This window comes from Mastigoproctus giganteus, chromosome 11, assembly GCF_048544385.1.
Source record: "Mastigoproctus giganteus isolate SK-2022 chromosome 11, ASM4854438v1, whole genome shotgun sequence".
In the NCBI taxonomy this organism is placed as follows: Eukaryota; Metazoa; Arthropoda; class Arachnida; order Uropygi; family Thelyphonidae; genus Mastigoproctus; species Mastigoproctus giganteus.
The window spans coordinates 31427708-31570194 of record NC_143585.1 but is presented as its reverse complement, the minus strand read 5'-3'; the positions used below and the strand labels follow the sequence as shown (position 1 = coordinate 31570194).

Genomic DNA, 142487 nt, shown 5'->3' with positions numbered 1-142487 from the left:
AATCTTTTCTGTGACTCTATTACAGATCATCTTGTAGCTGTTATAGGCTTCAGTACTTTTTATTGCTCTGTAACTTTTCCATGCCACCTTTTTCTGCTCAAGTAATGTGGCAACTTCACTATTCATCCAACTTGGAACCCTCCTCGTGGAGTATTTTTTTAATGGTAAATACGCATTCAAGGCGTCTGTGATTAATGTTTTAAAAGCATACCACAATTGAATTGTATTCGTTCTCTGTGCGATATCTACCCAGTTAATAGAGGCCATGTAGCACCTTAAGGCATCGTAATTTCCTTTTCTGAAATTATAACCGATTCCTTTGCCTTTTACTACTGCTACCTCTCTCTCTCTTCATCATCCACTGTAGAACTCCGTGATCACTTCCTGCTACTGGTTCTTCTACTGTCAGCCCTGTTATGTTATCGGATTGAGGTCTAGGATATTCTTTTCTCTAGTACTTTCCCTGCCATGTTGTTTATGTCATTTGTGTGTTTGTTTCCCTGACTTGCTGTTGTTTGTGCCACAGAACTCTGTTAAGAGTTCTGTGGCACAAACGGCACAAACTCTGTTAAGAGTTCTGTGACACAAAGAAGAATTTTGAAGTCTTGATACTAAGGTGCTCCAGGTACCGATGGTATTTCTCCATTTGGCTTCAAAACCTGTGCTCCTGTTTTGTGTCGCCTGTTTACACTTTTATTCCACTGGTGCTTTTTCTTCTGCTTGAAAATTTGTTCATAAAATGGTGACACAGCTTTCCCATTAAATTAGCATCCCATTGCACTTCTACTCTTTCCAAAGTAATGGAGAAATCCATTAACCACCAACTCCTAACCTATCTCAGAACCTTCCATCTGATAAATGATCGCCGATATGGATTCCTACAATGTAGATCCATTGGCCATATACTGTGCTGGCTTACGTTACACATCTATGGACAGTTTCAATCGAAAGGTTTGGTGCGACTCAGTTAAGAAGCGTGTGCGACGCACTGCTGCTCCTGCCCACCTGGCTACGGAGGCGCCACGGCGATTGTACAAACTGTGCTACCCACGAGGGCTATTATTACCTATTCCGACCTTTACTCTCTTGGCATAAGCACATCACAAATATTGCCTCTTCTGCATCTAAAAATCTGGGTTTGCTCTTTCACCCTCCGCGTTACTTTTCTTCCAAACAGCTGCTCACTCTGTACAAATCTCAAATCCGCCCACCATGGGATCTTGTCTCCATATCTGGTGTGGTGCCCTCATAACCTCTCTTTGGTTTTTAGTCTTCATTCAAAAGAGGGCAGTGAGATTAATTGAAGACGCGTCTCTTCCAAAGTCTCTCCGCTCTCTCTCTCTCTTACAGATGTTCTGTTTCTGCAGCATGTCTTTTCTACAGATACTTCCATGGGCACTGGTCTTCTGAATTAGCTTCTGTAATCCATCCTCTCTCTTCCAAACCAGTACTAACGTGTTTCAACCAATCAACATCCATTTAGTGTCCAACTTCAAACTTTCAGAACCTTCCTTTTCTTCTTCCTTATTTGTCTCTTTCTTCACATATTTTTCCTGAAAACTACAATCTGCAGAAACTCTTCTGTTTTCTCAAATTTCAAATTATACATCGTATTAAGTACTGTGATATCTTTCGTGTTTGTTTGGGGTGCTCATAAAAAAAAAGGAAAAGCTGCAAATGTAAAATCTATACCTGAATTTAAAGGTAGATTGCTCGTAACAAGGGGAAAAAAAGAAAAGACTGTCATATTAGGTTACTCGAGAACAGTCCCATAGCAACAAATAAAGCAGTTACTTTTTGAACACTGCCTGGCCACTTTAGTAGGATTGTTTAGCATAGGCATATGATGCAAGAAAGCAAGTTTATGCAGCATTAGCCAAAAAAAAAAAAAAAAAGAGTTCCACTTCACCCCTCCGTTCGTTCGAAATACCTCTCCAGCTGAGCCTTAAATTTATTTAGGCTATAAACTTCCACACCAAGTGATGAAAGTCTGTTCCACCAACCAACTACCCGCTAGCTAAAGGCAAATTTCCGCACATCTATCCTACATCTGTCTTTCCTCAATTTGAATTTATGCCCTCTCAGGTGATTATTCTGAGCAAGAGGAAGAATCCCATCGGCATTGAGCATGCTCAAACCATTCAAGGCTTTATACACCTCTAATCAGATCACCTTGCCGGTGCCAAGTCTCCAGACACTGTAATTTGCAAAACTTAAGCCTTTCTTCGTAAGAGCACCCCTTTGTTCCATTCACTAATCTTGTTGCCTTTTTCTCTGTACTCGTTACAGCAGCTCTACATCCTTCTTGAAATGATACCTCCAGACCTGTATACAGTACTCAAGGTGTGGCCTGACCATTGCCTTATACAAGGGAATAATCACCTCCTTAATCCTGCTAGAAAAATTGCTGTATATCATTGACAAGACACCATAAGCTACTCTTGCAGCCCGTCTGCACTGCTCAGAGAACTTCATATCTGCCTGCACAATTACCGCCAGGTCCTTTTCATTCTCAACCACTGTCAGTGTAGTACCACAGAGTTGATACGTTGCTCTGGGGTTGCTGTTTCCCATATGTAGTACTTTACATTTCTCAATGTTAAACTTCATTTGCCGCATCTCAGCCTATCTGCTCAACCTTTCCAGATCCTGTTCCAGCAGCATAGCGTCAGTAGTGTCCTTAACAACCCTGCCAACCTTTGTATCGTCTGCAAACTTGGACATTAAGCTTGATATACCATCATCAATATTATTTATAAATACAGAAAACAATAATGGACCCAACACTGAACCCTGAGGAACTCCACTAATAACATTAATCCACGATGAGCAGAGTCCATTGATTACCACTCTGTCTTCTCCCCCTCACCCACCCCTTTATTCATAGCAGCAATTTGCCTCCAATGCCACACTGCTCCAATTTGTGCAGCAGTCTTCCATGTGCAACAGTATCAAAAGCCTTTCTAAGATCCAAATATATAATATCAAAGTTATTCCCTGCATCCAGCTCTTTTGTGACAGCATCATAGTATCCAATCATTTTGGTCAGGCAAGACTTCCCCTTAACAAAACCATGCTGTGTCCGAGCTATAACTGAAGTCTTGTCTAGATGATCCTGCAGTGCTTCTTTAACCAATGCCTCCATTAATTTTCCTGGAACAGAAGTTAAACTGACAGGTCTATAATTACTTGTGTCAGCCTTTGATCCTCCTTTGTGAATTGGGGTCACATTTGCACATCTCCAATCTATGGGTACCTCCCCTGAGTCCAAGGAAGCTCTCATAATTATGGCTAAGGGTTTGCTTACTTCCTTTGCTGCCTCCTTTAATATAACTGGATAGATCCCATCCACCCCGGGTGCCTTTCTTGTGTTTCTCTTCAACAATTTCTACTCCACTTTACTCTCAGTTATTACAAGATTATCTTGTAATACAAGAGTTGAATACACCTCTGGCATTCCTCCCGCTGAATAACTCCTCGTGTGAATGTCGATGCAAAATATTCATTTAGTTTGTTAGCTACCTGAGCAGGATCATGAACAGTTGAACCATCGATATCAAGTTTACCAATCTGATTCATCCCCTTCCTTCTAGAGTTTACATAAATAAAGAACTCTTTGCTGTTTTTCTTTGCATCCTTTGCCAAAGATTTCTCATAATCTGCCTTTGCCTGCCTAACCTCCTTTGTGACTTGGTTACAGACCAGCTTATATCTATCATATGTATCCCATGCATTTTTCTTCTCTGCCATGTGTCTCATTAGTTCATCTGACATCCATTTAGGCCTAAACCTTGAACAATATTTCTTAGTTGGTATGTAAAGCCTAGTAGCTTCCAAGATAAGTTCTTTGAATGCTTCCCATTTTGAGTTTGCTGTTGGTAACATCATCAGTTGGTCCCACTGTATAGAATTTAAATACTGTCTGAGACTATCGTAGTCGCCTTTACGAAAGCAATACCCCTTCCCTTTACCCCTAATGGTAGTTACCTCTTTGAGTAACTCCCACTTCAGAACACTGTGATCACTGCCACCTAGTGGTTCATTTATCTGCAGATTCTTAATGCATGAAGAATCACTACTGATAATCAAATCAAGAGTATTACTCCCTCTAGTTGCCTCCCGAACATGCTGATGTAGAAAACAATCATCCAATAAATCCACAAAAGCCTTGCTAGTGTGTGAGTGACCAACCCACAAATTCCAGTCAATATCTGGGATATTAAAATCCCCATTATAAGACTCTCTGGTTTACTGGCCCATTCTATTTCCCTGTACAGTTTCTTATTATACTCATCAGTCATTAGGCTTTTAGCACACTCCTACTCTCAATTTTGATATCCCAATGCTTATGTCACACCAAACTGACTCGACACTGCACTGTCCAGCGATGTCGACTGGCTTCACTTCCTTGGATTTTATGTTTCTTAACAAATAGCATAACCCCTCCTCCATTTTTATCCTTTCTGTAGACGTTGTACTCCCTCAATTCGAGTTCTGCATTCCTTATATCTGTGTGACATCACGTCTCTGATATCCCAACAATATCCACCTTTGATGCTTTGAGCAATACCTCAAATTCATGAAATTTATTTATCAAACTCCTAGCATTGGTGTACACGCAAGTATACATGCACCTGTTCCTATTCTTAGCTACCCTAACACAACCCATGTGTTTCCTTGTACTGCAATGACTCCCAGCAGTCTCTGAGATATCCTGCATCTTGTTTTCCAGGCTTCTGCTCATTCGAATAGAAGCAGTGCAAGAATCACTTTCACCTCTGCCAGTGGCTACTGTTAATCTATTAGTCCTTGTATCCCCTCCAAGCTAGCAGTTTTCCGACCCACCTAACACTGCCTCGATAGCATCAGCAAATATTCTTGCACCCTTTCTATTTAAGTGTATCCCATCCCTGTAGAAGCAGTCTCTCCTGTTAACAAGTACAGACCAGGCTGAAAAAATTCTACCCCTTGAGCCTTGCACAATCTTTCCAGAGCCGAATTGATCGACAAGGCTCTCATCATATACTCCGTCCTATCGTGTCTGGGCAGAATTGCAGACACTTTCAAATTCAACCCTAATTCACGGCTTTTTTTCAACAGTGACCTGTACTTGTTAAGTAATTCTGCCGGTCTTCTACTCTTAATATCATTAGTGCCAACGTGCACAACGGTATCACCTTTTGTGCTCTTAAAAGATGATATCCGCTCTACATCAACCTTTGCAGACATACCCTGGTCCTGTTCCACCTATCCTTTTTACAAAGCATGTTCACCGTTTCCCTGACAATAGAGTCACCAAGAACTACTAGTTCCTGTGGGACCAGCGCATTCTGCCGGGGGGGGGGGGGGTTGCCGCTGTGTTGCGTGATGACCAGATGGAAGCTCTGGCGTTGATGTGGGCAGCTGAGAGCTTGATGGCCCCCCCCTCAATTTAGATCCTTCGAGGGCATCCACCGTGTCCAAGCTCTCATATAGGCCCATAACAACGCTGAGTTGTCGCCTGATTTCGTTACACTCCTTGCATCGCGCGCACACGCACACACACACACACAAAGACATCCCCCCATGGCAATATCATGTCCCGTCCCGATTGCTCCACAAACATCATGCAAACAGTGCATTTTAAAAGGCTGCGATTCAGAGGGTAACTGCCCTCCTCCGTTCTCCTCTGAGCCACAGCAATCCCATTAGCTTGAGCCTTTTACTTTGCTGCTCTGGTCTGAGTCATGATTTCGATTTAATTTCAGTTTCAGTACAAAATTATAACCCTAATCTTGTATCTCAACACAGTTATAACGCTATATATAATTTTTAGTTATCAAGTGTTATCTACGAGTTCTCTTTATATAACTTCCGTATCACGTTATGTATTAATTAATTATGTTACGTTTGTAATCAAAGTCGTTATATGTATTTAGTTAAAGTACAATTTAATTGACAAAGAAGTTTAACAAAATTAGTAGATTTTACTGATTAATTGATATTATATAGTATAAAAAATAATTTGATGTCACAATCGATCAATAAAGCGGCTAAATATGGCTAAAAAACTTCTCGTTCAGGTGAGCTGCAACTTGTAACACGTGGATTTGATACCCTTAACGATACTTTTGTTAGTAATGTATTCGACCGCCTTTGGCCAATATCTCTGCGTTGATACGAAATGGTATGGATTCAAGAAGTCATTGAAAAGGGACAAGAAATGTAACACCATACAAGTAATAAAAAATGTTCAAACCCTGAAATACCATGCATAGAGGATTATGCTAAACAACAAGTTTCCAGTTCATCCCACAAATACTGAGTGGGATTGTAATCTGAGGATTGGCTCGCAAATGCCAATACGCATGTATATGTAAGAAAGTAGGTGGTAAACTTACCTAGTACAAAAGAAGACAGATGGATATTTCCCAAATCATGGCTACCAGGGTTAGAGAGTTTACCAGACTATGGCACGAGTTGTATAAAATTTCTCATTGTTGATATGACTGAAAATGAAAAATAACTCGCATATATCCTTTGGTTTTTCACTCCAAATACGAATTAGTGTTATTGGTCCAATTTTGCACAAGCTATACCTTTTTGTTGAAAGGCAATAGAAAACAATTTATTTTTTTTTTGGCCAATGAGAATTTTGTGTAAATTGCTTGCATTTTCTAGTCGGTTTGCCTATCTTGCTGTGCAATCTTCAGTAGAGATACTAACTTGGCCATGCGTGATAGAATTCTGTTAAAACTTAACTCGTCCTGATAGGATTGGAATCTTGTGTAGAAGGGCAGCGATTATAATTAATGCGCCAGTCGTGAGAGTCAAAATAAGACAAAAGCCATGGCATGAAAACAAGATGTAGCAACAAATGCTGTACTTAAAAGGTTCGACCATCGTCGGCAGGTACGTGCTCTGTAGATAGTACTAGCCATTCTGCAGATAGTATTCTCCCACCTATTTTTAAGCACATTTTCGCCGAACAATACTGGCTGACAAAATGGGCCACTATCAAATTTCACTTCTCACCATGAGTAAAGCTGTAAATATCAGAAGGTCCTGTCCATAGTTCAGGAATATAGAACAGTCACGGGAAAATTTTCAATTAAGCTAGACTTTGAACAGCATCTGGAGCAATTCTTCGTAGAGAATCCAAGAGCCCCACTTAGATCCTTGCTATATGAGATGTGGCAATAAAGTTCCCGGACTTGTTCAATAAAAAGAAAGTGAAGTTCAGAAATGGTTTCATTTTTATTCAAAGTAATGATACCTGACTGAATGTATTTATTAGACCCTTTCAGATTTCTGAAAAGAGTCAGCGAAGGCATCCAAATAGATGTTCAATTCAGCAGTTACATTTTTATTTATGTTCTCAGCATCCTGAAATTTCTTTCTTTTGGGGGCAGGTACACCTGCAATTAACAGACAATGCCCATAGGTAGAAATAATTTTCTGAGTGACCCCAATAAAGTTTTTTTTTTTTTCACCTTGAAAAAGAAGTCTGTTGGTGCTAGGATCGGGAGAGTAGGGCGGATGGCTGATCTGTACAATGACATGTTTTTATCAGAAATGTCTTCACAACGGGCAGAGGCATTGTCATGCAACAGGAACCTTTCTCTCGAAATTGCTACTGCTGCAGCCGGGAAATGCGCTTCAATAGTCTTCGATGCACCTGTGCATAGAATGCAGTACTGACTCTTCCCTTCAGGTATGAATTCCTTATGAATCACACCGTTTGTCGAAAAACATGAGAGCATCGTCTTGCTGCTGGATTTCTGTAAACGAAACTTTTTGAGCCTCGGTGATGATTTTGAAGTTCACTGAAAGCTTTGATTTTTTTTTTTTTTTTTTTTTGTTAGTTGTTGGCGCATCGGCTTCTGTGACCATAATGCGCCTCCCAAACTTTTTGCATTTTACTCTGATCCAAGCCCGAGGTCGGGATTCGAATCCGCAAGCTTTGATGCTTCGTCTGTAGGTGGTACAGAAAAAGAGAACACCAATCTCCAGTGACAATACTGTTGAGGAAATTAGGATTGCCCTGACAAATCTGGTTGAAATCGTCGTATGGTGACACTCTTCGTTGCGTCTGCTCATCCGTGAGGCTGTCTGGCACAAATTTTGCAGAGAACTTCCTTTTCCTTTGACTAATCGTCAAATTCTGAAGATTTAGAGAATTTAACGCATCGCTTCCTTATTCATATCCAACTGAGCCATCATTATGAAAGTCAAACTACGATCTCTTACAACTATTTCTCGAACTTTTGCAACTCTGTCATTTCGGAAGGTTGACAGATGCCCACTTCTTGGGGGAATATCCTCATGTCAGTCTTTGAACTGCATATACCATTCAAACACGCAGGTACAACTTAATGTTTCATCGCCCTAAGCAGTTTTAACATTTCATTAGCAGTGGCAAATGATGATGCAAGAAAACAAGCTTATACAGCATCAGCAAAAAAAAAAAAAAAAAAAAAAAGAAAAAATGCCTTCCATTTCACCTATCCATTCCTTCCAATGTTTTGTCTAGTTAAGTTGATTGCTTAAATAAAAATTATTTAAGCAATCAACTTTCATAACAGATGAAAGTTTGTTCCAGCAATAAACCACCCACTGGCTAAAGGCAAACTTCTGCACATGTATTGTGCAATTCTTCCTCAATTTGAATTTAGGCCCCCCTCGTGTGCATAGTCTGGGCAAGAGGTAAAATCTCATCAGCAGTGAGCTTGCTCAATCCATTCAAAGCCTTAAATACCCCAATCAGATCATCTTGCAGGTGCCTAGACTCCTGACACTGCAATTTGCAGAACTGAGGCCTTTCTTGTTAAGAGCACCGCTTTGTTCCCCTCACCAATCTCGTTGCCCTCCTCTATTCGTTCCAGCAGCTCTACATCCTTCCTAAAATGAGGCCTCCAGATGTATATGCAGCACTCAAGATGTAACCTGACCATTGCCTTATACAATGGCACCTCCTTATCCCTGCTAGCAAAATTCCTGTATATATTCAACAAAATCCCATGAGCTGTCCTGGCACGCAGGTCTTTGTCACCACCCTGAGTCAAATTTACCACTATCCCAGAGTAGCGTACCTCTATTGCTGATTTTCCCACCTGAAAAGCAAAATTTGATATTCGTTCATTGCTGTATTGCAAAATCATGACACGGAACGTTAATGCCACTAATGAAACTGGTTGTTGCAGTCCGTCATCCTACTGGACAATCTCTACCACCAGCTGTTGGAGGAAGTTTGAAATAGAACATTACTATTTCCGTTTATTTCGAAACTCATGGAACATGATTGCAACAGCATCAGTCCGAGAACTTTTTTTGCCACACCTCGTAGCTCACACTAAACAAACTTGCCCTGGACAGATTTATCACAAGCACTTTCGTATTTGACTTAAAAAATGTTAAATTCTAACTTTCAGCATTCCTGAATGATATATAATCATATGGTTTTTCTATCTGATCACTTGTTTTATTCATATAGTTTTAAGCCCACTTTAAATCTGTTGTAAAAGTTGTATTATTCTTTACATTGTACTGCATGTGCATTCCTTGTTACATTTTCTCTTAACTTTTGGGCTCAGGCTGTCATTACAGCTTTTCTACTATCATCATAACACATTCATTTCCAAATTAAGAGATTTAAGGTATCTGATGTTCTATAGGGAAAAGAGCCAGAATTTGGGAAAGGAGGGGAAACTGTGAACTCTTATCCATCACCAATTTGACCATGGCCTTCCAAGAAAGTGTAAGAATTCCTTCAGTTATCATAACTACTTTATACCAAGTATGCTTAAATTACATTTCCAAAATGTGTTTAAACCACCTCACCTTTTGAGAAATAATTTTTGATTGCTCTATCGCCACTGAAATGCTAATTATGATTTTGGAAAAGGTCTTGCTGCAACAAAAATAGTGACATCAGAATTTAAAGTGATGCTTGTGGATATAAACGACTGAAAATACAAGGCTGGTCAAAATGTCGATAACTTCGACACTTTGTTTGAAAGTAAATACACGTTTTTCTGTAAAAAAAATAAAAGCTATCACATGAAAACATAAATATCAAAGTTTAAAATTCTAAGGGAGTAAGGTCCAGTGATTTCGATGGTGAAGCAAAGGTTTGTCATCACAGAGCGTGGCCAATCCAGCGACGGAATAATTATCATTCAGAAACTTTCACACCTCCCTACGGAAATATTGGGAAACCCCAGCTTGCTGCAAAATGGTTGTTTCTGTCTTGTATCAGAATATCAAGAAAATATACATAAAAAAATTTTTTTTTAAAGTGAGACTTCTTTAGGCATACTCCAGCAGTTTTCAGATAGGAGTAACTTGCATTCGTGGATTGACAACAAACGCAACGAAATGCAACCATTACCATTAGTACACACATTGCAGGCACTCTGAACAGCTGTCGTACTAGGCTAAATATCCCAGTTCTCGTGCGATAACAGCGTAAGGATTGGTAACTGGGAGTGTGACCATCTACGAATACCCACTGTAGTTGACTTTTTGCCTTCCTTTCTTTTAACCTGTAAAAAATATTCTTTCGATTTTCACATATAATTTAATTCTGTTAATTGGTTAAGGTGAAAATCTATAAAAGTAAAGATAGCACGTCTGTAACATTCCTATTTTCGCTTATTAGAATCACTATTAAAATTAAATTCGTAAATGTGATCACAATGACTGCCCCAACTACATATCGTATTTTTTTGTTATGGAGCGTCCATGGTAAAGTGATTCGATCGTACAGTGAACCAATCATAAAGCGGGGAGTCCACTATAGCGCGGATTGACAAAAATCACCAAGAAAATGCAACACGAAACGATTCATCCCCCAATCAGTACCCCTACTAATTGCATCATGCTATTTCTTTTGTCATTCTCTGCCGTATTTAATAAAAAAATGACTGAAAAAAAACTTTATAGTTCAACATGTCGAAGATTAATAGTGAGCCACAACCACCTACATTGAGTACAAAGGAGAAATCTAAGCTATTTCAGCAGTGGAAGAAATTAGTGTGCAATGGAGTTTAACAAAGAAGCTGGAGAAGATCCAACCACATCTTCAGAGCCTTACATCTCCCCAGAAATGATGTAAGAAGTGAAGTGACTTAGGAAGGAGTCATGGAAGTTGATACTGCAAATGAAAGCGATGAAGAGTCCTCAAAGCCCAGTCGTAAACAAAAAGCAAAGCCAAAACCGACTGCCAGAAGTACCTCATCAAATTGTTGAACACAGTGGGTGTAATATACAGCAACAGGATTTTAAGAAACACCAAAGCATCCATGCAGTTTAAACATACATTCCTTGATAATAGTTTTGGTTCAGTCTGTTTGGTTCAAGAACGACGTGAAGAGTGCAGCAGCTTGAGATCATGCTCTTCTTCTAACAGCATTTTCAAATGAGGATGCAAGTCAAATTTCGGCAGGTAACAGCTGTCGTGGCTGTTAAGAGCAGTGATTCCAGCTCTATATCAAATAGCATCTGATGCCACAGCACATGCCGAAACTAGATTTGGTTAACAGAACACCTATCTCAGAGGCTCTCACTCATGCCAATTCATTGCCTGCAGCACTCAGAGTCAAGTGATAAAAGTTTTCCTAAAGAAGTTTCACTTAACTTCTGCTATGCATGCTCAGCACCCACAATTTTTTTTTTTTTTACCGCCTAGAAAACAAACTTTTGGACTGTCCCATTCAGGAGATTCTCACTCCCCAAGATGTTTTGTTCAATTCACTTTACCGAGATGGAATGTGGTTTTATCAGTAAACACTAATCTGTCCATGGAATTTAACAGTATCTCAAAGTTTTTGGATGTTACAAAAAAAATTCGTCCCTAGAAACTTTGTCAAGTGGTTTTAGGGCTTGTAACAAACAAATTTTGGAAGGATGCATGGAATCACCTTTTCTGACAAATCCTAATGTCTTTGTTAATCGATTTACAGGCAGTCCTGAGATACACCTGCTGCACATGTTCTACAGTTGCATTGTCTGTGCTTTTGCCTATGCATTAGGGTTTTAGGAACATCAGCAACTAAGGCCATATTGCTTGGTGAATTTTGTCTGCATGTTGAGTGTTGATTTATTGTTTGCTGGATGAAAAACCATTTTTCCCCTCACCTGAGACCAACTAACTCAACCATGTGAAAAAGACCCATAAAATTTCCTCTATCGATGGGACCTGTTTTTTTTGTTCAGCCTAATTTGGGGAGGACGGTGATTCTACTAACTGCTACCCACAAGGGCCATGCAGATGCAGCCACACTCCAGGAACTGCTATACCACTTAATGAAGACTGGAGTGGGCCTTCTCTGAAATTAAGTTTCAAATGAAGATACAAATGTTAGTTTATTCTTCATCATGGACTAAACACACACTTGATCACTCATTGGCTCAGCACTCTTTGGTTTGTTGCACAAGGAGTCTTCAGAAATATTTCTAGAGGCTTTTGTTTCCAAGATACTCTTAATTATAAATTTCACAACTGCATGCATAAGCATTTTTTAACAGCACACACAAATTGCAACTAACATGATTTGCATGGAGTAACAAGTTTATGAAGCTTAAAAAAGGAATGAAGAGAAGATTCTGAAAATTTTTTTTATACAATTGATGATTTCAGTAAAGGGGAAAACACATTTCACCATAATAATGTAAAAACCACACAATTCCAGCTATCGGTATTTTTGCAAATGCAAGAAGATAGTTTACCCATTTATAATTGCTTGCAGTAGCAGAAAAGCCCAATAAACTGAAGTGCATTTTGTTTTATGGTCATACCTCCAGAAATGTGTTTTAGAAAAATATCCACAAAGGCATTTAAAATTGATTCTTATAACAGAACATAATGATGAAAGTGTAGTGCATTTTAATGATTTGAATTGATAACTAATATAATTTAGAAACCACACTCATGACCTTTTATATGGCCTTAAGGTGACATTTTAGAGAAATAGCTTAGTTATACATAAAAAATCTCAACTTCCACAATCTTGAAACAAATCACCAAAAAAAAAGTGTTATTGGGTTCACATTACAATATTTTAACAATACACTGGTGTTTGTGGAACTGATATCATAAAGCAGGGTACACTATTGTATAGCTACACATGTGGTTTGGAATGCAGTATTTATGAACATTCATTTTTTGCAATTAAATGTTTCCTATTTTCGATTTTGTTGATACTTGAGGGGAAAAACTAACCGGGAACTCTTAAAGAAAGAGCTGCATGTACTTTGTAACGAAATACAAAAGTGAGGTGGTCGTACCTTCACAGACAGGGAGCAAATATGTTAATACTCAGCTTTCAAAAATAAACAACCTTTGGAAAACTGATTTTGAGCACAATACTGAAACGTTCCCATGTTTTTTCTGATTTTAATAGCAATAATATTGACATACAAATTAGGGATATCATTGCCACTCACTTCACAATGCTAATTAAGAATTTTCAAACAATTTAATGCATCTCCAGAAAAAAGTTATTGGATTCTTGATCCTCTGCTTTTGAAATCTCTTCATGTCCTGAAATTACCATTGAGCCAAAGGACAATCTTATCAACCTGTCATCTGACACAGCATTACATGCTTGTCTCAAGACAACTTGTGAAAAGGTTTAGCTTTCTCTTCAAGTTGAGTGTCCAGATTATCAAAAATGGCAATACAAAGATAGGATCTTTTCAGGTCTACATATTTATGAGATTTGTTTCTCAAAATTAACTGCCATAAAAACAAACCAATATTCCAGAAGATGAGATTAGCAACTTCAAATATTGCATCCAAATATAGTTACACAAGCTCATCTTTCTCATTGTTTTGTAATCTTAATTGAAGAATTTGAGTTGTTTTTGCTGTATCAATTAAAATATTTTAATGTATTAAATTAAAAAGGAACTAAGGTGCATTTAGGGCTAGAGCCTCAAGCTGCAAACAAATTTAGACTGTATATATAGTGCTTTAGCATCATAACACAGCCATTTCTGAATAAACAGAAAATTTTTAAGGCAGCATCGTTTTAGGTTATCTCATATTGTGAATACCTTCACGAGTTGCCATGATATTGCACTACTTCGAATAAGTAACACCTCACCTAAGGAGAAGACTAATGTTACTTATTCTCAGATAGGTACCACCACCCTGTGTATTATGATGCTAAAGCACTTTATATATACATAGTCTAAATTTGTTCGCAGCTTGAGGCTCTAGCCCTAAATGCGCCTTAGTCTAAATACATCATACACCATCAGGCATCTCTCATATTGTGGAGTTATACTTCACAACTTTTTGCCATCATTGCATCACTTGGGTACCTACCCACTCACCGAGGAAGGGCCAAATAGCCCTGAAACAGTGCTGTCTGGGTGGTGGCACCTATCTGAGAATAAGTAACATTAGTCTTCTCCTTAGGTGAAGCGTTACTTATTCAAAGTAATGCCATATCATGGCAACTCGTTGTGAAGGTATTCACAATATGAGATATAACCTAAAACGATGCCGCCTTAAAAATTCTGTTTATTCAGAAATGGCTGTGTATTATGATGCTAAAGCACTTTATATATACATAGATTAAAAAGGAAGCAATTTTTTTTATTCTTTCTCTGTACTCAATTTAACTACATAATTTATAAAATTAAATTTCTCCTCAAAATCTTGTCATCCTCTGTCCAGGTTTACACTGAGGGGCCATGCAAATTTTATATTTAATAAAGGGAGCTGCAAACTAAAGTTTGCATGCTTGCTTTGAATTAAACACAATTTATATACTGAGAAATAATTGAAACTAATTTAATTACAGCATTACCCTTGTGGATAGTTCAGTTGGTATAATCACCTCCCACACCTTATTTCAAATCTCATGATGCAAAGAAATTTTTTATTGGTTATCTTAAAGACCAATAATCTAAGATTCATACTCACATGTACTCTAATTTTCATTCCTATGATCACGAAAGTCTGAAAGCATTGCAGCTTCAGGAAGGAAAGGTTTTTTTTTTCCATTTAATTTGTGTTCAAGTGATTTAACTTTTCAAATTTCTCTGTAATCATTGTGTTAATGATTTGTTTTCATTTCTGGAGAGCATCATATGGAAGAATTCTACATATCACATTGAGGTAAGCTATTCTTCTACAAATATTGAAATAAACATGGAACATATTGAGCATCATTCTGGTTTATACCATCAAATTCTGCAGAAATATCTTGTAATGTATTGTATTGTATTAAGGGAATTTAGTGTTTTAGTTGTGGTAAGATCAGTTTCTTGCTACTAGATAAGATTTATTATAATTAACTTAGTTTTACAAGCATAACATAATACAGGGTGTAAACTCAGTAACTTGGGTATATGTACTAACTATATCAGACATTACTGCTGTCTACTGTTATTGCATTTAAATATATTAATTTAATACTCTTAATATTAAGTTGAATTTGAACAAGACCATAACCAGCTTATAGTAATCTGCCTGCCTCAGACCACAGTAACAAAGCAGAGGGGCTAAAGCAGCAGGAGTGCTAGGACTTGAGAAAAACTGAGGGGAGGGCAGTTATCCTCCAAATCACAGCTTTATCAAATGCACTACTTGTTTGCTCTAGCTAGAATGGGACATGAAGATATTAGGCATCAACTCAGCATTAATAAGAGCTTGATGAATACCCACAAAGGAATTAAATTGGGGCCCCATTAAGCTCAAATACCAGAGCTTGCAGTTGATCATCAGGCAAGACAGCAGTAACTTCCAAGGTAGAATGCACTGGTTCCACAGGAGCAAGCTGTTGGCCACTAATGTGAGGGACATACTATGCAAAAAGGATAGGCAGAATAGGACCAGGGCATTTCTACCTGCAGGAAAAAAGCTGAAGAGCAAACATCACATTAGCATTTTGTACCATCACAAGAATAAAGTCTGCTTACTATGTCATTGGTGGGCTAATCCATTGTGCTAAGTGGGATGAGGGATAAAGGTGAAGTTGCCTTTGTTCATTAGCAGTTTTGCTTCTGTTATTAGTGCTGTTGATGTACATGTTTTGTGCTATTTCATCTCAAGTGCTTTGAAATTTTCAATGCACTGGACAACATTGTGCTCCTGTATGCTGTGGATATTATAAAGGTGGTCCAAAATTACACTTCAGCTTTCCATTGAAGGATACTGTTTTAACTAATATAAATGGAAGAAAGCTATACCAAAGAAAGGCTGTTCCATCTGAATATTCAAAGATAAGTTAATAATAGTTATCTTTAAGAGTAATGAAATGATATAGTACATTTATCTAATCATAAAATTAACTATCATAAGGAAATGTAACATTCCTGTAAGAATACAGAAGTAAATTGTCAGAATTTTGAATTTTGTAGTTATATTAAATGTTCATTTCATGTATTGGATACACTGAAGAGAATGAAAAAAAAAAATGCAAGTTTGTTTAACACGTTGACTGCCAAATGAGTTAACTCTTATTTGGCAATTTGGCCCAGGACACAGGAGTATATTTGTAGCATATGCATACAACTGATGGATAGTGGGCTTCTGGGATAAGAATGAAAAATCAACCATCAGCAAACAATGTGTATCATAATAACAAAAATATTGTTTGTTATTTCTTGAAATATTCTACACAAAGCAGGCTTTTCTTGGCACACTGGACAATAATAGCATGTTTTGTGTTTTTTTATTCCTTGTACACACTTGACACTTAGTTGGGGATTTCAGTTGGTGGTTTTAACCTCTAATTGAATTTTAGATTCAGACCTATTCTTTGGAATATTTAGAACTTTTTCCAATCAAAGATTCAATGAATGTTTCTGAATTTGAGATTTTGTGGTGGAACTTGTAACTTGAACAGAAAAGGATGTATACATTGTGTATATACAGGTAACCCTTGTGTAATGCAGAGGTTAGGTTCTAGAAATATCACACATGAGGTTCAGGTTTCATATAAAATGTAGGGTTATGTTCTGTAGTGTTTTTTAATTATAAAAAAACAGTGACATTCAACAAAAACACTTTATTCATTCAAGAATTCATGTACCTAGCTATTTAACAAATACATAGCATTAAATTATAAAAATTTATATTTTAATTGTCATCACTGTCTTCAGAAAATATTTCTTAGATATTCTCTATTCAAGAGTGGATGGATGTTGTTATCACTTAATCTCTTTGGCATCATTTGTATAATTCTCACTGGGTACTTCAAGCTAGGTTTTTTTAATCAAAAAGTCTGTAATAAGACCTTCCTTACCACTATGCTGCAATTTTTTTTTTTTTTTTATTAAGTTCATAACTTGGAGCTAAACAACTGTCCAATTGTCTTGAATTTTTCCAAGTGCTCTGTTGAGGGATCATTATCTATAAAATAACTTCCTAACTTTTGTGCCAAATTTAATCCTAATTTTTTTAGATTGAAATCTTTAATGGACTTCAGAATCTTCAGTAGAACTTCCCTCACCATTTGTATTTGGTTTGCCATCTATTAATTGAACCAATTCCTCCTCATTTAAAATCTGTTTCTTCAATCAATTCACGAATTTCATTTTCAACCATATCGGAAAATCCCTCACCACCACAAATGTGTGCCAGGTTTGTTATATGACCTAGTTCAGTATCCACAGGAGGTATGAAATTTAGATTAAGGATGACACCAGGCCATATTTTTTTTCCAGCAACTTTTCAGTGTAGAGGATTAACTTTTACAGAGAATTTTTACACAATTAAATATTGAAAACTCTTCCCACACTTGAGACAGTGTCATCGTGGGATTAGATTCCATTTTTTCCAAAATTAATTTGAATGTTTGACAAATATAATATGCTTCAAATGTTGAAATTATCCCTTGATCAAGGAGTTGAATAAGTGACACTGTATTAGGCAGCAAATAAATTAATATTCTGTTGGGTTAAATTTTTAGTGCCCTGGCACATTATCTAAAATTAGTAAAATCTATATTCTTTTTCTTTGTGTATCTTTCTATATCAGGCACAAAACAGTTAAAAACCAATTTTCAAATATGCTAGCTGTAAGCCATGCCTTTTTGTTGGCTCTCCAATAAACAGGGAGGGTGGACTTGTCTATTGCTTTCATAGCACAAGGATTTAAAGATTGATTAATTAACATTGGTTTTGTCATGTAATCACCTGATGCATTACTACAAAACAGTAGTAATTCTGTCTTTAGAAACTTTGAATCCAGGAGCTGTTTTTTCATTTTTTGATATAAGTGCGTTTGGGCATTTTTTCCCAGTTTAACCCAAATTCGTCTGCATTGAATACCTGGTCTGCACTATATCCACCTTCAATTATTTTTAAAAGTTCTGGGAATTTTTAGGTAGCATCTACATCTGATTCTCCTTGGAGCTGAAGATTCAAAGAAAATTGCTTTTTAAAATTTTCGAACCAGCCCTTCCTGGCACAAAATTCATGCTGAGAGCTTTCTTCTAAAAAATCTTGTTCAAGTTCTTTTAAATATTGATAAATTTGAGGGCTTTGTTTAATAAAGTTGTGCGAGTGCAATCTTCAATTCAAACCATTAGAGATTTCTCCATTAAAATCTTAATATATACATCATAATGTATACAAGCAACACTCTTTGCACTTATTGTTGACCCAGCAATAACACTGATTTTCTGCTCATTTTATTTGATTGTACAAATTGATTCATTTAAATTCAAGTCCTTGAACAACTCATTGTTTTTCTCCAGTTTTCAACCAATTCAAGATCAATTTTCTTTCAGAGAAATGAATTTTCTTTTCAATGTTGGTTTTTTCCTTCTTTTGCAGTTTTGGTGACCATTACTATAAAAAATAAATTTTTTTATTTGTCAAGGGGTATTCCCAAACAGATTCACTATTTATAACTACTTGCGCAACAATTAACACTACACAAAATGTACTTGCATGTTTCCCCTTATATAAATTCTGTTCTGGCAACTACACCCATTATACGAGCAGACAAATTTAACAAACCTAAAGTTGATTTAAGTCTCGTGATAAATGTGTGAAAAAAAGCGAAACAATTTATAAACCATGTTATAAAATGGTTACCTGTATTTCTAAAATATGTAATGCAATTTTTTCCAGCCATCTGGTAGTTTTTCTTAGCACTGAATAATGATGCTCTCATATTCATTTGATCTGAATATTCCACTATTGTAATCTCTAATTATGTTTGGTTTTATTGAAATTTTTCCATTCTGGTTATATACCTCAACCATTTCAATGTGTTTGTTAGAAACAGTGAGAACTTCTCTTTTTATCCCTCCACTTACATACTACAACAGGGCCATTTCATTGACATACAACTTCCCCCTTCAATTTTTGCACCACCAAATCTTTTGGATTTCCTTTTCTGTTGGTGCACAATGTTCTACATGACAGAATTATAAAAATTGTCCATATTTGTATAATACATATCCCTTGTCTAAGAAGTCCCTAAGCAAGTACAGCACAACTTCAGCAGTATTACCTATGTTTTGTTTAGCTTCTGATTTACTGGAGTAAATTTTTATTTTACTAACAAGGCTGTTGGAATCAGTTCATAAGTTTTCTGTATTTGTGCTTTATGTACTGGCAGAAATTTGGTAATTACTGCACATAACATTGACATGATTCAAAATTACTTACCTTGTATAGCCTGTCAGCAGATTATAATGAATTATCTGCAGTGAAAATATTGTAATATCAACTGGAATCTATTTCAACTCAAATGATCATCAAAACATCAGAATGCAGTTGTACTCCAATAATGCTCTATTGAAGGAAAAGAATCTAAACATCAATTCTTTTCTCTGCATCTAAACATTTGAGATATCAGTGTCATTGATGACCTGGCAGATTTTTGCGATTGTCCACATTTTAATTTCTTTGAGGCATATAAATTAGTTTGTTCAACTAATAATGTAAGAAATTCTTCCAAAAAATATAGGTCTACCAATTTTTGTACAGTTGTCTATTTTCAAACCAACATTCTCTTCAAAAAAAAAAAAAAAAAATTGAAGGATCTTGTGCTATTTCATTTTACGTACTTCTGGTAGAGAAGTATTCTCAGGCTAGGAGCTGGCTTTATCTTTTCTATCCTTACTTGAATCTTTAGAAGGTTCATAATCTTCACTGTCTGAACAAGAACCATACAGCTCATCAAAAATCTCTTCAAATTCCAAGTCACTCATTAACATAGAGCTCAAGCTCTTCTTCAGTAAGTGGTCTTATTTATGTTTTAGATTTTTGTAAAAAACTAACAAATTACCAAGTACAGCATGCACAGCTGTGTCACTACTACAGATTTACACACAGCACTGACTCATGCCGAATTCTGCAGGTAACAATACATCTGAGGTAAAGTTAACTCAGATAATTCAAGAAGCTTTTTTTATGAGTTTTGGTGATGAATATTATAATTTGCGTTGTGAATAATTTAACATACCTAACTCAGATTGGCATCTGAGACCCATTTACCCAATGTGTTAATCTAAAAGTCAATATTTGTCCAATACATTTCAAAAGGTTTATTCCAGGTAGTTACTTAAAAAACTGCATTGTTTTTATATTTAATAATTCAGCCAGCATCTTCCACTGCCTATTCAGTCATGACTAGTGAAGATTTGTTGGTATTTGCACAGAGTGCTGAAATTTATAATTTAAGCAAGTCAGTCATTGGAACTTAGTGTGAGGGTAAATAGTAATTGCCAACAGCAGTGATGTTAACTTTTGTTTTAAATGCTGCTTGTAGTTTACTGAATTCAATTGCAGGAGACATTAATGGCAAAGGAGCATCAGCGTTTAAATTCATATGCAAACAATTACATTTGTTAGAATATGAAAAGAATGCATACAGATATTCCACTGAGGTATTAATATTGTCATCTCCACATGCAAACAAATTTCTATAGCAATCTATACATTCCCACTTCTCCCTCATCCTAGTACTATTTGTAGGCTGTTGCTCTTCCCTAAATGCAAAAATTGTAGATTTTTTAATGAAAATCAAAAACACTAGGTATTAGAACCTATAGTACTTAGTACCAAGCTTGGGTTGGAGGTTAAGATATTTGACATTAGACTAACTTCTACAGACTAATTTTCAGGAAAGGCAGGAAGGAAGGTTGTTCTAGAAAATGGCAGTTGAATGAATAAATGAGGAAGATGAAGTTGGACAGTAAATGGTTGTTGGCAGCATGTATTTGGACTGTTTTGAAAGAGCAGAAATTATAGAAGCTAATTCAGAACAGTGTCCATGTAAATATCTGTAGAAAAGGCATGCAGCAGAAACAGTATGTCTAAGAGATAGCAAGTGGAGAGACTGTTAGAGATGAGTCATTAATTAACCTAACTGCCCTCTTCTGAATGGAATCTAGAAGCCTGAGAGGTTTTGTGGGCACCACCCCAGATGTGGGAACAATATTCCCATGGTAGGGCAGATTTGAACAGAGTGACCAGCTGTTTGGAAGAAAAGTAAATGCCAAGAGTGAAAGAGAAAACCAAGTTTTTTTGATGCAGAGGAAGCAATATTTCTAATGTGCTTGTGCCAAGGGAGATTAGAAGTCAGGGTAATCCCAAAAGAGATATCAACTTGCCTAGAAATCAGTGTCACCAAAGATAAACATAGGAACAGAAGAATCGTTTTTGCGAGATATAAGACAAGTCTCTGACAGAGAATATCTGAACTGACATATGCACAAGTACTACCTTTGAGGCAAAAGGAATCATAGCAAATATTTTAGGCAATTGAAATGAACAGTAGTGACCCAACCAATAACTGATATTCTGTCAGAAAAAGAATATGGGGTTTGGCAGATTACAAATGGAAATCATTGAGATTAGAATTGAGACCATGTATATTTGTGAAATAATGAAATGGGAAGTGTTTGGGAGGTTTAGATCTTTTTGCAGACAAGCTTACTCTATTAGTTTGACAATTCATAGTGTATTCAATAGTAAGAAAAAGTGGTGGGACTTTGTTAGTTGTTGGCACATCAGCTTCTGTGGCCATAATGCATCTCCCAAAGTTTTGCATTTTACTCTGATCCAAGCCTGAGGCAGGATTCAAACTTGTGAGTTTTGGGTTGCTGGGCATTCACTTTACCCACCTGGCTAGCCCAGTTTGCAGGGGGAGGACCATGCTGTATGAAGTAATGAAATTTTTGGATATGGCATACACAGAATATACTCAGATTCCTGACAATGCCCCACATACACTGACTCCCTCCACTCACTGTCTGGCAGAGGAGAGGTAGCAAGATTATACACTAGCTGATCCAGAAGCCTCCTAAAGAGTTACCAATAGGTTCAGTCTGGTGTACCAACTAGCAGCCATCCTGCAAACAGTTTTAGAGCTGTACCCACGAACGCAAGGAAGATTGGATCTTGCTGTGATGTCCATCATAACCTCAAAAGTCAGACATACTGACTGATGGAAGAGATGGGGTAGGGTTGACTGGAACTTAGCTCTGGAGACTAATCACAGGTTCCACCACTTTAAGCCTCCAATAAGCAAAGTGGTGGCATTGCACTGGTTGAGTCATCTACCACCTAGTATTGCCTTGGTAACAGAGGGGCACCACACCTCAATCCCTGCTTACATTGGTTCACACCTGGGTGGTCACCCCATAGTGTGACTGTGCATGGGGGTTGTACCCAGGATTACTAACAGTCCCACCATTGTGAATGGCGAGAGAAGGGAATTTGGCTAAGACTATCTGGACTTCACCAAAATTGGGTCCACTTTAGTGTCACATGAATATCAGTTCCATCTATGTTTTAGACTCCCAGGTAGCAAGTACAGCTTGTCTGGCATATCTGAGAGAATGTCTGACAGCCTCAAGGACCAAGCAAGATTACCAATAAGAGAATCATTTTCTTATGTATGCCAAATATAAATTGGCCATTTTAAATTCTTCAGAATGCAAAATTAGTTTAATGGTTGATAATTCTTTTGATAGTACTGAAACAGCTATAAGTGCTTATGTATTTATGATTCAAAGCTTACTGTCAGATTACAAAGATCTTATTTTATCTGTGAAAAATATTACTGCAGAAAAATTGTGGGCTTGGAGAAAATTGATAATATTTCACTTGAACAGGAATAAGTATTTCAGAGATAATCAAATTTGCTAATTAATACCATTATCAATTATTGTAAAAAGAAACAAAGCAACAAATGCGAACTTCAAGCATTGAAAATGAGCTAAATTTAAGTAAAATAATTTTTGTTCAACTATAGTAATCAAATTATTAGATTTAAAGAATGTATACATTAATTGGGTTGGATTACATATGTAAGACATTTGAAATGTAATAAAATAACTATAAAATGTGTTGCCTTCATTTTTTTTTCATATTGTCCCTTGTAACATATATCTTTCCGTTATGCACAGAAAATAATGTAGATTTACATTCAATTGATGCCTTCGGCTTTTCTCAATTCTTTGCAGCAATGTAGCTTTGTGTACTTATGACAAACACTTAGTGACTGGGCATTCTTAGTGGCAACAGTTATACATGTTAGCACTAATGACATTAAGAGAAGATCTGAAGAGTTAAGTACAGGGCAATGCTGAGAAAAAGCAGGGTCCGGGTTAAATTTTAAAGTGCAAATCTACCCAGAGTAGATGAGGCTTATCAATTAGGCACCAGAGAGACCAAGGCTCATGGGGTATAATTTTTCTCAGCATTGTCCATAGCAGGGACTGGTTCTACAGGAATGAGATACTTAAATAAAAATGGTGCAAGAATATTTGCTGATGCTTTCAAGGCAGTGCTAGGTAGGAAAACTGCTAGTTTCAAGGGATACAGACTAATAGATTAATAATAGCTGCAGACAGGTGAAAGAAATTTGTGCACTGCTACTATTGGAAGTTACTCAGCCTTGAAAGCAAGGTACTAGAGATTAAGGCTTGCTATGGGTCATCATGGTACAAGGAAATACACAAGCTGTGTTATAACATGTGTTGTGCATGTACACCAGTGTTTGGAGCATAGTAAATAAAAATGATGAATTTAAACAGAGTAATGTGCATAAAAAAGGGTATGCATAATGTTACAGATGTAGCCTGGTGGCTGCACCACTCCACTCTATGATCTTTTGTGGATACAGACTAAGTATCCACAAAAGATCTAAAAAAAAGTAGCATTGGAATGTGGTGTGTTCATCTAGACTGTTTGCCTTTGAGGTCCCAACCATTGCCCATTCTTCACATGGAGATTAGTCAGGCATTAGGGTCATGTCACTGTCAGGGACAACCCTAGAAACACCTAGGCTTGACAGGGAGATGGCCAAAAGAAAAATTATTGGAAATGAGTGTGGGGTGACAGTTTTTGGGGAAAAAAAGGAAGGTAAGGAGATAGATGGGTAGCTCACCCTAAACTCACTGTTGATAGTCTGTTCAGGGTGGTAGGGCTCACCAGGCAAAAAGTGAGGGGGAGATAGAACCCTAAAAGAACGGGAGAAAAATGGGTCTGGCCCAAAATCCCAACAGTATTATTAGCCATATGGTGCAAGAAAGTCTGAGGCTTATGCTGCACCAGCCAAAAAAAAAAAAAATAAATTTCCAAGTTACCCTGAGAGAGAAGTAGAAAGTATCTACTATATTGGAAAAATGAATATAATTCTATATTTATTAAAAAGTAAAAACTTACTTTCTTAGATTAGTTTTGTATATAGAAAGAATATAAAAATAACAAATTAACAACAAATACATCTTTCGATTTGAAGATGTTTTTGTAACAGAAAACATGTTTTAAAATACAATCAGTAAATTAAAACATAATCAGTAAATGAAAACTACATTGCATTTAATTGGTAATTTTAAGTTTGATATTTGTATAGGGCATTTGAGCAATAATACTTTTGGAATATGAAAATTTAGAGTAATGTATTTTAGCAGCTGCATAATGTTATAAATATTATTAGCATAACTAAAACTTATATAGGTATTTAATTATAATTAGCAGTACTTTCACAAATTTTAGAAAAGTACATTAGGCATGACTATGGGTGCTGGCAGGATATTTTGAAAGGGGTAACAGGAAAAAATATCTACGAAAAAAAATCCCATTTTCTTATTAATAGACTGACATATTCTTATTAAGAGATTAATTTAACAGACAAAAAAAAAAAGAAGTCCTAAAGTCAAAATTTAGAACCTATTTATATCTGATAGCTTCACACATCAGTCTGATGTGTGAAAATTCCTTCTCTTGAAATAAAAGCTGTTTTATTGCTAGATAATGCACCTGCTGACCTAATGCTGAGAGGTTAGTTAGCAGGGATGGGAGAATTAAGTGTTTTTCTGCCTCCTAACACTACTTCACTGATACAGCTAATGAATCAGGTGTAATCGCTGCATGAGGTTGTATAAGAAGTTTGTGGAAGAGGTGATTGGTTGTTTTGGAAGAAACAGAAGCCATGAGAGGCACCAGGACACTGCAAAATTTACGTGCATATGTCAGATCTGCCATCTTCAACTTAGCAGCTGCATGGAAAGGTATGAAGATTATGACTCTCTTAAGGTAGCCAAATGCCTCGTCATCTAATTAGTGACGCGCATGAATGGATTAACGAGATTCCCTCTGTCCCTATCTACTATCTAGCGAAACCACAGCCAAGGGAACGGGCTTGGCAGAATCACCTTGGCTAATGCTTGGAAGTTGGCCAACATAGAACCTGAAATGGACTTCTAATTTTTGGGACACTTCTGAGAGCCAGCAACAAAAAAATGCAACTGAGAATGTGGAACAGTGGCTCAAATGGTGATTTGGGCTATCAAATTTTTTTGATAGGTAGAGATTGCAGAAAATCTTTATGGAGAAGGACAATGACAAAGAATCAGTTGCACCTCATCCTAAATTCTGTTAGAATTTATAGATGACATACATTATATTGAATCATCATCAGACCCTGATGTGATTCTTTATTATAAACATTAGAGAATTTCTATCTACAGTAATAAGGATGCAGCACCAAGGCATAAGGCAACTGAAGCATGGTGATTTCAAGACCACTTGAACTGTTTCACCAGAACCAAGCTTCTGTTGCCTGATTCTTGATTCTAAAAATTGATTCTTTCAATTTAATATTATGCATCTTTTTAAACTTGTATTTTTTTTTATTCAATGGGTTTAAGAATTTTTAAAGTATATTTTTCCCTCTAAAATGGATTTAAATGAAAAAACTAATGTTCACATTGAAAACTGTGTGAACTTTAAGAAAAAAAAGTGGTGGAAACACTCCATTAGTTACATTGTATAGTTTGACATGTTTAATTGAATAAAGTTTGGTTCCTGTTGTAAATTTATTTTATATTTTTAAAAGTGGCATGTAAATTACTCAATGTATAGTATATTTTATTTATATACCCTGTACATCGTAAGTTTATATATACTGTATTTGATTTAAGACTTTTGGTAATAGCAGACTCCTTCCAATTAGTCTTAAATACTTACTGACTGTACTTAACATTATTTAAGTATTATTAAATACTATTAAGATTATAATACTTAATTGAATGTTCATAATTTTATGATTTTTTGCAAATTTTAATATAATTAAACATTGCCAGTAATGTGGTTTTTGTGAACTGATTGTATACTTACATATAAATATGATAAGTGCATGTTTATTCATTAATATGACAAAATATTAACATTATTATATACTGTTTGCATAACTGCAATGTATATGTTCTATGCATTCAAATAAGAACAATGTTTTTAGGGGCCATTTTGATTACATGAAAAAGATTTATTGCAAAAACAGTTTCTAAGATTTTTTTTAAATAAATACAATCTATATTGAGATTTTGGCTGTCAGGATTTTGGGTGGCACTGGAGAAAAGTCATACAGCCAAGGTGCCTTATGTAGGGGACTTATTGGCTATCAGTAAACAGACCTATACTGGTCAAATCAGCTAGAGCCAGTGCTACAATCCAATGGCATACCTCCACTAGTCAGTCAGTCTGAGGGTCACCTGTTGATCACAAGGTCAACAATCATGCCAACCTATTACACACCTGACAAGTCTTTTTTGCACAAAAAAAATGGTACATTTAGCATCCACCCCATCAGTGTCTCACTTTTACATGCAGACCATATACAAGACAGCACCTGAATTGATATTGCTTTCTGTTAACATCACACACAGCATTCACTGAACAGGTATACATCTTAGCCCACCAATATACTTTATATTGGACATTCAGACATCCATGTAAATAGGACATTCACATTTGCTCACATTCATTCAATTCACTTGTGGCAATCCTCTGAATAAGGATGGGACACCTCCAACCAAGGAAAAGCCTTAGTCCAGGGGTCTGCAACTTTGAGTGAAGAGCCATTTTTGATCTAATTAAAGAGAATCCAAAGCTGCACCTCAGCTCAAGCTGAGAAGAGGGGAGGGAAATTTAAGAAATAGAATAGTGGGAAGGTGTTATTTAAAAATATTAATACTAAAAAATGTAACAAACATCTAATTAGGTACAAATTAATGACTTTTGCTGCCAAACTTAAGCAAGTCTCAACATCAGGTGAGCATGCTGTAATTTATCTTTAAACATGCTGAGAGACTCAGACAAATTCTTGATTTATTTTTTTAATATAGCTCATGTTTGAAAGTATTTGCTTGCAGAAATAAGTAACCAAAAACTGAGAAAAGTCCAAATGCAAATATTTTCAAACTTATGTCCAGTAAGCTACTCTATGCAAACAATTTGGTCTTGCTTTTTCAATTCCCCTATTGCTATCCATTTTTGTAGAATAAGGACAGCCTTTTGCCTCTAAATCCTCAATTTCAGTTTTAATGCATTAGTCTTGCACTCCACATGTCTTTGATTTAAGTCTTAACTCCATCTCCAATTATGTTGACTCAGTCCATTCCTTCTTAAATTCCTGGTTTTCTTGCTCAATCTCTTTTGAGTTGAAATTTTAAAAATGAGAGCAGTTAATGTCCTCTTATTTCACTTGTACATCACTTTAAAGAGTCAAGTGATTTATAATATGAATTCATATACCTATCACAAATACTACTATGTACACTGATTGTTCCTGTTTTAACTATTTTATAAATTGCCACCACTGCAACAATTAACCTTTTGACATCATGTGCTCTTCTTGTAATGCAAAGGTAAATTAAACTGAGAAGTGTTTTCTGCTTGCACTGAAACAAATGCTATATTCATATTGCCACATGAGCCCACTGTTCAATGTTGTCATAAATGTGGGCTAAAAGTTAGTGCAGGTTGCCAACCCCTGCCATAGCCACTGATACAATGTCTAGCAGACACTGCCAGCCTGTCAGGGTTGCTACCAAAACAGATAGTTAGGAGGAAATCATAATGAGTTCAGTCTAATGATCTGTTTTTGTAGTTTGGTTTTGGTGGGCAGTCACAGTCCTAGTGGTAAGGACCATACAGTATAATCACTGTTGGAGAGAACTTGAGGGCCTAGTTAGTGTTGTAAGCTCTCCCAAGAACAGAGGGCAACTTGGTTCCCCTCAGACAGCCTCACAAGGCAACCCAAGAATTGGCATGGGCTCAGAAGGAGAAGGAAGTTATGTCAAAAGGTAGGCAAGTTTAGTCAGTCTCTGGATCTTGTGTTCCAGGGGAACCTGAGGATTCCCTAACCATAAGGAGACATTTCCAAAAATGGCTTGACAAGTAGGCCCCCAACCAAGGCAAGGCAAGAGCAGTCAAGCACATCTACACAAACCTGGGATGGTTTCTTCATGCACATTCTCACACAGCCTCCAACAGAACCCAAAGCACTCTCAAAAACTCACTGTCACACTTATGATACACAAGATCACACATAGGCTCTGTCAGCAGTTGGCAAAAACATGCACTCCTGGACAGCACATAACCAACACATACAAGGTCATAGGTATCAGATAGGGGGTTAAAGTGAAGGAGTCAAAGCCAGGAAGGACCAGCCTGGAGGTTAAGATATCAGCAGGTTGCAACTGCACAGGGACCTTATATATAGAGGACAGGTGAGATAGTCTTGTCTTCTCAATTCAAAGACAGTTTTGGCAAACTTGAGCTTTGTAACTTTATTTCTGTGATGAACAAACATTCTTGGTTTCTAGGTAATGGGCTGATCCTTGTAACTTTGGGAATTGTCAGATTGGGCACCAGATGCTAAGTGAGTCAGTGAGGCCAAGTTTATGTAGTTTAGCCCTGGACTCATGTCCCATTAAGAAAAATGATCAACCAATCCCAGGGCAAACCAGAGCCACTGGGGAAGAATCTTTGTTACCACACCTTTGGTTGACTGTTCCCAGCCTGTTTTGCTAATGCTGAGTAAGCACAGTGGCAATGTTTTCTTTTCTAAGAATTTGGTTGACTAAATAACATTACACCCCTGATATTGTGTGGGTATGGCCTTTAAGTTGGTATAAAGGCTTCAGCAAACTACCTCAAAATCCTGGGATTTAGAGGTGGTATGCTGAAGGTGGAGAGTCAACATGTAAGTTCTGGTGATGGCCAGTAGGATGACTGAATATTCTTTAGTTTATATTTCTTTCAACTGCTGTCCTACAGAACCAGATGCAAGCTCCACAGGGATAAATACTGCTTTAGAGATTAGACTAACAGTTTTCTTATTTAGACCCTAGTCAGCACAGCTGATCCTGGCAATCAAGGCAGCATAGTTTGATTTTCTTGGCTCTGCAGTCTACATGGGGTGTAAAGGACTGCTTACTACCAAGATATTTTGGTTCTTGAAAAATCAATGGAAGTATCAGATTAACAAATCTGTGCTACTATAAGCAAACTGTTTAAGAGTATAGTTTTTTCATACTATTAGTAGTTTGCAGACCTGTATCCATTCCAGTAATTTCTTCAGTGTGAAGTTTGATTTTTTTTATTTCTAGCGGAAAGAGGGGGCTACACTGTTAGTTAAGCATGAAATCTAAAGCATTGCATCTAGTGACATTGGGCCAGTGCAATGTTGAGCTAGTTTGGTGTGACATAAGCATTAGGAAAACAAAAATGAGAAGTGCACTCAACTGTACAAAGGAAGTGGGCCAGTAAATCAGTGCTTTTATAAAGGTGATTAACTTTCAAATATTAACTGGAACTTGGATTGGTCACACACTAGAAAGAGACTTTTGTGGATTTACTGGATGCTATTTTCTATAGTGGTAGATTATAGAGGCAATGAGAGCAATACTCTTGCTGATTATCAGCAATTCTTCATGTATTAAAAATCTGCTGATTTAAACACTTAACTGCCATAAAGTTTCCTTTTGCAAAAGGTGACTATAGTGATCTCTGACACTTAATTCTATAGGGTGATTCTAGATTGTCAGGGTTTCCATGGCCCATAATTTTCAAACCAGAAACAATAACTGCTTATGGAATATGAAAGTGTAACTCAGTTTTATTACCTATAGAATCAATACTGCAGAATGCTAAACTTCAACATGTGCACCTTTCATGGCACATAAGATGTCCAAGCAATATTCAATTTCCCTCCAAGCATTCGATGTGTAACTGTTTTGATCACAGCAACAATTGAGCCTCGGTTCGTCGAGAGAGGTCACAGGGGTCTTGCTCAATGTCCTCCACGTATCCCTACAGGAACTCTAGCGGCATAAGATTGGATGAGCATGGAGGCCACGGAATCTGTCCACCACACCAAACCCAGCACCCACGAAAAAAAAAGTCAAGAAATTCTTGGACAATAAGAGCCCAATGGGGCAGTGCACCATCTTGCTGGAACACCACATTTGGCTGATGATTTTCAAACTGGGGTAACAGATACAGCTAGGGGTAACCAACTAGGAAATCAAGGCTTAGACCTATATGGATGTCAGATGAATTAACTCATGGAGAAAAATGCATGGATACATCTAAATTATCAGGTAATACAGAAGCATATGGCAGATATAAACTAGTTTGCAATGAAGTCAGAAAGGTTAGGCAAATCAATGCAGATTATAAGAAATCTTTGGTAAAGGATGCTAAGAAAATCAGCAAAGACTTTTCTTATAACAGTAGAAGGGGATAAATCACATTGGTTCATTCATTTGATGTTGAATTAACTGTTGATGATCCTGCTCAAGTTTCTGACTGAATAGGTATTTTGCATCTACAAATCTTCAAACTAACAGGGAGCTAAATGATTTTGTAATAACAGAGGACAGTGAGAGAAACTGTTGAAGTTGAACAAAAAGCATCTAGGGTGGTGGAACCTTATTAAATTAAGGGAGGCAGCAAAAGGAAGTAAGCAAACCCACAACCATAATTTTGAGAGCATCTTTGGATTTGAGGGAGATCCTTGTGGTTTGGAGATTTCAAAATGCCAATTCATAAAGAGGGATACAAAGAGTAATGAGTAATTAGAGCATTTAACTTAACTTCTGTTCCAGAGAAAATAATGGAGTCCCTGGTTAAAGTAATGCAGGACCATCTAGACAAGAATGTAGTTACTTAATTCACAGCATTTTTTATGATATGTCCAAACAAGAGGTATTAGAACCTATAGTACTTGGTACCATGCTTGGGTTGGAGGTTGAGAAGACAAGATTTGTTGACATTAGATTTGAAATTATGTAGACTAAGGAAATACACAAAGGAAGGCTGTTCCAGAACACAGCAGTTGAATGAACAAACAAGGAAGATGAAAAGTTGGTTCTGTGAGTTTGAACTTTGACAGTAAGTGGATGTTGGCAGCATGTGTTTGGACTGTTTTGAAACAGAGGGGGGAATTATAGAAGCCAATTCAGAAGAACAGTGCTCATGGAAATATTTGTAGAAAAGGCAGAAACAGTACATCTATGAGACAGCAAGTGGATACTGTTAGAGAGGAGTCATTAATTAACCTAACTGCCCTCTTCTGAATGGAATCTAGAAGCCTGAGAGGTTTTGGGGTACTGCCCCAGATGTGGGAATATTCCATGATAGGATGGATTTGCACAGAGTGAACAGCTGTTTGGAAGAAAAGTAACAGAGCAAAAGAGAAAACCAAGATTTTTTTAGATACAGAGGAAGCAATATTTATAATGTGCTTGTGCCCAGAGATTAGATGCAAGGGTAATACCAAAAGAGATATCATCTTGCCTAGAAATCAGAGCATCACCAAAGATAAGCAAAGGAGCAGAAGAATTTGTGAGATGTAAGACAAGACAGTTTTCCTAGGATTGAAATCAAGTTGTCTTTGTCCCACTGGAGATTGGCATTTAAGGAATTGGTAGTGGATATTCTAGAAGTTAAACTGATTGAGCAGGGCAAGGTTTCTTGAACTGGAAAGCAATGTGCCATCATCTGCAAAACTATGTATAGGATATCTAGTCAATGGAAGGTCATTAATATACATGAAATGAGTGGGGGAAAGAGCTGAACCTTGGGGACACCAGCATTAGTGGAGAAGTTACAGGACAGAGCCATCTACCATCACCCTCAGTGAGAAAATTGGACAACCAATTACAAAAAACAGTTGGCAAACCATAAGATGGAAGCTTGTTTAGAAGACCTTTATATGCCAAACACAATCAAAAGCCTTTCAGATGTCAAGAGCAACTGCTAGGTTCAAACTTTTCCATTGAATTTGTCCATAAATGGGTAACATAAGCAAGAATATCACCAGTGGATTGACACCAACAGAATCCATACTGGCAATTGTTGATCAGATGGAAGGTTTATAGGTAGTCTAAGAGTTGGCAGTTAATTGATTTCTCCATTACTTTAGAAAGAGTAGAATGATTACAATGGGACAATTGGATGGGAGGGATTTATCACCTTTTGAGAAACTGACTGGATATGAGCAAATTTCCAAGCAGAAGGAAAAACACCTATGGAATAAGAAAGTGAAAAGAGGTAGCAAAGAACAGGACTAAGTTCAGCAGCACAGGTTTTGAGAACAAGTGGAGAAATACCATCAGGATCTGAAGCTTAGCATAGATTTATCAAAATCTTTGACATCCTCTTAATGGAAGACCACAGGAGGCATTGAGCCTCCTGTGGTCTTCCATTAAGAGGTTGGGAATGGTGGGAGGTGTTTTACCAAGATCATTAATACAAGAGTTGGAAGAAAAATGGGATGCTAGCAGGTCAGCTTTATTCTCAGCTGACATGACAACAGAACCATCTGGTTTTGACAGAGGTGGTAGCAGAGATGGGCAAAAGTTGCAGCCAATAGCTTTGGCAAGCAACCAGAATTCTCAGCTACCAGTAGGAGAAGCAAGTTTTCTACTCAGCCTGTTCAAAATCTAGTTTGGACTGATTAATAACTGCTTTACAATTGTTGCAAGCTTTGGTGTAGGCAGAAAATGAAAAATTAGAAACAAGCCAATTACAATATGGAACATTCTCTTGAACAACCTTAGCACATTTATTGGAAACCAAGGTTTTGAAAAAGGGCAAGATTTTAAAGTGGAGTGTGGAATAAAGGATTGATTTGCTCAGATCACTAATGAGATCTGAGCAAATGTTGACATCAGAAGTTTTGAAACAGTAATCCAACTAAGGAAAAGAACTCAATGTCATCCCATTTTGCATTCTTGTAATGAAAAACAAGGTTGCAAATAGCCATGAGATAAAGGCTCCATTGGAGAAGAAACAATCACCAAGTTGTGATTTAGGTTCCTAAAGGACCACTCACTTCAACCATTTACTTAGAAGGGTTGTTTGTGAGAAAAAGATCAAGCATGTTGGCTGTATGGTTAGGACTAATCAGTATTCTGGAAGGTAGATGAACAATGCATGCGAGGTCATTAGCAATTGCAAAAGCCTTAGCATTTCAACCAGCTAGGTTGGTGTGACCAGAAAACAGAAGCCAGTTGGAGTTGTGAACATTAAAATCACCCAGAAAAATTGGACTGGAGAAAGTCAGAGCTCCAAGTGATTAGTGGAGATGGGAGAATGATAGACAGATGAATTTAACAGAATGAGGTAGAGATTTTAAACCAGAGAAGATTGAAAAGAGGAGATTCCAAATGACCAAGTCTCTGACAAGGAATATTGGAACAGACATATGCACAAGTACCACCTTTGAGTCAAAAGGAATCATACAGCAAATAATTTGGGCAACTGAGATAAGCAGTAGTTGAATCAGCTGATAACAGATTCTGTCAGAAAAAGTACATGGGGTTTGGCAGACTGCAAGTGGAAATCTTTGATTAGAACAGACCATGTATATTTTGGAAATGAACTAGGAAGTGTTTAGGAGGTTTAGATTTTTGCAGATAAGCTTACTCTATTAGTTTGACAATTCATGATTATTCAATAGTAAGAAAAAGTGGGGGACATGCTGTATGAGGTAATATGGCATACACATGGTAAGAATACACCCAGATACTCAACATAATGTGGTATCAACAATGTTCCCCACACACTTCTTGGACTCCCTCCAGTCACTATCTGGCAGAGTAGAGGTAGCAAGATTATACACTAACTGATCCTGAAGCCTCCTACAGTTGCCAATAGGTTTGGTCCAGTGTACTAACACCATTTGAGCTGTACCCTCAAAAATGTAAGGAAGATTGGATCTTGCCATGTCCATCAACCTCAAGTCATCAGTTACTGCATAGGGAAAGGTTGACAGAACTTAGCTCTAGACTAAACATGGTCTCCACCACTTCAACTCTCCAATAAGTAAAGTGGTGGTATTGCACTGGTTGAGTCATCTACCACCTAATATTGCCTGGTAACACAGATGGACAGCATTCCTCCATGTGGTGTGGGTGCCACACCTCAACCCCTGCTTACATTGGTTCACACCTGGGTGGTCACCCACAGCAGGCTTGCACATGGGTTTATACCCAGGATTACTAACAGTCCCACAATTGTGAAGGTGGGAGCAGGGAATTTGGCTTTCACTGTCCAGACTTTGCCAAAATTGGGTCCACTTGATCTGTCACCCAAATATCAGCTCCAGTGTTTTAGACTCACAGGTAGCAAGTACAGCTTGCCCGGCATATCTGAGACAACTCAAAAGTTCAAGTCTTGCCTGACCAATTTGATTGGACACTGACAAAAATTGTGATACCATATACTTCAATTCCAAGAAAGCTTTTGATACTGTACAGATTGGAGCAGTGTGGCATGGCATTAAGGGCAAGTTTCCATGGATAAAGGGATAGTTGAATGGGAGACTACAGTGGCTATCAAGAGACTGCTCTACATGGAATAATGTTATTAGTGGAGTCACAGGATTTTGTGCTGGGCTCATTGTTTTCTATATTTATTAATACTGATGAAGGTATATCAGGTTTAAGTCTGAAGATGATACAAAGGTTGGCAGAGTGGTTACAGTAATTAATGTATGCTACTACAACAAGATCTACAAAAATTTGTCAGATAGGCCAAAATTGGCAAACACAAGTTCACTGTATATAGGTAGCAGTAATTCCAGGTTAACATACCAACTGTGCAGTAGATATGAAGAAATTCCTTAAGGTACTGAAAAATGGACTTGTGCATAACTGCAGTAGATATGAAGAAATTCTCACTGTATAAGTGATGTCAGGCCACATCTTGAGTACTGCATACAGTATTTGGAGGCCTCATTTTTAGAAAGACTTAGAGCTGCTGGAAAAGGTACAAAGAAAGGCAAAGTAAAGAAAGGTCTTGAATTGAAGCTCTCACCAAGAGCTTCAATTTTGAAAGTTGAAGCATCTGGAGACTAGGCACCTGCAAGGTGATTTAATTGAAGTGTTGAAGCTTTGAATGACTTGAGTAAATTCAAAGCTGATCAGATTCTTCCTCAGACTATACATATGAGTTGGATATAAATTCAAATTGAAGAATGGCAGAACAGAACAGATGCACAGAAGTTTGCCTTCAGCACAATGGATGGTTGATTGCTGGAACAAGTTTCCATCCACTGTTTAAGTGGATAGGTGAAATAGATTTTTGGCCGAGGCTGTATAAGCTTGCTTTCATCATTGCCACTACTAATAACTATTGTAGTTTCCTGAAGTGATTAATTTCATGCAGAATTCTTATATTTGAAAGAATCTGTAAATATAATTTATTGATTTAAAGTCCAGGTTTAAGAAATTACCTCAGTATGCAGGAAGAGTTACTTAAACAGTGGTTCTATCAAAAATTGAATAAAAATATTAAAATGAATATTTAACTACAGCAAAATCATTCACCTCCCCAGATGTCAGTCAAGTGGGATTTTACTATATATGTGTTGGTCAGTGCTCTGAACTATATTACCATTCTGGAGGTATAGTGGTCAGCTACTTCAATCTCCCTTGTTAGTATAGGTCTGCCCCTTTCCCTTTGATGGGAAAACTATTTCAAAATTAAGAGATCCTTGCTTTCGTGAAGCTACTCAGTCTCCAATAGGAGTGGGCTAGCAAACCTGTTGTGTTCCAAAGGGATCTTAATCTCTTACAGCAACTACATGAATGGCAACCATTTCCATACACTAGCAATCATCTAAAGCTGTAACAGAGCAATACAGATCTTCAGCCATTTTCTCTACCAATCAACCCATGAAATTGTAACAAGTGTTTTTACCTACTCGTTTACCTGTGGTCTGGGTAGACCACAGGTAAAATAATAAGGCCACTGCAAGAATAGTAGATTCCAAGGTGTATAGGCTACAAACTTGCTGTTACTTTATAGGTCAAAATAAATGTTTCTTAAATATTCTCAACTGCAGCCAAGTTTTTTTTTTATCTGACCATTGCAATTAATCCAATTTTTGCTATGCCCAACTTCTAGGTTAGGCCTTGATAAATAAGATATTTACATTACTCCCAGTGTCTGTAGGGGAACAGAGCATTAGCATTGTGTATAATTTATAATTTGCCAAAGTAGTCAATGGGATATTTGCTACATATTAATCTTATCTGATATCATGCTTATGACATTGGACAGGATGAATAATTCATCCTGTCCAAAATCTATGGGTGCAATATGTTGGGGGAGAGGGGCAAAATACTTTTGCCTCTGATTAACTCTAAAAATTAAAGTTTTAAAATTGCAAAAGGAATTTATATTAAAATAAGTTACTTTAAGTATTACCAAGGTACCAAAGTAAAAAAGCACAAGACTAAATTCACTTTGAGTCAGGCACCAACTTGGAATTATTGTACATGCGAACAAACCTCCAAGAGATAGTGTATCGTCAGAGAATGAAAAAAATATATTTTTCACTGATCACTTAAAGTGGAAGTTACTAAAATAAATTTAAATTTTCTGTTTATACTCCAGCACAACAACCAAGTCAGTAGAGTTCACAATAAATCGTCAATACAGATATTTATCATATTTAGTAGTCACAGGCTTGAACCCCGGTCCACTCAAGGAACATGTGTTATGCACTCTTGCTCCTGACCACTGGGCTACATCAGGCCTATATTGATGAATAAGGAAACAGTATTTAATTGTTTACAGGTGACTGATTTTTATACTATTCTAAAAACCATCAGATATGACTAGTTGGATTATTCTTCCCCTTGTTCCTTCAACTAACAAGTTATTCCATAAAATGCTGTCAAAAGTGTACACCTTTGTCAAAAGTAATGCCAATTCTTGGCAGAAACATTTATAGACATAAAACAGAACTGGCAGCTTGACCATAAAATACTAGTTTAAGCTGTTATAAGATGCTGATGGCATCTATCAAAATTAAGCCACTCCAATTCTACACTTCCTCCACATGGTTCTCACAAACAGGTTTCTTCCTTTCTTGGTATTGGACACAATGCCAGGTCAAATTATAAAGCACAACCAATCTTGCTTTATAATACAGCTAGACATTTCAGTGACAACTCAGTTAAAGAAAAGATGGGCACTGAAGACAATGGATGATTTGTATATTAATTTAACTCCATGAACAGACTAATATTTATATAGTACATTTAATGGCAAGTTATTTTTTTTAAACTTTCATAAACTCAATCTTGATATGGTTGCCATTTTTTTTCTGAGACAATTCTCATCACCTGCAATCTTCATACTGCATCTTTCATTTCTATTATCTTCAGCCATCAGCTGTTTTTATCCTGCAATAGGGGGAAAAATTCAGTTTGCAGAAGGGTCATCATAAGTGGTCATCTTGTGCATTACTACCAGGAATTCACTCACACCCAATTAACTATACTGGATCACAGCACACACACCATATCTATTACACTAAGTAATTTATAATAACTAAACAGAAAATACTATGACTTCAAGATAGTTGAAAAGGTATATAGGATTAATTCTACTTTTAAATAGAAAAAGTAAATGAAATCAAACTTCACATGAAGTATAAGATAACACCTCTCAATATTAGAAGGGAATTCTATACTGTACTGCACTTAAGGTTTACTCAACTGTCATGCAATGGATAATCTCTTAATATGAAATTAGCTACAATGGTACAGAAAAATATCAAGTAGGTACTAAGATTCTGAGAGCTCCAAGCTGCTATTTCAAATTAACTGAAATGTTTCTTTTGGGGGGGGGTATCAAACTGGATTTAAACCTTCTAGGGAAGAAATAAAGCTGAAAATCTGGCATTTGGCTTTTCCTTCAAGTCATACCAGAAGCATGCAGGGCAAGAGAAACAGGGCTTTGAATCATTGATAATTCAATATTTAAAGCTTCCTAGTGGCCATCTTCCTAGTGGCATTCCTAGTACTGCTGTTCAGATTTCAGTAGTGATATCAAATCTGAATTTATTCTAAAACCTGAGAAGTTAAAAGGGCCTCTACTAAAATTAAGCTAGTTTTTCTTTATGCCTAAAGATAAGATCAGAAATTCAATTTTATGGGAAGGGTCATGCTTCTATTGGTCCAATTTCAATGAAATTGGATGCTACTCAAATATTTATAAAAAGGTTAAAATAAAATTATGAACGTCTATCCCCTGGGAATAGAGCTATTACATGCTGATTAACAAAATAGGAACTTTATACATATGCAAACACTTAAATACAAAAAGCTCATACTGCAATAGAAGGTTAAACTAAACATGTTTTGTTCAGTTTAACCTTCTATTGCAGAACACCAAAACATTGATACCAGCAGCTATAAAGGTAGCATGACTTTTGATCACAGCTATATAAAACCACTGCCCAGACCTTAAACTTGGAGAACAGTTTAAAGGCATAGTAATTTACATTAATATGATTTAATTATAAATTAGTTTAATCTTTCTATGCATGTGCAGATGGTTTAAAAGAGTGCTCATTTCAAGGGTTGGTCAATAAGTGTTATATTCACCTAGAATAGAGTTGGGGATTTGTACATGGGAGGATTGCCCATAATCTGGGACAAATTAGAAAAGACAGCTCAGGTCTAAAGCAATGTTCACAAAGAAGCCACTGTGGCTAAGTTAGACTTGGTCCTTGAAGACCATGTCACACTAAATTTTATAGCAAATGAAGCAAACATCAGCCATGGGTATCTTTTTGTTAGCCAAGATGAAATTAGCTACAATAGTACAGAAATGGCAGCCTGATGAGGTCTGAGGTTAACACCTCAAAAGCTCAATAGGAAAGACTTCTAAAAAAAAACAGCTTTGTAGAGAATGTTAGGTACATCACTATGCATGATTCAGAAACAGATGAGCAAACAATATAATTATTCATCTTCAATCCTAAAAACTGAGCCTTGGCTTTTTAGCCAAGGCTCAATTGTTTGCCAAAATTAATTTTCTAGGACTAAAAAGGTATCATCCTATGAACTCCCAAAAGGCACTAGAATTATTAGGGAGTACTACAAACCTCCTGGGAAAGTTGACACTGAAAGGTGTCCACTTCTTGGCTAACAATTCTATTAAGTCAGACTGCAAGTCTGCAGACTTTGCAATCAGGTGTGGCTCTGAAAATCAGAAGCAGCACCCACCTAATTCTCCTGTTCTCTCATCTTCAGACTGACAAGGAGGTAATTAAGTGATTTTCTGCTCAAAATGATTTCCATTCAAAAGGACTGAAAGAACTTTTCCACAAATGAGCAAAGATGTGTAGCTCTAGAAAGGATGAAATTGCCAGGCAAGTTTCAGATCCCATAAATATTTGAGGGCAAATACCGATTGAAAGAAATTCAAATAATGAATTTTGCATTCAATGAATGAGAATGAACTTCATTACTTAAAGAAATACTTCAATCAATAACTGCATTTTTGTGACTGGCTATATCAAAGAATGATATTTAATACTTATTTAAAGTTAAGTTTTAACCCCATAGAATAAGATAGCCAATACTGATTTTACCATAAGTTATTTATTTTCTAGATTCCAATAAAAACAACTGTAATGCAAGCAATTTTTCAAAATGCCAACTGATATTTACAGAAGTAGCCAATATGAACTACATGAATTAACACTGCTCATCTCATTAGTAGATAATTTCAAAATGTTTCTGGAGAGCAAGGTTACACATGTGCAATTACACAGAATTAAGATTAATGAATATTCAATTTATACTACTGCAAAATTTAAAGGTTCACCTAGTGGATTGCTAAAAATGTTACAAGATGACAAATGAAAACTGCACTTTTACATACTTACAAATTGCACTTCTTTGCTCTAACAGCAACTCAAATTGAAGAATTTCACTTTAAAGATCTCACATTACAATGTTATTACCTGTACATTGTCTTGAAACTAGGATGTTTAAGAAGTGCTGAAAAATATTTTCCACATATAAGATCAGTTGTTACAACTGGCAGAATAAATAGTGTCCAAAACCATGGGAAAGCAGACTACCATCTTCTGTGGTTGAAACATTACTGCAGTTTAGTAACATCCATTTGCATATGCAATGTCAGCACAAAGTGAATCTTTAACTGAATGCAATGGAATGGCACAAGGTTAAACTTTCCAAACAGAATTTTATATATTAGTCACTAGATATGTAGTATCCAACAGCCGATGAAAGGAAAAGATTCTCGAAAATGCACATCTTGGGTAAATTAAGTTTTTTTTGAAGAAATTGACAAATGGAAAATTCTGAAAAAAAAAAAAAAAAATTTAAATCAAAGTTTTGGCAAAAAACAAGTACCAGAGAATAGCTATCTAATCCTAAAATTAATGAAAGTGGCCAGGTTCTGAACCACATTAGTAACCACCTTCATTGAATATTAGTAAAAAACACTTGAAGGAAGCTATTAATTCCTTTATAAGTACAAAATTTTAAAGACATTGATTTATAAATATGAATAATTTGTCATTTGTAATGAGAACTTTATTCTAAACTCAAATCATTAGTTAAAATAAGTTCTTAAAATCTAAGAAAAGAACCTAAGAGAAGTTGTTCTTAGAAAAAGGAACAATTCTGCAATTGAATATCTTACTTGAACAAATGTTAATACAATAAAGTTAAGTAAACTTTATTAAAGATTCAGTAATACTAATAAATATCCAAACACACCAACTAGTGCACTGTACAGCATTCAAACCATTGCTCATTCTTTACAGTTGATTGCACTAAAGAGCAAATGAGTCTACATAAACAAGATGGATACTTCCACAAATCTAATAATGGTTACCATTTCCAATAATTATATTACAAACTTTGTTTCATTTTAATTGGATAATTCTATATTTGATAATAGGATGCTTAATCCACATAAGCTAAACTATGCAACACCCACCCGTCAGTTTCAAGATTTGTCTACATTACAATGCATTCATATTCACTTGTCAAAAATTGCCATTAATTCCCCCAACCTGTTCTATACCACATTTGCTTTCTCATCATGTTATGGACTATTTCAACAGTTCAGTACAAAGCATCATATTCATTACATTAGCATTTAACTAGTACTTTAAACTTAAGTTTAAGAGTAAAAAAGTAAACTGCAGCCATTACCAACCCACTGCAGGATGGAAGCCTCTTCAACAATTCATGTTGAGGGAAATGGACCATAATCTGCCACACTGGTTCAGTGCAAGTTGGCAGATCAACCATATTTAGCAGTGAGGGGCTTGAACCAAGGTCTACTTAGTGTTATTGCACTCACTCCAGACCACTCTCCTACAGAGGCAGTCTTCTACATGAATGTATTCTTTGGAATCTCAACACATTCCATATAGATAAGTGCTTCCATCAAGTATTTTTTGATTGAAAAGGTTTAGCACCAAACTGTTCAGGAATATTTTGCTGAGATGGTATTCATCTGAACAAAGTAGTGTTAGGATTTTTGCCAGTATCATTCAGAATGCTTTAAGGGTTCATTGAAACTGCTAGTTAGGGGGAGAGAAGGGTAATGTAGATCTATGTTTATCTGATATGGGTCAAAGTAATGCTTGCACTCACCTCAAGAATTTTGTTGCTGCAAGAGCAAATGTTGGAAGATGTTCTGAGGGTATGCCTCAAATGAGGGGGAAGATAAATCTAAGGAAATAAACCTAGCTAACTTCAAGGGGTTTATCAGGTTACTAAACTATAGAATATTAGTCTTAACTGTTTATAGTAATGTCAAGAGTTGAGTTGTCAAAATGGCTGAATTTGAACTGCTGGTTAGGACAACCAATGCTGACATAATAGGGCTAACAGACACATGGTGCCTACTGGATATTGGGGATGAATTCCACTACAGTATGTAGTGGAACTCATCCCCAATATCCAGGAGGCACCATGTTTAGGAAAGACAGGGTGATGAGGTCATGTTCTTAATCTGCCACACAGATTAAGAACATGATCCATCAAAAGCACACCTGAGTATGAAGAGCTTTTGCCAAGTCTGAAGTTACATCTGCCAGCATAGAATCTGTGTGATGCAAGTAAAGATATGATGGGAGTGAGTAATCTACAGACTGGAAGATTGTGAAGAGTATGTAGTCTACAGATAGAAGTGGCAAGCAAGCATGTCTTATTACAGACAACTTTAATCTACCCCAAATTGACTGGGGTAAGTAGAAGGGGAAGCTTGCCATGGGGAAAATAAAATTAACAAGATTTGTACTAGCATGTTAGAGTAAGTACTAGGGGTGAGAATATTCTTTACCTCAATGCTAACAAGTGATGACATCACAGGGATTAAAGTAGATGAATCATTGTCAGGAAGTGATCATGTAATTTTCAGCTGGAAGATGTATTAGTATCAGCCACATGGTGCAAGAAAGCCTATGGCTTATGCTGCACCAGCCAAAAAAAATAATCCAAACAAAACAATGATAAAAACAAAAAAAAAAAAATAAACTAAATAATAATAATTAATAAATAAATATATATATAAATAAAAAGGAAATTAAACCTATCATCCTATGCACTTCCCTTACCCAAAAGTACTATCCAGATGACCTTTGAATTTCCCCAAATTGTCAGCCTCTACCACCCATGAAGGCAACTTATTCCAGTAATTTATAACTCTGGCTAAAATAAAACTTCCTGCAGTCCAATCTAAACATGTTGCAGTAGTTAAAGGTAAAGGCACAGGTTTTAACTTGTGAAGAGGGACTTGGACAGTTTAACGTGTGCAGATTGCACAAGCGAGGGCAATTACATTTGAATTATGGAACTTTTAAAGCAAGTCACAGAAGCCACAAATGCATATACCATTAAGCAAATACTATAGGGGAAGGGGATGCCAAAATGGATGATTAGGGAGCTGACCAATCAAACAGAGCAGAAAAAGATAGCATGTGATAGAGCAACACATATTGAAGCCTACAACAGGTACAAGTTGCCACAAATGAGGTTAGGGAGACAGACTGCATATGAGAAAACACTGGCCAAGGCCAAAGAATGGTGACAAGGAATTTCATGTATGTGAATACAACCAGATCAGACTTGTGCACTGGGTGTGGGGAAACCTTAGATAACCCAGCTGATGTTGCAGAACTGAACAGGACTTTGCATTGGTCTTTACTAATGAAAAGACAGAAGAGACAGTGAGACAGCTATATGAAATTAGTAATTTGCTAATTTCAGATACTGTATATTAGAAATAACTTAGGTATACAGCTAAGGTTCCTGAAGTTAATATATACCTGGTAGCTTTAGGGAAGACCAGAGTGAGTGTACTGAACCATTGAGGTTAATACTGAACCATATGAGGGCATCTTTAGACTTGGGGAGATTCCTTTGGATCAAAAGAAGTGCCAATGTATTGCCAATACATAAAGGCAGTACTAAGAGTGAAGTTGATAAGTACAGACTGGTTAGTCTGTACTTAAAGTGGTAGGGAACATAAGAGGCAATGAGTAAAAGTGTAATCCAACAGATAGATGTGCCATTCTAAAGGAAACATGACAGGATGACACTGATTTCTAGGTAAGATCATGCATCTATTAGGGATTACCCAAACTTCTAATTGCTCTTGGCATAAGCACATTACAAATATTGCTTCCTCTGCATCTAAAGAACTGGGTTCTGTTGCTCAGTGTTACTTTTAATCCAAGCAGCTGTTCATTCTGTACAAATTGAAAACTACTCTATCATGGAACATTGTTCCCACATCTAGAGTGGTCCCTAAAACCTCTCAGGCTTCTAAATTCCACTTAGAAGAGGGTAGTTAGGTTCAACTCCAATGCCAACAAGTATCTTCAATCTGTGCATGGTACTAAATACCATAGGGTCTAATAGTTGCTTGTGGTTTTTATAAAAAAGAAAGTCTCAATTACAATATAAACACTAACAATTTAGCCTGACATGAGCTTGCTTTCCTGTGTAAAAAGGAAAAATGCAATGTGTTGAACTTTTATTTTAACTTCCATTCAATCAAGAATATTGTCTTCATGACAGCAACAGTACAAAGCCAACTTCTGCATAAGTATATAGGTGGTAGATGATTTGTCATTTGGTCCAATACTACCACTTTGCTTAAGTGCAACTGCAAAATATCTATATGTTCAAAATTAGAGCTTATTCCATTTACAATGCTATACATATGAGTTTTACTTCATTACTTTGGTAAATATTTGCAGAACTGAGTGAAATTTGATATACTCTCCCTAAAATGTCTACTTGATGTTGCTATTTTCTATTTCAACATAATGAAAATACAGGGTTGTTAAAATTAAAGTATCCCTATGTAGATGCCTCTGGAGCAAGTTCCAAGGCTTGTACTGAAGAGAAATTTGAACAGGTACAATAAAGAATGCACTCCATTTATTGGAAAAAAAATTACTTACAAAATTCACTTTATGGTGCATAACTATCTTAGTTATGATTATGCAAATAACTTATTTGCATAAGTTATGGCCACAGTGCCACTACTCACCTCTACTGTACTGTAGAAAAGCATAGCAGTCTCTTCAAAATCAGATGTTTGCCTACACTAACAACAGCAATGCTACACTACAATGCAGCTGCCAGAATTCTGGCATCAGAAGTGCATAAGGTGTGGACCTATGACTGTTTGTCCTGTCTGCAAAATGATTGCAAAATTTAAAGCAACAGGACATCTTTGTGTTCAACCAGGTAGAGGTTGAAAACAAGTGGACTCTTCTCACATTGAAGATGTGGCTATGGCTGTTGCTGATTTATCTAGTCAATCTCCATGTGATAGTGCAAGTGTGCCAGCTGTTTCTTGGGAGGTAGACATGCCGTATTCCACTGTAAGGCTAGTAATTTCAGGTGTTGCAGATATTCTTTTCACACATTCACTTCAGTTTCTGGCACAAATGACAGATATCACTTGGCCATGGAACATCCTTTGGAGTGATGAAGCCCACTTCTGCTTAAATGGACAAGTGAATATGCACAACTGTTGCATTGGGCAACAGAAAACGTTAGTTATCCAAGAGGTCCCATTGCATTCTCCAAAAGTGACAGCATGGTGTGGATTTACAGCCACATTCATGATTGTGGCTATTTTTTTTGAATAGAAAACCAACTGGACTCTGCACCTGTTCCGTCACTGGACAAAGATATGAAGTGTTGGCAAATTTTGCAATACCAGAGCTGCGACAATGTGGGTGCCTTCAGGATACCATATTCATGCAAGATGGTGCACCACCCCACATCCACCATTGTCCAAAGATTTAAGGCAACACTTTACAGATGAACAGGTCATCAACTGTTGTTTCCAGACATCTTGGCCACCCCATGCAACTTCTGGTTGTGGGTTTTTGAAGAACCAGGTTTATCAGGAAGGATGTCAAACTCTGGCAGATCTGAAGGACAGCATTAGATGTAATGTGCTGGCTATTCCAGTTGACATTTACATTCTGCTGTAGAAAATTTGTTCTTTGAATGGAAACAGTTGTTGACCAAAATAGGACACATTGAACAATTGTAGTTTATTTGGTTTTTAGCAGCACTAGCAACTAAGGCCAAACTGCTCCAGGATATGCAGTGGTCATTCCCTGACCTTTCTGCATCCTCCGTATTTGGTGGCGATGGGCTCGAACCCCAGTCTAATCAAGAAGTGGGTGCTATGCGCTGCTGCTCCTTCCCACCTGGCTACGGGGGCACCAACAGTTGTGTTGTTCAAGTGATTTGTATTGGCACAGCACCATATAGACAGATTTAAATTTTTTTTTAATAAATGGAGAGTGCATTCTTTATTGTACCTGTTTACAAATTTCTCTTTGGTACAAGCCTTAGAACTCTCCAGAGCCCTCTTACATAGGGATATTATAATTTTAACAACCCTGTATTTACCACATGGCTGTTTCTGATACAAGTCATAATAAACAAGTCCCCAATTATAATTATTAAAATCATGTAGTATTTATATTAATACAATAATCAAACCTCAAATTTTGGGCTGTTGGGCCCCACACACCACCACATTTGCTACAAAACAGGGTTACTAGAGGTTTGATGGGACAAAGCTCTAGTATCTCCTACCCTACTTATACAATATAAGTAGTCTTGTGGGGGAATAAGAGGTAGGTATAGCTTCAATGATTTTTGCAGTCCAGCAGCTAAAAGTCCCCTGCAAATCTACCGTATGCTCTAGGAGAGCAGATCAATTAGTGTATGATCTTGATAGCTTTACTCTGCCAGTCATGATTATCAATAGCAGTATGGCATTAACCTGATAAAACATTGGTCTTCTGAACTGGCAGATTGTAGGGAGCATAAAATTGTCTAAAAAGGTAGGCAATATACCTTGTTTTATGCATATCCAAAAGTATACCATAAATATTTTTTAGCTATGGAGGTTTAAATTCTCATTTACTAGCCCATTATTTCTCTATACAGTTATTCATTGTACTCTGTCATTAGGCCTATCACTCATTTTTGCTTTCCCAGTGTTTATGTAAGATGGGTTACCACCCAGAGAACAAAGTGTTTGGAACAGTACCTACACACAAATCATTTGCAGTGATAAGGGATATTCAGTCTTCATTTGTAATGTCTTTTATTAGTAAAGTCACCAAAAGGGAACTAAAATAGGGCAACTTCTCATACCACCATAATTCTAATGTATACTGTAAAGACAGCAGTTTCCCCAGTTATGTCATGCAGGATTCTCACCTGATTTGGCAGCATATCACATCTTTGAACTTAAATATGAAGGGCAAGACTGCACAAGCCAAATGTTACCATCTGCTGAATGCAGTTGGCAACTTTTGCCTTATGCACCACTTTCATGTATTTCATTTCAAACTTTATAATTAAGCACGCAGTGTATATAAAAACAGGAAAGTGTATTCTGAAAGTTTTCCATCTTTGGTACTGCTAACCTAATCAATTGAAAAGAAATGAAAGGCAATGACAGTTAAAAAAATGTTTCAGAATTGAGCATTTTATATAGTTAAAAAATGCAGTGTACCTGTATGCACAAAAGATGTTTTATTTTATGTTAAAACATTATGGTCAAAACCTACATTATAGGTTGATGTTGATCAAAATCTTGAAAAGCAGATTTTATTAAAGTCTGTGCATTTTATTCTTGCATAAAATCACTGCTTACTTTACAAAATCAATGTTAGTGACTGAGTTAGTGTCATTTAGGACATGTCATTCCATATCTTAGCATGAAATTATTCTACCAAATCAAAGTTACTGCCATTTAGGAAGAGAAGTCATTTAAAATCTGACTAATTGCATTATTTCTGAAAAAAATTAATCAATTGCACCATTTCCGTAAGAAAATTATTACCAATAGATTTTACTAGTGCTGCCATAGATGTTTTCACATCAAAAAGCTGATCTTTAAAATGAAGTAATATTAAAAATGGGTCTTTATGCAACATAGGAGTTCCTTAAGATTTGTTTAGCTGCAAATTGTAATATAATCGTAAGAAAATTAACAGATTAGTGGCATTAGATATGATGCTATAAAGTTTGTAGGTTTTTGCAATAGCTATTTCATGAAGTATTCTGGATACAAGGTAGGACAGTTTGTCAAAATGCTCATTACTCAACTAAAACAAATCAATGCTTTTTTAAAGCAAAGAGTAGACTTAGAGGCCAAATTTGTGGACCACTTCTAGAAGTTTAAGGCTTAGAGAAGATTCTATTTGATTTGGTTAGTTTGTAATATCTTCTAAGTTAGAATTTCTTTTAGCCTTTTCTTTTTTGATCACTAGGACAAAATTCTGCAAAGTAACCAAGGCTGATAGCTTAGAGAAATTAAAGCTCAATTGAATAGCTACCTATATAAAAAGTGGAAATCAATAATTAGTTTCTTATTGTTTTTATATTTAATTTTTGGCTGGTACAGCAAAGCTTGGACTTTCTTGCACTATATAGTTAATACAATATACAGTATTATAGTGACAGTTAATTTTTGGAGTTAAATATGGTGGCCATTTTTGGTTTAAAGGAGATTGTTATAATATAAACATTCTAATATGAAATTAGAATTAGTGTACATATCTATGTATTCATTGTTATTTTAGAAACCAAATGAATATAAACTGGTTATTTTCATTCAAAAGAATGAATTAAGATTTCCAAATTTGTCTGGAAATCCACACCAAGTAGATATTTTTATATTCAGAATTTCAAAAAGGGAAAGCAGAGGATCTGTCAATGACCCTGTTTTATTGTCCTATTACTTAGTGACAAGTTCATATACATTTAGGAAGGAATAACAAATTCAGTTTCCTTGATATTGATTAGATGTTGAATATAAAGGATTTTCCAATAACGAAAGGCAGAAAGCAGCCTGCTACAACATCCACAGGCAGAGCAACCAACTGGTGGTGATTAATCTGACAAATTATTCATTACTAAATATAAAAATATAGGGAAATTGTAATGTTATTTTTGTCTGAGTTGTTATTATCATTTGCTTCACATACATGGGGGGCCTTCCCCCTGTAACTTATGGGTGCCCATTCAGATTTGTCTGTTATGGTGGCAATTCATCTACAGGCTGACCCAACAAATTTACTACCAATTAATGAAAAATTATACTAACTAATTTTAGAATTACATCAAAAGGAAAGACTTATAATAGATGTAATTTTGCAACAATGCATCTACATATACAGGGATAAACAAATGGTTTGTAACCTGGCATTAACTCATATCAACATATGTGCTGTTAATAAGAGCAAAGTTAACCCATGTAACCTGCAAGAAATAATTCAAAATTATTCACTTTGTCATTTTTACATCATGAAAAATTAAATTCATTATATTAAAATGATTTTTGGAATATAAGAGTATTCCATAGTGCTTTTGACATGTTTTTTTTTCATCTTATTTAGAAGGATTGAATATCTCCCATATAATTGACTGACAGCAAGTAAAATGTCAACTGCAAAACATGTGCACTCAAACAACTGGACACCAGCCAGACTCCTCCATGAATGAAACCAGAGCATAATTACCAGATATGGTGTCATGAAGTGTAAGGAGTATGCTTCAATAATGGGATGGAAGAGATGCACACAATTGAGAACAGGCTTAATTTTGTGCTGCATTTGAGCAACAAAAGACTTCTAGAATTAATAGGCAACAAAATCAAAGCAAATACTTTCAATTAAGTTGTTTGCTTGTTGAAAGGGCTTCATCTACTGAGCTGATGGCACAACACTATTGAAGGTCAAATGGGGTCTCAGATCCCATGCACCATGCTTGGTTGGGGTTAAATATCAGTTGTATATCAATTATCTACCAATATTCAAAATTATGAATTTTATTTACTGCCAATAACCCATCAAGTACAGGATAATAACTGTACTCTTGTTATCTCAAGATAACTAGGTGATTCTCAGATGGAGCCTCTATCCCATGCCATTAAGTGAAAAATGGAATACCTACATGATTTTTATTTCCCTTTCCTTGAATGATTAAAACCAGAGTAATATTTTGCAGATTGTCAGCAAAATTGTGGGAATGAAATCATTCCTCATCTGTCACCATTTGCTATTAAGTTAACATACTGTAAGTTACAGAAATTTTACAATTAGTATCCATAATCCTGCAAAATATTACTTACCTTTTCTGAAAAAATAAAGAAAAATAGCAGTGATATGAGAACTATACATATATTCAAGCAACTGTTTGTTCATGGCTTTGTGCTTCAGGTGGTTTCATTACATCAGGCAATTCTGGTGGATTTGAGAGAGGTGTAATCTCTAGAGGTTCAACCTTCCCACTTTCTATATATAGAAAAAAGTTTTAGTAATTAAACAGATAAACATCTTATAATTAAAAGAAAATTTAAGGCAGAAGAGAAAGTTAACTTAATCAGTGATCTACTAAGTTTTATAGATATAGTAGGTACAAGGTAATTTGAAAGCTTAGGGCTATTTATCATAAAGCTCAAATGAACAGATGGTTTCCAGCAGAGATATAGCAAATTTTTGTATCATGTAAGGTTTTCAGACATGGAGGAAAAGAAACTTAAGTTGTGCATAACACCAACATTCAATGTTAATGTATCTAACAAGTGGGTTCCCAAAATTCATGATTAAACTTTATATGTAAGGTATTAAAAGGGACATGCATTTGACTGAATATCAAAATTGCTAATTTTTAAAAGCTCAAATTCTGTTTTGAGTTATAAACAGAATCTTCAAAAATACAAGTCTTAGATCTTTAAAATATAAGTTATGCAAAATACATATATAAACAGGGATGCCATTATGCAGAATTATCTTCTGGACTAAAGCAATCACCAAGGAACAACCAGGGTTGATTGATAAGTTTAACCTAGAATAGGAGTTAGTATAAATGATTTTTAAACTATTTTTCAAAATAGTGGAAAATCAGTTCAAAAGTATGGTCACTTAACATCACTCAAATTTCCTTTCAGACAAATATAGTGGACAAGACAATTCATAACCACCTTGAAATTTTAGGTGTTGCAACAGCCAGTGTGGAAACTGGTGTGCTGTTTCCACACTGGCTGTTGAAACAAAGCACATTTAGCCAGCTTTCCTGGTCTCTGATTGGATTGCATCTTGTAATTTACTCTATTACTAAATTAGTATAGAATCTATTATTTGCAAGATAATCTTGCATTACTATCCCTTTTGAATTTTAGAAGACAGATGCCATGACCTTGATTACCAATGACTGACTTTGCTTTCTGTAGGTGGTGTACTAGGTGCTTCCATTGTTTTGGAGTTTTTCCTCTGGACAGCAGTAATACTTTCATTCATAATTACATATCTGGCCAGAAAGTTTAGGTTGATAACCTGAATTTAAGTTTTCAGTCTAAGACACTTCTCATCAGGTTTCAAAAAGCAAGGATCTTTGAGATATCCTAATTCATTTGAAATCATCCATCACCATATCATGAACATGTTTTCTGGAGTTTCTGCTGATAGTTGTCCACTACATCTTCAATGCTGGTTCTGCCATGTTTAAATTCATCCATCCTTCCTTTCAATTTGACAGTTAAATATTTACAGATGTTAATGTATTTAGAATGTTTTCTTTATTGCTCAACCTTTTCATAAAAGATTTCATTGTGGCCATAAGTTCCATTATTCAGGTTCAAATTACTGAAAACAATATGCACAAATACACTATTCTAGGAGGGGTTAGAAGCTTACCAAAACCCTCATATGACCATATGTAAAGTGGTGTCATTTAGTATTTAGAAGGGATATCTGAAAGATCAACCAACTGGGATACCTAAAATAGTTGACAGATTACCTAAAGGAATAAATTATATAATAGCCAAGTGAAACTATGAAATAGTTTACTCATATTTATTAATTTATAATATGAATAATGTACAATGGTTAATAAGGAACAATATACAATAGTACTGTTGCATCAATCCAATGACTTAAGATTGAAGATAATCTAAGGGACCTGTTTCTAGCAAGCTTTAAGTAAATTATATCAGGTATAAAAGAAAAAAAAAACTGTTCCTTTTATATTAAATTAAAATTCATATACATTGATTACTGACCAAATTTAATATTCATATCTTTAGATTATTCCTTCTACATGCTTATTATAATCACATTAGTATTACTTGCATTGCTCAGCTGGCAAAGAGTATTTGAGGAGAATGACAAAAAGGAAATTTTCTGTAGCTATAACATTAAGTTCTCAGGAAACTGATTAAGCTCATTTTTAGTGGTGGTTCACAACAAAATCATTTAATTGATTTTTTAATGCTACATATGATCATGTAAAATTGCACATTTACATTTCTTTAAATATGCATCTGCCCCTTAAATAGGGGCAGATGCATAGATGCTGACAAGAGGGAGCAGGAGACATTTCTGGTTTTAAGAAACACCAAACCAAAACAATAAATACAACTATTAACATAATTTTGGGTACTCTGGGAAAGGAGCAAACCTCAATGGCAACAATCAAGAGATAATTGTTATGGGCTCTGATGCAAGTGGAGCAGAACCACTGATGTTGAAAAAACCTTTTGCCATTTGGATTCATGTATAAAATGCTGTATACAGTTAATTTTAGCAATTAGAGGAAAGCCAGGAGCTTTTATGAGAGCATTGCAAAGATGCAGGGAAGATTTCTAATGCCACAAGTACTTTAACTGTAATAAGTTGTTACTGCACTACTCTTAAGTTTTATTTTGAGTTTTTCCTCCATTAAGCTCTTGTTGCCAGGAGCTTTTGCTCAGTTTGACATTTACTTAATGTTCCCTGAATTACATTTAAATTTCAAGTTTTAAATTGAGAAATTTTACTTGATTTCATCATTAAGAATGAAAATACTGCTGTACCCACAAATAAAGCAGATCCTAGAAACAAGATCCCTAAAATAATAATGGTAAGAATCCACATCATACACTTCCTCCATACAGATTTGTGCCTACAAATCTTAACACCTTCAGTGAACCTAACAGCAGTGGCTCAAGCAAGAATTAAGCATTATTATAAATGCATTATCATTAATAAAATCTACAGAAATATTTTCTACCTTCCTAAATACAGGAAACTAACTGTAATAGTTAGTGATTTTGCTTAGGTTTTGTACAGAAACTATGCAAGAATCTGTTAGGTCACCAACCAGGTCTCTACAACTATTTGTTTTTTGCTTCAAGAGCTGTGGTACTGGATAAGTCAACACCATGCTTGTTTATAGCTTTAGGTTACTTTATTTTCTTCTCCCAATAGTTCAATAAACATCTACAATCTTACCCTAGTTATTTTCACATAGCAAGACAGGAACAAAATCCCATACTCTCAAGACTGCTACTACACTATAGGAAGCAATATGAATATTGCTAATCTGGCACATTTTGCAGTATACAAAATTAGAAACAAAGCCAAAAAATTGAATACATACTGATGTTTTAAATAACATACAATAAGCAGGAATTGTGCACACAAGATTTCACACCTTAATCTTAAATTGGAAAGACTAAGAATAATATTTCTATTTTATGTTCAAAAATTTTTATTTACAATTTTCAGCAGAATGAGTTTATTTTAAATAAAAACTTAAGTGTAAAGCATGTTTTTAAAATAATTTATTAAAACTTAAGCGTAAGAGATTGCAATAAGTACTGAAATCCATTAAGAAGAAATGAAGTAGTCAATTTCAAACAGAATTGAAGAAAATTCTGAAAAATTAGTGAGGGCAGTCAATTAAATTCCTTAAATTGAGGCTGATTACAGACTGCTTAAAAAAAAAACTTGCCACCAGAGAATAGCAACAAATACTTGTCTATGCTTTAAAAGATAAAAGTTTTGAATCTGAAAAACTTAAACTTCTACAAAAATGATAGCAACCATATAGGAAAAGAAATTACATTGTATGATAACAGGCAAAAAAGCTTGTTGAGGACACCTGAATCCTATAAATTAGGAGCATAAGATTAAAATTTTGCTTTTGTAATATGGAGGTGATATATTACCACTTTTCAGGTGTTTTTGAATGAAATGAGTGATGCTCAGAACAGCAAGCAATACTGTTCTCAAGTATGGAGACTTCATCTGACAAAAAAAAAAGAAAAAAAGCTTCTTGAAAGGATCCAAAGGCTGGCAACTCAAATGGTGAGATTTGCAGAAGGACTGAGGAAAGATTGTGGGCTACAAAGCTTGGCAACCAGACACCTCAGAGATGAGGCAACTGAGGTTTATAAGGCACAGAGGGATTAGTAAAAAAGGTGAAATTTGTTAAAGAATTCCAGAACTAGAGACCATAAATTCAAATTACAGGGGTTGAGGTTAAGATTAGATTGTAGGAAATTTTTAGCCAGTGAGTTGATTGCTGAAACAAAATGCCCTCATATGTAGTGGAGGCTGACAATTGGAATAAATTCAAGGGTCAACTGGATAGTTACCTATGTGAGGAGAGGAGCATATAATTTGTTGTTTTTTCCCAGTCCAGCAAAAGTCTGGACTCCTTGCACTATATGGCAAACACCACAAGGTCATTCTAGTGCTATTATTGCAGATAGTCCTCTATACATAATCACCATATAGTGCAAGGAAGCCACAGGCTTTTGTGGCACTGGCAAAAAAAAAAATGCAAATTATATGCTCCCTCCTCACACAAGTAGCTATCCAGTTGACCTTTGAATTTATTCAAATTGTCAGCCAATACCTACAAGGGCAACTTATTCCAACAACTCACTGGCTAAAAGAAAAACTTCTAACAATCTAATTCTCAATCCCTGTAATTTGAATTTATGATCTACTTCTGGAGTTCTTTAAGAGAATTCCATCTTCATTCATTTTACTAATCCCTCTCAAAGCCTTGTACCCCAATCAAGTTAACTCTGAGGTGCCTGGTTGCTAGCTCTACAGTCTTCCCTTGTAGTCTTCCTTCTGTTGATCTCACCATTGAGTTGCCCATCTTTGGATCCTTTCAAGAAGCAGTGTTTTCAGATGAAGTCTCCACACTTCAACACAGTATTCAAAATTTGGTCTTACAATAGCCTTATACAATGGGATTATGATCCCACAGGATCACTTTCAATAAATCATTAATAGGAGACCTTGGGCTTTCGTGGCCACCTGTTCACAAAGCTTTATATCTGCCTGTATTGTAACTCCCAGATCCCTTTCCACTGTTTTTAATTCAACCCCACCAAGTGTATATAATTTGTGGGTTGCTATTTCCCAAGTGCAAGACTTTGGCATTTTGCAGCATTAACATAGCTGCCACTTCTCAGGCCATCTGAAGTATGTTCAAGTCATCCCAAAGGAGCACTGCTTGGCAGTGATCATTAGCAACTTGCCATCTGTATATTGGCATGCCTTTGTCATTTATGAAAATTGAGGTTAAAGAACTGATCTGAGGGATCCCACTCCTGAAGTTACTGATCTAAAGGATATCCATTGATCATAACCTTCTGCCCTGCAGCCACCGATCTTAGAATCTTACCAGTAATCCAGTCTGTTCAAAGCTTATACAGTAAGCTTCTTATGAGGGACCAAGTCAAATACTTTGCTAAAATCCAAATACTGTTGAAATTATTCCTTAAATCCAGCTCATGAGTAACTGTCAAAATAGCCTACTAAGTTAAGCATGATTTACCCCCAACAAAGCCACGTTGGGTGTTCTTTGGAATGTTATATCTTAATCACTGCCTCTAAGATTTTTCTTATCACTGAAGTCAGAATAACTGGTCTGTAGTTAGTAACTTCACTACAAGTAGTTGTAGTATTAGCAATACACTGGTACTTTTCCAATCCAAAAGATTGCCTCATAATTAGCCTTAATGGTTCAATACACCCCCTGGTGGAGTCCCTCAATACTACTAGGTGTGTACCATCAACTCCCAGAAGCCTTACTTGCATTTATGCTCTAAGGTTTTCCAACAAACAATCTGTAACTAAGAAACTAATTTCATATAGCTCACAACTGGAAGGATTTGCTTGCAAAAATTCAACACTAGCAAGCAAATTTGAAAGTTTCTAACATTCTGGCTGCCTCACTCCTTTGAACCAGTTACTTTTGGCTGTAGCATTATCTGAATGTCTGCACTCAGTCACCTGTGCAGACAGGTCTACACATATGCTGCACCATCAAACCAATCTTATCAAGCAATAGCCACCTAGGGGATGTGCACTAAATCACTTTGCAACAATGAGCAAGAAAAATTAAGCCTCTGACCATAAGATTCAGATTCCAAATTAATGCAACCCACTTGTTCTATAAATAGCCAAAGTTCAGTATGCAGGGGTATACTTAATTACTATCACCTTGTATGTATAAGTAAATGGTGAAATCAAAGTTAAATGAAACAATGTTCCCTGATAATGCAGAACTACATAATCATTTTGCATTTTAAAACACTTCCAACTTCTATCTGTTTAGAAATAGAAGAGGAGCAATTTTTAAACAATACAAAAAATCTGTTTAATCAAATTTGTTTCTCATACTGATATACCTTGGTCTTGGTATGCTAAACCAACTGTAGCAGGTGCCTGTGCTTTTGCTGTTGAACTATTTAGTCCATAATCTCCTAGTGTTCTAGTATCATCCATTACCTAGATGGAATGGAAAATATTTAAAGACATTACAATTAACACATTGAGGAATAACACATTTCAAACAATGTTAAATGCATTCTGGTTTTATTTCATGAAGTCACTAAACAGGTATGGAACCAATCAAGCATTGGAATGGATGACTATAGATCACTTCATAAAATGGCTTTAATATCTACTTCCAGAAAACTTGTTTGACAAAAAAAAAATCCATAATTATTATACATTTTGTATTCTACTTATTCATCTCATCTATAAAAATTTGGCTATAAGGAAACTGATAGATGTCTAGCAATTTTGCTGGATGAAGGCAATATGATAGAAATATTCCTGCCTTCAGTTAAAACAAAACAGCACAATGTTCAAGTAAATGCTCAGTTAATTATAGAAACAAAGTCCAAGACTCATTCAAGCCTAAATTTATCACCTGCAAGTCAGAATGGGACAAGCTAGTATATTAAAATAATACTTTATTAGATAGCAATAAATCTCAATATAATACACTACACTGATATATAAAATGACAATTCAGAAATCTGTATTAGTCAAGTTAGAGCAAGATAATTTAACTAATGCTAATTAAGTGTCTTTACATAACTGCTTTATCCAGTGTCACATGCAATTAGCTTAATTACTATCCATTAGTGTGCCTTATACTAGTGTTACATAGGCATGAGTTATATACCATGGAAGAAAATTTTCAAACTTTAACAATAGAGGGATTGTTTGATATATTGTGGTACAAAGCAACTGTTGGCTGAACAGATAAGGAACAAACAAATGTCATGAAAGGATCTAATCAAATAGTTCTAATGGGGGATTTTAAATTTTCCACACTGACTAGAAAGTGTGGACTGGTTACTCACACTGCTAGCACAATGCTCTGAATTTACTGGACAATTTTTATATAGTAACATGTTAGAGAGATAAGAGAAAGCAATATTCCTAATTGATTATTAGTAGCAATTCTTCACGCATTAAGAATCTACAGTAAGACCCACTGGGTGGCAGTGATCAGTGTACTAATGGAGTATACTTAAAAATACTAAGCACTATCAAGGGCTTTTACAAGGATGGTAAACTGCTTTTCATTTAGAAAATGTTGTTGATAATATCAGTTGGTACCACTGCATGGAATCTAAAATGTCATTCAGGAAATGAATTGTAGAAGTTACTAGACATTTCACACCAACTAAGAAATACTGTTCAAGGCTTAGACCTAAATGGATGTCAAATGAACTAATGAGACTTGTGGCAGAGAAAATGCATGTGATGTATATGCACTTAGTGATCACTGAATTGGCCACTCATCTATAACAAACTATGATAGATTGCACATTATAAAAACCCAAACAGCTCTGTATGCTAGAGCAGTGGTAATTTGCATCTGGTCATGCAAGTCAAAGTGATAAAGTAGCAGTTATGGGGCAAATATCTAGCAGAATCAATGCCTAGGCAAATAGTGGCTATGATCTGTGCAAAGTGGCCAAATGGTATTAGGTAGGTGGTAGATTTAATTATCTGAGTGAAGTTGTCAGGCAATATAGAAGCCTATAATAAATATTATAGGCTTCTATATTGCAATAAGTCAAAGGAGGTTAGGCAAGCTAAGGCAAATTACATGAAATCTCTGGCAAAGAATAGCAGAACTCTTTGGCTTGTATTTAACAGTAAAAGGAAGGGGTTAAGTCACACTGGTCCACTTCATGTCAATGGTCAAATTGATAACCTTGCACAGGTTGCAAAGCAAACTGAAGTTATTTTACATCTACATTCACAAATGGACTTTAGGTAAAGGGTTTATCAAACTCCAACAGGGAGCTAAATGATTTTATGATAAGAGGAGAGTGGAAGAGAAAGACTGCTGAAGCTAAATATAAAGAGGGCACCTGGGATAGATGGAATCTATCCATTTTATTAAGGGAGTAAAGAAGGTAATCAATGGGTGCTGCTCTTTGTGGACTAATGTTATTAGTGGAGTCCCACAGGGTTTGGTGTTGGGTCCACTGTTTTGTATATTTATCAATAATATTGATGAAGGTATATCAGGCTTAGTGTCGAAGTTTGCAGATGATACGAAGGTTGGCAGGGTTGTTAATGACAATAATGGCAGTGTGCTACTGCAACCGGATCTAGATAATTTGGGCAGATGGGCTAAGAAGTGGCAACTGAAGTTTAACTTTGACAAATGCAAAGTACTGCATATGGGTAGAAGTAACCCCAGAGAAAAGTACCAACTGCGTGGTACTACACTTAAGGTGGTAGAAAATGAGACCTGGGAGTAATTGTGCAGTCATATATGAAGTTTTCTGAGCAATGCAGACAGGCTGCCAGGGCAGGTCATGGGGTTTTTGTCAATGATATATAGGAATTTTGCTAGCAGGGAAAAGGAGGTGATTGTCCCTCTGTATAAGGCAATGATCAGGCCACACCTTGAGTACAGGTCTGGAGGCCTCATTTTAGGAAGGATGTAGATTTGCTTGAGCGTGTACAGAGAATTGCAACAAGATTGGTGAGGGGAATGAAGGGATCATCTTACCAAGAGAGGCTTAAGTTCTGCAAATTGCAGTGGCTGGAGACTAGGCACCTGGGTGATCTGATTGAGGTATATAAGGCCGTGAATGGGTTGAGCACGCTGAATTCTGATGGGATACTTCCACTTGTTCAGATTACGAACCTAAGGGGGCATAAATTCAAATTAAGAAAGGACAGATGTAGAATAGGTGTGTGGAAATTTGCCTTTAGCCAGCGGGTGGTTAATTGCTGGAACAAACTTCCATCTGTTGTTGTGGAAGTTGATAGGTAGAATAAATTTAAGGAGGAACTGGACAGGCATTTGGAGGGAATGGTGTGTTTTTTTGGCTGATGCTGCATAAGCTCATACTTGCTTTCTTGCATCACATGCCACTACTAAACCCTTAGCCATACAGGAGCATCTTTGGATTCAGGGGGAGGTCACTATGGATTGGAGATATGGGAATGTATTCCATTCAAAGGACAATCAAAAGGTGACATGAGTAACTGCAGATCTGTTAGTTTAATTTCTGTTCCAGGAAAAAGAGGAACACTGGTTAAAGAGGTAATGCAGGAACATCTAGACAAGAATGCAGTTACAGCATAGATTTATTAAGGGGCAATCTTGTCTGACCAATCTCACTGGATACAGTTCCTTTATGCAAAAAATACATTTTTCATACAGTAAGCTTGTGAATAAGAAGTAGTACAGAGGGCAACTAACTTTAAATCAACTGAAAAAAGGTGTGCACACACACCAAAAAGAGGGTCTGTGGTTGTTCAGAGGGGTTTCAGACTTGCAGTGGTAGTTCTGAGTTCAGTTCAGGTCCAGTTCTGGGAGTGTCCAGCTATATAGCTAAGAGCTCTGCCAGGCATGTTCCTGTGCTAGTTAGAAGTTAATCCAGAAGTTGAATAACAAGCCAGTCAGTGCCCTGGCTTCTACTACTGTTGTCATTTCCTTCAGTATTAACTGAGAACTGTACCCAAAATAAGGCAGTACTTTTTTTTTGATTTGGTAGTTGTTGGCACATCGGCTTCTGTGGCCATATTGCACCTCCCAAGGTTTTTGCAGTACTCTGATCCAAGCCCGAGGCGGGAATCGAACCCGCGACCTTTGGGTTGCCGGGCAGGTACTTTACCCACTCGGCTAGCCCGGTCGGCAAGGCAGTACTGGAAGAGCTATACAGCAGAGATGCAGAGTTCAACTAAGAGAGGCATCACTGCAAGGAATCCCACCATGAAAGAGAAGGAAGGTAAGTCCTGTGAACAGCTGTATTGAAAATGATACTGATAGATTATTTTAGAGTAAGGTTGAAGAAATTACAAGAAATACAGAAATGTTTAGTATTGAGTTGGTTTATTGGTTGAAGGTGTAAAGAAAATTAATATATTAAGAGATTACATGGAATTTTTAGTATTATTAAGTTAGCAACTTATGGATTACTGTTGTGAAGTGAACTGATATTGCTGATTAAGAAATATGAGGAAGTGATTAAGATTGAATTAGTTTAGTGTTTGCAGCTGTAGAGTCGATATTGTTACTTGAGAAATTTCATGGACATGATAGCATGTATTAACAGATACAATGAGAAAAATGAATAGATTAGATTTAAATAAGTACCAGTTATGTATATACTTAAAATAGTTTTGTATAATAAATGACTGATTTTATATTTGTCATTGCTCTTAAGAAACTGACAGCTCACATAATATATATGTGAGTGTTATAGGAATATCCTTCAGCTCCTGGAAATATTTTAATGTGGTCAGGTAGCTTATAGGCTTTAGGGAAGTTGCTGTATGAAATTCATAACAATGGCCAGTGACAGCAATACTAAGGTACAGGGAAATGAAAATTAATAATCCCACAACTTAGATTTGCTTCCTCACCAAGCTTAAAATGTCAGTTCCTTTCTTTTATTAATATAGATATAGTGCCATAAAAAGCCAAGAATGAAATTTATTTTTGATAAAAAGAATGATTTTTTAAGATGAGGGAAATGGGGGGATTAAACTGCAAGTCATTTACAAGTATCTCAGTACAATAGCACCAACCAGCACAGAATCCAAAAGGATGTTTTCTACCACTAATTAAATATGTACCAAAATTAGATCCCAGTTTAAATGACACTATTGATTGCTTATATTTCTTAGCTCACTTTATTCAGACAGGTAATGTGGATGCTTAGATATAGCCAAATTTGCAGTTTTTAGAAAAACTGCATGTTTAATATTGTAATAAGTTTGATTTAAAACAGGAATTCAATTAAGTACTTGTTTTTCCTACTTTATATTGCACCTAATTGTCAATTTATTGCAAAAAAAAAAATTTTGGAATACTGGTATTAATACCAGTATTAAGATTGACAGGTATTGTGAGCCCTAATCCAACATTTCACCAGATATGATATAAAAGATAAATAACTCTTGTAGCATAATAAACATGTCTCAAATACTACCATTAATAAAAAAAGGAAAATCAGCCTTTCAAGTTGTTCCAGATAGCTGACATTCTGGATAACTGACTTTACTGTACTTTGATTTCAGGAAAAGATTTATACTTTTGCACATAAAGATTGCTATATGAACTGGAGCAACATTGCCCTTAATGCAATGGATCAAGATGGTAGAGTATGAGAAGACAGTTATTAATGGGGTATCAAGATTTCAGTGCTGGACCCATTGTTTTCTTTATTAATGATACTGATAAAGGTACATCAGGTTTATTGTGTAAATCTGCAGATGATAAAGGTTGGCAGGGTGGTTTGACAGGATTTGAACTCTGGTCTTTTCCACCTGATGTGGGGAGGAGGGTGATTCTATCAACTGTTACCCATGAGGGCTTCAGTATTCATATCAAAACCTTCCTGCCTATCAATATAGGAAGCTCTACTATTGCACCGATTCAGTTTTCTGCCAGTTCAACCACATTTCCTGAATGAAGACTGGCCATGTATTTTTCTACATGCATTTAACATTGACAGTTTACTTCTTTCAGTAATAAAGCTGATCCTTGATACAATCCACAATTGAGAAATTGTTTCCATGTCTCCATTACTTCAATAGATTCAGAATCTATTTCTTCCAAAATCCATTGTAACAATTTTCTGAGTTTTAAAGGTGGATTTAATGCCTTGATTTAATGGCTGAACGAAAGAAGCTGTTCCTACCACCTCAGCTGTACTAGGTTAATACCTAGTACAGCTGAGGTGGTAGGAACATAACTTCAACGTTTGAATGACTTAAGTCTCTTGGATGGCCTAGGGTGCTATCCAATAGTAATAAAAAACTTTGAAATTAGATTTTTTCACAAGTTGATAGCACAGAACATAACACTGGCATTTCTCAATAAAATACAGGGATCAAATTTTTTTTGACCAGCAAGTCAGTGTGGATTCAAAGTAGAAATGTTGAAAAATTACATCCAACATAAGAGCAGGGTTTTCCCCACACAAATTCAAAACTACCCTGTTATGCAAGGTTCTTGTGTGTGTGTGTGTGTGTGTGTGTGTGTGTGTGTGTGTGTGTGTAGCAGAGTGGTATCATCACCATCCTCCAACACCAGGTGAAAAAGGCCTGGATTTCAATCCAGTTTTCACTTGACTGAGTTAGTCTCAGGAGGAGTAGTTAGCAAGGTTTTCCCCCAGACAGTTTGTCATCCAGCAAAACAGGCAAATTGACAGAACACATGAAATTACAGGTAACCCTACTATAATAATTTGATATGAGAAGTTTGCCAAAATTCTCTAACCATGTTATATAAGTACGGTGCTGTGCAAGGACTGCTACAATTTATCAATCATGTTCGAGCAAACCATGTTGCAGAAGTGCTGTGTTATATGGGGTTGCCTGTAGACAGTTTTGATTGATCTACAGTAGCATGCTCTCAACTGTCTTCAATTTCTTTACTTCTGTCACTGGCATATCTGAAAAGATCTGCCAGTGACAAAGTCCCAAATCAAGTTTGGCACCTATCAGGAAGGAGTTAGCAATGTATACAGTACATCATATTTTAATACATCACCAAATAATAACAATTCTTGATTAAAAAAGATCAAAGAGCAACAACTAATTGTCAAGGCCAGTTGTATCAGTAATAAGACAGCCAGTAAAAAAGTTGATGCAGTGTTCAAATTTTAAAATCCACATGCTACAATGTGGTCCAGTACTAGCCATACCTGGCTATTAAACTGCTGTGGCCATCTGTCAAACTTGATATTATAGTAATTAAAACCTGAACATCTAAACAAATTTCTGTTAGTTGACTTTTGGACACAACTGAAACTTTTACAACTATAGCATGGGTGCATTTTGACTATACTTGCTCATTTTATCAAGTAATAAATGTCTTATTAACCAATGGTATTGTTAACATTAGTTTTAGTGTAATGTTATTTACCATAATAAAGCCACATTTTCAATGTGATAAAGTTAATTTAAGAAAATTTGTTACCTGATCATCTTTATATAAACATTGTTGCTGAGGATTAACTTTGGTTATTCCTTCTACCATCTTCTTCAGCTCATGAACTGTGGTAGTTTCTTTTGCATCTAAAAAGATTGTTGTTTTCTTTCGACGAACCATCAAAAATACATCCTGTCAGTGCATAAGAATAACAAGTTAGTACTAATTTGACATTAAACAAATACAAACAAGAAAAATTAAGATAATTATTTAATCCTGGAGATGTTTTGGATTAACCAAGAATGATTTATGAAACATTAGTTTCAAGTGGCAAGATAAAGATAACTAATCTTTCTAAACTCAAATAAAGATTCAAGATTACCATAGTTCAGTCTATGGTATAACTGCCCTATGCAAATATAAATTTCATTATAAAATTAACTTGCATGAGTGTCAAGCAATTAGCACAGAGCTACTGAAAAGGAATGACTAGAATTTAAGGCAAACTTTGTAATTTTTCATAATTTATTCCATAATTAGAAAAAACTGATATTTCAAAAATCTAAACATCCCTTTCTTATATACCATAAATTGTCATTGTTGTAACCTCAGCATTAAGCAAACTATTATGCCAATGACAAGATTGTGTTTAAACTGAGTACTTCAAATGGAAAGCTTTGGCACTCCTAATGGATCTCCCTAATCATCTACAGAGAACTATTTTATTAAGGTAAAGTTCTGAAACAGTTGCCACTACATGTCAAAGTAGCATTAGCAGAGCATATGATACAATAAACCAAGCTTATATAGCATCAGCCAAAAAACCCTTTCCATTTCATCGATCGCCATCCAATGCCAACAAAGTAGCAAGTTTTAAAATACTCCTGGTGCTTAATGTAGCTAAAATGTTCCTCAGTGAACTGATATAGTAACAAACTTAATACCAACTTATACCAAATGAAAGAAAAAATTAACTTGTGAATGCATCTCAAAACTGGTCAATAACAGATAGATGAAAAATGTCTAATTTGATAAACTAACATGTTTGTCAAAAGAACTGGATAGAAAATAAATGTTTAAGGTTTTTGATACCCTGCATGAACACTTGTTAGAAAAAAGTTGGAACAAAGTGATGGCCTTTATTAGCAATTAAGGTTGCTTAAGAGAATTAAACAACAAATTGTTATAAACTATATAGCTGCTACTTGAAAACAACAAATTGTTCAAGTAGCAGCTGTATAGAGTGCAAATATGGATTCCTTGTTTTGTTTTAAATCTGCCAATGACAGTTTGGGAGGGGGTAATGAAAATAATCTAAATATATTTCTGGATCAAGTTAGTTGGTTTGAAAAATAACAGTTAAAAATATTATTAATAAGTAGTTTTATTTGGGTAAAAAATTTCAGATACTTAACTGAGAAAAGAAAATTTAAGGCAGTTAATAAAAGATACTCAATGACTTTTCATGGGCTAAGAGCAGATGTCTATGGGGACTTGATCAAGATATTTAAGACTAATATAAGAACTATGCATTTTAAATGGGAAAATCTTTTATAGGCTATGAAAATTAAAGGACATACCCAAATTAAAGGATAAATATAGATTGGATATAGGATAAATATAGGGATTGGATATCTGACTAAACCAATATATATAGGTTTAGTCAGAGGGTCATTTAATTATTGAAAAAGAACACCTAATCATGTGGAAACAATTTATTTAAGGTTGGGCTTAGATGAAACCATATGAAGGCTGATGCTGAATCAGCTTGGCTTCCTTCAATCAGTTTGATATGTATGGGTGGATTCTCTGAAGTGAACTGATAGCACTGGGCTCTGGAGAGTTATGAATTCTGAAATTCATGATATGAACTTTACATAAATGCTATAAAGGTGTCCTTATTTTTAACTTTCCCAATACTAGCAAAATTAAGTAAAATCTGTTCAGAAAAAAAAAATTGGAACACTTGTTACAGTGACAATATTAATAGATATACTACTCAATTCAGTTATCAAATTCTGGATCTGAATTACAGAATTGTTTTGCAAGTACCATATCACAGCTGAGATGAAGTGATCAATTAAATCCCATTTTTATGCTGAAATCTATTAAAAACTGGGTCTAAAATTAGTTAGAAACAAATAAGTTGATAGCATGTATAGAAAAAATTAACTTTACTCACATTAATTAAACATTACTTACATTGTGTAAATAATGTTTCAAAACAGATTTACATCAATACTCCTGAAAGGGTTAAAAATGAAGTCAATGTTTCTAAAATTTAATTCAAATTAATATTTAACATATGCCATTACAACAAAATTAACAGGTTGAAAAGTACCAGAGACAGGAACCAGCAAGGCACTTAATATTTACAGTTCTACACACAAAAATTTTAGGCAGATTTGAAATTTAGTGGCCCTACATAAAGGACACCAAATAAGGATATTGATTAGATTAACTGTTGAATTAGACCATAGAAATCTGGTCTCTTCTAAAATTATCAAAATATAGGCACAATCCAGCAAGTGAGCACAAAGCCTATCTAAGAATGTAGGAGAAAACTGAGGAATTTGCATGCTTGGCAGACTATTTCAGCATCTAATATTAAATACATTTGACTCATTTGTTTTGCAGGAGTGGAAGAGATTAACATTTATGTATTTATATTGCATTGTATGAACACATGCTCTTACTGAAGAACTAAATACAGGTGTACCTAATAAAGTGGCCACTTGGATTAAAGAATTAAGAGTTTAATTTATCACAAGGTTAAAATTTGATGGGCCTTTAAAGTGGGAAAGTCATTACTATGTCAAATGCAATTACATGGTTATTTTAGAAAGGTTTATATAAGTGGTTATAGAATTTAATTCAAAAGATTATACCATAACTGTTAGAATGTCAATAAAAATGGGCACTGACTGAAACACTCAATAACTAATGAGCATTATGTTGTTGGATTTTCAAAGAGAATATACTTCCTATTCTGCTGAAGATAAACTAATATACCACAGTTGGTACTCAATCTAAAAATAATTGAAACTTTAGAAGTTGAAGCATTCCATGTAGATCCAAAATCTGCAGACTTTGGAAACTGCATAAAGAAAATACCAACTGTAGCTCTAATAAAGCGACTGTATGCAAGGTAGTCTTAGTTATATACAGAGCAGAGAGAAATCTAAGTTTGCTACAAGATGCACCACTCATTAAATATCTAACAAAATTAATTTCTTGTAATTTATAATATACATCAATCTAGTCAGAATATTGATGGGAAAAATGTAAACAAGATTTTCAAATTTAAGTGTATCAAATGTCACTAGCAATGGAAGGTTGTGTAGGACACAAGATAATTCTTGTTGATTTTTAAGAGATGCCAGGTGAGCAAATGTGTCCCTTCCTTATATAGTAGAAAGTTTGTTCTCATGTGTCATCCAGGCATATGGGAATAGACTTAGGCACCCACAAAGTGATTTTGATGTATTTAAAGCTTTGAAAGATTGAGCAAGTCATATGTTGACAGGATTCTTTCCCTGCTTAGACTACACACACTAGGGGCATAAATTCAAACTGAGGAAGGATGGTTACTGCAGAACATATGCAAAAGTTTGCATTTGGCTGATTCACTACCAGTGCAAACTTGCAGGAGGTGTAGGGGGCACAAAGACGAATTGGAATCACATAGCATTGCAGGGTCCGAAATGCCTTCGTCATGTGGTAGAGGACGTTGAACAGGAGGTTGCGTGAACAGCGATCCTGCTGAAAGTCAGCATTTGCAAACCGGTTCCCGAGGCAGGAGGATGGATGAGTATTCAAATGTTGAACTGGCCAACATGCACCTTGCGTATGGAGCTGGGGACTGTAACAGGCACACTGCTCTGCGCTTGTACCAGGAACGTTTCCCTGCACAGGCATGCTCCTCATCATACAATTTTTGCACGTGTGCACAAAAGGTTACATGAGACTGGCTGTTTCACGAGAGGTACCATGAATCGAGAGTGAATGACAAGGACACCAGACAATGAGAATGTCCTAGGTCTTGCAGAAGGCAATCTGAGTACGATAGGCCAACGATTGAGTATTTCCCAATCCACTGTATGGAGGATACTGTCAACAAACCAAATGAGTTCATACCATCTGCAACAAATCCAATCATTGGAGCCTGCAGATTATCCACTCTAAAGGGCTTTTGCTACTTGGTTTCTTCAACAGAAACAGTTTGCATATGCTGACTTCCAGCAGGATTGCTGTTCACGTGACCTCCCGTTCAATGTCCTCTACTGCATGACAAAGGCATTTTGGACCCTGCAATGCTATGTGATTCGTCTTTGTGCCCCTACACCTCCTGCAAGTTTGTTGCACTGGTAGTGAATCACCCTTGTATGTGCGCACGCATAAGGCTTTCACCAACCCATTTTATTTTTATTAAAAAATGGTCAAGTTTGTAGCCTCAGAAACCACAACTGAATTGGTTGGTTATTTGATTTTTTATATTAGAGACAGGTTTCCATTACTGCATGCTTGAGAAGCCACAACCTTACAGAAAGTTGAACAGTGCTATTTTTAGTTATCTACAGAAGAGTTTAAAGAAAGCAATGTTTCTTTAAACTCTTCTGTAGATAACTCTTACATTGTCATACCATTGTAAAAAGATAATAGAATTCATATGGGAAAGGAAAGCATTGATGTTCCTCTCAGTAGATGACCAACAATGGCTAAGTAACAATAAATTTATTGCAGTATAATGCAGGGGTGGTCCTAGGATATGTGAAGCCTGGGTGGCAATTGCTTTGGCACCTCCTTTAAAATTTATGTATATAAAAGCTTTAGGTCCCCCTTATACCCTTGGGACAGCCCACCCCCAACTATAAGACAAAAGACTAGCAATTATCAACCCTTCAAATTGCACTTGGCATCTCACATGAATGGATGCAAAACACAGAGGGAACTGGGTTTATCAAATGTTTTTTTACATTTCTAATCCCACTGTTGACACTTAAGTCACCCATGCACCATAGTTAGAATAAGACTTCCCTAGAATTTTTGGGATGTTAGCACTAGCAGAGGCACACGATACAAGCTTATATAGCATCAGCCAACAAAAAACTTCCAATTTCACTGATCCATTCATTCCAAATAAATGTCTAGTTCTGCCTTGAATTTAAGCTATCAACTTGCATAATAGATGGAAATTTGTTTCAGCAATTAACTACCCACTGGCTAAAGGCAAACTTCCACACATTTATTCTACAACTGTCTTTCCTCAGTTTGAATTTATGCCCCTCATGTTCTTAATCTGAACAAGAGGAAGAATCCATCAGTATCAAGCCTACTCAATCCATTCAAGGCCTTATACACCTCAATCAGATTGCCTCATTGGTGCCTAGTCTCCAGAAGCTGCAATTTGCTGAACTTAGTGCCCCTTTGTTCCATTCAGTCCTGTTGCCCTTCTCTGTACTCATTCTAGCAACTCTACATCCTTCTTAAAATGAGACTTCCAGACCTGTATTTAGTACTCAAGATATGGCCTGACCATTGCCTTATACAAGGGGATAATCACTATTCCTGCTTGCAAAATTCCTATATATCATTGATAAGACCCCATGACCAATACTCTAGTAGCCTGTCTATACTGCTCAGAAAACTTCATATGATTGCATAATTACCCCAAGGTCATTTCATTCTCCACTACCCTGAGTGGACCACCACCTAGTCAGTACATTTCTCTGGGGTTACTGCTACCAATGTGCATTTGTCAATGTTAAACTTCAGTTGCCACTTCTCAGCCCATCTACCCAACTTTTCCAGATTCTGTTGCAGTAGCATACTCATTACTGTTATTAACAACCCTGCCAACCTTTGTATCATCTTCAAACTTGGACAGTAAGCCTGATACTTTCATCAATATCATTGATAAATATATAAAATGGGCCAATACCAAACCCTGGACACGACTAATAACATTAGTCCACTTAGAATGGTATCCATTAATTACCTGTCTTCCACTCAACCATCCTTTTATCCATTGTAGCAACTTGCCCTTAATGCCATACTGCTCCAATTTGTATAGTAGTCTTCCATGTGCAACAGTATCAAAAGCTTTCCCGAAATCCAAGTACTGTGTATCAGGGGTAGCCAACGAGTCAATCGCAGATTTAATTTCGGCTGATCACAACAAATTTTAAATATACAGCCAACCCTTGATCTGTGTGCCTTGTGCAATGAAATTTTTGAAATCATAGATCGTGGTGCATTTGAAGGAAAAAAGATTGCATCACATTAAGTTGGCCACTCCTGCTATATGATATCAATTTTTTTGCATCTAGTTCCTTTGTAACCACAGTATCCAATTAAATTGGTTAGACAAGACTCCCCCTTACAAACCCATACTGTCTGAATTATTACTGCTGTCTTGTCTACATGATCCTTGAAAGCTTTTTTAACCAGTGACTATTTTCCCTGGAACAGAATGTCAAACTAACAGGTCTGTAATTACTCATGTCACCCTTTGATCCTTTTGTGAGTTGGAGAACATTTGCATGTTACAAAGCAAATTTAGAAAATTTTGTAACATAACCAGCAATCACAAATACCAATATGGGTCAAAGCAGAATTCCAAATAATCAAAACATACTGTCATACTTCAATAGCATATACTACATAGAAGGCATGCAGTATATGCTACTGCAGTTTGATCTGCTAGAACAGTTCATTATTTCTTTGGAATCCCAAAATATTGCCATTGATTTCCAGTTGATGGAACTGTTTCTACCTTCTTTTGACTTTGCTCAAATGTTTTAATTATTTGGAATTCTGCTTTGACCCATATTAGTGGTATTCATGATTGCTGGTGATGTAACAAGATTTTCTAAATTTGCTTTGTAACATGCAGGATGCCACAGGATGGTCTATAACAAGTTAAAATGCCAAATGACAGGTTTAGGGTGATCTTTTGATTGTCAGTATTTTCCTGTGCTACTACACCATTCCTGATTTAAATGGGGACACAAGAAAAAGAAATTAAGTTACTTTGTAGCAGGGAAAGATCATGATTACACCATTGGTTAAATCCCTTAGGAATGCAAAAATCCATTCTGCAGAAAGGCATGCTGTGGCTAGGAAAACAAAGAATGAATATGATCAACTGATCACAGTATTTTATAATTACCTGAAGTATGAACGAGAACTACACCCTATGAATTTGAAGTATATAGCTAATAAAGATCTATATAATCAATAGTAAAACTAAAATATAGCAATTAAAAAAGGAAGCAAGCAATAAAGTAGAAGATTACTATACATTATAGCTGAAGTGTCAGGGCATTCAATAACAGATTAGGTATTTTATTCCAGGAAAACTGCATGAGACTTGTCAAGAGTGGTGACAGAATCACCACACTTCAGAGAAAAGGCTCATTATGCTGATTGGCACTGGCCTGTGAGTAAAAAAATGATTTTTGGAGGATGACAAGGGATTGAATATTAATGGTAAGCACTTTTAGTTGGCTGGCTATAGCTGTCTAGAAAGTGTTGATTCTTTGAAACATTTTAGCCAGCTGAAGTAACTCTGGAAATGGGAGAGGGAAGAGTACACAGTGGAGTCTGGAGTAAAAGGTCCAAGCTCTCTTGGAGCAGCAATCCAGGAATGGGAGAGAAGGGTTTAAAACTGTTCAAAGTTTGTTAGCACATGAGCTGCTGGATGGTACAGGCTTGTGTAAACTTTGAGAAAGATTGTTTAGGACTGAGCATGTAAGTACTCATATGGTTGAAAGGTATGGTCTCTTGCTGAGGTAGAATATTCTACTCTTTCCCACCCACACAGATCAGCTATATAGGTGATCAATTGGCAGTACAAATGCTCAATGTAGCATTTACTGCTGTGGTAGTCCAATCTGGAAACACTGATACCTCTGGGTTAGGTGGTGACACTCTTTGCATCTGGCAAAAGATGCCTATAAAATATACTTTGGCTATTTTGATGAGCTCACTCCTGCATGAGCAGTTAGCAAACTGCTGAGGCCAATTTTAGCCACAAGACCCAAGACATCCTTGGAAAGGGGCACAGAGAAACCTGTGTATATCAAGACAAGAGCTAAGGCTGGTTTATCTTTGTTAAAATAATCAACATTGTCATTGTGATGTATTGTAGTCTAAAAGCAGGAATGGCAGTAGAGGATATTGGCATTATCAGAGCATTGTCTATGCTGTATAACCTCCCATGGGGAACTATCAGTGCTTTTAAGTCCTCATTAAACCTGTAGACACAGGACATAAGTCAGTTTGATGTTAAACTCAATTTCATATTTTCAGGAAATATGACTTAATAGAAATGAGCAGGAACTATTTTATATAGAGGCTTTGAAGGTTCACATGCAGTTCAAAAAAGATTCTCTGCTTCAAGAAAATTTGACAATGCCAGATTTAATGGGACATTAAAGTTTTGTAACAAAGGTTATTCCACAAAATGAGTTAAAATTAATTTTAAATCATTTTATAGTTGATTACTTTTAAATCCTGAATACAAAGAAACTAATTCAATTATAATAAAGGTAACATGTAAAAATATTGCATATGACAGCATTTATATATATTGTCTACTTAATTTTTAGCAGATATCCAATGTCTACTTATTACAGTTATCATGTAGTCTGTAACATCTTTTTGCTGCTCACCATAGATTATCTACCCACACACCAAACAGAAATAACATGCATCATTAAAAGTTGGTTCAGCTTTGACTATGTACTAACAATTAGTTAACATTTCTGGAACCCATCACCAGACCATACTTGGCTATACTGTTAAGTCTCTCCTCTCCCTGAGTAACTCTCCCTCATTTGGAATTAAGAGGATCCTGTCTTTGCCAAAGAAATTCTGAATGAGGAGAGTTACTCATTTGGCAATACAGGAGACTTAATAGTACAGCCAAATATGATATGGGTTCCAGCAAGGTTCCCAAAACATTACCTAGTTGTATAGTATATTTAGTTAATAAAGCTAAATAAATTAAACCCATGTTGTGCAAGTGGTTATTTAGAGAAATTTCATGGAAAATCACATTTCCTAATTATATATTAGGTAATCTCATAACACTGTAGTAGGTTCCTATAAAATGTGTTGTGCAAAACAATGTTATATAGGACTAAGAAAAAAGTAAAGGGGTTACATTCCAAAAGCTAACAAAATACACTTTCATTTCATTAACAAAATAAACACTATTTTAGATTTCATGTATCTTCTGCTCTTTAAAAAAAAAAAAAGAAATCAGTAATCTAGTTTTGTTTACCTTTGCTTGATAAATCTGAATTATCATATGAAACTAAGCATTTTTGAACTTTGGGCTCCTTTTATTCAAGAATCTACATTAAAAGATTCTAATTGCTTGGCAAACTTCATACCTCCCATATGCTTTTTAGTGTAAAATTTGGAAGTTTACAATTTCCATGTAACACCAAATCAATTCAGAGGATCATTCTTCTGGACTGATTTGGTTTGCCTCCAATGCCATTTCCACCAAATCCACCTCCCCAGCCTCTTTCTACCAGAAATTCTTGATCTTCAGTAATTTCATCCCAACCAACTCTGCCACACTGTGAAAAGACCCATAAAAATTCCTCCCATCAAACAGTATTTGAACTAGTATTTTCCACCTGGTGTGGGGCAGAGGGCAATTTTATTAATTGTGCTACCCATGAGGGGTTCAGTAGTCATATCATCAAAACCTTCCCTCTCATCAATGTAGGAAGTTCTATTATTGCACAAATTCTGTTTTCTGATGGTTCAACCATATTTCCTGAATGAACTGACACTGGCTATACATTTTTCCACACTCATTTAACGTTGGCTTTTCTTTGAGCAATAAAGCTATGATTCTGATACAGTCCAGAATTGAGAAATTGTTTCCATGCCTCCATTACTTCAATAGATTTGGAATCTATTTTTTGAAATCCATTGTAATAAGTTTTAAAGGTGGATTAATGTCTTGATCTAATGGATGAATGAAAGTGGTATTAACCTAGCAAAACTGTGGTGGTAGAAACAAAGTTTGGATGGCCTGATGTGCTATCCAATAGTATAAACTTCAAAATTAGATTTTCCACAAGTTCAATAGCCCAGAACGTAACGTGGGGATTTCCTAGCAAAATAAAACGGGGATTTCTTTACTAAAAAAAGGAAGTAGGGATTCAAAAAGAGTGGAAATGTTCAAAAATTACATTCAACATAATAGCAGGGTTTATCCCCCACACAAAAGCTCAAACACCCTGTTATACAAGATTTGCCAAAATTCTCTAACCATGCAGGAATGAAAGTGTTATATGAGGATTGCTGTAATTTATCAATTATGTTAGAGCAAAATTGTTGTAGAAGTAGTGTTATATTATCATCATTTCCTACTGACAACTCTATAGTGCCACAAAGCTGGAAAGCTTTGTCATCCCACAAGAACAGTGCATCTTCTTGGATTTCCAGATCCTGCAATTTGCTGTTAAAAGCACTGAATCTGGTTTCAAAGTCATCCACAACTTTCAATTTCAGAAATATTTCTCACTATTAAATTCAAAAATAGGATATTTTTGAAAATTATCTTGCATATTTGCAAAGTGATCTAATTTTCTTTTACCAAAAATTGATATTTATATGCAGAAATACTACTAATCACATCACCTACATTTTTTCTTGTAATTCAAATTACTTAATTTACCATAAAATCTGCCAAAAAAGCCAGATCACAACCACCATCTTGTAGCTACTAATAATCATTTCCCCTTTGATCAACAATTTCTTTCAGACAATCTCTGTAGAAACTTAATCAGACTCAACCACCTCACATCTATGTGTAATATCAGATATGGTTCATCTTGAAATGTTTCCTTTGAAGAAATTTTCCTCTGATGGAATTCATGATTTTAAAAGCTGTCCATAACACTTAGTACTTAATCTTTTGCTGCTTTTGGCATAATGCAATGAATCTGTTAAGATGCCCTGTCATTGCTTTAGCTCATCTGTTATTGATACGAACTTAAATAGTGGCAATATTTTTAAAAATTTGAATGCGTTAAGTATATCAAGACTTCTAGTTCTTTCTTTTAACTAAAAAAGAGTTCTCTAGTGAAAAATCATTGAAACTATACAAATAAAAATGAGCACAGACATCTGTAGATTCATCTAGTTGTAAAGAAAAGGACAATTAGCAATATGAGCATGCAATTGTTCACTTGCATCAGTATTTAGAGATAATTGCAGATCTTGAAGAGCACTTTTAAAAAAAAAACTTTTCAAAGTGAATGTTATTTCTAAACATGCATTAATGAATTCTTGCAAAAAATGCAAACCATTTTTTGCAAGATGACTCACTTTAAACAATGCTCCAGTTACTACTTTAGATTGTAATTTAGGTGTCATGAAAAAAACTGTTGTGCAAATAAACTGGATTAAGTTCTTTTAATCCATTTTTTCAAAGTCACTATTAAGCAGAAAATCTGATTGGTATTTGCCATGGAGTAATGCACTTTCTAAATTTCCTTTTTTGGATGTAGCCATGGAAGCATTGCAAATCAACATTTTTCTTTTATCATTACAAAAAAAAGTCCCCAATCTTGATAAGTGTTTTTTTTTGTAGTATTCATTTTAAATCAAAGGGTATTAAATTGATGTATAATAATTACTATCTAGTTAATATAAGCTAAATAAGAATGACACTATGCTGTCCACAATGTAAACAATAGCAGTCATGTGATTCAACAGATTTGTAATAAGGGTCATTCCATGTCAAGTGACCTGCTCTATCATTTTTAATTTTGTTGAAACTTGGTGTGGATGTTTAAACAGTTTCAAATGAAACTGCAAAGTTTGTTCAAAATATAGTATGCTTGAGGCACCAGCACCATTTTTGTGGAGGTCACTTGTGTTATATAGAATAAATTACAAAAAATAAAGTTAAGTGTTACTGTTGCACAATGGTGAGAGGTAGTGCTCTGAAACTTAGTATACTAGTTGAACTTTTGGCAGAGAATACAAAACTTTTGGTGTCCAGGCTCAAAAACCTTGATTTTTTTTTATAATACAGTCTAAAACTGGCACCAAAAGTCTGGACAAATTTAAGCAAGGCTTTTGAGTCAACTTTCAAATAAAAACCTTTGGTGCCTTCTTTAGACATTCCACTTACCAACTGCATCAATTCAGCCTAACTAAATATCAGCTTGTTTTCTGGCCAAGATATTTTCCTTCAAAAATAGGTGAAATTTGACTTTCAAATTGAGTCAATCTTAAGGGGCAAATATCTTAATGTGGGACACCCTCAATGCTCTTGTTTTTGCAACCAATGGGAAGGGCAGAGTTTCAGCTACAAGGATCATGTTTTCTGTCTTTGCACTAAAAGCCTCAAAGATTGCAAATAGCAAGTTGTGCCATATTATTTTTGATTACAGAAAACTTCCTTAATCCTGCCTGATGTTTAGAATCTAGAAAGTATATTCTAGAAGAATATACAAAGGGTACTAGGAAAAAGTTTTGCAATACAGCTTTGTTTATTTAATTTTTTCAAAGTAATTTCCTCTACATTCAATACACCTCTCCATCCTCCGAAACCAATCTTTAAACCAGTTCTGCCAAGTTTCACTGGGGAGTAAAGCACACTCGTTGTCCCAAGCCCGTAGAAGGTCCTCATCACTGGAAAACTGCCTCCCTTTTAGCTTCATTTTCACATGCGGGAACAGTGCAAAGTCGCAGGGAGCAAGGTCTGGACTGTAGGGAGGGTGCTTGAGAAGTTTCAGTCCTGTTGTGGTCAAATATTCGGTGCAGGCTTTGGCACAGTGAGCTCGAGCATTATCGTGATGGAGGTACCAGGTGTCCATTCTTGACTTTGGCCACAGGTTCTTCATAGATCCAATGACTTTAGGCAGGCATTGTTCAGTATACCACTTAGCTGTGACTGTCTTCTGCGTGTCCAAAACGACACGTTCCACAATTCCACTCGATTTGAAAAATACAGCTATCATTTTCTTCTTTACAGATCGGGATTTTCTGACAATTACGGGTGTGTCGTCATCATCAAAGACCCAAACTTTGTTTTGAGCCTTGGTCGGCAGGTTGTAATAGTACAGCCAAGTCTCATCACCTGTCACGATGTTGTTCACATACCGAGATTGTCCCTTATCAAACTTTAACATCTCCCGGCACCAAGTCACACGTTGTGTCATCTGCTCTTCAGTCAGATGATGCGGCACCCAGAGAGAACAAAGTTTCTTCACGTGCAAATGATCTTGCAGAATCGAACGAATTGCTGGTGCATTTAGGCCCAAAGTATCCTCTATCTGTTGGTAGGTCAACCGCCTGTTTTCGTCAAGCATTTTCCTCACAGCAGTAACGTTTTCCTCCGTAACTGACGTTCGTGGCCTTCCTGGCCTCTCAGAATTCTCCAGAGTGAAATTTCTCCTTTGGAATTCTCTATACCACCTGAATATCGTTGTACGATGTGGACAATCATCATCTAGTGCAAGAGTCATTTCTTCTAAGCACTGGTCTATGGTTAAACCACACACGAAATTATACCGCAAAACTGTCCTTATCTCATTTCGTGACCACGATGCCATCACAAGCACTTTACACTCTCACTACTAATGAATAACTGAGCCCATCGACTTGCCGCGGTGGCTACTATGCACGTATGAACATGTCTCAACATGCAGCAACAAGCAGCTTCCTGTGATTCACTGTTGCGTCATATTGCAAAACTTTCCTAGTACCCTTTGTACTAAGAATTATAGAATATTCTACAATTCTGGAATATTACAGAACTCTAGAATATTTTTGAATCATACAAAAAATATAAATAGCTGATTTGAACAAAGCTGTTATGAATGAATTTTATCTTCATGATGAAGAGTGTTTATTTTGATCCTCTAATCTTTGTTTGACTATAATAGTTTTCATTGCTTGCAGAAACATCCACTTATTAGTCAGCATGAAAACCATGGAATCAGAAGATTTTGCTGGACTCCTGCACCAGTCATATGGATAATTCTAAATGTCATGTACTATCCAATACACACAAAACTGGGTTAAAATTAAAGAATTTTAAGAACAGCTGATAGGTCAATGTTGTGGATTAAGAGTGGGTGAAGACAATTTGCCTACATTATGAAGCTTTGCTTTTGACAAAATTTGAGTCTTTGCAGCATTCACGTTGCAATCCTTTCCAGAAGAAAGGTCATGGTAAAAAAAAAAAGTTTACAACCAACTGATTGGTCAATGGCAGACTACCTGAAAGACCTAACAAAAGGTAGACAAAACCAGGCCAGAAGATGTGCCCATCATGACAAAAAGCAGCAACATCAACTTCAGACCATGACAAAATACATGACTGAAAGCTTGAACACAAGTTTGATGGCTATTGGCATTTCTCTGAAATTTTAGCAAATGTCTAAGAGACTCACAAGGCTATGCCAAAAGGCAGGCAAGTCAAGTACAAGATGTAATTGCCAGTAAAATTGCATGTATTGGTGGCATGGAACCAAGTGCAAGTCAGTGTGGAAATTGTTTAGATTACAATGAGCTGCTAAAAGAATTAAAAGTTGATGGTATCAAGGTCATTCAGAAATGCTTGAAATATTAACACTAGCTCCAGTTAGCTGGTCAATAAAGAAAACAATGGAAGAGTTCTCAGAAAGAATGGTCAAGAAAGCTAGAAAACCTAAGCAGAGGAATCATGGCCATACCTGGAAAAAAGCTTTAAGCAAGTAAAGCAAAAAGGTGATAGAATTTTTTGAAGATGAATTTAGTCAGATATGCCCTGGAAAGAAAAATTACATCTCCATTAGAAATGCAGCTGGGATAAAAATGCAAAAGCAACTACTCAGCAACCTGAAGGAAAAGTTTAACTTATCAAGATAGAAATGGATCTGACATTGGCTTTTCTAAATTGTGAACTTTGACCCAAGTGATGTGTCACAGTTTGTGCACCAGGAACATTCTGTATGCATAAACAATCCATCAAAATGTCAAGTTAATGCTAGCTGCAAGTTCTGTTGAATGTGATTACAAGGTTCCCATTGGTAACTAATTTGTAGTCAAAAGATTGTGCTTTATCAGTATGAAAAATATCCAGGAATAGATGAATTAAGTTTCTAGAAACTTTTTGAATAATGAACCAGAAGATATTGAATTCAAGCAATGGATACACTGAACATAAAGCAATTAACAGATTTTATTGAAGAGTTGAGTACAAAGATAATCTTTCTTGTCATCACTACATTGCTAAACAAAGCAACCATTTGAAGTCAAAGGAAAGCCTAATGACAGGAGAATTGGTAATCTTGATGGATTTTGTAGAAATTCATCTTGCACAACAATTATTTGTGCAAGATGCTGTTCAAGGGCTCACTGGGAAAATAGCCAGGCTATGTTGCATCCATTTGTCATTTATTACAAGGATATTGAACTTCAGAATAAGTTTCTGTATAATCAGTGACTGCCTTTGTCATCACAATTGCAGTACATGTTTTTCTAACCAACTAATTGAAGTGTTTCATGACAGAAATCAGGCACATTTACTACTTCAGTGATGGTTCTACAGCTCAATACAAGAATTAGCTTATCAGGATTCTGATATCAGTGCTGAATAGAATTTTTGCACTAGCCATGGCAAGTTCACCATGTGATGGAATTGGTAAAACAATAAAATGAGCACATGCAGGTCTCCAATGCCCAACTGAAAACCAAATCCTGATACCAAGAAACATGTTTGAATTGTGACAAGCATGTGACTAGAATAAAATTGTTTCCAAAGAAGAAATTGAGCAAGTATGGCCATTTCAAGAGAAAACCATTTCATTCCTATTGATACAAGACAGATTGATGTTTGCAGAGTATCAAATAAAACCATTTGTAGCTCATGTAGATCAGACTAGTGAAACCAATATTTAATGTCCCAATTGTTAATTTACAACCTGGCCAATACATTTCCTGTATTTATGACAATTGTTGGATTGGAATTTGTGAAATCATTTGAAGAACATGTATTGGTAAATTTCATGCATCAGCTCATTTCACTGGCCTGCTAGATTCCTGAACAACAAATTGCCAATTTTCCAACTCCAAAAACAATGGGACAACAATACAGCTTGCCTGAAGTAGTAATATCAACCATCAATGAAAAATCCCAGTCCATTAGAGCAGTGATTCAATATCTTCACATTCACTTATTTCAAAAATTGTATTGTGTTTTAATACAATTGTTGTGGTTAACTTCTTTCAAGCTTAGAAACCAATAGAACATCTTTATGCTTGGAATCCTGAATTAAGACCACTTTTCAGGCTTGGGAACTTGCACTAAGCAGCTCACGCAATTTCTTAAAATAGCGGCTCACGCAATTTCACGCAATTAAGCAGCTCACGCAATTTCTTTTCTTGCTATTTGCACCCTCATTGTAAAAAGATTGTGAATTGGCAATATATCCTTTCTCCTTAAACCAAAGGGCAGTAATTACAGAATATTACTCTTGTAAATGCAATAGTTCTGTCCTTACTGAGATGTGAAATTTCATCAAATAAGTATGCAAATATTATACAGAAAATATAAAATGTTTAAGGCCATTTTAGGCTTTAAATAGCAAGACAAAACTGAAAAACTATGATCCTTGTTGCTTAACCTGCTCTTTCCAATGGTGAATGAGAGAACTAAAGGTGTGCCATAATAAGATAGGCCAATTTGAGTATTTTTAAAGGAAAATCTCAGCCAGCAAACAAGTATAAGAGCTCATTTAGTTAGGCTGAATGCATGTATGTATTAAATGGAATGCCCAAAGGAGATACAAAGGTTATTTCAAAGTTATGATTAAAGTCTTGCTTAAATTGTGACAATTTTTTGGTGCCAGTTTTAGTCTGCATTATAAAAAAAAAATGAAGGTTTTTGAGCTTGGACACCAAAAGTTAACTAGGTATACCAAGTTTCAGAACACTACCTCTTAGTGTTGTGCAACAGCAACACTGAACTTTGAAAATTTGTGATTTAATTCACATAACAAGTGACCACCACAATAAAGGTTCTGGTGCCTTAAGCATATATTTTGAACTGAATTTTTGCATAGCTTCTTTGGAAGCCTGTTTCAACAACTACACCAAGTTTAAACAAAATTGAAGATTGTTAAGCAGGGACCATCTTCAAGATTAGGCCACTTGACATGGAGTCACCTATAAATGTATAGAGTGGGCACATGCCACAGAATTTGTTAGATGAAAAAGTTGGTTGGCAAGCTTCAAAAATGGTACCACCTAGGTGGTGGTATCTGCCAAGAATAAGTAACAGTCTTCTCTATTAGGGAAGCATTGCTTATCCAAGGTAAAGCAATAACAGGCAAATTTGTGAAGGTGTTCACAATACAAGATGTAACAAACATATTCTACCTATACCACCACTTTGCTTATTGGAGGCGTGAAGTGGTGAAACCCATGTTTAGTCTCTAGAGCAAAGTTTCCGGCATCCCCCCCCATACTTCTCCTTCAACCCATGCACGGTACTAAGTACTATAGGTTTTGAGACCTTTCGTGTTTGGGGTTTTCACATTAAAAAAAAAAAAACTTTTGGTGGGTTACTACAAACTAAAATGCTTTGCACTAACTTATTCATAATTATAATAAATTTTGTAAAAGAACTTTCTAGAAAATTGTACCTCAAGCTAATGTTCTAACCCCATAGGCCTGAAGAGAGGAAACTGCAAGTTCCCAACATGTAGCCAGAATTTGGTATTGAGATGTTTCAATTGTTAAAATTATAGCATTTCAATATTAATTACTTGAATCTACCACATGAGTGTAATCTCAATTATTTAATTTTTATATAAGATTAAAGCTATTACTAAATTTTTTATAATTTAGTAGTTAATGCTATTCAGCTATAGTAATATTATTGAGTTAGGATACTCAGTTTGTTCCACTTTATTTTTGAAGCCACAAGCATATGGCAAAAGAAACTGCTTTGAGTTTAATAGTATTGCACTATGATAATCTCTGGCAACAAGACTGGTGAGGGAAAAAAAGGGGGTGCTCTTACCAAGAAAAGTTTAGGTTGTGCAAATTTCAGTGCCTGAAGAGTAGGCACCTTGCAAAGTGATCTGATTGGAGATGTATAAGGCCTTGAATGACTTGAGCAAGCTGAATGCTGATGGGATTCTTCCTCAGATTAAGAACCTAAGAGGGCACAGATAGAAGTTGAGGAAAGAAAGAGTAGAATAGATGTGCAGAAATTTGCCTTTAGCCAGAAGGTAGTTGATTGGTGTGACAAGACTTGTTGTGGAAGTGGATAGCCTAAATAAGTTAAGGCTGAGCTGGACAGGCATTTGGAATAAATGGAGTGAAATAGGAGGGTTTTTGCTGATGCTGAAAAAGCTTGCTTTCTTGCATTGTCTGCCTATGCTAACTACACTTTCAAGTATGTTTGAAGATTAGCATTAGTAGAGGCACAATGTAAGAAAGCAAGCTTATGTTGCATCAGCAAAAAGCTCATTTCACCTCTCCATTCCAAATGCCTGTCCAGCTCAGCCTTAAATTTGTTTAGGCTATCAACTTCCACAACAAAAATGGAAGTCCTGTTCCAATCAACTACCCACTGTCTAAAGGCAAATTCCTGCACATCTATTCTTAACCATCTTTCCTCAATTTGAATTTATGCCCTCTCAGGTGATTACTCTGAGCAACAGGAAGGATCTCATCAGCATTGAGCATGCTTAAACCATTCAAGACTTTATACACCTCAATCAGATCACTTTGCAAGTGCCTAGTCTCCAAAAAATCTGCAAAACTTAAGCCTTTCTTGGTAAGAGCACCCCTTTGTTTCGTTCAATCTTGTTTCTCTTCTCTGTACTCATTCCAACAGCTCTACATCCTTAAAATGAGGCCTCCAGACCTGTAAATAGTAATCAAAGTGTGGCCTGACCATTGCCTTATACAATGGGATAAACACCTTATCCCTGCTAGAAAAATTCCTGTATTTCATTGACAAGACACCATGATCTTGCAGACAGTGTTGGTATACCTTCTGTTTAGTCTGTAGATAATACAGAACTAAATATTACACTAAACATTAATTTGCAGACAAATTTCCCCCACTGTTTTATTGGGCTTTAATTCCTTTAGAACCCAGAGTTCATTTGGCCTTACCCTGAACAGCTGTGTTCAGAAAGATTACATTAACATCTGAACATAAAGTGAAGATTATAAATCATTAAAGACAAAGTAACAACTGCAGTAAGAAATTTGGGAAACAAATGGATTTTTTATTTACAATGTGGAATCTCAAAAACAGGCTACAACTTGTGAAAGAGTTCCACTTTGCTAGTCATGATTAGCAATGCAATAGTAGCAGGTTCAATTGCTGTCAGGTGAACAGAAGTCATGAATTTACAATATTTACCTAAGTATTGTAAATTCATGGACTTTCACTATAAACCATAGCAAAAAGGATTAAAAACAATAACAATCACATTGAGAATGTGAACTAAAAAAAGCTGCAAGTGGCATTCAAAAGGAAAGAACAGAACTTTAAAGTCAATGTTGACTTAAGTTCTGTTGCTTTGGATGAGCTTATGGAAAGAAACTTCTTTTAATCAGAAGGCTATTCCAATTTGTCACACACAATTATTAAAAATAATTGTAACAAGCATTCTAAAATTTTGTAATTTGACCACTAATTTATCTATATATTAGCAAATTTTATAACTTGGAGCCACTTTCATTGATATTACTCTTATTTAGCATTCTTTTAATAAAATTAACCTTCAAAAGTAAAGAGCTTCCTTTTACAAAAATTACAACCCTGTTTTTCAAAAAAAAAAAAGTTTATCAATAAGTTGTGCTAAGATGTAACTTTAGAAGTGCTCTAGATAAATTACTTTGTTCAAAATTAAATATCTGTTAGTGTCCATCACATTATAATACTTGTTTTGGAAATTAATTTCTCTCCTTCCCCTGAAAACAGTTTAATAAATAGCAAAGATTCAAGTCTGGGAATAATTACCAGAATAAATTTAAATGTTATAAAGTGAAGTGATCAGGAAATCTAACAATGCCATAACTATCAATGGATACAGTATAGTTTTGAAAACATACAAGGGAAAAGCAACTACTTTTAGAAGTACAGTTTTCTATACATTAAGGGATGATTGAGTACAAGAAAACTGATAATCAGTGAACACCAATCTTCATGGACTAATGTTATTAGTAGTCTCATAGGGTTTGGTGTTTGATCTACTGTTTTCTATATTTATCAATAGAAGGCATATCAATCAGGATTAATGTCTGAGTTTGCAGATGATACAAAGGTTGGCAGGGTGGGATAATGACAGTAAGCTATTAGGAACAGGATCTAGAAAAGTTAGGCAGATGGGCTGAGAAATGGCAACTGAAGTTTTAACATTGCATTTGTCAAAGTACTATACAGTATATGCATAGTAGTAACCCCAGAGTAATGTACCAACTATATGGTACTACATTCAGTTGGAAATTATGGAAATGAAAGAGACCTGGGGCAATTGTACAGTCAGCTATGAAGTTCTATGAGAAGTGCAGACAGGCTGCTAGGATATCTCATGGGGCTTTGTCAATGATATCCAAGAATTTTGCTAGCAAGGACAAGGTGATAATCCTACTGTATAAGGCCACATCTTCAGTACTGCATACAGGTTTGGAGGCCTCACTTTAGAAAGGTTGTAGAGTTACTGGAACAAGTACAGAGAAAGGAAACAAGGGGGTTGCTCTTACCAAGAATGGATTAAGTTCTGTAAACTACAGCATCTGGAGACTAGGCACCTGAAAGGTGATCTGATGGAGGTGTTGGGCTTTGAACAAACTGTGCAAGCTCAACACTAATGGGATTTTTCCTGTTAGCCTGACTATGTACATGAGGGGGCATAAATTCAAGTTGTGGAATAGATGCACAGATGTTTGATTGCTAGAACAAAGCTTCCATCTGTTGTGGAAGTTGATAGTTTGAATAAATAACTAGACAAACCATTGGAGGATATGGATAGGCAAATTTTTTTATTCTTTCTTATCATATGCCACTAATTGTTAAACACCATTAACTTATGATAAGTTAGGGACAAGTTACTGCTATAGATAAAGGGGTGACACCACTCTTCTTGGAGTGATGTTATTAGTGTAGTACTTTGACTATTAGGCCCCATACTCTTTACAATATTTATTAACAATACTCAGTGGTGGATTAAGGACAGTTGGGGCCCCTAGGCAAATTATATTTGGGGGCCCAAAAATAATAAAAAAAGAAAAAATAAAGTTAGGTGGAAAATAAATGAAATTGTACTTTTGAATTTTCTGCTTAAATTAATCAAGATTTAAGTTTACTAACAACATTAATCTATTTTAGAACACTATAGGAAAATGTTTTGGCTTGGGCCCCCCAAAGCCTGGGGTCCCTAGGCACATGCCTCATTGCTTTAATGGGTAATCTACCACTGACAATACTGATTAAGGTTAATGAAGCTTATCTAAGTTTGCAGATGATACAAAGGTTAGTTAATGACAGGAATCAAGACACTACTGCAACAGCTAGAAAAATTTGGCAGATGGGATGTGAAGTGGCAACTAAGCTTTAACATTCATAAATGCAAAGTACAGTATACCCACACAACAGTAATACCAGAATCCACTTAGGAGGTATCACACTCAAGGTGATGGGAACAAAGGAGACCTAAGGGTATTTATATAGTAATAAATTTCTCCAAACATTGTAGATAGGCTGCTAGAACAGGTCAGATGATTTCTGTTAATGATACACATACCTTGTCAGCAAGGACAAGGTTATCCTATTGTATAAAGTTCATACCTTGAGTACTATATACAGGTCTAGAAGTCATTTTAAGAAAAAAGGGTACTCTTACCAAAAGCTTTAGTTTTTTCTGTAAACTGCTATTCTTGGAAGCATAATTAAAGCATTTAAATAGATTGAGTTCACTTAATTTTCAGATAAATTAAGACTGATAAGAGGTAAGGTGAGCAAGAGATAACAATAGTACTGTTTTAGCAAACCAAACAAGAAATGAGTGGTGCATGCATATGTTGTCAATTTTTTTTTTTGCCCAATATCCTGGATGGTTTTTCTGCTTCTTGCATCTGGCACAACACCAAACATGTTTCTTTATTTAGTGTGTCATTGTGGCACCTTGATGAATAAATTCAGTATATAAACAAACTACCCTTTGAGCCATCTTGCAAATATTTATTGTAGTCAATGGGGTGATTAAGCCTGATTCACACTGGAGTGAAGAAAAAGCAAATCATCCCCAGTAATGGACTAGGAATAGATTGAGATACACTTAAGATGTTACCATAACCTGTCAACTACTCTGCATTGATCAGTAAACATCTCAGGCAATATGCTAAGCAACCTGATGCATGTTCAAAAATTTCACACCTTTCCTGTTAACTGTTTAAAGCCAACTTTGATGCATAAGTTGGCCAGTTCTGTTTTTCATGCAGTTAAAGGCCCTCTAACATTCTCTGCCAAACTCTTCCCTTTACACTACAATGCCATTAAGAAGTAAATCATCTCTACTACAATCTTCTGTAAAACAATGATTCAGAAGCAAGATTTCCTTAACCATTAATAAAATTGGTTTGCATGTATTCAATTTTATATTTTGATTTGATCTGGTTGCTCTGTGTAGTCTAAATGTGAAACAGTCAAAATTAAAAACAAGGGCACAGTAATGAAAGTTACTGCATGATTAGCAAGCTTCTACACATGTAGGTTAGAATAGTTTAAGACTGAATCTTCCTGCATTTGAATATAGTACTATACAAAAGTCTGGGAATCTGACAGCTTACAAATCCTTTATTTACATAGGATTTGAAAGTCATGCTACATACATTCTGCTATCAAGAACTTACAAGTGTCATTATATAGAAAGAAATGTCTTCATGGGCATCAGAATCTTAGGTCATTGTGTATATCTATACAAGTGTTCACAAGATTTGACTATAGATCACAAAACTTGGAATAACAGCAGGAAAACATTCCCTCCATCTGAAATCAGGTTAACTATAACAACCACAAATAAAGCCTTTAATTCCTATAGTCTGAAAGAATTCAAACCCAGATCTTTCTAAACAATTGACAAAACCACTGTACTGTTACAGAATCCAAAGGATAGATATAGCTTTAATATTGAAAGGTGTTTACTACAGCTTTTAGTTTGAAATTCAACTTCCAAAAACAAAGATCCAGTGAATGAAAATGCTGGTTGGACACTGCAGGGGTTTAGTGTCATACAATTAACAAGTCATTTGACATTTTCTTGGTTTACCAGAAATATGCTTATAGCCCAAGCTGACTTGTAAAGTACCAGAGATACAATGATATGCATTGTTATTTGCATGAAGTAAAACTAAAGTTGTCTCAAAACAAAAATGCAATTTTGTAGTTAATGTTTGACAACTCTTGACTGGAGTGTGCTGATGAGATGAGACCAAATACCCATTGCAACACATATTTGCTATATAGAGCTTATATATTTATTGGACAATTTCAAAATTAATATCCAAATTACAATTGTTTTAAAAGTATCATTATATTTGCCTGTTTTGTAGTTAACCATATCAGATATAAAAGATTCCACTCTGAATTAGATCATGTTCATAAAGAATGAAAGGTATATTACACTAATGAAACCACATGAATTACTATAAAGAAAATATGAGAAGTTCTACATTTCAATAAAAGTACTCTAAAACTGCTAAATGGCAATTGATTGGGTCTGATATGTCAGTATAATCAAGAATATGGTACTAGGGGAAAATGTGTAGTTTAATTCATTGTTTAATTCCATGTGTACATTGTTCCAGCTTTATTCTTTAACCCTCTGGCATTCACAAAGAATGTATGGTAACAGCTGCTAGTATAAACTTCAGATTCTTGGAATAAACAGCATGAAACAGTTGAATATAGGAGGATAGTACAAATTATAACACTGAGAAGATTAGAAAACTATTACAAAAAGTCTTGTTACCCACAAATTGTCCAACTGCCTTCCTTTTATGGATTTCTGGACTGTATACATGCCATCAAGTATTTAAAAGCTTGAAAAATACTACACAAGTACTTTAAAATCTTTATTTCTATTTTGAAATAAAACCAAAATAGTATTGACTGCCAAATAAAATCCCTTAAATTAAGAAAATTTAAATTCTTCTGTCGTAATATCCTGAATGAATAAGTTTTGTACATCAAAGCTATCATAATTATAAAAATTTTCAATAGTCAAGTGCCAACATGTTACATGTTTCTATAGAGAAAAGAATATATAGATGATTTAACACTAATGAAAGAACCTTTACAACATATGCACATTCATATTCCTTGGTCCTTTACATAAACTGCATACTTGCAGAAAGATATTCTCAAGAAGTAGACAAAAAACCAAAATGCACCAAGATCGACAGTGTGGTAGAGCAAAAAAAAAAATTAAATATTTGTTTAATTTAATAAACTAGCTGTGTAATTCTATTAATAACAGGAAAGTTTAGTATTATAACAATCTTGTCTATTATTAAAACTATAGCATTTGCACACATTCTTTAAATCAAGAAGCAATATCTGCTCTAGGTTGGTCTGCCAAATACCTCATTGGCTTCCCTTTTTTTAATTAAAGGATCATTTTTCATTCTTGCTACTATCAAAACAGTATAAACTGATTGACTCAGTGTAATAGTTACTATCACTATTTATCCATGTGGAAGGACAGCATGTTTGAATTCTACTCTCCTTCCACAAATGATTATTTAGGTTTGAATTCAATACACCTGATGGGGTTGAATTAAAAATAGAAGAGAAAAGGGATCTGGAAATTACAATATTTACAGATAAAAATTTCTTAAGTGTAAACAGGTTGCCACAAAACCCAAGCCCACAGTGTCATACTGATGATTTATCAAACATCCTATAGAGGGATGTCAATCCCACTATATAAGGCAATTGTAAAAAAGTGCATTTGAAAGTGTCCTTATATAGTGCAATGTCAATCACACTAGACTTGCACATGAAAAGCTTCTTGAAAGGGTCCAAAGATGGGCAACTCATTGTGAGAATTAGCAAAAGGGCAACTATGGAAGAAAAGCCTGATTACATGGGTACAAACCTTGGCAACCAGTGACCTGATTGAGGTTTATATAGCTAATCAAACAAGCTAGTGCATGGAATGTTAGTTTGTAATAAGTCACTGAAGTGAGTGAACCAGAACTGGTTTTGTTGTATTTGTTAGTTATTCTTAGTGGTATCCACCAAGAATAAGTAACATCAGCCTTCTCCACTGGAGAAGCATTACTTATTTGATGTAGTGCAATATCAGGACAGCTCACTGTGAAGGCATTCACAATATTGGCATAGGCATATGATGCAAGAAAGCAAGCTTATGCAGCATCAGCCAAAAACCACTTCCATTTCACCCCTCCATTCATTCCAAATACCTGTCCAGTTCATCCTTAAATTTATTTAGGCTATCAGCTTCCACAACAAAGGATGGAAGTCCGTTCCACCAACCAACTACCTGCTGGCTAAAGGGAAACTTCCACACATCTATCTTTCCTCAATTTGAATTTATGCCCTCTCAGGTGATTCTGAGCAAGAATCCCCATCAGCATTGAGCATGCTCAATGCTATTCAAGGCTTTATACACCTCAATCAGATAACCTTGCAGGTGCTAGTCTCCAGACACTAATTTGCAAAATTTAAACCTTTCTTCGTAAGAGCAACCCTTTGTTCTATTCACTAATCTTGTTGCCCTTCTGTACTCATTCCAACAGCTCTACATTCTTAAAATGAGGCCTCGAGACCTGTATACAGTACTTGGGGTATGGCCTGACCATTGCCTTATACAAGGGAATAATCACCTTATCCCTGTTAGAAAAATTCATGTATATTATTGACAAGACACTGAGCTACTGGTGCAGACTGTCTGCACTGCTCAGAAAACTATATCTGCCTGCACAATTACCCCCAGGTCCTTTTTGTTCTCTACCACTGTCAGTGTAGTACCACAGAGTTGATATGTCACTCTGGGGTAACTGCATCCCATATGTAGTACTTTACATTTGTCAATGTTAAACTTCATTTGCCCTCTCAGCCCATCTGCTCAACTTTTCTAGATCCTGCTGCAGCAGCATACTGTCATTAGTGTCCTTAACAACCCTGCCAACCTTCAAATCATCTGCAAACTTTGACATTAAACTTGATATACCATCATCAATATCATTTATAAATATAGAAAACAATGGATCCAACACTGAACTGAGGGACTCCACTAATAACATTAGTCCACAATGAGCAGTGTCCATTGATTACCACTGTCTTCTCCCACACAACCATCCCTTTATCCATAGCAGCAATTTGCCTCCAATGCCATACTGCTCCAATTTGTTCAGCAGTTTTCCATGTGAACAGTATCAAAAGACTTTCTAAGATCCAAATATGATAAGTTATTCCCTGCATCCAGTTCCTTTGTGACCACATAGTATCCAATCAAATTGGTCAGGCAAGACTTTCCCTTAACAAAACCTGTCCAAGCTATAACTGAAGTCTTGTCTAGATGATCCTGCAGTGCTTCTTTAACCAGTGCCTCCATTAATTTTCCAGGAACAGAAATTAAACTAACAGGTCTATAATTACTTGTCACCCTTTGATTCTCTTTTGTGAATTGGGGTCACATTTGCATATCTCCAATAATTATGAGAGCTTCTTGGTGTCACACACCAAGAAGCTCTCATAATTATGGCTAAGGGTTTGCTTACTCCCTTTGCTGTCCCCTTTAATGTAACTAGATAGATCCATCCATCCCAGGTGCTTTTTTATGTTTATCTTCAACAATTTCTCCTCCACTTGCCTCAGTTATTACAAAATCATCTGCTCACTGCCAGAGTTTTAACTCACCTCTGGCATTCCCCTCCCTGAATAACTCTTCATCAGTGAATGTAAATGCAAAATACTCATTTAGTTTGCTAGCCACATGAGCAGAATCAACAGTTGAACCATCAATATGCAGTGGACCAATCTGATTCATTCTTTTCCTTCTAGTTTATATAGGTAAAGAACTTTTTCTTTCCATCCTTTGCCAAAGATTTCTCATAATCTGCCTCTGCCTGCCTAATCTCCTTTGTGACTGTTACAGACCAGCTTTTATCTATCATAGGCTTCCATGTCACCCATTAATTTATGTATCCCATGCATTTTTCTTCTGCCATATGTCTAATTATGGCATCTGACATCCATTTAGGCCTAAATCTTAAACAATTTGTTGATATGAAAAGCCTAGTAGCTTCCAAGATTAATTCTTTGAATGCTTCCCATTTTGAATTTGCTGTTGGTAATTTGGAATTTGAGTTTGCTGTTGGTATATGAATGCCAGAGCTTGTACTTTATCATCATGCAACAGTGGCAACCCCCAAGGCAGAATGCAATGGTCCCACAGGAACCAGTAGTTGACTCAATTGTCTAGGGAAATGGAACATGCTTTGTAAAAAGTATAAGTGGAACAGAACCAGGGTATGTCTGCCAGGGGCAAAAGTTGACTAGAGCAGATATCATCTTAAGGGCACAAAAGGTGATATTGTTGTACATGTTGGCACTAATGATATTAAGAATAGGAGACCAGCAGAATTACTTAAGTATAGGTCACTATGGAAAAAGGCCATTAATTAGGGTTGAATTTGAAAGTGTTGCAATTCTGCCCAGACATGATAGGAGGAAGTATATGAGAGCCTTGTCTATCAATTTGGCCCTGGAAAGATTGTGCAGGGCTCAAGGAGTAGAATTTTTTCAGCCTGGTCTGTACTTGTTAACAGGAGAGACTGCTTCTACAGGGATGGGATACCCTTTAATAGAAAGGGTGCAAGAATATTTGCTGATACTATCGAGGCAGTATTAGGCGGGTCAGAAAACTGCTAGCTTGGGGGATACAAGGACTAATAGATTGCCAGTAGCCACTGGCAGAGGTGAAAGTGATTCTTTCACTACTATTGGAATGAGAAGCAGCCTGGAAAACAAGATGCAGGGTATTTCAGAGACTGCTTGGAGTCATTGTATACAAGTAAACATAGGTTGTTAGGGTATCTAAGAATAGAAACAAGTGCATGTACACAAATGCTAGGAGTTTGGTAAATGAATTTGAGGCATTGCTCAAAACAAAGGCAGATATTGTTGGGATATCAGAGATGTGGTGTCACAGATAATGAATGCAGAACTGGAATTCAGAGTACAATGTGTACAGGAAGGATAGATAGGAAGGGAGGAGGGGTTATGCTATTAGTTAAACAAAATCCAAGGAAGTGAAACCAGTCTACATCACTGGACAGTGCAGTGTCGAGTCAGTTTGGTGTGACATAAGCATTGGAAGATCAAAATTGATAGGAGTGTGTGTTATAGGCCTAATGACCGAGTATAATAAGAAACTGTACAGGGAAATAGTGGGCCTGTAAATCAATCTTATAATGGGGAATTTTAATTTCCCAGATATTGACTGGAATGGGTTGGTCACTCACACTAGAAAGGCTTTTGTGGATTTATTGGATGATGGTTTTTTTACATCAGCATGTTTGGGAGGTAACTAGAGGGAGTAATACTCTTGATCTGATATCAGTAGTGATTCTTCATGCATTACAAATCTGCAGATAAAGGAACCACTAGTTGGCAGTGATCAGTGTGCTGAAGTGGGATTTACTCAGAGGTAACTACCATCAACAGGAAAGGGTTTTGTTTTCGTAAAGGCAACTACAGTGGTCTGAGACAGTATTTAAAAATTCTATATGGTGGAACCAACTGATAACCAAAATCTAAGTTAAAATTTAAACTAAGTATCATAACTAGGAATAAAGCTAGTCTAGAAAATAAGTTAATATGCCACTTTAAGTTAATAAAACAGAAAACTTCTCATTCCCACTTTTTTGATGAGATACAATAAAAAAAAACCAATTCCATTTCGTCTACTTCAGTGATTTAATATTAACTAATGTGATGCTATATACTACCTTGTTCAATTAGTGAATTTTATTTAGGTTGAGGCTTTTAGCCTTAAAAACCTTTTTGGTTTATAAGACAGATGGGTTAGTAAAATGAAGGTGGAATTTTCACTGTTTAGAATTCCAGAAAGAACTAGGGACCATAAATTCAAATTAAACACCTCAAGGCCATCAAAAACATATCAATCACTCCTTTAAAGATTTGATTTGGAATGATCTCAATTAATGTAACCTATTTTAAACTCTTGCATTCTCCAAAAAAGTGAATAGAAGGCATGGTAGATTTTTTTTACATGTACTTAGTTAAATCTGTAACCATAACCTAAAATAGTAATTTTACTCACTAATGGACACTTCCCTTCATGCCTCATTTCAGTTTTGCTTCCATTAGTCTTCAGATGGCATGATTCAAAATGTGTATTTTGGGAATTATATTAATCTGCTATATTAAAAAAAAAAATCAATACACCAAGTGATCACTGAATTAGGCATCGATTCAACAAGATGTCTGAAGCATTTGGGAGGTATGGCCAACCAAGCTGTGTTTAATGCAGATAGCAATACAGGTATAGAATGATTGGCATATCCAGACACCTTTCCATAATGTCCCCCAAGTGCTCTATGGGACTGATATTGGGGAGTCTGGAGGCCAATTGATATGCTGGAAGTCAGAACTGTTCCTTAAACCATTCCTGCACAAGTGCCTGATGGCTCAGTACATTGTCTTCCAAGATGACATCACCATTCGGGAAAAAGTTTAACATAGTGGGGTGTATACAGTCAGCAAGCAGTTGACGATAGCAGAGACCAGTGATACATTGTTCCACATGCACCAGGGGTCCAAGTTCCTGCTAGTGAAATGTGTCCCTGCACAATACAACCACCTCCACTTTTGATACCATGGCATGATGGATCAAGAGCCTTATGTGGTTGATGCCAAATCTGTATACAACCATCCACAGTGTGGATGTAAATAGCATGACTCATCCAACCAGCACACCTTCCAGTCTAACGTCCAACTTGCATGCTCTGCACCAGGTGAGTCTCACACTGATGAACCTTTGTTAGGAGAGGATGCTGTAGGGGTTGTCTGCTGGTATAGTTCATACCTGTGACGCATGGTCATACCAGATATTGTTCCAGGTTTGACAATGTTGTATTGGGTAGTCAACTCTTGAATAGTGCTGTGCCTGTTAGAGTCATCTGACCTAGCACTTGCCTCTAACACCAACCTTCAGTTTTGCTGTCAAGTCGTTGTTTGACCATTTTGATGCCAGTCCTGGTACACTAACTACAGTAGCTCTCTAACACCCCACCAGTTCAGCCATTTGGGAAATCGAGGCACCAGCTCGTCGAGCACTCACAATCTGTCTTATCAAAGTTCGATAAATCCTTCCTTTTACCCATCACGTTCTGAATTTTACTACCTACTGAACCATTGATACCTTATCTATGCTATGTAGGTTGACTAACTGAACTCTTGTACCTTGTGTGGTCAATGGGTCACATTCAGTTTTCATAGGGGTGGTCATAATTTAGTGATCACTATTTTAAGGTGTATTGCTATTTTATAGATTTAATTATTAATTGTTCTAATTTATTCTGCCTACCTATTATACCAAGAATTTCTCTAATCACCAATTGAAATGAATGGTTAAGTTCGATTTCTAACTTAAACTAAACACCTCTTGAAAATAAAACACTTCATATTCTGTTGTATAGACAATACAGGTACAACTGTTTTTATACAATTAGTGGTATTACTATTTTATTTATGTAGTATCAGGGCTGACAAACAAAGCAAGGGCATAAAGTTTTACAAGGCCACAATTTATGACACTAGCTTGCAGTGGCAGCAAAATAAATATTACTAGAACATTTGTAATGTAGTGTGTATATATATAAAAAAAGGTTAGCATTTTCTTGTTTACATCCAGGCACAGTGATAACAAGGCACCCTTGACAATATAACAAACAGAAAATGCTTTTTATGCTATTAACTATGTAATACATTACAACTTTAGAAAAAACAAATGAACATGAGATTTGGGAACCTTTGAATGGAAATTTATCTACACTTGTACCACCTTAGTGCAAAATAACTCTTACTGCACTGTTACTATATTATATTGCAAGGAAAAAGTGCAGTTAAAGAATGCATCACTCAATGTAACAATCTGTCTGTGGGAAAAAAAAAAAAAAAACTGCCATGCCAGATACTTTTATACAGAAAATAGAATATAGTTCATAGATTATTCTCATTCACCACCTGAATGGGAATAATCTATAAACTATTAATTTCTCAGGAATATAGAATGGCATTCATAAATTTAGAGATCACAAAATTCCTGATACTCAAGGCTTTTTTGTTAATGTCAGTTTTTTTTTATTTCTATGCTGGTTCCAAACATTACTTTTTATGCAAAAAATCTAGTATAACTGATAATGATCAGTCACTAGCAACATGCCTACAGATGACAAGTAGTATCATTAATACACACCAAACATCAGGGTTACTTTGATGTAAATGATAGTTCTGGGTTGTTTTAAATTGGCAAGGGCAACTATGGCCATAAGATGTCAGTATATCATAGCATTTATGAGTTTCATTTTAGTGTTTTGCAGGATAAAATTAGGGAGGAAGGAACCATACAAGTCATTTGACAAAATAAATTGCCACTGAAAGCTCAAAGCTCCTCCCCATCCAACCATTCCACATGGGGTACTAAACAGCAATTTTAATCAGTGTACCAGCTGCAAATATCCCTCAGCAAAATAGGTAGTTTCTGTATAACATTGAACCAGGGTACAGATTATGTGAAAGGCTCAGTTTCATTCAGTAAATGCAAAGTAGAAAGAAATCAAGTTTGAACTATTCCATAGTAGTGTGGTAGTTATATAATAAGGATGCAATGTTACTTATATTTCACAAATTCTTTAAGTTTAAACAATGAACAATCAGTCAAATTCTAACAGTTGGCTGAATCAAAGAGGAATTCATAGGGGGAAATATGCTAGTACATGTTTATAGAAATGTTCTAGTCTATTTGTATGCTTTTATGAGATAAAGAAATAGGAATACTTCATAAAGAAAACTTGACCCCCATGCCCAAGACTACAGCCCGTAATGAAGATAAGCAGACAAAGCTAGTTCTTTTCCAAAGTGGAAAAGACCACTATATTGCCACTGGTCATACAAAGCAATATAGAAAATTGCTGAGCAGATTTGCAATTAAAATAACCTAAAATTTCTTTACAAAAAAATGCTTCCTTAGCATTTCAAATTTACTGATGGTTATTACTTTCTCCTGACAGCTGTTAACCCTATAAAAGGACAAACCCATCCCACTATGGCTTTAATTATCCTCTAACAATCTGATCCTGCTCAACAGTCATGGAATTCAACACTTCACTATATTTCCTATTATACAGCCATTAAATTTCTGCAAAATGTCCTTTGTACAGTTATATAGAAAGAGGAATTTACCTCAATGCTTTTGTAGCATACTTCAAAATGACAAATCCCCGAATTCAATCAGACAATTATTTCTTAATAGCATCCTTCCCTCAAAAGACATGAATGGTCTGATGTATCTGCAATCAATAGCCAAGGTCCCCCAACCCAACCACCAACAAAACTGAGTGGTAGAGCACATTACATCTAATAATAAAATTATTAAAACAATTGCACTGTATAAAAGTTAATTAAATTAGTTAACATAATTTAAACTGATTCTGAACTAACTATACAACTCACTGAGTTTCATAGCTCAGTTTATCTTAATTTATATAGTTATAACTAGTAATTTCTCTAAACTAGAAAAATTTCAGCTAAATCGATTAATCTACAGAGCAATCAAATATCCATTCCCATTAACCTCTCACTATTAATATGGCATCTGACAGAACTTAAGTTGCAAATAAAATAAAGTTTTTCCTGCATAACTCTCCAATATTCTATAAATGAATAAAATATTTTCTGTTCATATATTAACTTAATTTTGTTTAGTGTTTTCACCAGCAAAATCATCCAATCTTGCCAGACTTTGGTTTTGCAGAAAACAAATGCAAACAGCTGACAAACCATTTTCTCTAGATATTGGAATAAAGTTTAACAAATCATAATACAACTTTATTTCAGTAAATCTAAATTTTAGAACTAAAACAAGGTATATCTCATAGACAAGTGCATTTGTTCCATTCATGGTAGAAATAGAGGGAGCATTTGTTCTGCTTTCATTCTGAGAAAGTTCTCTTATTTGCTGAAATAAGCTATAAATGGACAAGTTACCATTCTGAACCCATCAGGAATGCTGTTACTGCAGATGGGGGGGGAGTGTAATTTGTAAGTTGCCACTTTTACTGGTAAAATTTTCAATAGTCTGCCTTATTCCTCTGTACCAGAGGAATAGCAACCATTCCAAACTGCAAAAAAAATCTTAACCTTTCTAACAAGAGTCAAGTGGCATTTCTATGCTAATAGAAATTTAATGCAGTTACAATTATTTGGCATAAAAAATATATAGCCTAAAAAAATTGAAGCCTATACTGTGGTCAGCAGCTTCTACAAATTAGCATGTCATTTCCTTATGCACCAAGGCCAAAAAATTGACTGGTGGCACCAGAGGAAGTGCTGTAACCTGCAGATTTAGTGTATGCTTTTAATCATGCTTTAAGTAAAGAATCTTCCTTAAAGATATTAGCTCACTTTATATATTGTAACATGCATTTACTTATCAGTGGTGTCAGCTAAGCTTGCATTTGGGCACAGGCTTAGCCTGGACTATCTCTGCATATTTATATACAGTAAGATGTCCTCTTCAGATCTTGCATCAACATCGAAGCAAAGTTAGTCTTATCAAATTTGGAATTGTGTAGTACACTAAATACTTTATAAAAGAACACTAGTTAGTCTTTCTGAAAAAAAAAAATAATAAATAACAGATGTTTGAAGTAAGGGCCATTTTTAAAAATGGTCTCCTGCTGAAAGGTTGAAGTTATCAAAAAATAACTTCAAACCAGCCACTATTCAATGTAGTGGTTTAGTTGGTATGACTGGATAGTTCATGCAATAAGAGCATTGTATTTGCTTGTAATGAGTTACAGCAGAAACAAAATGCTAAAAAGTTGTTTAATACACAAGATATGCAAAGTAGCACATGCAGATTTACAGAAAATTGAAAATATAGATACAGCAAAAGAGAAAAGTTTATGATCTAGAATCATAACTGGGCTGCAACAATATTTTAAGTACACTATCATGAAGTAAATTTTGAAATTTTACTACTTTCATGAAAAAGAAAGGGTACAATGTCATTTAACTGGGATGCAATGTGGAAGAGAAAGCTAATCAATTAAAACAGACATTTAACAAGTTTGGGAAACATTGGAAATATTATATCTCTAATATAATTAAGAGAAGTTTTCCTTTTGAAAACTAAATATTTGATGAAATTAACTGTTTTGCAAAAAAAAAAACTCATTAAAAAAAGAGTGGGCAGTGTTAAGTTTGGTTATTACTTCTAATGGAAAAAAATACTGAAAAAAAATACTGAAAAAAATTAATGAATGCACAATTCTGTAAACAGCTGGGGTAGCACTTTGAGTCAAAGAATTTTATTCTTTTTCTATCAGTTTTTCCTGATCCGGTAAGCGATAACTCAAATTTCCAGGTGGGGTAGGTATGCAACCCTCGACAAATGACAATTCAACCACGATGTGAAAATATTCACATAAGTGCACAGTCATGTTACTCGTATGACTTGTCATATTTTGACCCTAGATTGCAAAATGAAAAGTTAGATTAGCGGATATTTAATACCGGGCTGTGACAGCTATTTCAGGAATATAACTAGATGTCCATTCCATTCAAACGCCAGTTCTAAGCAATAGTTACTTTCATACTCGGTCATCTTTGACTTTAGTGGTATCACACAGGGTAATCCCTGTGCTACCACTATAATGCGGTGTCTTATAATTAAGGCATCTCTTTTCAATGTTTAAATTCCAGTGAAGCAAGTAATAGACTAGCTTATTTGAGTTTTGTTCTACTTCTTAAAAACGGAGGGTAGAAATAAGTGGAACATCAACAAACCATTGAAGGCATTTGAACCGTGCACTTCATTTATTCAATGCATCGATATTGAATATGTCGAGAACACTCGAGATTTTAGCATCTTCAACGTTTCCTGTAGAAGTAATACAATTAAGAAAAATTCTCAACCTAAGAAAAGTGATTTAACGTTCCGATTCACTACCCAGCCTGAGGGCTCAAGTTTGTGACTGTAGTACATGCGTATGTTTCGGTTGCAACACTGAAGTTGCACTAAAAATACACAGTTTTAGCACCATTTCAAAACGAGATAAGATCACGTATTTACAGATAATACTTCTTGTATCAGTTACAAGAGCAAAGAAAAGGACTTTGTCAAATGTGACTATCGAACGATATGCAATCGAACAAAGGTATGTTCGAAAAAATATATTCAGTACGCAACAAAGTCCTTGAAAAGTCGCATTTAAGTAACTTGTAGGAGTTACTTATTCGAAGCCTATTTACATACACACTCCATATTATAAAATTTAAAAATTAAAGAGGGAAAAAAAACTTCTTACCATCCTTCAACACAAACCGCCGCAGCAGAAATTCGATTTCACTCTGGAACTTGTGGCTATGACTGCAATTTCAACAAGCAGTAAATAGATGGCAGTAAAAACAACCACACCAAGCAACCAACAACCTTAAATAGCCACACAAGAGAAGAGTGGCGTTAGAGTCAATTGTGAAATCATATGATTTTGTAATCGTTTATTCTAAATCTAAACGAAGATCTCACAGTTTTATTATCTTGAGGCTTCTCAGATTATAATATACTGGATTACATTTCAGTGCTCTTTATCAGGGTAAATAAAAATAATTACCAGTTCGCCAAAACGGATGTAAAAGTTTCTAAGTTGGTAATAGTAATCGTACCAGCTTGACTCGTAAACAAGGTCACGAAACTCAATAGTTCATATTCATAGTTACATACAATATTTGTTAGGAGTTGTCAACATTCTTCTGAATTTATACGTCTTGACGTTCCAAGAAGCATAGCAAAATGTGCTGGAAATTTTAGGTTCTAGTTGGGTAGTATACTAATATTCTAGCTATTTCATTCAAATAGCAGATTTGAAGTTGAAAATGAAAATTAACGAGAATTTTTATTTCAGTTCGAATATTCTTGAATTTTTGTAATGGACAAAAAATAAAAATTATTACGTGTTCATATTATAAGATCGTCTGCTTTATAACTTATAATGAACATCGCGATATGGTCGTATTAACAAGGAATCCTGAAAGCCATCGCATTCAGGTGCAGTTCTCAGGCTCTCAGTGGCCTTTATCAAACAATGAGAGGGCTGCATTGTTCTATTCTGCATGTAGGCGCTTAAAAGCCACGAGAGGGTCTCGATCGTGAGAGCAACGAGGAATGAAAAACCAGTGGTGCATTACCAAAAACTTGGGCTTTGGTACAATGTTTCCTTACTTGCCCACAAAGTCTTATCTCTTTTCCTTTTTTGGTCCACATAAACTCAAGGTTATAGTAATAGTAATCGTGGCATGTGATGCAAGAAAGCAAGCGTATGAGCTTATGTAGTATCAGCAAAAAAAAAAAAATTCACACAACCATTCCCTCTAAATGTTTGTCCAGTTCTTCCTTAAATATATTTTACCTATCAACTACCAACCTGTTACTCCAAAGCACAACTTTTAATTGGTCTACAGTCCAAGAACAGCAAGCCTTACACCAAGTAAGATGCCATTTTGCTTTGGTCACAGTGATTCGTGTCTTGTGGACGGCTGCATGACTGTGATAACCAATATCATGCAACATCCTGTACGCTGTATTGGCACTGACATGTCCGAGTTGTGCCATTGAGGATGTGCGTTGTGAAGTGAACACGTTCCAAGCAGATGATTCTTTGCAGGACTCTACTATCATGTTCCATCAGTTCTGGAGGTATACTGGATTATTGTGTGAGTTTCAGCACCAGTCCACTTCCATTTGCAAATCGCATTGCCAATCATTGACCTCGGGATCTTCATTGATACTGAAGTGTTACATACTGACTGATTGCCTATGTGATACACTGTTATCCTTCTGCACCGAAAGTTCATTAATTCCATCAGTTGCAGCATCTTGCATTTGCTATTGTACTATTGGCTCCATGTCTCCCCAGGGGCTCACATCTGGTGAGTATGGGCTTGGCACACCCAGGGTCTCAGCTGGATATCATCATTCTTCTCTTTCTTGGTGATTCCTTTCTACTTTTGTCTCTCTCTCTCTCTCTCTCTCTCTCTCTCTCTCTCTCTCTCTCTCTCAGGGTAACTTGGAAAAAAAAATTTTTTTTTGAAGCCTGCTGAAAGCAAAGCTGAACGGAGGGAACACAGTTAAAGCCATATGGCTAAACACCTATGCAGTCTCAGTGCTAACATTCTCCTTCGGGGTCACAGATTGGACTAACACCGACCTGGGGGATATCATGAGAAAGACAAGGATAATGATGACCAAGATCCGCCAACAACACCCAAGAGCTGCCGAGGAGAGATTGACAATTGCCCGGGAAGAAAAAGGAAGGGGCCTGATAGATCTCATTGGGCAACAGAAGACACTGATAGTTAACCTGAAGGATTACTTCCAGAAACACACAGCAGCACTCCACCAGGCCATAAGGAAGATAGACAAGCGGTATACCTCACCCAAACTAAGCGAAGAGCTCCCCCACCAAACAGGAGGTACAAACGAAGCTAGAAAGATAGAAAGAAGCAAGGCAGAGAAGACTTCATGGCAGACACTACAATAATCTCCATCAGGATCACATAGATAAAACTGCTTCCAATGCATGGCTCACGAGCGGGACGCTCTTCCCCGAGAATGAACGATTCATGCTCGCCATCCAAGACCAGGGAATCAACACCAAGAATTATAGAAAATACATCGCCGAGGAGCCCAGAGGGTTAGATGACACAAATCGACGATGCTAACTGGCCTCAGAAACGATCCAACACATCACCGCGGGATGCAAGGTGATCACCCAGACTAAGTGCACTCATAAAGACGACAAGGCAGCCAGGATCAGAAGCAAGGCATCAGAAGCTAGCAAGGAAATACCAGTTGATCGAAGAAAGTGTACCCTACTACAAGTATTAACCCCAGGCAGTACAAGAGACCTTTAACAAACCCACAAACTGCACTGGGACCGCTCCATAATAACAGATAGGACATTACCGCACAATAAACCGGACATAACCCTTGTGGACAAGAAGGGAAAGGTTACCTATCTGATTGACTTAGCGGTCCTCAACACTGACAACCTGCAGAAAACCCATGAGGAAAAAATGAGGAAGTACACGAACCTAAGACACGAGATCAAAGAGATCTGGCATATGCAACGACCATCCTGATCGTCGTGTGAACTACAGGCATGGTGCCAAAGACTCTACATGACAGCCTAGCAGTAATAGGTCTCCCAGCGAACACCTACAAGGAATTCCAGAAAGTCGCAATCCTGAACACCTGTAGGATTCTCAGAGAGTTCCTCGATCAACAGTAACATCAGACATAACAACAACCACCCTGTGTACTTGGTAGCAATACCCGTCACGAGGTGGAACCCCCAATCAGGGAGAAATAACATAAGAACAGCAATAATAATAATAACCACAGATGGAAATTTGTTCCAGCAATTAACCACCCGCTGGCTAAAGGCAAATTTCCGCACATTTGTTCTACAGCTGTCTTTCCTCAATTTGAATTTATGCCCCCTTAGGTTCGTAATCTGAACAAGTGGAAGAATCCAATCAGAATTCAGTGTGCTCAACCTATTCAGTGCCTTATACAGCTGAATCAGATCACCTCGCAGGTGCCTGGTCTCCAGCCGCTGCAATTTGCAGAACTTAAGCATCTCGTGGTAAGAGGAACCCTTTATTCCTCTCACCAATCTTGTTACCCTTCTCCGTACACTCTCAAGCAAATCTATATCCTTCCTAAAATGAGGTCTCCAGACCTGTACACAGTACTCAAGGCGTGGCCTGACCATTGCCTTATACAGAGGGACAATCACCTACTTTTCCCTGATAGGAAAATTCCGGTATATCATTGACAAAACCCCATGACCTGCTCTGGCAGCCCCTCTACATTGCTCAGAAAACTTCATATCTGACTGCACAATTACTCCCAGGTCTTTTTCATTTTCTACCACTCTAAGTGTACTACCACACAGTTGGTACGTTCCTCTAGGGTTACAACCCTGTCAACCTTTGTATCATCTGCAAACGTCGACACTAAGCCTTCATCAATATCATTGATAAATATACAAAACAACAGTGGACCAACACCGAACCCTGTGGGAATACACTAATAAAATTAGTCCACGAAAACCAGCGTCCATTGATTACCACCTTCTGTCTTCTCCCACTCAACGATCCTTTTATCGATTGTAGCAACTTACCCTTAATACCATTCTGCTCAAATTTGTATACAGTAGTCTTCCATGCGCAATAGTGTCAAAAGCTTTCCTGAAATCCAACTATATGATGTCAAAATTATTTTTTGCATCCAGTTCCTTTGTAATCACATCATAATATCCAATCAAATTTGTCAGACAAGACCTTCCCTTAACAAACCCATGCTGTGTCTGAACTATAACTGCAGTCTTGTGTAAATGATTCTGCATTGCCTCTTTAACCAGCGGCTCCATTATTTTCCCTGGAACAGAAGTTAAACTAACTGGTCTCTAATTACTCGTGTCACCCTTCGATCCTCCTTTGTGAATTGGGGATACATGTGCACATCTCCAGTCCGTGGGGACCTCCCCTGAGTCCAAGGATGCTCTCATAATTATGGCTAAGGATTTGCTTACTTCCTTTGTCGCTTCATTTAATATAACTGGATAGATCCCATCCACCCCTGGTGCCTTTCTTATGTTTAACTTCAACAATTTCTCTTCCACTTTGCTCTCAGTTATTATAAAATCATTAAGCACCCTGCTACAATTTTATAATCTTCTGGCATTTTGAATCTTAATAACTCATCGTGTGTGAATGTAGATGCAAAATGCACCTGCACCAGATGATTAGCTTTAGTATTAGTATTAGGTCAATTGGATCAGTACCATCCTCTCGAAGGTAGTGATCCAATTGACCATTGAATCTCCCTTCACTGTCAACCTCAACCACCCATGGAGGCAATGCGTTACACTTTCAATCTAAACTTTTTTTCTCGTAAATTGTATGGAATCAATTATGACAACAAAAAATAAAACTGCCATATTATGCCCACCCAAGAAACAACTGATCTGTCCATCTGTAATATATTTTTAAATTACATGTTCGAGTTCTCTGATCGAATTCCCTGTTTCGTGGACGAGAAAAAACGAGTTTCTTAGAGGATGGGACCTTGCTTGCGATCCACACCTCATATCGAATAACTCAGCCACGGAGTGAAAAATTCCACAAACGTTCCTGGCTTTATCGATGGGATTCGAACCTCGGGCTTTTCCAACTGGTTTGGGAAGGACGGTGACTATAACCATGCTACCTGCGTGTACTATCATTTATAATAGAAAAATTTTACCTTCGCTCATTTTAAACTTTCCAACTGTGAATCAACACAATCTATTGTCTCCCATTTGATCCTTATACACCGCAATCAAGTCAAGGAGCTGGGTATATTCTTGCCGTAAAAGTGCCATAGCTAAAAATTTCATTACCTCATACAACTTGTTCTCTCCACCCATTTTTTTTTTTTTCTAATAGAACAAATCAAACTAATAGAACAAATTTATCTGCAAAAAGATCTCAATCTCTCAAGCACTTCTTCATTCACTTTACAAATATATATGGCCTCATTTGCAATCTCAATGATGTCCTTTTTTTGACCGAACGCCAATTATTGGTTGATTTAACCACTGCTCGTCTCAGTTGTCCTAATTATTTGTTGTATGATTCCTTTGGCGTTAAGGTGGTACTTATGAATATGTCCACTAAGTTATTTCTTGTCAGAGACTTAGTAATTTGGAATCTCCACCTTTTGATCTTCTCTGGCTTAAAACTTCTCTGGTAATTTTCCTTCATGATTTTCATGTTAACAACTCCAGCTGGCTTCCGTTTTCTAGTCGCACGGACCCAACGGGTCGGGATGGTGAGGCTTTTGCGATTACTATTGACCTCGCTCAGATTATTCAATTACCTACCAGAATATCAGATAATCCTAACCACAAAGCCAATACTCTTGATCTTGTTCTCACAAACAACCCTTCCAAGTACATACATGGTCGAGTTGAATGGTCCTCTAGGAATCTGAGATCAGCATCAGCATCACAACTTGATGCTGATCTGTTCTCCAATTGAGCCTTTCTCTCGTGGCCATTCTCAATCTCGTGTTTACGAGAATGCAAACTGGGATGGGCTGCGAGATTTCTCTTCTTCTTTTCCTTGGTTGGATTACTGTTTTAATTCTTTCTCTGTTGTCAAAGTTTGTTCAGATCATGTCAGTGAATTTTTTTGTAGGTATGAAGTCCTTTATTCCATACTCCACTTTAAATTACTTATTTTATCTAACCCTTGGTTTTCTAATAAATATGCTAAGGCCGTTAAAGATAAGAATGTCACATATTGCAAATGGCTAGCATCCAAATCTCGAGCTGCATTTTCTGTCTACACCAAAACTCTAAGCAATTGTAAAGCAGTTATTAATCAGTCCCAACTAGATTTTGAAGAGGCTAGGATTAGAAAACTTACTTCTTGTCCAAATAGTAGTCAAGCATTAAAGTCTCTTGCTAAAGATATTGGCCTCAAGTTTTGCTAAACTTTATTCCCACCTCTGTAAAAAAAAACAAAAAAAAAACAGGTGGTTCTATTGCTACCTCAACTAAAGATAAACCTGATATGCTAGCATTCTACTTTTCCTCTAACTAGTGTCTTGATGATCATGTTAAACCACCTCCTACCTTTGCAGTTCACTCATTTCAATGCGTCTTGTGGTTTTCGTCAAAATAATGGTAGAAGAATTTTGAACAAGCAGAATCTAGATACCAAGAAAGTGCCAGGTCCTCATGATATTTATGATGTTTCTCCACTTGTTCTCAAAACATGTGCTCCTGAGCTTATTCCTGTTCTGTGTTGCCTTTTTTTTTAACACTCTCTTATTCCACCATTGTTTTTCCTTCTGTTTGGAAATTGGATCATATACAACAGTTCCTAAAACGGGTGGCAAATCCCGTCCATCCAAGTATCGTCTGATTGCATTTACTTATACTCTTTCTAAAGTAATGAAGAAATCCATTAACTAACAACTCCAAAATTATCTAGAAACTTTCCATCTTTTCAATTATCGCCAGTACGGACTCCGTCAGTGTCGATTCACTGGTGATATACTGGCTAATGAACAAATCACCCATCTATGAAGAAATTCAATGGAAAAGTTTTGTGAAACTCATGCAGTTTCTCTTGACATTTCAGAGCTTTTGATCGCGTGTTGCATAAAGGTCTTCTTAATAGGCTTCCATCTTATGGTTTTCCACTGTTTTTGTAATTGGATATCCAGTTTTCTCTCTGACCGCTCACTGCGGGTGATGGTGGACATCTCTCTCTCTCTCTCTCTCTCTCTCTCTCTCTCTCTCTCTCTCTCTCTCTCTCTCTCTCTCTCTCTCTCTCTCTCTCTCTCTCTCTCTCTCTCTCTCTCTTCTAATATCTTCACTAATGCTGATGTTCCTCAAAGTTCAGTTCTTTCTCCCACTCTTTTCCTCTTTTATGCTAATGACCTTCTTGCATTGACTGGAAATTCAATCCATAATATTGCTGATAGTAGCACATGGCATTCCACCTTCCAGTGTAAAGAATATAAAGTGTTTTCGTGTCTAATGGAGATGGGGGAAACCCCTGGTGTCCATGGAACGGAACACCGTTTAGGCCAGAGATTTAAAATTGTATAGATATTGTATTTCTGTAGTGTTGTGTAACGTTGTTCTACTGGCTATTTAACCTTTGGACTCCTAATTGGGACCCACCGTTTCCCACACTTAGCCCAGTGGAGGCAGACCAGGTACCCAGTAGTTTGAAGTTAGCATCCATCTTCCAGTTTGAGAAACCTTGCCTTGCACAAATAGTTTCAACGTCTCGAAAATCTGCTACCATTTCCTTAAATTCTGATCTCTAGGTGATTCGCCAGTGGGGCAAAGATAACTTGGTTAATTTCAAATCTTCTAAAATTCAGTCCTGTCTTATAAACTGGTAAACTGTAGCCATTATCAATCCAATGAGAATGGAAGCCTCCTCAACGATTATTGTTGAGGGAAATCGACCATAATCTGCCACACTGGTCCAGTGCGGGTTGCCAGATCGACCGTATTTAGCAGTCAGGGCTTGAACCTCAGTCTACTCAAAGAGAGCGTGCTATTGCACTCCCGGTCCTGCCCACTTATATCTCGCAAAATCCTGTTCCTATGCTTATCCTCGAACACTCACATTTATAGACAAGATCGCATATCTCTATTAGGGATTTCCCTAACTTCTTATCTCTGTTGGCATAAGCACATCACAAATATTGTTTCCTCTGCATCTAAAAGACTAGAATTTCTCTTTCGCTCTATCGGCGAGACTTTTCTTATAAACAGTTACTTACTCTGTATAAATCTCAAATCCGGCCTACCAGGTTTTTTCCCACCATCTGCAGTGATGCCACTAAAACCTCTCTTTGGCTTCTAGGTTGCATTCAAAAGATGGCAGTTATATTAATTAATGACCCATCTCTTACAAAGTCACTCCTCTCTCGGTCTTGTAGACGTTTTGTTGCTGCTGCATGCCTTCTCTATAGATACCTCCATGATCACTACTCTTCTGAATTGGCTTCTGTAATACCTTGTCTCTAATCCAACCCATTCTGAAGATGTGCCGCAACCAGTCAGCATCCTTTTACACTGTGCAACTTCAAACTCACAAAACCAACTTTTCTTCTTCTTAGTTTATTCCCTCATCTTCTGTTTTACTTCTTATTTCACATGCATTTCCTGACAATTACAATCTGCAGAAATTCAAGTCTAATGCCAACAAGTATCTTCTTTCAACTTTTCAACCTTCAGCGTAAGTATTATAAGCTCTAATACCTTTCGTGTTTTGGGGTTTCATAAAAAAACACAAGCAGTAATGCCAAGAGTACTATGAATAAATTAAACGAATTTGAACTTTTCATTTGGTCAGCTAATGCTGATGCAATGAAAATTACTGAAACATAGTTCCATGCAGGGACAGGAAACTAAAAATTTGACTATAATGGCTACAGCGTGTTCAGAAGTGATAAGGAAGTTCGAAAGGGAGAAGGGGTAATGCTTCCTGATAGAAACAACTCTGAAATTTATCAGATTGTACCCACAAGCTGATCAGTTTCAGATAGACGTTGAATATGTTTGGTGTGAGATGACTTATGGTAAAGGGTGATGATAGCTGGTGTTTGCTAGATACAAAATAATTCCGAGAAGTTGGACAAAAATCTATTTGGGAAACTTAAATGTGCAGCTAAGTGTAATTATCGCTTTATGGGACACTTAAACCTGCTTCTTGGAGTTTGTAAATTGAGGACTAGTAATACATAGATGGGTCAAAAATATTCACCCAAACCATAGAAAACATATTTTTGAGTTATCTTGATGATTTTCATTTATCCCAACATGTTACAAAAAGTACAAGAGGCTTTTGTGTCCTCGACGTGGTTCTCACCAAAAATTCAAACTGCATTCAAAATCTGACTGTACAATGACAAACAGCTGATTGTGACCACAATATAATAAACTGAATAGTGTGCAAAGAGATATCTGTAATTGAAGGAAGAAGTGAGGGCTTCAGTTTCAATAGAGGGGTCTCTATGTATTGAGCTATTTCGTGGGTTAACTGAACGGACCACCATATGCTGTTGTACATGAATTCATTACTTCAAGAAATTTGTCTTGAAAGATACACAGGAATTTGTTCCAGTGGTGAAATTCTGTAAAAGAAAGATGTCCCATTGAAATAACAAGAGAGGATAATTGAGCAAGGGAAGAACAAAGAAACATGGGACGGTTACAGACTATCGCCAGATTCTGACTTATGTGAGAATTATAAACCCTAATGTAACAAAGAAACTGTTGAGGTAAGACAGGTGATACGAGAAATCATTAGAAAAGTGGGCTAAAATCATTAGGAAAGCATCAGCTAAAAAAAAAAAAATTCCCAAATTACCCGTTCCTATCCCTCTAATAATTTTTCTAGTTCCTCCTTAAGTTAATTCAAAATATTTACTTCTGCACCTCACCAGAAAGATTTGTTCCAAAAATCAACTACCCACTGACTGAAAGCAAATGTCCGCACGTCTATACTGTAACCATTTTTCCCTAATTTGTATCTCGTTATATATGTTGTCTGGGCAAGGGGAAGAATGTCATCAGAATTTAACCTACTCAATCTACTTAAAGCTTTAAACACCTCAAGTCAGACCTCTTCACAGGTGTCTAGTTTCCAGATGCTGCAATTTTCAGTACTGCAGTCTTTCGTGGTAAGAGTACTTTTTGGTTCCCTCAGTAATCTCGCTACTCTTCTTACACCAGTTTCAAAAGATCCACCTTCTAAAATGAGGCTTGCAGAACCGTATACAGCACTCAAAATGTGGTCTAACCAGTCTCCTATACGAATGGTTATTCATTTCCTTGTTCCTGCTGAAAAAATTACAATATATCATTAACAAACACCCATGGCATGGTTTTGCCAATTATATATATTTTGGCAGCGTGTCTGCACTGTTCAGAGAACTTGTTATCTGACAGCGCTCTGTGGTGTATTTTTCATTCTCCACAATCTAATGTGATACCAAATAGTTGGTACGTTGATCTGCGATTACCACTACCCATATGCGTGTACCTCGCATCTGTTAATGTTAAATTTCAATTGCTACTTCTCAACCCATCTGCCTAATTTTTCTAGATGTTGTAGTAGCATACCCGATTACTGAGTCATTAACTACGCTGCCAACCGTTGCATCATCCGCAACTAAAAACCACGTCTGATTAAGAGTCATGGCGAACCCATTAGAAGTGGCACATAACTTTGCAACGATCTTTGCAGTCAAAAGTCCATTCGAATCACGAGGAATCAGTGACGAGGATATAGATTTGCTGTAAATTAAGTGATACGGTAATCTTGGAGAAGATCTATGGGGAAAGATACTTCAGTAGAGCTAAGTAGTTGAGGCTCTAGGAGTGTGCAGTATACATGTGGTTGAAAGGATGCATGTGAGTGCTTCATCCTGTTTAGGGATGTTAATGGGATTATCATTAGACTTTGAGATGTTCCTTTTTCACTAGAGCAGAAAAAATGTCTCCTCAATCCACAAAGTAGGATGGGGTTGGCAACCGGTGAGTTTCACTTTAGTGGTGGATAAAATCAAGGAGTCTGATTAAGGTTACAATACAAAACTGTATCCATAGGAATGGTATCTTTAAGGGATCACAGTATGGGTTGGCGAAGAGAAAATCGGGACTGATTAACTTATTTAATCATTATGAGGAAGTCTTAAAACAATTGGATGCAAAAAAAAAAGATGAATCATATTGTTAGATATAAATGATTTAACTTTTATGATCCTGCTCAGGTTGCTGACGAATCGCATAGATATTTTACAACTAAATTCACGCATGGGAAATTTTGTAAGATGCATTTACCACATATGTTTCAAATTGTAACAGGAAGCTAAATGATTTTGTGATTACTGAGAGGAAGGTGGAAGAGAAATTATTGAAGCCAAACGTAAGAAAAGCACCTAGGGTGGTTCGAGTCTGTCCAGTTATATTTAAGGGAGGCAGCAAAAGAGGTAAGCAAACCATTAACCATAGATATGAGAGCATTTTTGGATTCAATGGAGGTCTCCATGGACTGGAAACGTGCGAATGTATCGTGAATTCAGAAAGGGGGATCAAAAGGTGAAATGAGGAAATGTAGACACATCAGCTTGACTTCTGCTTAAGGAAAAATTATGGAGTCACTGGTTAAAGAAGTAATGCAGGACCATCCCCACAGAATTATATTTGTAATGTAGCCAGAACATGGATTTGTTAAGGAGCGATTTTGACTGACCAATCTGATTTGCTGCTATGACACAGTAACAAAGGAACTGGAGGCAAAAAATAATTTTTAAGAAAATTTTAAGAAAACATTTTGATATTGTTGCACATAAAATTCTGTTACAAAAATTGAAACAGTGTGGCATTAAAGGCAAGTTGCTGCAATGAATAAAAGGATCATCGTTAAGTGGGAGAAGACAGAGAGTGCCTATCAATGGACTCTTCTTGGACGAATATATTAGTGCAGTCAACCAGGATTCATTGTTGGTCCTCTGTTGTTTTCTATATTTATTAATGGTATCAATGAAGGTATATCAGGGTTAATGTCTAAGTTTTCAGGTGATACAAAGGTTGGTAGGGTTGTTAATAACAGTAATCAAGGTAAGCCACTGAAAAACTATCTAAAAATTTAGGCAGATGAACTGAAAAGTGTAAATATAAGTTTAAAATTTAAACACACTGGTAAAAAAATACGAACTGTTGTACATGGGGTGAGCAGAAATCATGGGATCATGCCTACCTAGTAACGGGTAGGCCCACCTCTCACACTGATAAGGTCAATTACACGGCGAAACATTGAGTCCTCTAGTTCAGGAAAGTGTGCCACAGGTATTTCCATTCATGTTTACTGCACGGCTGTCCATAATTCCGTCGCATTCCCGGGTGGAGGATCCAAACCTCGAACGGACCTTTCCACAGCATCCCATCCCAAAGCTGCTCCACAAAGTTCATGTACGATGAACAAGGAACTGTTCAGGCAGGTGGACCGTTCAGAGATGCGTCTAGATGTACCAGAGGTCCCAATGTGTGCCAGTTGAACCCGCCTGCCTGAACAGTTCCTCGTTGACATGACAGGTGCATAGTTTCAGGCAGTTTCCGCCAGATGTTTTTTCGCCCAGCTGAGGCGAAGAGTCTTGTGCTGTGGTGGTAGCAATGGGGCACTGGTGGGTCGGCGGCTCCCATAACCTATTGCGGCTAATAATCACCTGATGGTCTTGGTCGAGACGTTTCTGGCACCTCCTCGTTGAAGTCGGCGTGATTTGTGGCACTATCGTTCTCCGGTCGGTTGAAACAATGCGAGACAGACGTCCACAGCCACTTTCATCCAGCAGCTGTCTCCGCCCACAGCGCTGTCCACGATGAGATGTTATTCCGGAAATGGCGCATTCCCGATACACTGTTGATACTGTCGAACGGGGACAGTACAATTTCTGAACCACCTCCGTGATAGAGTGAGCCATGCGTCGGGCACCCACTATCATCCCTCTTTCAAAGACGGTTAACTCATGACTTTTATCCATACTGAATTATCGTCTACATGAATGCAGTGATGCTGTGTACCTTGTGGGTGTAGGGCTCTTGAACGCAAAGGATATCAATTTCTTCTTCATCCATTTTCATTCTAATTTGTTCGACAACATTTCTAGCTCTTTGGGCATTCAGTTGGAGAATTTTGAGGACGTTGGTGGAATGGCGATTATGGTGTACAGCCATAGTCGGTTTTGTTATGGATGGTTCTCAATACCCTTAAATAGATTGGACATTTGACATCCCGGACGGAGTGATTGGGATCCATTTTTGCTGCTTTGCAGTTGGCGCAGTTAGGGGCTCGATGTTTGTTTGGACAATTGTTGTAGGTGTGTCCGCGTTCAGCACAGTGGCCACAGGTGAAGTCTTGTCGGGCACAGACATGGGATGTGTGTCCAAATCGGAGACATTTAAAGCACTTGATGGTAGGTATGTGCTCCTTGAACCGGCAAGAGCTCCAGCCAATAAATATTCGTTGTTGTTGGAATAATATTTGCCATATCTTCGGGGAGAGTTCGACTACCCAGTTGCAACAAGTACCCGATCTGGATTTGGTGGAGTACTTGACTTTAAGTTCACTTTGAATTTCATGTCTAGTGATATGATCAGCAAGGTTCCTGTCATATATTTCCTCAAGGAGGTCATCTTTGGAAATTCCTTTTTCGACATCGAAGATTACAATTGATGGGCCTTTTGGTTTGGGTATCTCAGCGCTAAGACCCAGTTCATTTATCTGTGGGATTTGAATAATGTTTTCTGCATCTTTTTTGGAAGCAGTCTCAATGATGATTCCAGAATTACGGATTTTTCTGAGGCTTTTAATTTTTATGGTTTTCATTTGAGGTTTCAAGTTGGTAGTAACAACCTCCTTGACAGCCTCGCTTGAAGTAAAGCAACCCTCTTGGGTCGCACGAAGGATGACTAGGTTTTGTTCTCTATTCTGTCTGGTGTTGGGAGGGGCAAATAGCTTATCTGCCATTGGTTGGATCCTCTGCGCATCTGAATAGGACCGGGGGCGCTGTGGCATTTCACTTGGTTCCCGGTTCTTGGTCTGGTGATAATCATTAACTGTGATATTCGGTTCACTGTCCATAAGGTGGCAGTCAGTGTGATTGGGAGGATGGGCATTAATTTTTGGCCGCTGTACCATAGCAGCATAGGTTGATTCTGGGATAGGTGTAGGGAGAAGTGCTGGTCGTGTCTGGCGGTTTGATTGTGCTGTCAGATCTGGGAGGAAAGAGTTCTGAGTGCTATGGCTGGTCCACGCTGGACTGCTGAGGGCCTTTGTCAAAGTATAATTTGTTTCCCTCAGTTGTTCATTGATTGCAATTAGTTGTTCATTCTGTAGTATTAGGTCATGTAACATTTTCTCGAGGGTACCCCAGCAGCCTGTAACTTTTTGGGCAGCTGGCTTGGTTACTCTACTTCCTTCAAAGCGAAGGCAGCATTCCATCATGGACCTGAGGATCATAATTTTCTCCAAGTGAGAGCAATCCTTATCTAGTGAGGACTGCATGGAGTTCAGTTCTTCTTCTAGGTTCTCCCAGAGAGTAGCTGAAGGAGAACAGGTTTTAGTGGATTTCTTGACCTTTTTTTTGGGTTTTAGCCGTTTTCGCTCAGCTGGAGGGGTGGGGTTATTCATATTGGTGTCCACACCCGCGACCTCCTCATCAATAATAATATTGCTATTATTTGGATCCCGTTGCGAGGAAACATCAGTGCCTAACTTAGCTGGTTGTTTGTTGAGCTGTTTAATCAGAGCTGAGTTTGGGCAGGTGTTTTCAAGTAGTTCCTGGTTGCTTGAGGTGTGCCGTGCTCTGCATGAAGGGCGCAATAGCACAACTACGGGAGTACTGTTTCCCGTTTGAGATTCGATTTTTGACATATTTTCTTTAATTTTATTTTTGTTTATTATTACTATTTTATTTATTATCAATTATTTATTATTATTCACCTGTTATTATTTATCCATGTATTATAATTATTACTCATTTATTTATTATTATTATTATTATTTTTTGAAGTTGTTCAAAACAGCTAGAATTTATAGCCAATTAGCAGGAAGCTTCTTAATGCCAACTCGAAAAACGTAGGTTCGCTAAGTGAAACAATATGGTGGCGAACAAAGGAGACTGGCGATAAACATGGTAAAAGGTAAAATAAACTGCTAGGATCTAAAATAAAGACGTTGTATGTGAGGTGACCAGTTTAAAAGTTTCCTGGGAGAACTCCGTTCCCAGTCAGTTTCACAGTTTACAGGTTTCACTGCCTCAGTGACACTATCTCTACGGCGACCATGTGGGTTTCCATAGGGAAGATACGACGATATATTTCACTTGCTTGTAAAATGGCCTTCCCACATCAAATAAAAGATAAAATTTTACCTGCAGGTAGAGAAAGCGATGCTGCATCCACTGAAATGGTCGTCACAGTCCAGGGAATTGATAATCCAAAGTAGAATCCGTATTTTATGGGAACACTCTAAACATCGTTGCAACACAGGGAATGAACAGTTTTTTTTTTTTTTTTTTTATTAATTTTTTTTTTATTATTATTATTTTTATTTTTTTTATATTATTTATTATTTTTATTTTATTTTATTATTATTATTTTTTATTTTATTTTATTATTATTTTTTATTATTTTTTTATTTTTATTTTTTTTTTTTCTCGGCCCTCCCTGGGAAGCTCAGGCTAACCCCAGGGTCGGCCAGCCAGAGTTCTCTTTCCACATACCTGGTCCGGCTCCCAGTGCCAGTGACGGTAACTAGCAGTCTGTGGTGTTCCACAGACCCTAGGCTAAGCGGCCAGATGAACAACATAACCCGCACTAAGCAAACATGAACATACACTAACATATGATATCTGGCCTTGACAGTACTGTCTTACTTCACAAGAGATTCAAATGCGGAGTTGTGCGAAAGCACCGGTGCCGCTTGTCAAAAAACACTATGTCACTATGTCACACTATGATGCTGTGTACCTATGTAGACTGTTTGCCTGCAGAAATTTGAAGCCATAAATGGGGTAAACGCATAATCTATCAGACTGTCTGCGCGGGTCGCACAGTGGTATCGTCACCGTCCTCTCCACACCGGGTGGGAAAGGCCCAGGTTCGGATCCCGTCGAACACGCGAGGAACTTTTGTGGGTTTTTCACTCCATGGCTGAGTTAATCGGTCTCAGGCGTAGATAGCAAGGTTTTTTCACCCAGAAACTGGGGATTTTTTCGTCTAGCAAACAGGCAAATCGAACAGAGAACACACGAAATTTACAGACAAAATAAATATGGGTAGGCGTAATCATTTATCATTTACAGGGGACCCTAATATCATAATTTGTTATTTGAAACTTTGTCTTGGGCACCCACTGTTAATAGGATTCTTGATGTCATTATCCATCAGGATAATAAGGATTCTGTTTATCCCACGCAAGCAGAAATCAAAATGAAAAACTCTGTCTATACCGGTTCTCCTAATGAACCCCCTTTCTCAATAGAGGAGATTGACTCTGCTATCAAATCAACGAGCTCTTGTAATGTCCGTGTAATGACGGTTTGGACGTTAGTATGCTTAAACAGGTTTGAAAGACTGTTCCTGCTGTTATCCTTGCTTTGTTTAACTCTTTCTTTTGCAGGGAGTTTTTCATATGGCATGGAAGATTGCTAATTTGAAGATCTTACTAAAAAACCAGAGAAGCCTGAATCTGATCTGTCCTATTACAGGCCTATTGCCATGCTCCCTATTTTGGGCAAGGCACTTGAGAAAGTTATTGCTGGACCTGTTTTGATTGCTTACACTAAACAAGTCTCTGGTGCCATATGGAGTTACACGTGGCAAGCATTACGAAGGATGCAATTGCTTCTCTTCTAGCATCACAGTCGGTGACTACAACTAAATATTTGCTTGTTTCTTAGTGGATTTGAAAGAGGCCTTTGATATCCTTTGGTGGCAAAGTGCCCTGGAGAGATTCCGGGTGGCCGAAGTGTCAAAAGCAATATTCAATCTTTTTTCAAGCTATTTCTCACATCGTTCCATAAATGTCAAGAGTGGATCTGTACAAGTCTCCAGGAATGTTTCACAAGAATGTCTACAGGGGTCAATATTGGGGATCCTGTGTTGGAATCTTGTATTTGACTCTTGCTTTAACAGAAGATTTGAAGTCATCACCGTGATAGCATATGCTGATGACCGTACTATTCTTGTGCGGGGAAACTCAAGAACATCTTTGGAAGTTATGACCAATCACATACTGCAGGAACTTTCTCCTTGGTCAGAAATACACAAACTCCAGGTTTCAACGTCTAAAGCATTTCAGATGTTGCTGAAGGGTAAGCTAGATGGGGCGTCCTCCATTGCTCAAGTATCGAGGGCAGTCCATTAAGTATAATTCCACAACTAAGTATTTAGGCATCTATCTTAACAACACCTTAAGTTTTCTGCCTCATGTAAAGTGCATAAAGGAAAAATGTAAATCAATTCTAGCAAGATTACGATTAGTAACCAGGAAGGAGTGGGGTCTGAGAGGTCACTCTCTCAGATTGTATTACAATTGTGTCTTTTTGTGTATTATTACTTATGGTGCTGGTGTTTGGGGCTACTAAGTCTGCTGTGTTGAAACACTTGTGACAGGCCCAGCGTGCTGCAGTCCTAATGATGTCTAGAGCATGTAGGACTAAAGCCTGATCATGTCTAGAGCATGTACGACTAAAGCGTGATGATGTCTAGAGCATATAGGACAACTGCGGCTTTACTGTTCTGTTTGGAAAACTACCATTACACTATGCGATACAATGCAGATACACGAATTATCATCTGAAGAAAGAATGCCCTGTTTCCTTGGAAGATGTGCAGCTGAATTTGAGTGTTTCTTTGGCTTCTGAAAGGAAAAGACTGCATTACATCTACATTGAAAAGTGGCAAAGAGATTGGAATATCTCAGATCTTGGTAGTGTAACTAGAGAATTTTTACCTTTAGTTAGAGAGTTCAAGAAGAAAGAATTTTTATGGTTTTCTTCAACATTGTATGGCACATTCCTGCTGTCGGGTCATGGCAGCATTAATAGTAAACTGTTTAAACTAGGACTGTCTCCTGTTGCGCTTTGTCTGTGTGGGGCAGAAGAGAACGTGAATCATATCTTATTTGATTATCACTACTATTTGGACTATAGACAAGAACTTCAACTTACTGCAGGACCCTTCACTAGCGAAAATAAACCTTTACTTGTTCGATCTCAGGTTGTATTTAATGCTCTTAATACATTTGCTACACGTATCTTCAAAAGGATAGATGAACTTCGATCATTAACTCAAATCAGACTGTTGTTCTTGTACCTCAGGGTTGGTGTACAGAAAAGTGACTTCTAACCGAGATTTCGCATTGATTAATTGTATTAGATGGTAACAATGTTATTGTTATACGTTAGAACTATTGGATTTCTACTGCCTCTAAAGATTCTTTAGAGGCAGTAGAAATTCGTTTGATTCTTGTGAATGATACTCCAATGGATTATCCTTTTGGACTTGTATTGTTTGGTGAACTGTTGAAGCCAACTTGGACTTGCTACTGATTGTACATAGTTCATATATTTCTTAATGATGAATCTTTCCCTATTAATGGAGTTTGATGGGGTGAAATTTGGTCCATGATATTTGGACTCTTTCCTCAAAGAAGACAGGAAAGCCTTTGAGGAGCTTTTTCTGTTTGGTGATCCTGATACTAGGATGGGTCTTTTGATAAGATGCTAGGCGCCCGTCACCCAACATAACAGCAGAACAGAGCACAAAATTTCCACACAAAACACTAGTCGCACATGGCCAGCTATAGTGAAAGTCCTACCACAGGAAGTTTAAAAGTGGTTAATGGGTGAAACCTCGGGTTCCGCAACAACTACACTTAAATACTTACTGTTATTCGAAACAAAGACGGCCCGATTCGATACTGAAGAAAGGATTCGTGTTTTTTTTTTTTTGGCCTGTGTGTGTGTGTGTGTGTGTGTGTACAAATGCAAGATACTGCATATGGATAGCAGCGATCGATCACAGATTAACCTACCATCCGTGTGGTACCTCACTCAGTGTAGTGGAGAATAAAAAAGTCCCGGGGGTAATTGTGCAGTCAAACAACAAGTTGTCTGGACAATGCAAACATGCTGCCATGACAGTTTATGGGGTGTTGTCAATGATATACAGGAATTTTTCTGTAAGGATAAGGAGGCGAGCATCCCATTGTATTAGCCAAGGGTTAGATAATATCTTGAGTACTGCACGCAGGTGTTGGAGCTTCATTTTAGGAAAGATTTTGATCCGTTGGAATGATTGAAGAGAAGGGTAATAAAATTAGTCAGGGTAACAAAAGGGTACTCTTATGAGGAATGGCTTTCAGTGCTGCAAATTGCAGCATGTGGAGACTAGGTACCTGCGACGAGATCTAATGAGATATTTATGGCTTTTGATGCATTCTTAATGCATTGTTCAGTAAGGTTAATGCTGAAAGCATTCTTCCTCATGTTCGGACTACACGCACGAAGGGGCAGAAATTCAAATTGAGGAAGGATGGTTACAGGATAGGTATGTGGAAATTTTTTTACAGCCAGCATGAAGTTGATTGTTGTGATAAACTTCCGTCTGCTGTTGAATAAGTGGGTAGCTTTAATTAATTTAAGGAACAACGAGACATACTGTTCGAAAGAACGGAAAAGTGATATGGGAATTTTTTTATTTTTTGACTGATACTGTACAATCTGGCTTTCTTGCATCTTTTGCCACTATTAATACTAATACTAATATACGAAGTTGGTGTGAAGCAATTCTTCGACCAGTTTGGACATTTTTGTATGATCATAGTGCTATAGTCGTAAAATTAGCAACAAAATTAAATTTTTGTAATACTGTATTTGTTTTTTCAAGTCTTTCAAAAACCAGAAGGTATACCCTATTTACCTAAAAAAAAAAAAAAATCCAGAGGTTATACGGCGTATACCCATGTATACCCTCCGCTATAGCCCTGATCATCAGGAGCTGTTGGCTTACCACTTTAGGTCTCTCTCTCTCTCTCAAGTGTGACTGAACATAGTTTGAATATTCTATGGCAGATAAGGAATTTAAAGTAGAAGCCACCTCAGGACGAAAGAACAAATTTAGAAAATTCTTAAACTTGTCCCATTTAATTTTTTCCATGGAATATCTTCTCAAGTCCACCAGCTGTAGATCCGCATTTCTAACTGTGGGTTTGATACTGAATACTATAGCGTTATGATCACTGTTAATAAGTGATGGTAGAACATTCCAATTAGTTATCTGCCCGTCCAGTTTAACAGAGGTAATAGTTGCATCAATGTTTGATGTTCCATTTAAGGACGAAAATGTGTAAGGTCTGTTTGGCAAATTTTGAACTACTAAATTGTAAGACAATATTAAATCTTCCACAGCAGAACCTCTGCAGAATTTCAGACAACAGAGGTTCTGCTGTGGAAGATTTAATATTGTCTTACAATTTAGTAGTTCAAAATTTGCCAAACAGACCTTACACATTTTCGTCCTTAAATGGAACATCAAACATTGATGCAACTATTACCTCTGTTAAACTGGACGGGCAGATAACTAATTGGAATGTTCTACCATCACTTATTAACAGTGATCATAACGCTATAGTATTCAGTATCAAACCCACAGTTAGAAATGCGGATCTACAGCTGGTGGACTTGAGAAGATATTCCATGGAAAAAATTAAATGGGACAAGTTTAAGAATTTTCTAAATTTGTTCTTTCGTCCTGAGGTGGCTTCTACTTTAAATTCCTTATCTGCCATAGAATATTCAAACTATGTTCAGTCACACTTGTTCCTTGCTATGAGCTACTCTGCTAAACGTAAACAATCCAGACGCCCATCTGTCCCCTGGTGGACTTCGGAACTTACTACATTAAGAACCCAAACCATGAATGCTAGGAAAACGTACCAACGAAACAGGCACCTGGCAGACACTGATGTCCAGAGACTGAAACAACAATACAGTGATCTCAGGAAAAGGCTACATAAAGCCGTCGCAGATGCAAAAATTGAATGTTGGCAAAACTTTGTTCGTAACACGGGAAACACCGAACCATGGGGTCTAGTGTACAAGATTTCCAGGAACAAGTTAATCTGCGGAGACATATATAACACTGTTATAGTGGACGGACAAGAAACTACCGACTGGTACTCTACTGTTGGTACTATTGTAAATAAGCTTTTTCCTCAAGACAATTCAGAGGATGATTCTCCCGAACAAGCAGAAATTAGGAGAGACAATCAACAATATATTGGAACATGTGACATCAATCCTTTCACTCTTGTTGAACTAGGAACAGCTGTCTCCAAACTAAACAGTAAAAAATGTCCAGGGATGGATCTGATAGAAAACCAGATAATAGTCAAATTTTATGACCTATTTCCCAATATCCTCCTCAATCTCATGAACAAGTGTTATATCGAGGGAGTCTTTCCAAGACCGTGGAAGATTGCCCTACTTAAAGTTTTACATAAGCCTGGGAAGTCGACATCTAATCCCAGGGCTTACAGACCAATCTCCCTATTGGCAAACTTGGGGAAACTTTTTGAAAGGCTGCTCTCTCCAAGAATACAAAAAACGTTACAGGATAACCATCTATGTTCAATTAATCAGTTCGGGTTTAAAAAAGGCTCTTCAACAGAAGTTGCCATTGCCACCCTCAAGAACTATGTAGAAAACTCCCAAGCTAAGTACGTGTTGGCAGTGTTTATTGACTTTGAGGGGGCTTTTGACACGGTATGGTGGGAGAGTGTCCTTGTGTCACTGCGCTTGGGAAGATGTGACAACTATACTTATAGAATCATCAGGTCCTACTTCCAAGACAGATCCATCAGAATTTGTGCAAAACACCTAGTGTATTCAGCTACTGTTTCCAGAGGATGCCCTCAGGGGTCGGTACTGGGGCCTCTCCTCTGGAACGCAGTCTTAGATCAGTGGATGACAAAATACCACGAGGAGGCTATGAAAATCGCTTATGCCGACGACTTAGTAATTGCTGTAGAGGGCTGTTCGAGGAGGATACTCGAGGAAAAGATGCAAAATATATTAAATGATCTATTTGTATGGACCAAACTTAACAAACTAAAAATATCACCAACAAAGACCAAATTTATGACCTTCAAAGCTCATTTTAACTATAATCGACCTCCTAAGATCTTGATAGACAACTCTCAAATCCCATATGTATCCCAAAACAAATATTTAGGCATCCTAATCGATGATAAATTAAGCTTTCTGCCACATGTATGTCAACTTAGAGATAAAATAAGGAATTTTACTGCCTCAATCATAAGAATATCAAGGAAAGAATGGGGACTTAGTAAAAGAATCTTGTTTTTATATTATAAAACAATATTTCTGCCAATAGTCTCATATGCTACAACCATTTGGTATCACAGAGTCATAACGGTTACAATGAAAATGAAACTTATTTCTCTTCAAAGATCCATGTTATTATCTGTTTTAAATTCTCCCAGAACTGTATCAAACAACGCATTACAAGTCTTAGCAGGAACCATTCCCCTGGATCTGTATATCGTATTCAAGGGGATGACAGGTCGGCTTAGGAAAGGTTTGGCTTCGGAACTAATGGGAATAACATCTGATCCAGTGAACGAGGTCAAACAAGAAAAGAAAAGATTGTGGGAACATCTGACATCTGTGTGGCAGGATCGGTGGAATGCCAGCGAACATGGAACAGTTACGAGGCAATTTATAACCAAAGTGGATTTTACTGCCGCCAAGGAAATAAATCCTTGGTTTGCTCCTTCGATGAATACAACATACTTATTAACGGGACATGGATCCCTTAGAGCCAAGTTACATGAACGTGGACTTGAGCCAGACCCTTACTGCACTTGTGGGGGTGTGGAAACTTGGTCGCATGTTTTATTTCACTGCCCACAGTATCTTCAGGCACGTTTAGTGTTGTTTAGCAGTGTATCGGATCTGACAGAAGATAACGTAAGTCCCTTGGTAGAAAGCTGTAGGAATTTTAATGCTTTACAGACATTTTCAGCGACTGTTTTTAAAAGTAGACTAGAAATAAGATCCCTTCACCCTCGAGGAAATTAGATGTAGGATGTACAGATTAATTAATAAAGTCCAGGTGGTCTTCTCCGTTCTGTGCCACCATCTCTTAAAACTCTTCTTTAGGTAGTTCTCTTCTAGTTGCTGAAGACTTCTAATTATTCTTTTTCCCGAGAGTCCTAACTTGTGTATGATTTGGAATTCCAGTGACAGTCCATGGGTAAGAGAATGTAGTTCATATCTATATGGTCACAGATCTAGATGTAACTTAAGACCACACAAGGTATAACTCCAAAAGTTTCAGAGGAGGTTGTGCTTGTAAACTATGTTTCCATCTAGTTCCTTAGTTTTTGATTTCAGGTGTAACGCCCCAGAATCAATCAACATTCTTATGAGAATCCTGTTAACACCCGAGGGTCCCTGTATATCCTCCCATTAGAGTTCTATCGAGGCATCCAATCTGAGACTTCCAACCAGCTGAAATCCGGGGAAGACTACTGGAACTGACTTCTTTTTCTTGAATGAAATCAAACTGGACAGTTCAACTTGTGACTTCATTTGAAATAAGAAAATGTACTGACAATAAATGAACTGTGGTGAAAAAGACTAAGACTAGGAAATCATGTATATATGTTAATATAATTGTTACAATTGTTTTGCTAGAACATCATGTATATAACTACTAGTTTTTTTTTTTTTTTTTTTTTTTTTTTTTAAGCTGGCTCTCCGGTAAGGGCAACCTGGGAGAGGGATTGCAGGCACTCGCCAGTATTGCACTCCCTCTGGCGGGTGCGAGATTTTCGGTGGTAATAACACCGGTATAGAAGGACTGTTAACCCAGGCCCGGTGCTAGGGATGGGCACCAGGCAGCAGCTGCCCATACGTTGGCTGCACCCTGGTGGCATAATAGCCTGTCACAAACAAAGCAACATACATACACTGACACTTTTCAGGCCCATTATGCAGAGTTTCTGCACCATAACAGAGTACAAAGGTGGAGATGGGCTAAGGCCTAGGAGCCACCCTGATATAAGAACACACATGCAAACACACACAGTACCTTGATACCATGATATAGAATGGATATATATATATATATGATAATGTCTATAAAACTGTATATAATCTTGTATATAAATTGTTTATATCATGAGAATGTACATAAAATTGTGTGTGTAAATAAATGGAAAATGGAATGGAATGTCTTTCGAAGGATTTTTGTATGTCCTTGTTTGTGAGCTCCTCAATAATTGGATTATATTCATGATCTAGACCACCCCGCCCGTGAACGAATTATTGCATAACTTCCATAAATTCTTGGTGAGTGATAGGAGATAAGTTTGGGGTTGTTTTGTGAAGGGGTTACTAAGATATGAGTGATTTAAAATTTCAACGTTAATATTTTATGCTACAAGGTATTCTCCCATAGACTTAATAGAGACTGGAAATAAGTGGAATATTAGGCTTAGCGGTAGTGCTACTGGTTTCACCATTGGCTTCTATGGTGCAAGACAAGATGGCGGCATAACAACAACTTTTGGAGGGAAAATACTTTCCGTGGGAGTCACCATTATTGTTACCAGTGGCACCTATAAAAATCGAATATGTATATATAAAGATTATTCATAGAGGGCGATTCAAGCCTCCCATGACATTGTGTTTGTGTATTCTGAAAGCACATGGTATACCTAAGAATAACGTGGCTGACTACCTGTAGTGTAACATAGGAAAAGCATTTGGCAGCCATTGTTTAATAGAATAAGCCAATAGGAAGTCCTTATTGATGTTTTTGGAGGGAAAACTTTCTTGGTAGTGGCCATCTTGTCTGTAGCGCTATCTACATAGAATAATTCCATATAATATAACTGAAATAGAAAAAATAAGACCCTCAAAGTGCTATAGTGTATGAATGGACAGTATTCTCATAACACTACATAGAAATATAAATTAGATATAGGATCTTTTGGGCTATTTTTGAAAACTCGTTACTTTGCAATTTCAAAATATTCATGCAATTTTTCATCCAGTTGGTTAGAGAGACCATAGTTTTCCAGTATATAAAAACTTTATATATTGTTATTCTTTGAAAGGTTATTGGTAAGTAACTTGGAATACAAGGATCCAGACTAGAAGAATAACTTGAAAGAAGATAAATTCAAATTGAAGTGATACAAAATATTTTAATTTCGGGGAAGACTGGAATATTATTTTGAATTATATATTTTGTGTGTACTGTTTCATTTATCAACACAACACTATGGATTCTAGTGTATCACCTCTGCTTGATTCTGATAGGGACTTGTCTTCGTCGATTGCAGATAAGCCTACTAAATCAGCTGGGGAAAAATATCCCATAATATTAAAAATAACAAGAAGTGATCAGGATAATTCGGCAGATGATAAATCTATTTCATCTGCTTCTGATCCTAGTAGTTCTGACCTGGATAAAAATCCAAATGAAAGCAGAGACACAGTTGCCAACGCTTTGGCTAATGTACAAGTATTCGTGCAAAATACATCATTCACTGAAGGCTTGGACCTTGGGGAGTCTTTAGATACTTCGGTGGTACTTTCAACAATGACCAAGATTAAACACGCACTCGGAGAATTTTTATCTGCAGATAGCAGCAAAGTCACGAAGGAAGCCTCAAACTATATACATCGTTTGTGGTCAGACCTGGAGTCACTTACGAATGCATTATTGATCGACAATGAACGATTGAAAGTAAAAACCTCAGAATTACAAATACGCACTGAGATTTTTCACCATCTAATCAAGGACCAACCCAAACAGCATACCTTTGTTGAAGCAGTTAGAGGATCAACTGCTGCTGCAGCAGGCATTCAACGTACTGAAAATATTGAACATAAACCTAGAGGAAAAGATGAACAATTACAACATAATTTTTCTCAACTTCCTTTGGACGAAGGTGTTATTCCCCCATCAAAAAATAAATTTAATGACCCTAAAAACATCATTATATTGAGACCGAATGCCGATTCTGAAATTTCATCCAGTCAGGATATTAGAATTAAAGTGACAGAGGTGTTCAAAAAAGAACATCGAGATATTAAAATCAAAAATATGAGGTTGCTTAGAAACAAAGGTCTCTTAATCGAAACTACTAATCCCATGGATGCAAATAAAATTAGCAAAATGACGCAGCTGACAAATGCAGGTTTGTCTATGGACAAACCACGATTACTAGACCCCACGGTTTTAATTTACGGTGTGCCGAAAGAATATACAAAGGAAGATATATTAGAAGATTTGTTTATAAAGAACCTAAAAGATCATGGGTTTGAACAAGAGGAAGTTAAAAATGGTACAACGTTCAGATTTAGTTCAGGCTCTGGAAATAAAATAACAAACTGGGTAATAGGATTCACCCCCCAAATTTTTAAACGCTTAATACAGAATGATCGTATCTTTCTTGGCTTCACTTCACATAAATTCCGTCGTTTCACAGTGGTTACTAAATGTTTCCGCTGTCTGGCCTATGGCCATTCAGCTTTAAATTGCACACATAAGACCGTGTCTTGTGGCCACTGTGGAGGCGGTGGACATGTGTTTGCTGAATGCATACACAGGGAAGAACCCCCTCGGTGTGTCAATTGTAAAAGGCGCAACAGAGATTGTCAGCATTCAGTCCGAGACAATAACTGTCCGGAGTATAAAAGAGCTGTTGAACTAGTAAACCAAAAAACTCATAATGAATAATACGGCCACTACAAATTTTTCTAACGTTGTGGGTGTGAATTTTGAGGGTATAAAAATACTGCAAATAAACTGCCAGCGTTCACGAGTGGTCATGGATGAAGTAAGAGTGGCGATGATTGAAAATAATTATGATCTTATATGTGTTCAAGAACCTTATTATTCGACTCAAGTAGGAGGCTTGATTCACAGGGTTATGGGATTCCCGTTATCCCTCAGAATTGTTCATTCTATAGAAACCCGTCCTAAAACTGCAATAGCAATATGCAATCATGAATTAGTAGTGACAACCATCTCGGGAGAGTGTACAGACACTGTAACTTGTCTTTTGATCTCGTCTCCAATTATTACTTTTCATCTAGTTTCTCTGTATTGCCCTCCGTCAGCAGATATTCAAACGTCCTTACATCAGCTGGATCGTATATGCACAAAATTTGCTTCAGGGAATTTAATTATATGCGCTGATTTAAATGCCAAATCATCTTTTTGGCACAGCAGAATTTCAGACAACAGAGGTTCTGCTGTGGAAGATTTAATATTGTCTTACAATTTAGTAGTTCAAAATTTGCCAAACAGACCTTACACATTTTCGTCCTTAAATGGAACATCAAACATTGATGCAACTATTACCTCTGTTAAACTGGACGGGCAGATAACTAATTGGAATGTTCTACCATCACTTATTAACAGTGATCATAACGCTATAGTATTCAGTATCAAACCCACAGTTAGAAATGCGGATCTACAGCTGGTGGACTTGAGAAGATATTCCATGGAAAAAATTAAATGGGACAAGTTTAAGAATTTTCTAAATTTGTTCTTTCGTCCTGAGGTGGCTTCTACTTTAAATTCCTTATCTGCCATAGAATATTCAAACTATGTTCAGTCACACTTGTTCCTTGCTATGAGCTACTCTGCTAAACGTAAACAATCCAGACGCCCATCTGTCCCCTGGTGGACTTCGGAACTTACTACATTAAGAACCCAAACCATGAATGCTAGGAAAACGTACCAACGAAACAGGCACCTGGCAGACACTGATGTCCAGAGACTGAAACAACAATACAGTGATCTCAGGAAAAGGCTACATAAAGCCGTCGCAGATGCAAAAATTGAATGTTGGCAAAACTTTGTTCGTAACACGGGAAACACCGAACCATGGGGTCTAGTGTACAAGATTTCCAGGAACAAGTTAATCTGCGGAGACATATATAACACTGTTATAGTGGACGGACAAGAAACTACCGACTGGTACTCTACTGTTGGTACTATTGTAAATAAGCTTTTTCCTCAAGACAATTCAGAGGATGATTCTCCCGAACAAGCAGAAATTAGGAGAGACAATCAACAATATATTGGAACATGTGACATCAATCCTTTCACTCTTGTTGAACTAGGAACAGCTGTCTCCAAACTAAACAGTAAAAAATGTCCAGGGATGGATCTGATAGAAAACCAGATAATAGTCAAATTTTATGACCTATTTCCCAATATCCTCCTCAATCTCATGAACAAGTGTTATATCGAGGGAGTCTTTCCAAGACCGTGGAAGATTGCCCTACTTAAAGTTTTACATAAGCCTGGGAAGTCGACATCTAATCCCAGGGCTTACAGACCAATCTCCCTATTGGCAAACTTGGGGAAACTTTTTGAAAGGCTGCTCTCTCCAAGAATACAAAAAACGTTACAGGATAACCATCTATGTTCAATTAATCAGTTCGGGTTTAAAAAAGGCTCTTCAACAGAAGTTGCCATTGCCACCCTCAAGAACTATGTAGAAAACTCCCAAGCTAAGTACGTGTTGGCAGTGTTTATTGACTTTGAGGGGGCTTTTGACACGGTATGGTGGGAGAGTGTCCTTGTGTCACTGCGCTTGGGAAGATGTGACAACTATACTTATAGAATCATCAGGTCCTACTTCCAAGACAGATCCATCAGAATTTGTGCAAAACACCTAGTGTATTCAGCTACTGTTTCCAGAGGATGCCCTCAGGGGTCGGTACTGGGGCCTCTCCTCTGGAACGCAGTCTTAGATCAGTGGATGACAAAATACCACGAGGAGGCTATGAAAATCGCTTATGCCGACGACTTAGTAATTGCTGTAGAGGGCTGTTCGAGGAGGATACTCGAGGAAAAGATGCAAAATATATTAAATGATCTATTTGTATGGACCAAACTTAACAAACTAAAAATATCACCAACAAAGACCAAATTTATGACCTTCAAAGCTCATTTTAACTATAATCGACCTCCTAAGATCTTGATAGACAACTCTCAAATCCCATATGTATCCCAAAACAAATATTTAGGCATCCTAATCGATGATAAATTAAGCTTTCTGCCACATGTATGTCAACTTAGAGATAAAATAAGGAATTTTACTGCCTCAATCATAAGAATATCAAGGAAAGAATGGGGACTTAGTAAAAGAATCTTGTTTTTATATTATAAAACAATATTTCTGCCAATAGTCTCATATGCTACAACCATTTGGTATCACAGAGTCATAACGGTTACAATGAAAATGAAACTTATTTCTCTTCAAAGATCCATGTTATTATCTGTTTTAAATTCTCCCAGAACTGTATCAAACAACGCATTACAAGTCTTAGCAGGAACCATTCCCCTGGATCTGTATATCGTATTCAAGGGGATGACAGGTCGGCTTAGGAAAGGTTTGGCTTCGGAACTAATGGGAATAACATCTGATCCAGTGAACGAGGTCAAACAAGAAAAGAAAAGATTGTGGGAACATCTGACATCTGTGTGGCAGGATCGGTGGAATGCCAGCGAACATGGAACAGTTACGAGGCAATTTATAACCAAAGTGGATTTTACTGCCGCCAAGGAAATAAATCCTTGGTTTGCTCCTTCGATGAATACAACATACTTATTAACGGGACATGGATCCCTTAGAGCCAAGTTACATGAACGTGGACTTGAGCCAGACCCTTACTGCACTTGTGGGGGTGTGGAAACTTGGTCTCATGTTTTATTTCACTGCCCACAGTATCTTCAGGCACGTTTAGTGTTGTTTAGCAGTGTATCGGATCTGACAGAAGATAACGTAAGTCCCTTGGTAGAAAGCTGTAGGAATTTTAATGCTTTACAGACATTTTCAGCGACTGTTTTTAAAAGTAGACTAGAAATAAGATCCCTTCACCCTCGAGGAAATTAGATGTAGGATGTACAGATTAATTAATAAAGTCCAGGTGGTCTTCTCCGTTCTGTGCCACCATCTCTTAAAACTCTTCTTTAGGTAGTTCTCTTCTAGTTGCTGAAGACTTCTAATTATTCTTTTTCCCGAGAGTCCTAACTTGTGTATGATTTGGAATTCCAGTGACAGTCCATGGGTAAGAGAATGTAGTTCATATCTATATGGTCACAGATCTAGATGTAACTTAAGACCACACAAGGTATAACTCCAAAAGTTTCAGAGGAGGTTGTGCTTGTAAACTATGTTTCCATCTAGTTCCTTAGTTTTTGATTTCAGGTGTAACGCCCCAGAATCAATCAACATTCTTATGAGAATCCTGTTAACACCCGAGGGTCCCTGTATATCCTCCCATTAGAGTTCTATCGAGGCATCCAATCTGAGACTTCCAACCAGCTGAAATCCGGGGAAGACTACTGGAACTGACTTCTTTTCTTGAATGAAATCAAACTGGACAGTTCAACTTGTGACTTCATTTGAAATAAGAAAATGTACTGACAATAAATGAACTGTGGTGAAAAAGACTAAGACTAGGAAATCATGTATATATGTTAATATAATTGTTACAATTGTTTTGCTAGAACATCATGTATATAACTACTAGTTTTTTTTTTTTTTTTTTTTTTAAGCTGGCTCTCCGGTAAGGGCAACCTGGGAGAGGGATTGCAGGCACTCGCCAGTATTGCACTCCCTCTGGCGGGTGCGAGATTTTCGGTGGTAATAACACCGGTATAGAAGGACTGTTAACCCAGGCCCGGTGCTAGGGATGGGCACCAGGCAGCAGCTGCCCATACGTTGGCTGCACCCTGGTGGCATAATAGCCTGTCACAAACAAAGCAACATACATACACTGACACTTTTCAGGCCCATTATGCAGAGTTTCTGCACCATAACAGAGTACAAAGGTGGAGATGGGCTAAGGCCTAGGAGCCACCCTGATATAAGAACACACATGCAAACACACACAGTACCTTGATACCATTATATAGAATGGATATATATATATATATGATAATGTCTATAAAACTGTATATAATCTTGTATATAAATTGTTTATATCATGAGAATGTACATAAAATTGTGTGTGTAAATAAATGGAAAAAAAAAATGGAATGTCTTTCGAAGGATAGGGGAAGGGTAGGTGAATAGGGGAAACCCTGGAGCCCGCCAAAAAAATATAATAAAATACTTTGTCTTTCGAATGACTTTTTCCCAAACCCTGGAAACTAGCTCTACTGAAAATTTTATATAAACCTGGAAAAGTCAAAACAAACCCAAGGGTGTACAGACCAATATCCCTCCCTAACTTAGGGAAACTTTTTGAGAGATTAATTTCTCCCAGAATTGCAAGCATGTTATCGGACCAGCAATTGTGCTCAGATCATCAACACGGATTCAAAAAGGGTCACTCGACCGAAGATGCTATAATTTCTCTTCTGAAATACATCCAGGATTCTCACAGCAAGTATGTCTTGGTGGTGTTCGTGGACTTCGAGGGCGCATTCGACTCCCTCTGGTGGGAGAGCGCCCTCGGGTCGCTACGTTCAGCCATGTGTGATAATCATATCTACCAAATTATGAGATCATACTTTCAAGACAGACAGATCAAGGTTTGTGCCCAACACCTGACTTACAGCACAACTGCTTCCAGAGGGTGCCCGCAGGGTTCAGTACTGGGGCCTCTCCTCTGGAATGCAGTCTTAGACCAATGGCTGACAAAGAAAAATGGAGATTGCAAAAAAATTGCATATGCAGACGACTTGGCGGTTGGCGTTACTGGAATGTCGAGAACAATCTTAGAACAAAAGATCCAAACAATATTGGATGATTTATCCAACTGGGCCAATCTAAACAAGCTCAAAATTTCCCCTACAAAAACTAATTTCATGGTTTTTCGAAAGCAATTCAATTATGGCAGACCTCCCAGAGTTATCCTAAATGGCTCACAAATCCCCTACGTATCCAGCACCAAGTACTTGGGACTTACAATCGATGACAAACTAAACTTTCATACTCACGTATCCAAAATTTCTGAGAAAATTAAAAACTTCACGGCTGGAATTGCAAGGATTTCCAGAAAAGAATGGGGCCTCAGCAAAAAGACGTTGTCTTTATACTATAAGACTATCTTCCTACCAATTGCTGCGTACGCAGCAGGTGTTTGGTTCTGGAGGGTCTCAAAAACTAAGACCAGGACTAAACTTCTTTCATTACAGCGTTCGGTGTTGCTCACACTTCTACAAGCTCCTCGGACGGTGTCGAATAATGCCCTACAAGTTCTAGCAGGAACCCTGCCTCTGGACCTTTATATCTCCTACAGGGGTATGATCTACAATCTGAAAAAAGGAATTTCTGTAAATATTTTTAACATTGTAACAGACCCTACGAACAGAATAAAAGAGGAAAAACGAAGACTCTGGAAGGAACTCACCGCTGTTTGGCAGCAAAGATGGGCTGAAAGTGAACACGGTGAGGTTACACGAAGATACATTTCAAATGTTGAATTCGCATCATTACCCACAGTCTCAAAATGGTTTGTGCCTAGCATGACTACATCATATTTAATGACTGGCCACGGATCGCTCAGGGCTAAACTTTTCGAAAGGAGCCTTGAGCCTGATCCTTTCTGTCACTGCGGAGCATCTGAGACATGGCAGCACGTTCTCTTTGAATGTAACGATTATTCGAATGAAAGACAGGTACTGCTGAGTAAAATAAATAATCTCTCAGAAAATAATGTACATTTGCTCATCGAAAATTCTGATGTCTTCACTACATTTCAACAGTTCTCTGCGGCAGTTTTCAAGAAAAGACTTGCGGCTAGAAACTCTACTGTGGTGTCATAATGATCCAGATTAACTCACTTCTTGGAAGAACATATAGGAAGATAGCCATCAACGCAACAGGAAATGACAGGTAGATCCCTTTCTCCTCTAAGTGATGCTGGACGGCTCACTGAGAAGCTTTGTGTATAAACGGGCATAAATTATTAGGAAGCTAACCTCGAAGAATTGTAAATAATTGCTTAACGTACAGTTAAGAATACCCATACTCCTGCGCACCCCAACACGCTTCTCTCTCATGAAATCTTATTTAAAAAGAAAAAAAATAAATAAATAAATAAAATAAGATCTTCTCCCCATAGGATGAATCCTGCAATAATCTGAAATGCCATCAAGCCAATTGAACACAAAAAACTCCAATTTCTGCTCTCTGACTGATGTAATGCTACACGTATAGAAAAACAATGCGAAAGAACGCATTGTTTTTCTGCAAGAACGCTAGTGTTACTGCAAGTGCTTTAATGCATGCTGGGAACTTCCTCTCCTGCCTAAAGCTCAGGAGTACTATGTGAACTATCTACATGGAAATCGCCTTGAGGAACTTCTATTGCCCTATACTCTACAAGCTCAGATTCTACCGGGGAAGAAATTAAATCAGATTATATATTTCCTGAACAGTTAGACTATATTTCCCGAACAGTTAGACTACTGGACAGTCTTTACAATTGTATAAAACAGAAATACATGTAACTATTGGTAAGTAACAACTAATATTGCTGTAAAAACGACCGTAAATAATTCTCAAATTCTGTTGCTAGAACTGTCAAACAGAGAGACTGGTAAATCTCACTGTAATGTAAATAGTGTAATCAATGTTAACAGTTTATTTCCTTGTTAATGCTAAACTTAATAGGATAACTGATACATAATGCTACTGATAACTGCAGGTCTCTTTAAAAATGTTTGTCTTGGCTGTGTGACTTCAATGGGTTTTTGAAGCTCCAGCCTTGTTTTTTTTTTTTTTTTTTTTTTGCGGGCTTCCAGGCCTGGGCAGCCTGTGAGCGGGATAGCGGGCACCCACTGGTATTGCACTACCTCCAGTGGGTGCGGGATTTCGTGCACTTTGGCATGTAAAAGGTTTAAAAAAAAAAAAAAAACAGGCCTGGCTACTCGCGCCTGGGGACAGGCACCAGACAGCAGCTGCACAGGTGTTGGCTGCTCCTTTGCAGAGGTCCTACATTCAATACGGATCCACTAGGTGGAGATGGGCTATGCCTAGGGGCCACCCTTGATACCAGGACACACACACACACACACACGTGTCTTTCCCCTATAGAATATTTCAAGCTAGAATATTTCAATGTAGAGGATCTCTTTAATGTAGAGGATCTCTACATTAAAAACTTGAAAGACTTTGGCTGTAGCTTGGAAGAGGTGAGGCAAGGAACCACTTTCAGGTTCAGTTCTGGTGCAGGAAATCGTGTTACTAACTGGGTCATTGGATTAGCTCCAAAAATATACAAATATATAATGCAAAATGATCGTATTTTTCTGGGGTTCTCCTCACACAGGTTTCGTCATTTTACAGCTGTTTCTAAATGTTTTCGCTGTCTGGGGTATGGACATTCAGCGCAAAACTGTTCGCACAAAACAGTCTCGTGCGGTCATTGTGCCAATGGAGGCCACGTCTTCTCGGAATGCACGCACAAAGAGGAGCCACCAAAATGTGTCAACTGTAAGAGGAGAAATCGAGATTTTCAACATTCTGTTCGTGATAGCTGCTGTCCCGAATACATAAGAGCGGTGGAATTGACAGAAAAGAGAACACAATATGAATAATACGGCTAATCCAAATCCTCTTTTGAGCGTAAATTATTCTTACCAGGGCATTAAAATCCTGCAAATTAACGGCCAAAGAGCTAGAGCAACTATGGACGAGATAAGGGTGGCGGCATTTGAGAATAAAATGGATATTATTTGTATTCAGGAACCTTATTGCTCTGCACAAATTGGAGGTAGAGCATTTAAGCTAATGGGCTTCCCAACTTCTGCAAGAATTGTGCACTCGCTTGACAGTTCGCCCAAGACAGCTATCGTCATTCTGAATAACGATTTAGTGGTCACCTCTATTTCTGGTGAGTGTTCTCAGAACGCAGTCTGTGTGCTTGTCTCCTCGAAATGTATAAATTTCTATATCGTTTCTCTCTATTGCCCGCCGTCAGAAGACTTCCAATTGGCTCTGCACAGTATAGATAGATTATGTACAAAGTTTGCCTCGAAAAACTTGATAATTTCTGGTGATGTAAATGCAAAATCCAATATGTGGCATAGCGGGTTTAATGACCCTCGTGGTTCGGCCCTGGAAGATGTTATTCTTGCTCATGGACTTACTGTTCAAAATTTGCCTAATAAACCCTACACTTTTTCGACCGTCAACGGTGAAAGCAACATTGATATTACTCTGACCTCTGTCAAAATTGATTGTTGTATCTCTCATTGGGATGTTGTCCCAGAGTTAATCAACAGTGACCACCGTGCCATAGTTTATGGTCTTCTTCCTGGGCAGCGAGTCGACGACCTTCAACTTACTGATCTTAGGAGATTTTCCATTAAGACTATTAAATGGAACAAATTTAAAGATTTTCTCTCTGCTGTCTTTACGACCGAAATGATCGAATCCCTTAATATATTAAGGGCTGAGGAGATTGTTGATTTTGTTCAAACCCAGCTGTATCTGGCCACGGATTATGCAGCGAAGAAAAAACACAACAAGACAACTCCTGTCCCTTGGTGGAACTCAGATCTTGCAAATTTAAGATCGCAAGTTCAGAACGCAAGGAAGGAATATCAAAATCACAGACATCTGTCTCAACAGGATGTTCAAGCATACAAGGATTCTTATAGAGATCTTCGAAGGAGATACCACAAAGAAATAGCTAATGCTAAAATAGATTGTTGGCAAGGATTTGTCAAACAGATTGGAAATTCAGAACCGTGGGGATTAGTTTACAAAATCTCCAGAAACAAATTAATCTGTGGAGAAGTGTACAATACAGTAAGAATAAACGGAGCAGAATCTGAGGACTGGAGCTCCACGGTACATGCTATAGTGTCAAGTCTGTTCCCTAAAGATATTCCTGAGTTGGATACATTGGAGCAAGGCAAGATACGTCTTGAAAACAGTATGTACACGGGTTCAACTGATATTGAGTGTTTTAATCTGTTGGAGTTGGGTTCTGCCCATAGCTGGATTAAACAGCAAAAAATGCCCCGGAATTGACCTTGTGGAGAATCTTGTTATCGTCAAGTTTTTCAACTTTTACCCACAAGTACTGCTAAATCTCTTGAAGAAATGCCTCCTGGAAGGATATTTTCCAAATCAGTGGAAATTGGCATTGCTCAAGATTCTTCACAAGACAGGGAAAAATATATCCGATCCCCGTGCTTACAGACCAATTTCCTTACTTGGTCTGTAACTTGGTTCATATAACTTTCTCCTCTGGGAAAGTTATATGAACGTCTTCTAGCTCCCAGAATACTAAAGAAATTTGAGGAAAACCAACTATGCTCAAACTGCCAGTTTGGCTTTAAAAAAGGGAGGTCCACCGACGATGCTATTCTTACGTTGATGAACTTTATCCAGAATTCATCTTCTAAATATGTTTTGGCAATTTTTGTGGACTTTGAGCGCGCTTTCGACTCCCTCTGGTGGGAGAGTGCCCTCAGGTCTTTAAGGCTGGCTAAATGTGATAATTATGTGTACAAGGTACTGAGATCATACTTTAATGAGAGATACATTATGGTCAAGGCAAAGCATCTGTCTTACAAGGCCCAGGTTTCGAGAGGATGCCCCCAGGGGTCGGTGTTGGGGCCTCTCCTCTGGAATGCCGTACTAGATCAGTGGCTCACGAAATCACACGAGGATTCTCTAAAGGTGGCCTACGCCGATGATCTCGTGATTGCCATAGAAGGAAGGTCACGTAAGGTATTAGGGGACAAAATTCAACCGATCTTAGATGATTTGGTGGCATGGGCTGACATCAACAAGCTCAAGATATCTCCGAGTAAAACAAATTTCATGACATTTAAAAACCACTTTAATTACGGAAGACCACCAAGAATTCAACTGAATGGTTTACAGATACCTTATGTTCCCCAAAACAAATATCTTGGCATAATTCTTGATGATAAATTAACCTTTCTCCCTCATGTCACCAAACTGAAGGAAAAAATTAGAAATTTTACTGCTTCGGTCATAAGAATCTCCAAAAGAGACTGGGGTTTGAATAAAAAGACCTTGAAACTATATTATAAAGCAATATTTCTGCCTATAGTTTCGAATGGAGCAGGTATTTGGCACCAGAACGTCGTTAAGGTGATAATTAAAAACAAGCTACTATCAATTCAAAGGACAATGCTTCTGGCACTAAACAATGCCCCTCGTACAGTATCAAACAATGCCCTCCAAATTCTTGGAGGAGAACTGCCTTTAGATTTGTTTATCTTATACCGTGGCATGATTTATAAACATAAGAAAGGACTGCAGGTATCCATTATGGGAATTACAACCGACCCAGTTAGTAACTTAAAGACAGAACGGAAAAGATTATGGAGTGAAATGATTAGTATTTGGCAAAGTAGATGGAATGCGTCTGTGCACGGCGAAGTCACAAAGAAGTATATTGAAAATGTTGAGTTTGCTTCTACTCAACCTTCTGTTTCGTGGTTTGCACCAAGCATGTTTACAACGTACTTATTAACAGGCCATGGATCTCTGCGGGCCAAACTTTTCGACAGAGGTTTGGAGCCGGATCCTTTTTTGCACTTGTGGTCAAATGGAGGACTGGATCCATGTTTTACTGTTTTGTCCGCAATATACAGACCAACGAGTATTGCTACTTAATCAGGTTCCAGATCTAGCTGAGGACAACGTGAAAATACTAGTTGAGAACAAAACAAACTTTGAGACTTTCCAGACCTTTGCAGAATCGGTCTTTAAGAAAAGACTTCAACTAAGAACTCAAATCCAAAATCGAGTATAAATCTGACAGCTGAGCAGTTAATATAAATGTTGGTATCCCATTAAATATAAATAGGATGAATTGTCAGATATGTAAAATTGAATTGTATTACTAGGATTTAGAGTCAAAATCCTATTATCTTTTGTATATATGTAAATATTTACTTTTTTTTTTTTTTTTGCTGGTTTCCAGGTTTGGGCAACCTGGGGACGGGATTGCTGGCACCCACCGGTATTGCACTATCTCCGGTGGGTGTGGGATTTGTGCCCATGGCACTTAAGGTAATAGTAGACCCAGGCTTGGCTGCTTGTGCCTGGGGGCAGGCAGCGGCTGCCTGGGTGTTGGCTGCTCCCTGATGGCAGGGTGGACATACACAAGCGATAAAAAGCTTGCTGAGTTTCTGCACCACCACAGACGTGCAAGGTGGAGATGGGCTAAGGCCTAGGAGCCACCCTTGATACAGGTAAAACACACACACACACACACACGTGTTCATATATAATATAGTATATATATAGGTATAATGAGAATGATAATGCTAATGTATATAAAATTGTATATATATCTTCTCTGTAAGTTCTTGTATATAAAATGTAAAGAATTGTGTGTACAAATAAATGGAAAAATGGAAAATGTCTTTCCCCTATGAAGGATAAAAAATCCCCAGGACTAGATCGCATTGAACCAGAAATACTAAAAAAGGTCGCCCAGGTAAATCCCCAATTTCTGCTTAACCTGTTCAATAAATGCCTAACCCAGGGATCCTTCCCAGAAAGCTGGAAAATAGCTGAATTAAAGTTAATACTGAAAAATCCATCGAAGCCTCCAGAACAGCCTAACTCATACCGACCCATTGCCCTCTTGTCCACATTGAGCAAACTACTTGAACGCCTCCTCCATACCAGACTCCTAACACACTACACAGAAGCTGGCCTACAATCCAATTCACAGTATGGATTTCGCCCAGGACGCTGCACAGAGGATGCTCTCTACCAAATAACCCAAGCTGCAGCCAACACTAATTACAAGTACTTCCTCCTCATAACCATTGACTTTGCCGGGGCCTTTGACATGCTCTGGTGGCCAAGCATTCTTCGCAGGCTAAGATTGGCACGCATACCAGCCAACTTATACAGGTGTATAGAAAGTTACCTTTCCAACAGGAAGATCACCATTTCCTCACCATACCAGAAGCTCACCAAATCTATCTACAGAGGCTGCCCACAGGGTTCGGTCCTCGGCCCGTTCCTCTGGAACATCGTCCTTGATGAGTTACTTGGTCTGGATCTGGGCCCTGTTACTGTCCAAGCATTTGCAGATGATATTACCATCTCCATCGCAGCGGACACCAGAGCAGCTCTCGAGGCCGCTGGAAATCAGGCACTAAAGATCTTACAGGACTGGGCAACTCTACACAAGCTCAGGGTTTCTCCACAGAAGACACAATCCATACTTCTCAAAGGCACCCTACAAATATCAAGGCCACCTCAGATCAAGGTACAAGGAAAAACCATCAAGCTGGTAACTTCCCTAAAACACCTGGGTATCATCCTGGATTCAAAGCTCTCCTTCTTCCCGCACCTCTCATACCTTCAAGTAAAAATCAGAAATTATGCAGCCTTAATCGTCCGAGTAAGCAGGTGTGACTGGGGTCTGAACCGGAGAACACTCAAACTCCTGTATAACGCTATATTCCTCCCTGTTATTACATACGGATCCGGGATTTGTTCGCAATAAATGCAAACTGGAAACAATTCAGCGAAGTATACTGCTTGCCATTACCAGGGCCTGTTGCACAGTAAGTTCTCCGGCCCTACAGGTTCTTGCAGGTGTCTTCCCCCTTGACTTGGAGGTTATCCGTCGAGGATTGCACTACTGCCTGTCGCGGGGAATCCCAGCTACCATCTTTGGACATACCATCGACACCCGCACTGACTGCAAGCAAGAAAAGAAAAAACTAGCTGCCATGCTACTACAAATCTGGCAGACAAGATGGGAGGAGACGGCAAAAGTCTGATAACTAAGAAATTCATCCCGGATGTCAAACTAGTTTATCCAAAGTCGCCGCCCTGGTTCTCTCCTGGCCTCTACTGTACATATATTATAACTGGACACGGTTCTATAAATCATAAGTTGACTACCTTGGGAATCATCAATAACCCCTACTGTACATGTGGAGAAATTGAAGATTGGGACCATCTTCTTTACAACTGCCCAATTTATAACGATCTTCGAGGAACACTGTACACCAGGCTACAACACATACCTCAAGGACAGGAGCACCTGCTAATTTCTGAAGAACAATATTATAAATCATTAACTGAGTACGCACAGAACCTCTTTTCTAGGCACAGGACTCTACAACCAACTCAAGCCAGGGATAGAAACCTGTAAAGGACTTACTCAAACTTGAAATAAAAAATCTGTACTTGACTGTTTTACCAGCACCGACTTGCTAACCCTGGAACATCCAAAGTAGGATTACCTGCTAACTTTCCATATGGTTTGGTAGGCTCCAGTGGTCTTGACCACTCCACCGCAAAATATAAGTCACACTCAGCACTCTCGCTGAGTGGTTTTTCTACCCTTCTGGAGTTATCCCCCTCCCCCTTTTCTCCTGGTGGGGCATATGCTCCACTGTCAATTTACGGGATGCCCTTACCTACATCCCCTTACTCTTACTTTCATCCCCCATCTTCTTCCATACACCCTGTATTGTCGCACTCTACCTTATTTTTTATTTATTTTTATTATTTATTTACTTATTTTATTTTATTTTTTATTTATTTTATTTTATTTTATTATTATTTTTTATTATTATTATTTTTTAATTTTTTTATTATTATTATTTTTTTATTATTATCATCGGTTTTATTATTATTATTATTATTATTATTATTTTAAATTTAATTTAATTTTATTTTATTTTTTTAATTTAATTTAATTTTATTTTATTTTTTTAATTTAATTTAATTTTATTTTATTTTTTTATTTTTTTATTTTTTTATTTATTTATTATTATTTTTTTATTATTTTATTTTATTTTATTTTTTGAATTTTATTTATTATTATTTTTTTTTATTATTATTTTTTTTTAATTGGTCTCCGTTCAGAAAGCTCAGGCGACCCTGCCAGAGAATAATGGGCAGCCTGGCTACCTCCTAGTGGTGTGTGCGGGCAACGTGGGGTTCCACCAGGGGCCCTGCGGCCAAATGCCAGGACACACAACAGAACCCAACACAATACTACACATTCAACACACTACACTTTTTCTGGCATTTACAGTGTTCTGTATTTCTTCACAGTGTACATATGGCGCAGATGTGGGAAACCACAGGTGGCGCCCGACCCTAACACTATGCACACTATGTACACTATTGCCCCTGTGAGTCTGCGTGGGTAGCAGAGTGGTGTCGTCACCGTCCTCCCCACACCGGGTGGAAAAGACCCGGGTGGGAATCCCATCGATGACGCGAGGAACTTTAATGGAGTGAATTCAGCCGCGGAGTGAATGGGTTAGTAGGTCTCAGGCGTAGATTGCAATGTTTTTCAACCAGAAACTGGGGTTTTTCGTCCAGCTAAACAGACAAATCGACCATAGAACACAAGCAATTAAGAGACATAAGACACACAGCACGGCAGATGAATTTAATTATTCGGGTGGCCTAAATATAATAGTTTGATTGGTTTTTTTTGTTTATCTCCTGTTGGTTTTAACTCATTCCCAACAGATTAATCATTTCTATAATAATAAATGATTAGAGCTACACATTTCTCAATTGTTAGAATTATTTCAGAGCAATTAAACAGTGGAGGACATAATGTTTATGAAATCTATTACCAGATTTCGTTATATATAAGTGCCCCGTACGTAAAATTTACATAATGTGGATTGTTAAACGAATATTAAATTATATTAACCTAAGAATTATCCATAGGAAGTTATTTTTTTTTTCTCATATGCCCCCTTGGTCCGGTATCTGGGCGTAATGAACGATGAGAGACTGTCACTCTTGCCCCATGCTAGATATATAAAGGATAAGCTTCGGCTAGTGCATGCAAAGTTGAGAAAGATAGTACAGATAGAGTGGGGAGTTAAGGGCAGGTCCCTTGACCTACTCTATAAATGTCTTTCCTTGCCGATAATGACATACGCTTGGGGGCATAGAGTGGTTAATTGTCATGTACAACGTAGTCTCTTGGTAGCACAGAGATTTGTCCTCTTACGCGTCTGCAGAACTGTCCCGAATGTGGCTTTACAATTTGTTGCTGGGAAAGAGCCAATAGATTTGGTGATTTCCAGAAAGGCGTTGGAGTACTCTACCAAAAATAATGTTTGTTGAATTAATGGGTATAAGAGCATGTGAGGATCTAAGTAGAGAAAATGGAAGAAGTGATTTTCGAAATGAAAAGAAAAGATTTCAGGTAGAGCTTGGTAAAATTTGACAACGATGGGACAGTTCGAGTTGGGGCGTGACACGCACAACTTTATTGCCAGAGTGGATAATAGGCTGGTAAATAGGAGTTGGCCGGATTTGGACCTTTTTGCAACAATGCTGGTAATTGGACATGGCTTAAAGAGGAGTTTGATTGAGCTTGGAGTTGAGCTGGATAACTTGTGCGCTTGTGGAAGTGGTGAAGACACTGAACACTTAATGAAATATTGTTAGATTTATGCTGATTTGACAACTCAATTTGAAAATAAGCTGCCATGGGCTCATACAAATGGCGGGAACTTTTTGAAGATCGAGATAAGTATGGTGCTTTCCTGGACTATGCAAATACCGTTTATTTGCGTAGGAAGGGAAGGCACAATTAAACATATATATATATATATATATATATATATACGTTAATATAATATGTTTAATTAAACATAGAGAGTTGACTGAATTTAAAGTTTATAGTTGTTTATGGCGTTATATATATATATATATATATATATATATATATATATAAAGTTATGTGAGTTTTAAGCTTATAAACTGTGGCTTTACTGTTCAGAGTTTTATGTTTATTATTGTTCTAAAGGTTGCTGTTGCATTGAACTTGTGGCTAATATTGAGTTGTTTACGCTTTCAGAAGTTATAAGGTAAAAGTTGGAATAGATAGAGTTCCGCCTCCTCGGGGCAGGGGCGGTAACGCGTAACCCGCTTTTCTGTCTTGTCAAGCTCGAGGATGCTAAGAAACGATCAGATCTAAATTCCAAAAGACATCCTCATCATTATATTCCGAAATCTAGAGTGATTTCGGAATATAATGATGAGGATGTCTTTCCCCTGTTGGTTTTAACTCATTCCAAACAGATGAATCGTTTCTTTAATAATAAATGATAAGAGAAACACATTCTTCAGTTGTTAGAATGATTTAAGAGCAATTAAACAGTGGAGGACTGGCGCACTATGGCCATAGATGCCGATGCGCCAAAAAAATTCCCAAACAAACAGTGGAGGACACAATATTTATGAAATCTATTACCAGATTTCGTTATATATAAGTGCCCCTTACGTAAAATTTGCATAATGTGCAATGTTCAATAAATATTAGATTATATTAACCTAAAAATTATGAATTATCCATAGGAAATTATTATTTTTTTCTCAATGTGCTAATTACAGTA

General features: G+C 37.0%; 1 protein-coding gene across 1 annotated transcript; it reads right to left on the bottom strand.

Moving 5' to 3' along the window:
* Positions 1-40141: 40141 nt before the first annotated feature.
* EloB (transcription elongation factor elongin B) lies at positions 40142-99379 on the bottom strand. Its single transcript, XM_090385421.1, has 5 exons — positions 99231-99379; positions 63642-63785; positions 56575-56674; positions 50233-50395; positions 40142-40888 (listed from the first exon to the last, which is right to left on the bottom strand). Exons 1-4 carry the CDS (start codon positions 99231-99233, stop codon positions 50286-50288), a joined length of 357 nt encoding a protein of 118 aa, XP_090241547.1. The 5' UTR covers positions 99234-99379; the 3' UTR covers positions 40142-40888; positions 50233-50285.
* Between the last annotated feature and the right edge of the window lie 43108 nt (positions 99380-142487).

Bases quoted from the DNA above. Each gene is read 5' to 3' on its own strand.
- EloB (XM_090385421.1), bottom strand. The intron at 56,675-63,641 runs GTAACAAATTTT...CATTCCATCTAG, and splicing joins GTTTATATAAAGATGATCAG to GTAATGGATGATACTAGAAC. The intron at 50,396-56,574 runs GTATATCAGTAT...TTCTATATATAG, and splicing joins TTTAGCATACCAAGACCAAG to AAAGTGGGAAGGTTGAACCT.